This window comes from Fundulus heteroclitus, chromosome 18 (genome assembly GCF_011125445.2).
Source record: "Fundulus heteroclitus isolate FHET01 chromosome 18, MU-UCD_Fhet_4.1, whole genome shotgun sequence".
NCBI classification, from domain to species: domain Eukaryota; kingdom Metazoa; phylum Chordata; class Actinopteri; order Cyprinodontiformes; family Fundulidae; genus Fundulus; species Fundulus heteroclitus.
In genome coordinates this window covers 36,189,583-36,300,174 of record NC_046378.1, presented here as the reverse complement: position 1 = coordinate 36,300,174, position 110,592 = coordinate 36,189,583, and the positions used below count along the sequence as shown (strand labels likewise).

Sequence of the window (110,592 nt, the reverse complement as noted above, 5' to 3'; positions counted from 1 at the left end):
TTTTTTTCAATGTTGCACCATATCGAATCATGTTTTTATTTTTATTTTGAACAATCAGGTTGTTGTTTTTTTTTTTGCTTTAAATCGAATCATTTCCTACCTGCTCCTCACTTCTCTTCATACAGCGCCTAGCTAAAGTATTCACACCCATTTTCTTTCATTACAACCTGTAATTCTGTTATCTGCAGAAAATGCTTGAAAATGGTGACATAAGGTAGATTTTTTTTTTTTTAAATAAATGATGAATAAAAAAACTGTTTGGTATGAAGCCCCTAAAAAGTTCTGACGCAACCTTCCAGAGTCCCATAGTTGGTGAAATAAAAGTCCAAGGAGATCTCCAGACAAGTCAGGGTCAAAGTTGTTGAGTACAAGTCAGGGCAGGGTTATAAACAAATATCCAAATATTTAATGTTCCCCTGGAGAATCATCATCTTCAGGTGGAAAGCCCATGGTACCACAACAAAATTCAAAAATTCTTCTTCAAAGTTGTTCTGTAAATGAAATGGAGCGAACTCTCAAACGAGGCATTTTAATTCCAGGTTGAGACGCAAATGAGATATAAAAAGAGCCGGGGGTGAATACTTTTGCCAGGCAGTGTGCGTGGATTATATCTGCATTTGTTGCTGCAACAATATAACTCCTCATCAGGCCGTTCTGTGATTTACAAGCAAAGAGCAACGCTGCCTCTACAGCTGAAAGTCTGTTTTTATACGTTACCATAGAAAGTATGTGCACCCTATTTGAGTTTTACAGACGCAATATGTGTTTTTGTTTTTTTTTTGTCTCTTTCGATCTCTCCTCTCATACCTCAGCAGACCAAGAGGGCTTTTTATTTGTTTTGTTTTTTTCTTGTCTGTAAATGGTGTGTTCTGTCCGAGCAGCCGGGGTGTCTGGGGACAAAATGACAAACTGGTTGCTTTAAAAAAGTCTCTGTGTTCAGGATCTAATGAATAAAAGTGAGTTTGGGTTCAAAGACTCTGCCGTTTTATGCCTCTGTTAAGTCCAGTACATAAACTCTATTTTAGTTTGATGTGTTAATGAATGATTTTTAAATATTTTGGCCTTTGTGACAATGTTTAAATCGTTCCGTCCGCCCTTTTTGTGTTTGTGTGTCTCAAAACGCTGAGGTCTGGACTGGAGTCGCAAATTTAATGACTTTAGGCCTGATTTGAGGAGTTCCTAAAAGTCTTTGGTCTTCACTTGGACTTTCACACCAATTCTTTACCGTCTCTTGGAGTTGAACACTTGAACCAAACATTAAATGAGTTGCAAAAGGAAACGGAAGGGATGCGATCCTGCCTGCCTCTGATGATGTTTCTCCGTCATTTCAGAGCATCTGCTGCTCTTTAGCTGCTTTTTCTCCAACAGGCAGGGCGTCGCCCAGACAGGTGTAGGTCCGGTATATTCTGCTCCACCTTCTGTGAATTTTTAAATCCAGACCACAGCAGGAGTCTCAGACCGATTCTTAAATGCAGCTGGAGAAAGTGAGACCAGCAGGTGAACCGTCATCGTTATGGCATCATACAGCAGCCATTACTGTGTGGCTGTTGGTTGACGGCATCACCGCGGAACGCATTTCAAATTGGTCGGGCCCATCAGGCAATACTCACAATACCGCTACCCATCACATACGCATAAAACACCAGCATCCCCTTGATCACGCAACTGATTTGCGTCACATGACACAAGACAAGCCAATCCGTTTTTAGACACCAGAATTTATTGCTTTCTCATAGGCTGTGGTCCCTGAGCATGATAAATGTGTCTGCCATGTTATAGATCGACACCAAATTTTTATTTAACTTTTTTTCTGACGTTCCAGCACACACGCCCCGGATTTATTTCCACTTACAATCATCATATTACAGCTAACACAATATTTACAGAATAAAAATACTTTAATAAGAAAAGTCAAACTCACCCCTGCTCTAAATGTTCCCGAAAAAGTGTCTTCGTCTGTCATTATGCTGGATGAAGTCCCTGGCTATCCTCAAAGCATCCACTATGGTCAAAAGATCCCTGTGTGTTGGCGCACGTCAAGCTACCGGTTCCGCGGTCCGTGGACGGCATCATAGTTGTTCTCTTTAAGGTCAAAATGTTAGTTTTTTTTTAATAATTTATAAAACAAAAATGTTTTAATTAGGAATGCACAATGTATCAGCATTAACGTTGGTATCTGCCAATGGTAATGATTTTTTTAACATGTCGGTATCGGTCCAATAATGCCGGACGTACACTGTTAGATATTTTCAGTCGTTTTACTCATATACAGCTCAAACTGTACGATGAAACCTCAGGGTTTAAAAGTTCACCGCTGACCATATCTGTTCTTACGCTGCGGCCCGATGTTCACACTGTACGTCTAAAACGTCGGACTCAGCCCCGTAGAGAGATGGCGCTACTCGGACTCGTCTACCCAGGAAGCCAAACGTCAACAGTAGAAGAAGAAAATAATCTACTTGTTTGCGTGAGGTCGGAAGAAATTGGCTCATAGACGGTCGTAACTCCGCTTCAACAGCAGGAGGCGCTCACGATCTCCTCACGAGGGACGACTGAATTTCAAACATGTTTGATTTTCAACCGACCGTCCGATTCCTGATGGGGAGCTGTATACGACATGACGCAGGACGCACGATAAAGCTGAAACTCAGCCCCATCCAAAAAAAATTTTCGTACGGAGCCCAGGTCCTGTGGTTGTGGAGCAAACCCACATCATCACTCCTCCACCGCTGTACTTGACAGCTGGTATAATTTCTGCCGCTGCTTTCTGGTGTTGCAGTTGATTCAGATGTTACCTAATGTTAAATCTATATTCATGCCTATTTATACCTAATGTTACCTTAACTAATGCTGCCCCCAAAGAGGCTCCTTTTTCCTTCAACCCTCCAACCAAGTCTTTGTTGTTTAGTCTTTTTCTGGTTGTTTTGTTGTGATCTTAGCTATTTAACCTGCAAACTGGGGCCTGTAGAATATAAAACAGCTTTATTGAGTTCTTGCTTTTGTTATTTGGTTCTGCAGTATTTTTTCCTCCAACGTCGCTCCGGGGATAATCTTGTTGGAATATCCATTTTTGTGAAGATTGGCAGCCGTAAATGTCTTCTCCTTGTGCTTATTGTCACATGAGGAGTTAATCTGCGTTATGAGCCTTCTTCTAATTTCTTTAATGTATTTTTGTGTGAGTTCTGGGGGCTGATTTGTCCGTTGTCTGTTCAGAAAGCTGCTCCTGCTGCAGCGCCTGTTTTTCATGGACCGTTTCCAGCTGCTTGTGGCGCAGAGTTTTCCCTCCCGGACCAGAACCTCGGTGTTAATGTGAAGCAGCCCTGCGCCTCCATCTCTCCTCTGCTGCGGGACGTTTTGCTCTCAAACTATGACCCAATGGATGGATGTTGCGTACTTTCAGCTCCTCCTCGACCCAAACGGCGTCAAGTTGCGCACGGACGCATAAGGGCGACACAGGAAATGAGGGTAACTACCCTTTAAAAATAAAAGGAAAATAGTGAACCTGCATTTGTACCTCGATATGCAAATAAGGTGGGCTGTCCTATGTTGGGTAAGGCGCAGGATTCGTGTGCAGATCAATTTTGCAACCACAGATATTATGTACGTAGACTGCTCTTTGGGCGATACAGGTTTGTACGTCAACGTCACCGCCATGTTGTATGTGGCAGAAAGTGTCCATGTTTCCTGTGTATATATTTTAAAGTATTTAGATGGAAAGATGTAGATGGAGCTTATAAAAAAAGAGATTAATGATAGAGATACGCAGCAAAATTGGCTTTTGAGTATTCTATATATATATATATATATATATATATATATATATATATATATATATATATATATATATATATATATATATATATATATATATATATATATATATATGATAAGATAAGCTTTATTGATCTCACAGTGGAGAAATTCACTTGTCCCATCGGCTCAATAGTCAAAAGTCAGAAGAAGGTGTCAAAGTAGGTAAGTAGAATCAGTTAGATACAGTTATACAGCTATATACAATATACAATTCTGTACACTCCTATGTATAAATATGTTATTGCACATATGTTATTATACAGTTTATACAGGACTATTGCACAGGCTTATTGCACAGTTTATACAGTTTATACAGGATTATTGGACAGGCTTAATGCACGGATTATAGCACCTTGTTTAAATAGCTTATTGCACATAAGTTATTACAGTTATTGTTGCAGCTATGGTGCATGGTTGCAGTCGTTACTCTAATAGTTACACTTATAAAGCTATGATCAGGTAGCAGCAGGAATGAGTGACCTTTATAACATAATTATATAACACAATAATAATAATAATAACAATAATAATAATAATAATAAACACAGCACATTATTGCACGTAGTTACTGCAAAACACTTGTTACAGTAATTGTAACAGTTATATGTATAGTCCAGAGATTAAATTTACATGAGTTGCATATTATTGTACATTAGTTATTGCATGTTACTAATAACGGTTGTGGTCACAGTTACAGTGCAGCATTGTATAATCTGGTTGCAGCAGGGATGAATGACCTACGGTAGCGCTCCTTTTTACAGACAGGATGTTTTAGTCTGGCACTAAAGGAGCTGCTCAGCTCCTCTACAGTCTGGTGCAGGGGGTGAAAGGTGTTGTCCATGATGGATGTGAGCTTGGACAACACCCTCCTCTCAGCCACTTCCTCCACTGAGTCCAGAGTGCAGCCCAGGACAGAATTATATATTTATATATATATATATATATATATATATATATATATATATATATATATATATATATATATATATATATATATATATATATATATATATATTAGGGCTGGGCAACGATTAAAATATTTAATCGCGATTAATCGCCCTGATTAATCACGATTAATCGCATTGTATTTACAAACTCCAAGAATGAATTCAAAAGTAGTGTAAAGAGCACTTTTATTTTAATGTTCTGCTGCCATATGAACAAAAGTGTTGTAACATTTGTAGCACTTATTTTATACTGGATATTTTCAACCCATCTATTGAATTTAGTGCACTAGTTGATCTTTTCTTCATAAGAGAACAGCAAGCACTGCAGCCAAAATATGGCCTTTTTTGACCTGCTGTATATTAGCCAGTCCCTAAGCTTGATGTATCATGAAACTGTTGACCTTTTGGGTTTTGTGGTTTTTATTTTATTATTACAATTAAATAATAATAATAATAATAATAATAATAACAATAATGTTCAGTGTTTTTTCACTAATCCACCTCTTATATATTTCAATCCTTATGTAATTTGGTCTGTGTTGTGTCCACCTGCCTGTTGCTTTAATCCTATAAATTTCCCCGTCGTGGGATAAAAAAAGGATTAGCTAATGTTATCTTATCTTAAATAACACTTTTTAATATATGTACTGGGTTCTTTCAAGGTCTTAATTACATGTTATGTGTGGGCTCCAGTAACATCCATCCATCCATCCATCCACTGATCTACCTGGATGTTCCCTGGAGGACTGAAACGCCTCAGTCAGAGACGTCTGTGGGTCTGTCGGGGCAGTGAGAGAAGTTTCGTCTCCTCTCTCCGTTTCTGGGGCTCGACGTTTTCATGTTTTTTCACGTGCTTAGATAAATTTGTTGTGTTTCCACTGAAATGAACCGGCTTTTTACAAAACATACAGCTTGATTTCATTTACGGTATTAAAATAAAGCCAAACGGTGCTACTTCCCCATTTCATGTTTTTTCGCTGCTGCGGTCTCTCTCAGCTGTTTGTGTATTAAGTTTGTGTGAGAGCTCAGTGGGCGGGCCAGGCTGAGCCTGCGTGCTGATTGGCTGGCGCCGCTGAGCCATGTACGAGAGGGGAGGGGGAGCGGGAGAGTGCTGCCGTGACAGCTGACTGACACTGACTGAAAGCATGTGAGCAACATGCGTTAATGCGCGATAAAATAAATATCGCCGTTAATAGTCTAATGAATTAACGCGAAATTAACGCGTTAACTTGCCCAGCCCTAATATATATATTAGACTGTAGAGGAGCCCTAATATGTATATGTGTGTGTGTGTTATGAATGTAAAACTCAATTGCTTAAATCTAAACATTGTGGTCTTCATTATTTCACAAAAGATCAGGTATAGACACAGATTAGCAAGAGACTTTTTGGGGAAGTATTAAAAAGATATAATTACTAGTATGAGAAAAAAATCAGAGGAGAGTAAAGTAAAAAAAAAAAAAGACAAATGTTGTAATTTTATGGGAAAAACGTCATATTATGACAATTAAGGGGGAACATTTCCAGAATAGTCACAGTTTGCAGAACTATCTTAGTCCTGGAGTAATTGAGCCAGGATAGATTCTTATAATTATTTTTATTATTTTTATTCTTTACGAGAATAAAGTCAGGAGAATGAAGCCAAAGAGATACGAAAATAAACTTGTAATATTACAAAAATAAAAATATTACGTATATAAAGTATATTCTGAGATGGAAGTCCCTCTGATACTGTTTAAGTGTCTGAGTCTAACAGCAGATTTGCCACATTCAGCATGGCGGACGCTCTGACACATCCGCAGCATAGGCAGACCCCGCCCAACAAGGCGTCTACGTACGTATATAATGTCTATGTTTGCAACCCAGTGCTTCCTACGTTTGGTGGGATTGGATCGGCACCTGGCCAATAGCAGAGGAGCTGACTCAACGAAGGACCGGCTGGACCGCCCACATTATTTGCATAATAACGCAGAAACGCATAAGAAACAAGAAAAATGAAAGCTGAATATATTAAAATAAAAAGACGTGGGGGGGGGGGGGGGGGGGGGGGAAATGTAAGCAAATTCAAGGGGAAAGTAAGAGACGTTAACACAACTGTAAGTAAAAGAAAACATAAAAAAACGTAGGTAAAATAAAAACCAAATCCATAGACAAATGTTGGAAATAAATGGAGAAAATATTTACCCTCCCCCTCTCTCTCTGCCACTATTGCCAAAAAAAACCTATTTTAAAAAACAAGATTAAATGTACAGTAGATGAGAAAAAAAGTTGATGGGATATTTTAAACAACTTTTTACATGTAAAATTACATATACGGGGGGAAGATAATTCAGTAACAATACATATCGATCAATGGATGTATATCGATGATAGAAAAAAGGATCAATAAAAAGTTCAATAGAATAACAGTTTTCCTTCCTTTTACATTCTAGCCATGTAGGTTAATATTACAGTCATTACTTCCTCCCAGCCAATCACAACGCAGACCCAGGAACCAAGCCCCGCCCTCTTCAAAGCGGTGGAAAGGGGGCTGCAGTTTTGGTAAAATGTTGGTTGTATAAAGGGTTGAATTTTAATTCAGTGTTTGCGTGTTTATCTAAAAATAAGACGCTAAGCAACAGCATAAAACGGTCAGGATCGCATTTCCAGTATTCTGATTGGACGATCCGAGCTTGGGACCGTAGTATTTGTGCCCCACAGCTGTCTACTGAGAGCGTACTGAGCATGCTCACTGTGATTTCACATGTTCATGATTTAAACAAATCTTGGGGGGGGGGCAATATCAAGGCTCCTCAAGAGGATTTAGCTACTGAGCTTATAGACACATAGACACAAATGTTTATTACAGAATTTTATTGCCAAGGTATTCTATTTTTTTTACAGCATTGCTCTATAAAGAACGATCCTGTCCCGCTGATTATTGTGAACATAGAGCTCCAGGCCACACACGCAGAGACGCCACATGTGATTTGTTCTCTAATCACTTTGTGTGATTTTGCTCGGTTCAAATGACACGTTTATGTTCTGCGTCTGTGCATTTATTCTGAAAGGCCGCACCGGAAGCGGTTCGGCCAGCTCCCCGCAGCTTGACGGTCCCACGCAGCTCCTGCCCGGAGAGGCGAGCATCAGTGAGTTCAGTTTGCCCGGTGCGCACAGAGGACTCTGCGGGGTCGGGCAGCTGCAACGTCCCGCCGACTCTCCCGGAGCAACGCGGCCGAACCCGCTGCTCTGCGCACCGACACCGGCACCGGAGGGCGAGGAGGACCGACCCCTTTGACGTCCTTGGACTCAAATGAACAGACAGCATCCACCTGAGGACACATCCCAGGAGAAGATCCCAGCGCCGGTGCCGAGATGAAGGCGGTCGGCAGACAGGTCAGGGTGTCCTCGGAGACGCCGAACGGAGACATGAAGCGGAGGCCGAGTTACCCCGGCGAGCTGCGGGCCAAACACGCCAACATGTCGGCCAAGATCTGGGTGAAAGTGGCCATGGCCATCGCGTACTTCCTCAGCGTGTCCGTGGCCGCCTTCATCCTGGCCATCTTCTACGCGTTCTTCTGGACGTCCAACGCGGCGTCCGGCAACAGCACCAGCACCAACACCAGCGCCGCCGCGGTGGCCAACTCCACCGAGTGCGCCAAGAGGTTCGGATGACTGGGCAGGAGGCGCGCGCGCCCCGGACAGGTGAATGCGCACACCTGACAGGAGGCTGCAGGGAGGGGAGTGATGGAGGATCCTGCACGGACGGAGGTGCTGTTCCATTTTTATCCCCCAAAAACCCTCCGGGGTTTCTGCAGAACTCACTCCGTCCATCACGCAGAGACATAAATTAGGTTTTTTTGTGCCCTTCAGTCAACCTTTAACTCATGGGCGGATTCAGCTCGCCTCAGCCTCTGGGCGCAGAGACCTCCAAGAGGCACCAGACTCCCCCGGGATGAAGGGTGACATTTTCCCGGAGAGCCGACTATGCGTTAAAAGCTCCTGTAGCTACATTTCACGACGCAGTTCCCCGCGGAGCCTCAGGAAGATTAAATCCCAAAAGGATTCACCCTAAGACTTCCCAGCCAGCGTTTACATATGGAGCCCATATGGCAAGTGTGGACGGAAATTGTCTTAAAAATAGGGCGGAAATGTTTGTACATAAGGTACGTTTTGATTCTGTTTGATTCTGCAATAATTAATCCCCCCCACCCCCCACCACCTTACATTAACCAAAGCCATCATAAGTGTGTTTCCACTGTAGGGTCCAAAAATTGCGTTTGGGACAAATACCGTCACTCCACACTGTGTGGAAATGTGTTATTAGAAAGGCGATGTGGACCAAAAATAATATCTCAATATTTTCAGGCCGGATGCCGACATACGATATTTATATCTCGATATGTTTTTCTTTTCATAAAGTAATTATAAAAAGGCATGTCTCTGAATCAAAGCTTTATCCCAAATGTCTCACAGGCACATTTTGTTTAACAAACAGATGTAGATAAATACGAGAAACCGCTGAAAAATAACCCACTGGAATACATAAAAGTATAATTATAGTGTACCATTGACCATCTCGATATAAACAATATAGTCTCATCTTATATTTCTTTTAAAGAAATCTCAATATTGTTTTAAACCTTGATATATTGCCAAGCCCTGGTTAAAAGAACTGATTTTAAATTGTGACACTGATGTCCAAGTGTGTGCCGAGGATTTCCAGTTCCCGATAAAACTATTACTGATAATTCTGCGACAGCGATTACCTTTAATAACTTCTTTAGGGTCACTGAAAACCTTATGGAAATGTGTTATTAGAAAGGCGATGTGGACCAAAAATAATATCTCAATATTTGTAGGCCGAATGCCGACATACAATATTTATATCTCGATATGTTTTTCTTTTCATAAAGTAATTATAAAAAGGCATCTCTGAATTAAAGCTTCATCCCAAATGTCTCACAGGCACATGTTTTTTAACAAACATATGTAGATGAATACGAGAAACCGCTGAAAAGTAACCCACTAGAATACATAAAAGTATAATTATAGTGTAACATTGACTATCTTGATATAAACAATATAATCTCATCTTACATTTCTTTTAAAGAAATCTTGATATTTTTTTTAAATCTTGATATATTGCCAAGCCCTGGTTAAAAGAACTGATTTTAAATTGTGACACTGATGTCCAAGTGTGTGCCGAGGATTTCCAGTTCCCGAAAGAAAATAGTCGAAAGTTTTAATAATAAAACTATTACTGATAATTCTGCGACAGCGATTACCTTTAATAACTTGTTTAGGGTCACTGAAAACCTCATGGAAATGTGTGACTTTGGTAAGCTTTTAATGCACTTTGCCAATGCAGACTTCATTATTTATTGAGAGCAGAGGAAAGGTTTTCCAGCCAAATTTAGAAGTATTTAACGGCGGTTATGCTCTAAAACTGAACTAAAGCTGTTTGAGAATGAGACGCAGTTTTTAAATTGCCGTTAACTCCGATTTTAAATAATTAAACTGTGTTCAATAACTTCAGACAGCAGCTGCGTCATGGCTGCTGTTTTCAGAATAGGGCTAAACGATTTTGGAAAATAATCTAATTGCAATTTTTTTTATCTTAATATTGCAATTTAATGCATTTTTTCCAGTTTAATTTATCATGTCTTTTTAAACATATTTTGCCAAAAATCTAAATTTCTATATATTTCAACCATAAGTGCGATTTAATTTGGACTTTTCACTGCATTAACCACAAGCAACAAAAATGGCCTCTAGACACAGATGTTTGTAAACAAGGACTATTTAAAACAAGAAATTTAACAGGTTCTATTAATCTGAATATTATTATTCAAGAGAATAGCTTGTTGAGTTGGACATCAATCCTTGTGCAACCAACCAACAAGTCTATGTATTATTCAATGTGATCCTACTTAATGCTATGGTGAGATTCCTGAAAGTTTCTGTTAAAAACAGTATTATTACATAAACTCTAAAACAAATAATAAAATTAGATTATCTCACTGCTGCAACTGTCTTCCCTTCCATGTGGAGCAAACCCACTTTAAACATTTTACCAACACCTAAAGAACGCATCTGATCCATTAATTGTTACAAAGCCAAAAATTGTTGACCTCTGCGATGTAGAAATTGTGCTTTTTTTTAAAATTGCGATTATATTGCAAATGCGACTAATTGTTCAGCTCTACTTCAGAACATAAACACTGTTAAAATAAATTTGACATTACTGGTTTAAATCCCCAATAAGACCTTCGATGGTAGCGTTGCTCCCTCAGCCTCCTGAGAAAACTAAAGTTTGTGCTTTATTTAATTATTTTAATTAGCGTTTCCACTACGATGAGCTGAATTCATCAATATAAATGAATGAATGCTGGTAAAACACTGATGTCCGGCTTAAGCGACTGAGCCTGAACACTGTTTGCAAACCAAAACATCGCTTAGTCGTGTTGTGTAATTTAAAGTTAAGAGAACATAAGAGTTTAAACGCAGGAATGAGTGAAACGTAATGCTGGAAATATTCGACCTGAAAGAAATATTTTTCACCCTCTGAACATAAAACTCCACCCAGAGTTTAGTGTCCAGCAGAAAAGTACTGCCTATACTCCAGAGACACTTTCTGAGGGAGATTTCTAGCTTGGTAATTTAGTTTGGCTCTAGTTCCTGCAGTGGAAATGATAAGGTTAAAAAAATAAAAGAAGTAAAAGCTTCCTGCACTGGAAATGACAGGGATAAAAGAAAAAAAAATGGTCCTGATTCCCTAAAATATGACACTGGTCCCTAAAATAAGTTCCTGCTAGGGGTTAAAAACAACAACAGGAAAAACACCCCCATAAAATGACCCTGGTTCATCTTGGACTGAAAACGACGCGTTAAAAGAAATGGTCCAGAAAATTATTTTGGTTCCTTAAAACGTAGGGCTGGGCGATATGGATTAAAAAATAAATCTCCGATTTTATCATACCAAATCTGAATAATCGATTTTTTCCCTCCTTTTTGTTTCATAAAAAGAAATTAAAGAAATTATTTTAAAACCTTGCATTTATGTCAAGCATTTCGTCAGGGAGTTGACCTGAATTCAAAGTGCAACTAAAAACAAGCTGTGAAACATGCTTGTAAAACAAGATGGCAGCCGTGCCATTATAAACAATGAAAATATAACACAACATTTGCTGCTAGTGGTATTACACATTGAGCTAAGAACAGGCTTCACTGCACCTGTGAACTTCAAACTAAGTTAAAAAAAATAGTAAATAAGTAAATGAAGTACCTCGTATTATGGTAAAAAAAAGTTTCCACTTAACAATATTTTGACAATAATTTTGCCTAAACATATATTCAGCATCACATGCTGTTCTCTTCATGGAAACCCAATGAGTGTATTGGCAAAATAAAAATCCAGATTTTCCAAAAATTAAATCTTAAAGAATTGTAAATTCTAATTAATGGATTAAATCGATTTATCGCCCAGCTCTATTAAAACGCTTCGTTCCCTTCAGTGAAAACGCCAGGGCTTAAAAAAAAAAGTAGCCCAGAAAATCACCCTGGTTCCTGGAAAAGGTTCCTCCAGTGGAAAATACAGAGGTCAAAGAAAGGACCCAGAAAAAGTTTCTGCCAAAGGAAATGACAAGAAAAAGAAAAACACGCTCATAAAACGACCCCGGTTCCAAGAAAATGTTCCTGCACTGAAAAATTAGTTTAAAGTAAATGTCCCAGAACATTTCTTTAGTTCCTAGAGAAGGTTCCTGCAGTGGAAACGCATCTAATTACCACACAGGTTTGATGCAGTAAACTCAGAGGACTAAACTGGACCGATGTGGGCCACGGATGTGTAGCACGTTGCAAACTGATCTTCTTAACACAGATCCAAGAACCAGCACCCACACTGGGGATCCAGTTGGTTTTGGCCTTTAATTAGTCAACCTAAGTGGGTCCAATAGAGAACCCCGTGTCATCCGGCGCCAGAAACATCCGCATGGGAGCCTTCAAACAAATGCTGGCTGGGAATTTATACCTCAGATTAACTGAAATGTTAAAAAATACCAATTTTTCACTATATATATATATATATATATATATATATATATATATATATATATATATATATATATATATATATATAATATAAAAAAGCATCTTCGAGTGCTGGACAGAACAGGACACCGAACACGCATCATTTCCACTGGTTACATTTGAAATATGGTTTACAAAATCATCCACAACTAAATCAATTCTCAGAAAGGTTCAGGACAGCGTCTCACTTTTTCAGGAGTTTTTCTCCTATAACGTCTAAACGAAGGGTTGAGAAAAATATTCACACCCTCAAATGCTTCTTCGTTCCCCTGCATGAGCCACAAAGCATCTCGACTGCTTCGCCTGTAATCCTCGGTAGAAGAAGTTTTTTTTAAAAAAACGTGCATTATTACTCCCTGTTTGGTGTGTAAACGCGGCGTCTGCGCCCCGGCCGGCCCGCTCACTGATCCGCCCGTGCTTTAACCCCTTTACTACCTGAAGAGCTGAAACTGAGACACTTTAGATCCATAAACCTGCCCAGGAGCCTCTGCCGGACTGCAGCCAGGAAGACCAACGCCTGCAACTTTCTAACCCACAGAGGAACAAGCGAGCTCCACGCTGAACGCTTCTGTGGAGCCGTCTTGGAGAAGCAGCCCTCCTTTTTCCCCCCGGGACGTCCTCTCCTCCCCTGCAGCAGAACGGTTGCCTTTTCTCCCTTTCCTTTGCACGGCAGGAAGCTGTTTTTCATTCAGGTATCAGGACGCTGTGCTGTAGCAGACGTAGCCTCTACTGGGATCCCCGCCGTAGGAAACGCAGGTTGATCTTTAACCCCTTTTTTTTTTTTTTTTTTTTTTTAGAGCTGCTTCTCTTTCGCCTCACAGAATACGATGCAGTGCCACGTTCTCCTTCTGATGACACCCTTTTTGTTCACCTGAACTTCATGATCTAGCCTGCAGTCCTTACATGTAACCAGACTGTTTTAATGTACGGCGCAGCCCTGCGAGTCTACTGTTAACGATATGATAAACTATGCATTTACTCCAGCCTGTGAGCGTGTGTTGTTATTCTCACTGCTGCAGACAGATGAGGGGAAACAGACGGAGCTGCTGGCTCCATGTTGTGGTTCTGAGCTGAAATATAGCAGGGGGGGGGGGGGTTGACTGTAACCGGCACGCTGACGTCAGCACGGTGCTGCTTTCTATCTCAGATGTTTCTGATTTATAACGACGTCCAGACAGCCCGAATAACCACACTACCAGGTTCTAAGGTTTCAGGTATCAGGGGTGTAACAATAATCACTGCATAAAGAGAACTAAAAATAAGTAAAATTTTCTTGAAATGAATGTATTTGCCCTTGATTTGAGCAGGTAAATAAGATTATTTGCCAATTGAATGCATATTTCTACCCCTAAAATACGATAATTAGATATCCTGCACTTGAAATAAGATGATGGAGACGAATTGTTCCTATTTTAAGTGTATAAAAAATCTTATTCCATTGGCAAATAGTCCTATTTACCTGCTCAAATCAAGGACTAATACTTTAATTTCAAGAAAAAATTATTATTTTTAGTCCTATTTTTGCAGTGATATGATCTTTTCTGGGTTCTAAGATTAATAAGATCTAACCTGAGGGGTACAAAAACACACAGATCCAAAACCTCTGTTATTTATTCAGCACAAAAGACGAAGCAAACGTAGGAGAGGAAACCGTTGATGTTTCTATAGGGTTTAACCGGACGCTGATAATCAAACGCTTGATTAATGTCAGTAATTTTCGAAGCTCATTGCTCTTGAGCAAAACGAGGAGCGTTAAAACACAATGTCGGGGCGGAGAGAGACATCAGCAATGACCTCAGACCGATCAGCATCGCTGCTCATCAGTCTGAGGAAGGTTGAAGGAAATCTGCAGAGAGGAGGATTATTCAGCAGACGGCTGCCGATCTACCCAGGAGAGGACGGCCCAGCGGATTTGCTCCAAGGTCACACTCTGCCCTGCAGGCAGGTAAGACCAAAACAGGGATGTTTGGCCGTCATGTACAGCTCCGTGTTTGGAGGAAACCAAACAGCATGTCGTCATAAACGCTCCAAGCCAACAGATTCCTGCATGAAGCAGCAAAGACGAGGACCTCCATAGATCATCAGCCAGCCTGGCCATGTCCTCACCTGCACACAGTTTTAAAAAAAGGAAATGTGGACTGAAACTCTGCATATGCATAAAATAATTGTCAGACAATTTGAAAGCATTTCGAGCATTTCAATTCATTTAAAATTGTAGTTATATAATGCCTAATCATGATACACATCATCTCAAGGCTCTTTCCAAAGTCAGACTCCATCAGATCCTCCAGGTTGGTGAGAAAGTTTCCTCTCTAAGGAAACCCAGCAGGTTGCATCAAGTCTCTCCAAGCAGCATTCACTCCTCCTGAAAGAGCGTAGAGCCACAGTGGACAGTCGTCTGCATTGTTGATGGCTTTGCAGCAATCCCTCATACTGAGCATGCATGAAGCGACAGTGGAGAGGAAAACTCCCCTTTAACAGGGAGGAGAACCTCCAGCAGAACCAGAACCAGGCTCAGTGTGGACGCTCATCTGCCTCCACCCACTGGGGCTTAGAGAAGACAGAGCAGAGACACAGAAAGCACAGAAGCTCACATTGATCCAGGAGTACTTTCTATTTTTTTTGTTATACAGAACAAAAAGTTAAAAGCTCAAATAACAACAAACAATGCAGATTGGAGAGCAGTAGGAGAACTCAGCAGAGGGAGAAAAATAGACCCTGATGTCCTCCAGTAGCCTAAGCCTATAGCAGCATAACTACAGAGATAGCTCAGGGTAACATGAGCCACTCTGACTATAAGCTTTGTCACAAAGGAAAGTTTTAAGATTAGTCTTAAAAGTAGACAGGGTGTCTGCCTCACGGACCAAAACTGGGAGTTGGTTCCACAGGAGAGGAGCCTGATAGCTAAAGGATCTGCCTCCCATTCTACTTTTAGAGACTCTAGGAACCACCAGCAGACCTGCAGTCTGAGAGCGAAGTGCTCTGTTAGGAACATACGGGGTAATCAGAGCTCTGATATATGATGGAGCTTGATTATTAAGGGCTTTATACGTTAGAAGAAGAATTTTAAATTCTATTCTTGATTTAACAGGAAGCCAATGAAGGGAAGCTAAAATTGGAGACATATGATCCCTCTTGTTGATTTTTATTAGACTTGCTTACAGAGTGGGAAACAGAAGGTATGGAAGAGCTTAGATGTAGAACCGTCTACATTCATGTAGGATTTCTAATAATTAACACGATTAAACAATAAATGCTGATTTCCTTGCATTGGGTTGTAGATCAGAGCTTAAACACTTAAATGTTGTCTTGATCCCACATGCTGATTTTCTGTTTTTTTCTACCATTACCGGTGCAATAATGAGGTGATAATGGGGGCCTATAAAACCAGAGAGATGGGTTTTAGCCAGCCTCCTGTCACACTCGCTCTAAATCTCATCGTGTTGTGCTCCGGAGATTTTAACTTCATGCATTATTTGGACCAGCTCAGCCAAAACTGTGTGCAGCTGCCGGATGGCGGCTGCGCCTCCTTCAATCAATAATTAAATCAGCGGCTGAGGTTGTGAGCAGCGGTTTCTCCCCCCTGCAGGCTGGAGCTGCAGCTGTGACCTGAAGCCTGAGCCTTGGCATGACTCAGCAGAGCTCTGCGCTCCGTTCACACTGAAGCAGCAGCCGACGACAAACAGATTGCACCTTAACCAACCACGCCGAGGTTTTTGCTCTTTGCTCCGTTTCTCTCCTGCAAACATCTGCGGTGCAAATGGAGCCAAGAACAACAGCAGGTTCTGCATCATTCGTTGACGCTGATTTTAGTCTTAAGTCTAATTAAACCCAAAAGCTGCAAATGTTTTCTAATTTCCCTAGGGATGTATTTACATGTATTTTACTTGTGAAAAGAAGTGTTTTTTTTATCTTTAAACCCTGCACGTTGATTATCTGTGTAGTGCTAATAATTAACCAAAATGATCCAATCCCAAAAAGGGATGTGATGCACAGAAGGCAACTTTCTGATTTTTATTTATTTATCAATTCAATTCAATTTTATTTATATAGCACCAATTCCCCCGCCTCTCGCCCAGTGAACGCTGGAGATAGGCACCAGCACCCCCCGACCCCATGAGGGATAAAGCGGATCAGAAAATGGATGGATGGATAGCGCCAATTCATGAAACATGTCATCTCAAGGCACTTTACAAGTTCAATCATATTATACAGATTGGGTCAAATTATACAGCTTGGTCAAAAATTTCATATATAAGGAAACCAGTTGATTGCATCAAAGTCCCGACAAGCAGCATTCACTCCTGGAGAAGCGTAGAGCTACAGGGAGAGTCGTCTGCATTTTCAATGGCTTTGCAGCAATCCCTCATACTGAGCAAGCATGAAGCGACAGTGGGAAGAAAAACTCCCCATTAACGGAAAGGAAAACCTCCGGCAGAACCGGGCTCAGTATGAACGGTCATCTGCCTCGACCGACTGGGGTTACAGAAGACAGAGCAGAGACACAACAAGAGAGACAAAAAAGCACAGAAGCACACATTGATCTAGTAATCTGTTCTACATTAGATGGTAGTAGCGGGTGAGCCGTCTTCTCTGGATGATGTCACAGTTAACAGAACGCCAGACCAGGTGTACCTACTATGAAGAAAAAGAGAGAGAGCAGAAAGTTAAAAGCTGAAATGACGACAGTCATTTCAATGTAATACAATGCAAAACTGGAGAACAGTAGACTGAAGAACAGTAGAAATCAGTAGAGTGAGAAAATTAGACCCTGATGTCCTCCAGCAGCCTAGGCCTATAGCAGTAAAACTATAAAGATAGCTGAAAGTAACATGAGCCACTAGTTATAATTTTTGTCAAAAAGAAAAGTTTTAAGCCTAGTCTTAAAAGTAGACGGGGTGTCTGCCTCACGGACCAAAACTGGGAGTTGGTTCCACAGGAGAGGAGCCTGATAGCTAAAGGATCTGCCTCCCATTCTACTTTTAGAGACTCTAGGAACCACCAGCAGACCTGCAGTCTGAGAGCGAAGTGCTCTGTTAGGAACATACGGGGTAATCAGAGCTCTGATATATGATGGAGCTTGATTATTAAGGGCTTTTATACGTTAGAAGTAGAATTTTAAATTCTATTCTTGATTTAACAGGAAGCCAATGAAGGGAAGCTAAAATTGGAGAAATATGATTCCTCTTGTTGATTTTCATCAGAACTCTTGCTGCAGCATTTTGGATCAGCTGAAGACTTTGTACTGCATTTTGTGGACTTCCTGATAGTAAATAATTACAATAGTCCAGCCTTGAAGTAACAAATGCATGGACTAGTTTTTCAGCATCACTGCTGGACAGAATGTTTCTAATTTTGGCGATATTCCTGAGGGGAAAAAAGTGAACTCTGGAAACCTGTTTAACATGGGATTTAAATGAATATACAGAGGTGGGTAGTAACCAGTTACATTTACTCAGTTGTGTTTACTTGAGTAACCTTTTAAACAAAATGCACGTTTGCAGTAGTTTTACTGCACCATACTTCTTACTTTTACTTAAATTAAATATTATGACGAGGTATCTCTGCTCTTATTTGAGTAAATTGTCTGGCTACTCTATCCACTGTGAGTAACTTTACTAAATAAATAACAAGTTTGTTTTTAACCAAAAACGCACCAGTCCTGTTTAGCCCTGTGTGCTTTCTCACCCTCGAGCCATGACCTCCTCGACAAACACTGAAACGTTTTGAGAGCCACTCTGTTATATCTCTAGGTCGTGGGTCTCAGCCGGTAAAAGGAGAACTAACACCAGAAACCAGACAAAATCAAACTGATCAGGTTGCTCCCATTGTCTACGTGTAGATTAAGCTCTATCGCCAACAAGTTAAAGTATCTTCACTGCAAAAACAGAACTAAAAATAAGTAAAATCTTCTTAAAATTAGTGTATCTGTCCTTGATTTGAGCAGGTAAATAAGATGATCTGCCAACAGAATAAGATTTTTGCACTTAAAATAGGAACAATTCATCTCCATCATCTTATTTCAAGTGCTAAATGTCTAATTATCTTAATTTAGGGGTCAAAATACTCATTCCATTGGCAGATGATCTTATTTACCTGCTCAAATCAAGGACAAAAACACTATGTTTAAGAACATTTTGCGTATTTTTAGATCTGTTTTTGCAATGTTGTATGTTTCAAGTTGTTTATGGTGAATAAAGAGTTGACCTTAGAGGAAAAGACACTCAATGTCCTGGTAAGTCTTTGTTCCAACTCTCTCCTGTCGTTAGGAGATATGGATCATGACAGAATAAAAACCTCGATGCAAGCAGCTGTACTGAGCTTCCAGCATTTCCTCATGTTTTTCCCTGATGATGGCATCTGTTTTGTGACGTGCAATAGACCTTATGGCCAAAAGCTTCTAATTTATTTCAATCAGACAACCTGTCGCATCTCCAATAATGAAGGTCTTTGTTCCTGAGTGTATTTGTAATCTGTAATCTGTTTTTTCATGGGCGAGCTCACATTTTATCACAACCCAGCTTGTGAGATACAAAAAAAAAAAAAAAAGAATAAAACCATTACAGCAGCCAGTTAAATGTTTTTTTTGGTTTTTTTTTCTAAATCTACTTCAGAGTGCTGGTGAAGATTCTCAGTCATCCAGGTCATGGTCATTCCAAAAAAAAGTAAAAAACAAAGCAACTGGACTTGTTTTCCGTAGTTGAAGACGTTTCGCTTCCTCTCCAGGAAGCTTTCTCAATTCAAAAAGTCTGGAGTAATGTGGAGTAACAAGCTTTATACCATTGCCAAACAAAGGCCTTGCAATGGCTTAAATAACTTCAGAGTGGACCACAAAACCACATTTATCTAAAAAATAATTCAAATACAGGGATCAGTAAATCAGGGATTTAAATGTCTGGTTTTATGGGTTAACGTTTTCCGTATTCAGGCAGTAAAACCTGGAGGCTGTGACGTTCGCGGGAAGCAGTTCAGAACATATTTCACAGGTAATTCTCTCCCTCTTCCTCACTTCCTTTGCCCGACACACTCGACCCTCTCTGTTAAAGTAATTAGCCGGCCGGCGTGAACGTTGGCAGGAAGGATGATGAAGCTCCGCTCTGCATGATCCACTCGAGGCCTTCATTACTCCAGGAGGAGGAGGAGGGGAACCGGTGAGGCGGTTCAGCTGCTGAGCTGTGAGGGAAGGCTGTTTAATCCGCAGCGTTTTACATTTTAATTGGCATATTTAACCTTCGCTTCAATAGTCTTGCACCTTGTAATTGTGTTTGCACCAACGTTTCTAGCCAAGTTAAAGTAGTGTGAAGAAGGTTTAAATCAGCAGTAATATCTTTATTTGCTTTCATCCAAGCAGCTAAGTTTACTTTTATGCCGTTAAAGTGAACGTAATCAGCAGTTTTCTGGTCTTCCCGGACCATTTTGCGAACAGGAAGCAGCTAGTTTGATTTAAAGTCTACAAAGGAATTGCAGAGAGTAAACTTACAGTACACAGCCAGGAAAAATCAAGGAAGTCAAGATGTGCAAGTTGAAAACCTGCGAAACAAATAAAAAGTTCAGACATGCTTTAAAACTATGTGAGTAATAAGCCCCCTCGGCACTTATTGATGGTGGTTTACAAAGTGATGAGAAAAAGTCGATGTTTCTGAGTAACAGAACGAGTTTCAGCTGCAGGAACAGCAAACCTGCTTTGTTATGCCATAGGGGTTATTTTCTGAGGGTTAGGGTTCACTTTGAGGTGAATAAAAGTAGTTTTAAGAGAAAAACTTACCTTATTACAAAATAATTTGGAAAAAAAGTATTCACGCATCGGGAACTTTATCACATTTTGTCACGTTCCAGACAAAAACTTTGAATGGTGTTTGCAGAAAGGCCATGCATGATGTGTGGGTTCTCTCTGGGTACTCCAGCTTCCTTCCTAGTCCAAAAACAGGACTGTTGGGTTAATTGGTCTCCGTAAGTTGCCCTTACACTGCAAAAAGGGAACTAAAAATAAGTACAATATTCTTGAAATTAGTGTAGTTTTCTTTGATTTGAGCAAATAAATAAGACTTTTTGCCAATGGAATGAGTATTTTTACCCTCAAAATGAGATAGATTAGATATCCTGCACTTGAAATAAGATGATGGAGATGTATTGTTCTTGTATTAAGTGCAAACATCTCATTCCATTGGCAGGTAGTGTTATTTATCTGCTCAAATTAGGCAAAAATACACTAATTTCAAGAAAATTTTACTTTCTTTTAGTTGCCTTTTTGCAGTGTAGATTTGTCCTGTCTGTCTCTGCGTTGCCCTGTGATGGACGGGCGACCTGTCCAGGGTGGACCCCGCCTCTCGCCCAATGACAGCTGGAGAAAGCCACCAGCTGCCCTTTGATCCTGCACAAATAAGCGGGTAAAGACAATGGATGGTTAAATTAGACAAATAAAAAGTTGCAGACACGCTCTAAAACTATGTGAGTAATTAGCACCCTCGGCACTTATTGATCATAGTTGGCATAGTGATGAGAAAAAGGTGATGTTTCTGAGTAACTGAACGAGTTTCAGCTGCAGGAACAGCAAACCTGCTTTGTTATGCCATAGGGTGTTATTTTCTGAGGGTTAGGGTTCACTTTGAGGTGATTAAAAGTAGTTTTAAGAGAAAAACTTACCTTATTACAAAATAATTTGGAAAAAAGTATTCATGCATCGGGAACTTTATCACATTTTGTCACGTTCCGGACAAGAAAACTTCGGTGGGTTTTGTTGGGATTTGGGACCAACGCAGAGTGGTGCACAGCTGTGAAAAAAGAAAAGAAAAGAAAAGAAAATGGATCACGGTTTTCAAACTCTGCAAAACTCTGAAAAGCGTGGCTGGAGTTGGTGCTCACGTCATGACGTGTGAGCAAAAATAAAATCCAGCGAAACAAACTTCCCTGAATGACGTCCACCTGAGTGCCATTTAACCTCTGCATAAGTCCAGCTGTTCCTTCCAGGCATTGGACGTTCGTTAGAGGACCAAATGAGACACTTTAACAGGTTCTTTTTTTTAATATATATAAAATGACATCCCAAGATTTGCAGTTTGCCATCCTCCATGTAGGAGACACAGCAATCAGGAGGAAGGAGGTGTTCTGGTCGGGTGACGCCAATGCAGGGCATCATGGCGTCAGACCATCAGGCCCTGTCCACAGTGGTGGGTGCATCACACTGCAAAAACGGAACTAGAAATAAGTATAATATTCTTTAAAATTAATGCATTTGTCCTTGATTTGAGCAGGTAAATTAGGTGATTTGCCAATGGAATAAGATGTTTGCACTTAAAATAGGAACAACTCATCTCCATCATCTTATTTCAAATGCAGGATGTCTAATTATCTTATTTTAGTGGTCAAATCAAGGATAAATACACTAACTTTAAGAACATTGTACTTATTTTTAGATCCGTTTTTGCAGTGCATGCTGTGGGACTGGTTGTCTCTGGTTGGTCAGCGCTGATAAGAAGATGAATGGCAGCAGGAATCCTGCAAGAAAACCGCTGAAAGCTGTGGCTCTCTGCCCTGGTCCTCAGGGTCCGCTGTCCTGCATGTTTTAGGTGCTTGGGATGATTGGCAGGCTTCTGCAGCACTGTGCAGGTGATGCAATCATTTAAACCAGGAATGCTGGAGCAGAGGCACATCTAAAACATGCCAGACAGGAGTTGCAGAGGATGCATGAGACCTATAGTTAAAGATCTGATTGTTCCCATCAGAGCTCTTTGCTCTCAGGCTGCACCGTGGTGGGTTCCTGGAGTTTCTACAAGCAGAATGTGAGGCAGACCTTCCAGTTATCAGCAGCATCTACTGTGGAACCAGCTGTCTACATTCAATATTAGGCCTCATTTTTCTTTCTTTTGTTACTCTTGATAAAGCTTGTAGTTAGAGGTGCATTCAGTTATGGTAAAGGGGCAGACTGGACTGGAAGAGAGTGAACGCACTGTGCGCCATTTCTTCATGTTTATCTGCCTGTCTGTGTTACTAACTGTGTTTCTTCTTCACCTTTGCAGGAGTTCCTCACTAACAGCTTCTGTGTTTGTTTTGTCTGTTGCCTAATTCTTCCTCCTGGATGGGATTTGAGGCAATATCTGCATATTTTCCCAGCCAGACAACCCTTTACTTGATGACTTGTATTAATCAGATGAATTAACTGGACCAAATTATTTAGCACTTTAATTGTCACATCATCCTCTCTCACCAACCTGTAGGCAACTTGGATGCCTTGCCCATGAGCACATTGATATAAGGCAGGAGAAGGCTGGAATTGATCTCACAGCATATGGATTTCAAGATTTATTTGGTATTATTTTTGGTGTTTTGTAAAATAAATGGATTGAAATGAATTATTTGTTATTTGAACAGCTTTCTGAGGGTTTTATATGTTTATGTTAAAATGAAGTAAACAAGGAAAAAAGGTCCCTGATTCAGTTGGGTTTTACTTAGTTTTGTTAATTGCTTCTATTTATAGAGTAAAACTGATGTTATATAAAGAGACTGAACTGAACTCAATGGAATTGGGAATAAATTGCAGTATTTTTTCTTTAAACTGATTTTTTTTTTTAGAAATATGTTCTACATGAAAGCTTTAATTTTTAAAATATATTTCAAGAACTTATAAAGTCAGTGAGATTCTCTTGTTAACTTCAGGACGTTTTATTTATTCATTGACTTTATCTAGCTGGCCTAAGATGACTGAACAGCCTTTAAAAGGTTTGTGTACCTGAGTGGAAAACTGGGGCAGGGCAGCTGAGTGTAATACGAGTATATGGCCACTAGATGGCAGTGTTTTACATCTTAAACTGCAACAAATATTTATTTAACTAATTAAGAAATTGGTTTATAAGAAATCCAGATGTTGATTTTGACGGTTTAGATTTTTTTTTTTGTTTTACAGAAAAAAACTAAATTAAAATATATGTTTAATTTCTTTAACAAACACGTGTCATTCAGTGTCTGTCAGCAGCCACATCACCACCACCATCATCATCCTCTTCAGCCTCCAGCAGCAGCTGCCCTGAGGCAGAGTAAACCTCCAGCTTGATCTCTGGTCAGAAACACGAACTTCTAGTTCTCGTCAGCTTTATTTTTAAATCAGATGAAGACTCAGCAGAAAACACGTCTCATGGCGTCGTTTCCTGGCAACATAACAGGCCCTCCATGTGGCTGGACAGGTGGGGATGTCCTGCTCCAGGACTCGTTTCAACTGCTTTATTTCCCTCTGCACTGCAAAAACAAAACTAAAACTAAGTCAAATTTTCTTGAAATTAGTGTATTTGTCCTTGATTTGAGCAGGTAAATAAGATGGTTTGCCAATGGAATGAGATTTTTTGCACTTAAAATAGGAACAACTCATCGCTATCATCTTATTTCAGGTGCAGTATATCTAATTATCTTAGTTTAGGGGTCAAAATACTCATTCCATTGGCAGATAATCTTATTTAGCTGCTCAAATCAAGGATAAATGCACTAATTTCAAGACAATTTGACTTATTTTTAGCTCAGTTTTTGCAGTGTGAAGTTAAAGGAAAAAACTGCCATCACAACAGAACAGAATTATTTTTCTGAGACCATTCCTCCCTGCGTTACAGACGTTAAATGATTCTTTTGGGGGGTTTTTTTGTCCCAACTTTCATTTGCAGGTTATTCTTCCTGTTCCCTAAACACAAATCTCCCTTATTTCACAGCTGCTAAAGGGGGCTCAGAAGCTCATTGTTTACCAGACAGGATGATCAGCTCAGGATTCAAACTCAATCCAAATATGTGTTCTCAGAGGGCGTGTTGCTGCCAAATAGCTCCTGCAACAGGACACTCGGGGAGTGGGCCAAAAGGAGGAGGCTGTTATTATATCAGCAACATCTGTTTCTCTGCTGCATCTCCGGATGAATCAGTTACCATTGAGTCATCGCTCCTCTTCAGCTTCTAACCATGCATAAAAATACAGCTGTTGAGCCTTCTAGTCCACCCTGAAGTCAGCTCGATTCTACTGAAGAAGAAGCTTTGGAGCTGCAGAAGGACATCAGTAGACTCTTGAATCCCAACACAAACACTGACAATGAGCCCAAATAAAGGCACGCTTACTGAAAACACACAGAACCACACCTAATGGCTCACAATTGTATTGTAGTCATGGATAAGGTTCTCATCCAAAATAACAATCGATTCATTGAGAACATCTCAATAACAATGCCACGTATATATATATATATATATATATATATATATATATATATATATATATATATATATATATATATATATTAGTATATATATTAGTATATATATATATATTAGTATATACTACTTTTCTAGCTTAGAATCAGAGCTATATAAGGAACTATATGTGGAACTCATCTATATGTATCTAAGCCTTAGATACATATAGATGAGTTCCACAGATAAATACATTTTCAGCAGAAAAATAATAAAGAATGTTTATTTACATAAACAAAAACTAAAGTACATAGTGTTAGTATTTTCTTAGCTATCTGTGTAATATGCAAATAAAAACAAACAATAGATAAAATAATCTGCTCCTGTTTGCTTTAGTTACTTGAAACACTATAATTCTGAGCGAAGAAGATGGCAAAAATGAGAGGCTTTAAATATATAATAATAATAATTACAAAAAAAGGTCTGATGGACTGTTTTATGAAGCCCCAACCCCTCAGTGGTTTGGCCTTCATGATCGAAATAAAAGCTATTTCTCACCATTAACGCTCAGCAAATGAAAACCCTAATAAAAGCTGATGGGTTTATAGCTTTATATTTATTTTTACTAAAATAAAAATAATCAACCTTCACCAAGACGTGCTGGTTTTTGGACGTGAAAGACAGAGAGATTAGGACAACAACAGTCACGTGAATATTCAGGCGGGACTGTGCTAACGCCGATCCGTTTCCACGGTGACGCTCGGCCCCAGTTTCCCGGATGTACTCTTTTCCCTGTTCAACATGGCGCCTGAAAAGTAAGAGAGTTCAGCTAGTGTCAGACAGTTTCCCCCCAAACTTATCCTGCTCATGCTCTTCTAGGCCCGGGGAAGTTTACCGACACCCCTCCGAGGCAGCGGAAAGAGTTTCTCCGTGTCTCTCCGGGTGAGTAAACGACTTCAGCTTTAGTAAAAAAGTATTTAAAGCTTGTTTTGTGGCCCCGCTTCGCGTCAAGGGGCTAACAGGAGCTAACGTTAGCCGCTCTCGCTTCTCTCCAGGCTGTCTCCGCTGCGAGCAGATCAGCCTTCTCTCTCTCTGTTTTTATAAAAACTCGCCCACAGCCTGGTGGAAAGTTTACTTCTTGATATTTATGGCCTAAACTGAACGTGATAAGTCACTTGTGAAGGTACCTCCAATACATCTGACCTCTTTAACTCGGTTTTTTGGTCAGTTTTACACCGCTGCACGACTCATCTAGAGCACCCGATAGTTCTGGTAGAGTCAGACAAACTGATCCGCAGTAGAATTCCGGCAGAATTGTCAATTATTTTAAGCTTTGACGAATTGCTTCCACTCAATGTGTTCTTATTTCACAATTACCGAGATTTAAAGGAACTTCCCAGACGTGTATTATTATTATTTTTTCTAAGAAACAGAAACTGAGCACAAAAACGCAGCCGAGTCCTGAAGTGTTGATTTCAACCGAAGGATTTCACCAAATACGATAAAAAAATAAAATCACATAAAAAAAATACAAAAAACTAATTCTGGGTTGTCAGTGTTTAGGTTAGTGACGTCACAACAGGCACAACAACCACGCTGAGATTATAGCAGGTCCTTAGTTTTTTTAAATTCCGTTTAATATTCTTTTTTTCAACAATTTACAGATTTTGAATTGTAATTTTTTTTAATAAAGAAAATATTTTATTAAACCTGAAAATAACTTGGTTGTTAAAATGTCATCAGTTTAATGGCTAAAAACAGCCTATTTTTTGGGAATAAATTCAGTTAAATAGATTAAAGCTCTTTAAACTCCCCTGACAGTTTAGAAATAGTGTTTTTCGAAATAAAAGGTAGTCCCGGTGCTAAATTATGAGTGTTAAAACACGCTTTACATCTAATCTTAAAAGTCATACTTTATTTAATCTGTTTAACATGTTTTTACAGACTTTTTTTCCACCTAGAGCTGCAAGACTTTAGAGCATTTGGTGATGGCAACTTTGTTAAATATTGCAACGATGTCAGCAAGTCTTCCCTTAGCAGTCATGCATTACATCCATAGGACTTATTTAGCTGCTGTAAATCAGATTAGTAAGTGTTTTTCACAATAAGGCGGAAATGTTTATTCCATTTAAGATTAGTCGATATGAACAAAACTAAAGTTTCAAAATTATTGATTTTTTGTACAAATTGCTTACTGATTATAAAAAGATGAAGGTGAGTTTTTACAGACGTTAACAACCATGGTATTGGAGATGTTGAGACTTAAGTTGTTATGAGTGCAGACCTTTTCCATAGAGGACAGAATAAAATAGAGTAGAATAGCTGTTATTCAGTCCACAGGCAGAACTTCACTACGTATTCCACTAAAGTAAAAAGAAATATACAAATACTACAGGAATAAAATGTAACCAAAAAATAGGGAAATCATTTTTAAAAGAGAAAGGAATATGAGATTTTGAAAAATTACAATGTGTACAGAAAAAAACGTATTCCTTTCTACACAGCTATATTAAACGATAATTAAGTTTTTTGTGTCTGGAATCAATAAAGATGTTGAATGAGTGATAAATATACTTGCAGTGGACAGTATTGCGTCTTTTCTTTCATATTACAGTAACCTACAAAGACGCGTACTGCAGGATTAGTCGCGTATACACAATCTATATATTTAAAGTAAGTTTGATTGATTTTACTGATAGTCCGGCTAATAGCTTTAAACCATCAACAACGAACGGGAAACTCAGTATTTTAATTGTTTTGAGATAAAATCTATTAGATTAATCCAAAGTGATATTACCCGTACTGCACCTTTTCCTTATTCTTACTTTCTGTTTTTACATTTTTACCTTTGTGTGAACCTTCATGCTTCGACTTGCCTCTCACTTTGCTGCTGGTACGCCTTTATTTCCCCGCTGAGGTGCAATCAAGTTTATATTTTAATCTGTTTAAATGCTGTTGATGGACAGATTAGAAAAAGCTCTAATCTAAGTATTGGTCCTTCAAAAAGAATATGCTTTAAATTGAGGGGAAAAAAATCTTTGGATTTGATTCTGAACATTTCTCGTTAAACTTAGCATGGAAAACATTTTCCTAAACAAGATAAAGATGTCAGCCTAACATTTAATTATAATCAGTACTTTTTTTTTTTATGCATATTGTTCACTAGAAGTATTTCTGGAGCGCCTTTCTCTTTTCTGCATTTGTTCTTGGAACAGCAGAATCTTACAAGCACTGTGTTCCTACATGATGGTTTGTGTGGGCAGTGGATGGAGGGAAGATTTTCCGTTAGTAAAGTTGTGCGATTGGTGCCGGGCACACGCAACACATTCTTTAGATACCAGAGGTGAGTGCAGGGGTCCCTGTTCTCTCACGTTATACATCATAGCTGGGGAGCAGCGTCTTGCAAAGCACTCGGTGCAGAGTGAAGTTGCTGTGGACCCACAGTCAGTGAATCCACTGCATGGTGATCTTCAATGCTGGAATAGGCTTGATTGACCCAACGGCTCTCAGTGTACTCGTCCTAACGATGACGGCACTTAATACTCCGTTTACACTAGCCCTTTTTAACCGTGCCGAGAACGATCCGAGCTCGGTAACTGAGAGAACTATCGAGTGTAAATGGAACGCAAACTGAACCGAACTGAGCCAGACACAACCGGGCCGCGCTAAATGCAGACCAGTTCCAGGGGTGGGTTCGGCCCGGTTTTTCAGTGGTCTGGTTTTCTGATAACAAAGAGCGCATGAGCAGACAGCGTCATCTCCGTGCCGTCAGCTGACATTTCATCCATTCAGAAAAATACTTGTTTCCTATATATATATATATATATATATATATATATATATATATATATATATATATATATATATATATATATATATATATAATATATATAATATATATATACGTACCTACACGTATATGTGCATATACATTCATGTATACATTTGTACATACATACACCTCAACGTCTGTGGTTGTGTCCTGCGTCTGTAAATCTTTATTAGATGTTTGTTTGTCTTATCCACTTCCCAAAAGCCGACTCTGTCAAGTAAATTCACCAAAAGTTGCCGTCTTCGCCTTTGATTTGCTTGATTTCTTCCTTCAATCCTAGAGAGCAGTAGTACCGCAGATCGTCACTAGGTGGCGAGGAACCGTGCTAGCATGATGTGTAAATGGTCGTCAGAACCAAACTCGGCACAGTTAACTGATCCAAGCTCGGACTGAGCTCGGCATGGATCGGTTAACAAGGGTAGTGTAAATGGGGCTAAATAGACAAGAAAACATGTTGAGGTGCCTGTAGTTCAAGGCTGGCGAGTAGTCGGGATTTAAGTTGATCCTCAGCATCTTTTGGTGTCTGAAGAGTTTACTTTTGCCAAAGTTCTGCTTACCGAGATATCATTTGCACAAAAGATAACTTTGCAAAGGAGAAATAAAATGATCGTATAAATATTAGTAGCTTTGACATGACATCGGCTCTTGGCTTCAAGTCTAAAGGTTCTTTGTGGAGCTCTTGTTTCTATTCAGCTTATATGCTAAATTAGCAATGGCTGATCCAAAAAGCATGTTATGATTATTGATAGTCCAGCATTAAAGTTCAGATCTTCTATTATTAAATCATAAACAAGCCATTTTGTACTTATTTACCAAAAAGGATAATTTTCTTCTCTGTAGTTTAGTAATTTGACAAATAAGTGGAGCAAAAATCATTTTAATCGCATGGTGCTTTCTGAAGACTTTATATTTTAACTTTTTTTCCATTGATTGTGGTTCTGATTATTGTTTTAAATTGATGACTCTTAATAAATTAGACAGAAGGTGCCATCGAGCCACATGGAGGTCTTAAAAATTACAGCATTCTTAAAGGCTTTAGTATTTTAATGAGATGCTAGAGAAAGTGACCAGAGCCGTCTCCATCAGCATGGCTTAACACGGCGGTGCCCCTCCCCAACTTGTTCCTGAGCACTGTTGGTTGGCTGGATGATAGGAGGTAACTCGTCAAACCAGATTGATGACGTGTACTACTCTCTGTTCTACTCCCATCGAATCCGTTCTAGGAAACTGGGTGAATCAACACCTAGTGCCAGCCTACCACAGGTTGGTTTTTAGCCAATCACGGAATGGGCTGAAAATGACATCAGCAGCAGGCACCATGAGAAACCACAACAAGTTAGGTGGGTCAGTGCGTTCTTATTTGGATAGTGACGCTAGTGCCAATTGTGGATTCTGACAAAATGTGATAGCAGCAGCTAAACGCCCGTCCTCCTGCGCTGCCATGTTCATGTTGGTTCAGCTGGCGGCTCTGCAGCTCTAGCTTTCGTCACAGCTGTATGCCCCGCCTTAAACCATAATACGGCGACGTGATTGGCCTAAAAGGTTTTGGTTCCATCCTGAACAGTTCAAGCCAGAGCGGTACAGGATGGATTCTCGTATGTTTGTGAACGTACAAATACAGAAAGAAGGACCCATGCTGTCCTTTGCGATGTTGCACACGTCACTAAGATTATTTCAATTCAATATATTGGGCTTAAATGTTGTTTAATTTCTATGGAAGTTAGTCAGAAGGCTGAACAATAGGTACAAAAGGGAGACAGGATGCAGAAGTAACAGCTCAAGATAGACTACAATAAAGGTCCGCAGGATCAAACTAAGCCTGGTTACACAAGTCCTGCTTTTTTTTTGGGGGGGGGGGGGGGGGGGTGTTACCTGACTCCGCCAGATAGATTTGCTCCGCATATCCATCTGGAAACCTTCCGTTGAAGTAATTTTGGGAAGGGGCGAAAATACTGGTCAGCTGATTGGCCTATGTTGGTGATAGACGGGCCAAATAAACCAATCAGATTCGTCGTCGCTCGTAACAGAGCGACGACGAAAACACAACCACAAGCCAAGCTACTCTTGCTGCTGCAGGTAAAGGCTCGTTAACTCAGCAAATAAATACTCTGTAATTCCGATAAAACTTGCTCGATAGCCGCGCTAACGCTAGTTTCATCGGCTGAAGCCGCCATGTTCTTTAGACTGAACTGACGCGCTTCCCGTTGCGTCACACCTCAACCCGCCTCAAAGACAACGCTGATTGGACGTTCGTTTGGTGAACGGCTCCAAATTTTCTTCAACGGAGGGTATCCAGACTGATCTGCGAGTGAAACCTTGAAACCTCGCGAGATCAGGATGGTCTCACGAGGCTAGGGGGGGTGAAGAATGGGAGAAAATAAATAACACGCAGAGCAGCGTTGGCCTGGAGCTGCTGGGGTTCTGAGGCAGCAGCATTTCTGTTTTATCTACAGACCCCTAATTATGGCATCTTGTAAATATGTGCTGCAAAGATGCAGCTTTAAAACACAGCCTGAAGCATTTATCAGATAAAAAAAACAACAAAAAAACTTGCTGAGTTTCCACATACATTGTTGGAAAGACAATTTAACTACTTAAACTTAACGTGTGCACCACAGTGAGTAAAGAGAAGCTGCCAGATGGGCCGACTGTTGTCCTGCAGGGCCCTGATTGACACCTGATTGAGCTGATAGAGCATGGAGCCATCATTGCTTCTCCACTGTAGAAGTCAGACTTGTTTTCAAGCACAACCAAACTTAAATAGGAAGCTTTAGAACGGTGAGAAAAAGAGCAACAAGGTCGTTATTGTTGGTATGAACTGAAAGTTTTAGGCCAGATAAGGTGAAGGACAGGCTTTCCTCTGTTACTGCTGCAGCTGATAAGATACGAAGGAGCTGCTTACTTACAGATAAATTATGCACGGCAAAGTATGTTTATGTTTCTACATATTTATCAGAGTGAGGCGTAATTTGGGTTAATTTTGTGACTTTTGCTGTCTATGTGCACGCAGTCCTCTGATGCAGCTAAAGGGGCTTCAGCCTAAAGAAAGGGAGAGATATATTCCTCAAGGTAATGTTCAAATTGTGTTAGAGTTCACGGAAATGCAACATGCCGAGACAATCCAACATCTCAAATATCCACCATTTGAGGACAGAGCGACGTCCCTCGGAGCGTACTAGATCAATAGATCTTAAGACAATAATAATAAGAACCATCCTGATAATCTGCGTGTTTTCCTAAGATTGTTGGAAGGTGAATTTCTGGGCAAAAATCTGGCTAATTATCCTGCCGTGTGAACTCGGCATTAGCTGTCTTGAAGTGGTTTCCAGGCTGGGAAATGGTGGTCGGGCTCGTTTGCTCTCAGTGTTTCGCAGGATTTACGGAAAAAAAAACAGAGACTTCTGGACGGTGGCAGCGTGTCGCCCCGGTTCCAGTTGTGGGTTCTGGTGGATCCCTGTTTGTTACAGTGAGATGGAAAAGCTGGGGGAATCAAAAAGCTTTCATCTTTAATAGTCTGGATAATTCAGTCAGGACTTGACATGTTTATAGCTGCAAGATCCAGTCCCCCCCCCCCCCCCTTTGATCCTTTTATTATTAATATTTCCAAAACAGAACTCCTCAAAGCATCTCTCCAGTTATCGTCACGTTTTTCACACCGTGAGCAATCTCCAACACCAGCTTTAGTTGATCCTTTCCAGCAGAGCGGGGGCTTCCCAGCAGCTTCATAGGTCACTTTTCTGCTGCGTCCCAAATGTGAGCTGCGTTTTCAGCACTAACGTCAATAAACGACTGGTTTTTTTTTCCCCCATTAAGGGAGAAGGATGACGTGACGCAAAAGAAAATCCTCCCCTCATTGCTTCTGTGTACTAATACATGACGTCATTATGTAATGACAGAGCTGCCATGAGTTGCATGGTTAACAAGACACTAACACTGGAGAGGAGCAGGCTGTTGTTATTCAGGCCAAAAGTGCCTTTTACTGAGTAGTTTAGTCCAAAATAACATTTTATTTATTTTAGTTAGTTGACTACAATCAGATTTTACATCCAATCATTTAGATCGTTTTAAAACTGTATAAGCAGGGTTTGTGTTTTACATTTTCCACATCATGATGGGTAAAAGAGATTTAGAATATGGATAAACTTTGTGTTTTTGGATTTGTCTGTATTTAGTTCCTCAGAACCAAAGACATTATTTAACAAATATGCTGGATTTTCCAGTATCTATCTATCTATCTATCTATCTATCTATCTATCTATCTATCTATCTATCTATCTATCTATCTATCTATCTATCTATCTATCTATCTATCTATCTATCTATCTATCTATCTATCTATCTATCTATCTATCTATCTATCTATCTATCTATCTATCTATCTATCTATCTATCTATCTATCTATCTATCTATCTATCTATCTATACATCTATCTATACATCTATCTATACATCTATCTATACATCTATATATATAATATATATATATATATATATATATATATATATATATATATATATATATATATATATATATATATATAAACTGGTTGGTGATTACCTCCCAACACTAAACTCAACTTGAACGTATATCCGGTCACGTTCCTGCTGCTCGATCGGTCTGCTCCAAATTCCTTTAGCCACTATTTTCCCTCAAAACCGAAACGGGAAAACTGGAAAATCATAAGTCGACACATTTTATGAGAGAACTGTTGACGATGCCCCACCGCTGCTGGATGCCCCGACACGTTGCACATGTTGGCTGCTAGCGTCAACACCCCACATTCTCTCAGTAGGTGTGTGTGTGTGTGTGGTTTTGTTTTCATGTGTAGAATTTATTGAAACGTAATCTAATTATAAGCGTGAGCTAACAAGTATCAGGTTTGGCACATTCTTGTCCGTCTTGTTGTTCGGTGTGACTGAAAGTCGTTTTTGTTTCTCGCTGAAGCAGAAATCCTTCCTGGATTTATTATAACTCATAAAGTAAGTGGCCGGTCCTGTTGTGTAGAAATTCATACGGCAGTTTCTTTTGCTTATGACTCACTGAATTATGTCGTTTCCACTAAAGCTTATCTAGGACAGGCATCTTCACGTTTAGCTTTTGATTAATTTCCGTATTATTTTGTTCACCCTTAGTGCTGGGTTTCATTCTTTAACAATAGTCAAGGTTTTCTTTGTGTGTACATGACTATTTTCTTTTGCATATTTTGAATAGTTTCTACAGCGTAAGTTTGGTTCCCATGGCTTTAATACAAGGTTGAAGCTTTAATGGATCATCATAAGAAGTTTGGTTAAAACAAGATGGTGAGAGGTCTTAATTTTATTTGAAGAATACATTTTTTTAAATGTTTTCTTCAAGGTTTGTGTGTAAATATTTTTTAGTGGGTTATTTTTATCGCATTATTGTAATTTTTGTAAAATAGTTTTTTGTAATTTAGCGCTGAAATGGCATAAAATAAAGTCACGTATATCATGCAGATAAAAGGGATATGGAACATAGAGGCATCACTAAACTTAGTCATATTTGATTATTTTTCATATTTTTGGCACCTTTTTAATGGTCACTGTTCCTTTCTATTGCATGTATCGTCGTAGTAGCCCTCTAGTTAGGCTAGTAAACTGTAATTAGGTTGTTTAAAGCATTTATTCGTCGGTCAGAGCGTGGAAAGCATGAAAAGGCTTCCCTCTGGCGTGTCGGCCCTCAGAACGTCTCGTCTGTGTTTGTGTGGAAATGTGTGGAAGTTACCTTTATGTACTCATTTACCCGGCTTTCTCTGTCTTTATCGTTGACCTTTCCACATTCCACAGCCTGCCTTTGAAAGTCAGCCCTGATTGGCTGCAACAGTGCATGCTTTGTTTGAACTTGGCCTCCGGATTGGCAGCTCTGTGCGTCTCTGGCTCTGATATGTTGGGTGAACCAGTTTCTGCTGTATTTTTACTCTCAGAGGAATGTCAACAGGCTTTCTCCTTATGCGGGCCGAGGCTTTGTTGTCGGGTATTAAATACGTTCAGATATTAAATGCGTTCCTGGGAACTAAGATGAACTCTGTTCGGGAACTTTACATTGGACCTGATTGTGTTCTGATTATTTTAATCTACAAAATTGTGTATTAATTTGTGAATCAGCCATTTGTTTATGCAAACTACAGGTTTATTTAGCTGTGTTGGAAGTAGGTAATCAGTGATCCACGCTCTGATTTCTTTTGAATTTCTTCTTAAAAAAACAAATTGACCAATATTCTTACATCATGTGTTGTAATTTGGCCCTGGCTGTGTCAGTCTGGTGATGAATGTGTTTATATTAACAGGCAGACTTGGTATTTCACAGCAGCATGCTTTGATTAGATAAACAAGCTAATTTGAGGCAGACTGTCACAACTTGTTGCCTAAGCGGGAGTATTTATCTAGTGGCAAAAGGAAAGCATTTGAGAGGTTAGAAGCACCAGTTTTTGAGCTAAATTGTTGAATATTTGGGTTGTAACGGTACAACCGAACGAAGACAGCATTGTTTTATTACACGTGCAGAAAGTTAATGTGCGGAACAAATTGCGAAATTCAATGTTCGGTGGGGCAAATTTAAAAAGAGAGGACGCCCTGCTGTTCCTGAACTCTATTTGGGAAGATTAAGGTTTTTCATTCAGTTAAATATGATCATGGAGAAAGAAAGGTGGACAAAACCCAAGATTTATGTCAGCGTATTTTAATAAGGTAACCCAATACTCAGCTCAAACAATGCAAACGTCACAGGTACTGGAGAAAAATCTGCTGAGCTCTAAATGGCTACAGCTCCCTTGACTTCTTACCCATTTTGGTATATTTCAACCTGTAATTTACACGTTTTTATTCTTATTTTTTTTGTGATGGATCACCACAAATTTTTTTTAATTTGGTGAAATTTTACTCTATATATACCTGTCTTGCATATATAATCTATGCCTGCCTATATGTCTTAGATTGAAAAAAATAAAATAAACACCAACAAAATTTTCAGTAATTCCTAACTCTCCATTTTTTCACGATTTAGAACATTTAAAAATTTTAAACAGACTCTGTGAACGCCTAAAGGTCTGCTCCTATAGTCATAGGATCCACACACGGATCCTCCCCCTCCTTCTGATTGACCAATGGTAGAGCAGCAAACCCCACTAAGGACCGCCTACATTATTTCCATAATGATACAGAAATGCATTAATAAAAATAAGAGAGACATTTTTTAAAAAGAATACATGCAAATAAAAAAGCTTATTGCCACTGACCACCGCCAGCTGGTTATGTGGGAGAAGTGTCTTGCCCAAGGACACAACGACTGAGACGGTCGTGGCACAGGATCGAACCGGCAAACGCAGGACGAACTCGCTAAATCTTGCTCCACTGTCGTCCATAACCATAGTACATCTAAAGATATACCTTTAGTTCTTCACAAAATTATTCTTTAGTTCTTTCTATCGAAAATAATAAAATTTCACTTAAAAAAACTTTTTTAAATGTTTTTTTATTAATGGTTTTGCCAGACATACACAAACAAATACACATTACCTGGTTACAGTTAAGTGAATCAGAAAGATAGATAAGTGCATCTTGTGCCCAGCCCCCCCACCCCTTGTTTTTTTTTAAACAAATAACCACAAAAAAAACAACAGAAAAAACAACAACTTAAAATGCAGTCCAGCAGCAATGTAGAGAACAAGCCAGATCCACAACCTAGAACATAGATCACAAAACAATATGAGACAAAAAAAAAAAAAAAACCCTAGAAAGTCTATCAATCCTGCAGCTGTATCTAATAAATGGGCCCATTTCTAGATTAACTATAAATGGGCCTCACACCTTATTGAATATATCTTCCCTCCCAGCCACCCTATAGGTGACCCGCTACTTAAAAAACATGTTTGAATTAGAGATAACGATTTAAAAAAAACAAGGTAAATAAAGGGGATTTTTTTTTGTTTTTTTAAACAAACATAATAAAAAAATCTTTAATTGGTACAATTACTTTCATAGGTTTAGTTATTAGGACCATTAATATATTTCCTGCTTGTAATTCTGTCAGTTTCGGTCCTCCATAATTTTTTTTTAAAGATTTTGTAAATGTTCACTTCTCATCTGTTGATAATTAAAACAAAGTGAAGGTTGGAGGTGGGGTGGGGGGAGTAAATAGAAACAGTCCTGCAAATAAACCTGGAAACAGGAAGTGTAAAAAGTCAAATTGGTGTGACGTCACCATGCAGGTAACAAAACACCTGCAGCTGCGCGAGGAGGAAGAGAAAGAGGAGGAAGAGGCGTCGCTGTTGGACCTGTTACCCGTGTTTGGCTGCTAACACAGCCGTGCTAACCCCCCCCCCCCCCCCCCCCTCCTCCTCCTCCTCATCCTCCTCCTCTGGGACCGGCTGTCTCACTCGGAAACGTCACCACAGTGAAACCGAAGGAAGGCGACACGCTGCGTGTTTCCGAGCCCACGGCCGTCTCCTCTCCTCTCCTCCGTGTCGGACGGCGCAGACAGCCGCGTCGCTGCAGGCAGGAAGGCAGGAAGGTTCTGGGTTTATCTGGTGGGCTCGGTTCTGCTTCGGGTCTGACCACCGCTGAAAGTGAGTATAAGCGAGTCTGACTTTTACCACAAACTTAAACGTCTCTTCCTGCTGCCTTTTTTTTTAAAAAGCCCTGAACCAGCCCCGCTGTAAACCAAAGCCTCTCACCGGGGATGAAACCCTGAGTCAGAGAGGAGAAAGCAGCAACAATAACTTTGTTGTTGTTGTCACTGAGAGGTTCTACCGGGCCGCTGCTCCCTTCTCTAACCCACCCGGACCTGTTGCAGGCAGCTGCTGGGCTCCACATCCACAGTCATCTGTCTGTATTTGCACAAGTGTTGGTGACACATGGAGCTGCACAGAGAGGGGGGGGGGGGGGGTTTGCGGGTTTTAAACCGGCCTGTGGAGTCGGTTTGGTTGGCTGGGGTGGGTTTATGCACAGAAATCAGTCTGTTTTATGTAATTCAGTGAAAACTACAAGAGCCTAGATCTCCTAAATCTGCTTGTTTTTGTGCTCTCGGTTTAAACCGGGAGGAATAAATCCCTTTTTTATTTTTTATTTTTTTTTTAATCAGCGCCTAAAAGTAATTAACCTCTATTAACACGGTGCGACTAACTGCTTGTTACCTTGGTTGTGAGAATGTCTTATCATTAGACATTAAAGCTCTCTTAGCTCTTGACATGTAGTGCTTTATGTTGTATCTAAAAATATAAAGCGGATGGAAAGGGCACAATAAGATCTTCCTAATAAATGTATTCTTCCTAATAAATCCTTCCTCATCTACGAAGGACGCTTAAATAAAACATTTATCATTAAGTCTAATACTTGATACGTGTTTCACATATTTGAGCATGTTTTGATTTATAACTGTGTTTTTGGCTGAAACTAAATGGAAATCAAATAATTGCAATAACGCTACAGATCAGTGGACTGCAACATGCGTCCCCAGAACCGCTCTTTAGACTTTATAATTTTGGCCCAATATAGTGAGGAAGTTACCAATTTTTAAAATGTAAAGGTAATTAAGAAATGTTAAATCAGTGTTTTACTGCAAAGAGCGACAATAATAGTGTAAGGAATATTCTTTCTAATTCTATTAGCTAGTCATTCTTGCATTTTGATTGCCAACTAACTGCAATTTTTTTGACATAATTTTATTTAAAAATGTAATTTTCCATTGAAGGAAATGCATTAATTTTCCTTTATGTACAAGTTTGACGATTTTTCTATTTTTCTATATTTAAAAAAAATCTAAAAACCAGATTTTGAATTATTTTTCTAAATCTTGCATACTTTGAAACCCATAACTCAGATTACAGCTAGAAAAACAACTAACTTAAGTCTGTTGCCTTTAAATGATTTAGGTGTGTTTATAATTCTGTAATAAAATGTTAAGGGAAAAAAAGGGGTCATTCTACAAAAAATGGTTTGAAAATATGCATCTTTGGATGCTCCTGAGGAAGATAGAGCTTGAGATCGCAAAAATGTTAATGATACTGAGGCTGCTGCTTGTTAAATTGTCAACTTTTATTTCAATTCAGTAAAAAAGTTACTTTCAGACACATAAAGAGTTGATTTGTGCAGCTTCTCATCTGGGACTTGGGTTTTAGAGTTTACACAATAAGAAGTATGTGTCAAACTGTTCAATAAGTCCAATATGTACAAAATAAATAACCATTTGTTTATGCATTACTAGGCTGATTCCCCTAGTAATGGGTGTAGATTCCCAAACATTCAAAGGCTCCATTTGAAAACCTTTATTGGGTAAAGACTCTTCCGCCAACGAAGTGCGTCAGCGGTCGCCATGATAAGTGCTGTCCGAATACAGCACTCAGTAAGGAAGGAAGTAGGAAAAGGAGCCTGTATGCTTCCTCTCACAGCTAATTTAGCATAGGAACCTTGCGATGTCTCTTAACGGTGAAAAGAAGCTATAAGGAATCCCACAATCCTTTTGTGGGACGTATAAGCACAGGCCACCTCACAGAAATCAACGGAAATGGCTGGAGAGAAGAGGGCACAAGTTAATTTTCTGAAGGCTGCAGGTCCTGATTTGACTCGCATCATCCTTGTGCGTTTCCGTCACGTAATGACGTCGGAGTTAAAGGCTGTCTGAAACCGGCACAGCAGTCCAAAGCTCCATTCCTCCCCGTGATAATGCTCTTACTGGTAAACCCATAAAAGGTCAAGAAGCAGGAGCTTTAATTAGAGGTATTTGGAAGGAGCCAAAGAGTCATTGCAGCACCACGTAACTGTTGGCCACTAGGGGCGCTAGCCTTGTAAGTTCCAAGTTTAGCGCCCCTGAAGGCCCCTGGCAACACTGCACTGTGGCTAAATTAAACAGTCTCCCTCTGGGTTTTGGAATCTGCTAGCAGGCCTCTTTGGACCAGAAGATTGAGAAATCATGGAGTCACTTGTAAAGACAGAGCCACATTCACCCCTCTAGATTAAATCCTTCATCAGAGAACCAAAAATAAGTCTGAACAGGTAAGTGATCACAGATAACGAGAATGACCCATTCGACAACGGATCCGACCCTTTCAAGTTACATAGACGAGTTTTTGAGAAGGGCAGCCCGCCCGGAGCATCCATGTACACCAAGTGCTGCATATTGACCTGAAGAATAATTTAATATATCTCAAATTAGGCTAATACTTAGGTCAGAACTTACTGTGCTGCTTTAAAGAATATTACCGTGAAGTTGAAAAATATTAGCTATAATTTAACTCTCCTCATTGATCCATTGGCTTGGGGAAAAATAACAGATTTAGCTGAAGCCTTTGTCAAACTCTACCTCTGTATTTCTACTGAGCGTGTTTCCAGCTGCAGTACTTGAATAAAATAGCCCGACCTTGTGGACGCTCTTATTACTTCAGGATAAGGTTTCTAAAACCTGGAGGTTTTGTTAACGTAGACCTTAAGGTCAATGGGATACTTTTATTACTTTATTTTTCAGACTATACGTCGCTCTTACTTTCATAGTCCGGCTGATCCTGCGACTTATGGTCTGAAAATACAATATTAATATATGCTCTGTGCTTTTTGTTCAAAAACACTCATCTGTAGGTCTCACCCGCTACCACTGTGCTTTTTACTAATAGCATGGGATCTTTTTAGCGCCCGCTGTCCTGCGTCTGCACCAGTGGACAGAACAGCCCATAAACCGTCACCGTCAGCGGCAGTGAGCTGATATTAAAGTATTACAGCATAGAGGGCGACCTAAATGTTGCTTTATGGTGTCTAGCCTTTTTAAAACTGGGGTGGCAGCGTTCTGTCACACTGAAAAGCTACGAACTCGAACTAAAACGTGAGGAGTTGTTGATTTTCTCTGGCAGGTGACCCGTCATTGTTATGAGGCAGTTTAATATCACAATCCTGTGGTCAGCTGTAAAATTATGAGGTTTATTGCTCATTGCGGTGAGCATCAAAAATGGGTTAGGGTTAGTGGTGAGCATCAACCAAAACCAAAACCAGTTCAGCTTCAAGAACTGGAGTAAAATGCAGCGGCATTGCAGAGTCTCTCAGCAAATTGTCCACACACAGCTCCAATAACTCATCGTATGAACACGTTCATATCATATTTTCTGATTCCTTAAGTCAGTGGTTCTGACTTAGAATAATGAAAACATCCCATCCCAACAAAATGGATTCAAAATGCAACTTTTATTTCTCTCTTTTAGTGCAACAAATGTCTTTATTACAGTAATAATCATCTTTATTTGTCATTGCAACATACATTTCAATAAAATTTGTCCTCCGCATTTAACCCATCGCTCAAGGAGCGTTCTGGCACTGAGGGTCCTGCTCAGGGAGCCAGTGGCAGCTCGCCAGCTAGAGATCAGCCAGAAACAGACACACACCGCTGTTCCCTCCAGCTCACAGTGAGAAAGAAGCAGAATTTCAAAGACCAGATTTGCTAAATTAAACAGTTAAAACTACGTCAAAAGTAGGACTGTGCATAAAAATCCATACAAAGATTAATATTGATGTTTTTAAAAAACAATTTAATTATTATCGATTTAATATCGATATTCTGGTTTTCAATGTCGATATACCTCCAAGCCCCTAGGGGGCGTTATTACATCGCGCCATCACTGTTCACAGCGAGGAAGAGCAAGTGAGATGAATTTGCGGAACGGCCGACAGGATTTTAGAAGCACTTTCGTTCCTAAAATCAGACGTTTGGCCACATTTTTGGCTTCTGTGACCGAATGCACTTTATGTTCCTGTTAATATATCAGTGTTCAATAAATTGAACATAGATATAATATTTGGCTGGTTTTGTGGATTGAATGACTTTGAGCATTAATTTGAAAGTAATAAATATTGATATTGGAGTCAAATCATGTCAAGCTGAGATATATCGAGAATCGTATCGTATCATGAGCTATGTATCGAGAATCGTATCAAATCAGCTCATCCAGATTATACTCAGCCCTAGACAAAAGTTAAAAATGCACCCTTGTTGTTGGCACTCAGGCTTACAACATTACCAGCCACTCTCTGCCAGGGATGGAGTGGCAGTGTATGCACTTCACGTGATCTGAAGGCATGGCTGCTGAATACGCTAACAAATCGGTATCAGCCGATACGCATGCACATATCGGATGATACGATACAGGACAAAAATGCAAAAATCGGCCAAAGATATCAGTCAATCTCTAGCTCTAAGCCCAAGGCCACCAACTCCTTTATCCAAACCCAGTCCTGTGTAGGGGTGGGTATTGCCAAAGAAGCCACGATCCGATTCTATCACGATGCATCACGATACTTGAATTATTGCGATGTATCGCGATGCATTGCGACATTTTCACTGAACATTGTTAGAAAAAAATGCAGCCATTACCAGTGGCTGACTGGCTGTGTATGATCTGGGTAGTGTCTTCAATTGATACATAACTGAAAGCAACTGAATTCATACATAGCTGTATTTATTGAAACGATTTTTGGAGGTGTTGCCATGAAAACAAATATTACTGTTACTGGAGTGGACACACTGACAAAAAGTGCTTAGGATTTATTAAACTTAAAATAACAAAATAAGGATAATCAATGCTGTTTACATGGCCTCAGTGATCCTTTAAACCAATGAAGTTGTATTCCACTTGTTTTTGGCTGATGTTCACCAACCATTAATGCAATTTTATTTATTTATTTTTTTTAATTAATAATCGATACTTGGCGTCAAGAATCGATGCAGTAGATCGTGAAACTTAGAATCACGATGCATCGTCATGACGATTATTTTGCACACCCCTAGTCCTGTGTCGGTTTGCTGGTACGGTTCGGTCATTATGTTGCAGGCCGAGTTCTGCTGGAGTTCATTTTTCTCACAGATGGTTCTGGTCAGGTCCTGTTGCAGCGAAGCGTCCTCAAACCATGACTCTTCCACCCCCATGCTTCACAGGTGGAAGGAGGTTCTTTCCCCAGAATCCTGTAATTGGGTTTAGCCAAATGTGACCTTGTTTCTGGTGTCCGAATAATTTAGTTTTAAACTCATAAGTCCAAAGAACAATTACTTCAGTATTTCTGAGACAATTCTGAGATCTTCCATTGGATCTGGCAGCAGGTCCAGTTGATAATGTTGGGACACATGAACCGATCCCCGAACTGTATGTACGTTTAACAGAAGATTAAAACAGAGTTTGTGAAACTTTTACTCTGTTTGAAAACACAAAAAGTTTTTTTTTTTACGTTCTTGGGTATCAAGACCTCTTTATATGGGATCCTCCTGAAGTCAAATCTTGATTACATCATTATAAAAATGATTTCTGTTGGTAAAAGCTGTTTAAATCTGATCTTGTTCCTCTGAAAACTAGGGCTGAACAATTTTGGAAAATAATCTAATTGCGATTTTTTTTCTTAATAGTGCGATTTAATGCGATTTTATTTTATTTTTATTTTTTTTATTTTCCCCAGTTTAATTTATCGTGTCTTTTTAAACATATACAAACAACAAATCAATCTGTTTCCTCGCTGTGGAGATTAGTTGCTAAAAGACCCACAGCATCTAAACCAGTGGCGGCTGGTGAAAAAAAATCTTGGTGGGGCTGGCCAATAGATTTCCCTGCCTAACCCAGTACATGCATTTAAATTAAAAGTCGGAAAATTACTACGATTCCACAATAAGCATTTAATTAATAAAAAAAACATTGTTCACAAAAGACTATTTTGGTGTTTTTGTCTTATTAATCCTTTTCACAGACTCATGCCAGAGGGTTTGCATACATTGTACATGTACGTATATTATTACAAAACAAACGTTTACGTCTTGACTTTAATATTATCCTAATTTTTTATTTATATAATGATTTAAGTAGAACAATGACTAGTGCAAAATTAAGTTGTATTTACCGGAGATGAAGTGTAGACTGCGAATTCTGTCTTAGTATGATGGCTCCCACAGTCCATTGGCATCCTTCATCCTTTTCATTGAAATGATCCATTTCTTTCTCATTTCTTTGTCCTTCGGTAAACGAAACAAACGTACATCCGACGATTTGGAATGCTTCTGTGTGTAACCGGGAGCACAACACGTCGTAGGCATTGTTTAGATTCCAAAAATAAACTAAAAGTACGCTCTAATTCACCCGTTTTGTCACGCTGGTAAGCGAAAACAGTACTGTTTTTGCCGACCACCGTTACCCGGATGTAGCGCGGATGTAGCTCGTGACGTCACGCGTGAAGTGCACCTATCACTGTGCAGCTAGGGCTACTACTCCAGGAGCCCCAAAGCCATTCATTTTGGCGATGCTGATTGGCCAAATATTTTTAAATCTTCCCTAGCAACAGTATACGATTGGTTATTTCGCTACACTTGTAGGGCTCCTTCAGTCACAGCCCCAAAAGTGTAGAAGAAGAGAAATGATACGTTCTGTTGGTGGAAATGCACTGTTAAATGATAGAGTCAATCAGTAGAAGTGTTTTATTAATTCTTATTACATGTAGCCACGTACTATTAAGTAAAAACTGACATTAATAATACTTTTAAAATCTATATATATTTTGACTTCTCCCCTCCACATCTAGGGAGGGCAGCGCCCGAGCGCCCCCTATGGGCCAGCCGCCACTGATCTAAACTCAGAGCAGAAATGATTGCGTTCTGCCTACAATATATTTCAACCAAAATTGCAATTTTGACTTTTCACCGCATTAACCACAAGCAACAAAAATGGCCTCTAAATAAAGACGCTTGTAAAGGACTATTCAAAACCAGAACTTTTAATGCTTCTATTAATCAGAATATTATTCAAGAGAACAGTTTTTAGTAGATTTGGACATCAATCCTTGTTGAACATAAAGTGCAACCAACAAGCAAGTCTAAGTATTAAACTGATTGACCTGTACTTAATGCTATGTATGATTATACAAACTCTAAAACAAGTAATAAAATTAGATTATCTCACTGCTGCAACTGTCTTCCCTTCCATGTGGAGGCAAACCCACTTTAAACATTTTACCAACACCTAATGGACGTGTCTAATTCCCTAATTGTTACATAGCCAAAAATTGCAGACTCTGCGATTTGGAAATTGCGTTTTTTTTAAATCGCGATTATATTGAAAATGCGATTAATTGTTCAGCCCTACTGAAAACCAATAATATTCGTCATCTCATCTTTTCAAACTGTTAATTCTGAAGAAATCCAGAGCAGCATTCTGGCCGCACAATTATAATTTATAATCTACGTCTCTTATCTATTCGCATCTGGTTTCATTTGAGATTTTTATTATCATGCCGACCCCGCTGTCATATTTCACGGCGCAGACCACCCATGCACAATGCCTGAATCGGGCCAGAAGACAGCCGCTCGGTCCAGAGCTCATCAGCCCGGCTCGGTCCAGCAGACAGGCTTTCTCGTTGCTCAGCCAGGCGTCGACGGATCCATGCACGAAGAGGGCGCGAGGGACGGGGCGGCGCATGGGAAACAAACAGAGAAACCAAAACGGGAAAAAAAAAAAAGCCAGGGTGGATAAGGATATGAGGTTTTTGTTGCTGCTTTTATATTAACAGTCAGAGAAGGATGATCAAGTGATTTGGCTCTGACCTATCAGCTGTTTCTGCTCTCAGGTCAACATAAACCTGTTAGTTTTTCCAGGTTTCATCTCCCAGTTACCCCCCACAGATGAACTAAATCCTAAATTACGGCTCTGTAGATCTCAGTTTCTGCTCCAGAAGTATGTATTGGATGCAAACAGTCGTCAACAGCCTGCTCGGTTGCTACTAATCAGCGCTTAAAAAGCCGCATTAGGCGACTCCTCCCCTCTGATCTGCTTCTTGTTTGTCATTTTTCTCTCATTGCATCACTTCTTGTAGTTCCTTGGCTCCTCAGGGCTGCAGTAAAATCATGTTTTTTGGATTCGGATCAAGGACAAATCTCAGGGTTTGAGAGCCAAGATGCTGGTTTACTCCCAGGCTGTAAATATGGGCGCATCGGGAGGATTTATCGGTGTTGGGACCTTTCGCTGATGTCATGTATGAAGCAGCTCTTTACTTTAGGCAATGTTTTATAATAACCGTTCCCAACTGTTTCAAACGAGTCGAAGTGTATATCTTTAGGTGTTTTCTAGATCTCTGGTACTGGTTTAAGCTTTTGGCTTCAGTCCGGATCACTTTTAGATTAGTTTGGGATTGAGAATAAAGCCCGGTTGGGTCACGGCGGAAGGAAAATGTTTCCGTTTTTCTTTCCTGTTACGCTTTGCTTCCACAATATTTCTTTTCGTTTCAATCAGAGCTGCACAGTAGAATAAATGAATTTAATTTGTCTCATCATTTATCACCGTACCCGTACCGTTCCTCCTGGCACTAAAGGAGCAGATACCGGTCCTGTTGATGGGTTAAGGACCTCTGACCGCTCGGTCCAGCTCTGTTAGAGCAACATCCTGTGTTCAGGAGTCTCCTCTGTGGTCTTGAGATTCTGCAGGTTATGGCACCTATTGATAAGCCGTCCTGGTGGAGTTGGACTGCCTGTGCAGCCACTGCAGGGTGCAGATATCGGCTTCATGATACCGGTAGTGACTCTGATGCTGCTCAGATGCTAAACTGTCTGTGGCCTCCACCTGCAGAACCTCTCCTGTTTTTTAGGGTCGTCTCACTAGCTACGTTTACATGGACAAAAGTAATCGGAACAAAGGGCCGATTACTAACTACGCCAATCGGAATATTATGATCAGATTAAGCTCAGTCAGAATGATATTCTAATCCGAATCAACATGCATAGAAAGTTAGGATTAAGTTTTTTCCGATTGAGGCAAACTGGCCCGAGTGTGCACGATTGGCCGGCGTAAACGTGACGTAATTCCACGTTGGTGAGTGGCGGAAATACGTCAGGAAGCAAAACCTTTCTGTTCGTAAAAATAAAAGAGCTTATAATTGTTGTTTAGTCGGTAACGCTTCAACCGTAGATAGAACATCGTGCAAGTCCAGCCTGGGTGCTCAGAAGACAAAATAACTCCTAAAATACTGCTTTGTTTGCTATTTTTGTAGTTTAGCAAAGACGGAAGTTCTTCTTCTGTGTTTTTTTTTTTTTTAAGGGGAATTTGGTAACTGTGCATGTCAGAGTGGTTCTGTTCTGAATAAAGCCAGGTGCATATACATGAACATTATGATCGGATTAATTGATTGTGTGCCCAATCAGATTATTTCATCCGAATACATTTTAATTTAATCGTGAAAATTTGTGCATGTAAACATAGTAATTGTTGCCCCTTTAGCGCCTGCTGTTAATTCCATTAACACCGGATCAGCGACGCTGATTAACAATCTCCTCTACTGCTGAACTGACCAGATCAATGATCCACAAGCTTAACTGACTTTATATTAAACTCTAATTAAAAACAGCTCCTTTTAATTTTTTTGTTTTTGTTTTTTAGCAGTGAATCTTCGTCGTTATCTGCTCATGCTTGGCTTGTAAATAATAAAATCAGCGACAAAAAAGTAGTTTTAGCACCCTGGAGAAATTGTCCAAATTCTTTTGGTACCGATAAAGTTTTTCTGCAGAACAGAGATGGGTAAATGAATTTGCAAGGACCTGGCGGGTGTCAGACAGACAGCGGTGGGCGTAGCAAATGCATTCAGTAGGAACAGTGTTGGAAGCAGCTGCTGGAAAAGTGATGGTCATCGGTTAGTGATGCATTGTGGGTTCATAGAAAGCGGAGTGGTCGCTTTCTGGGGCGTCCTTTTTAAAAACATGGTCCTGGATGTACTGACACCCCAGCTGGCTCCAGCGTCAGACCTTTGCTGAGCTGTACAAGGCAAACCGACTGACTTTACATAAACTATCACACTGCAAAAACGGAATTAGAAATAAGTAAAAAAAAAAATCTTGAAATTAGTGTATTTGTCCTTAATTTGAACAGGTAAATAAGATGATATGCCAATGAAATGATTATTTTTACACGTAAAATAAGATAATTGGATAAAATACACTTGAAATAAGATGATGGAGATGAGTTGTTCTTATTCAAAGTGCAAAAATCTTATTCCATTGGCCGATTGTTTAAACTTGCTGCTCAAATCGAGGACAAATACACTAATTTCAAGAAAACTTAACTTATTTTTAGACATGTTTTTGCAGTGCAAGAGCTGGTAATGCTGTGTGATGCTTCTGCAGAGCATCCTGTGTCTGCTGGCCTTACTGCTGGACTCTCTGGGACTTTTATCCCCCACCCCGGCTGTTACAGACATGCCAGTTAATCTGCGGCAGTCTGCCTGCTGCCCCGAGCAGACGTCTCCTATTGGAGGCTCGGTTTTTATCCCTCAGCGAGTTTGTTTAAGCGTTTCAGGCCCACTCCTGATAAAGATGATTGTGGCCAAGATGCTAAAGTGTGAGGAACATGCTGGTTGATCGCAGCCAATATCATCAGGTGCATGTTTTCCTGAGGTGCGATCAACCCGCTTCACTTGCATGTTCTTTTTTTTTTTTTATTCCTGTCTTCTGTGTTCATGTTCTGTTCATTTCTTGAACCTCTTTTTATATGGATCGTTTATTTTTCTTGCATACACAGTAGTTTTTTAAATGCGCATTTTGAAATATCGCGTTATAGAAAGGGTTGATGGAAACGGCAAAATTCAAATTAACTCAAAAAAAGGTTTTACACTTGCTTGAGGTGGTTTTTGACTTTTTCGAAAAACAGTAAATGAGGCTGTAATGATTAGCACTAACAATTGGTTTATCAATTAGCAATTATGAACTTATTTATACCGGAAAAGTGTTATTTAACCAGTTGTTGACTTGTCCAGCAAACGTTGATAACTTTAATTATAATTGCAATTGGTGTTTTAATCCTTACTCCTTTACCACAAGCCAATGAAAACGTCTCAGTTTATTCAGTTATTAACTCAAAAGGAGATTATAAAGTTTGCCTCACATGACCAATCAGCTGTTTCGGCTACCGGCGTCTTCTCAGATAATCCCATAACGCAGGAAAAATCCGCGGTCTGTGGTCCGCGCTGGTTAGCGACATCCACTTCCTGTTTATTACAGCCAACGTCGACGTATGACGACGTTACGCTGTGCGTCTCCTGCTTAATCCGCTACTAACCAGTAAACGTTTTTCTTTTTGCGATATTTTAAAAGTTCGCTCAAAATTCTCACAAGAATTGGATGCAAACAAAGCGACTGTTTCAAAGTTTTTCCATCCGTCTTCTAAATCTTCTGAGCCCGTTTCTTACTGGAAAAATTACTGAAACGTAATGATTTTGATCATTCTGGTAGTGAAGTAATGTTCCTGTAGTTTTAATACTTAATCTCAAATCTTTAAAGGGTTTTGCGGTTTATAAAGTAGCAATAATACAGAAAACTTAATTTCAAATTTGGACATTTATCAAGTTGGTTGAGCTTTTGAAATCATATTTTCTATCAGGAATATTTGCAATATAGATAATAATGGGTTGAGTTGACAAAAATTGTACTCAAGAGTAGCACTACTTCTGCATATTTTTACTCTAGTAAAAGTAAAAAGTTGACAGCCAATAAATTACTAAAGAGTAATTCAAGTATTCAATAAGAAGGCTACTGAAGTACTGAGTAACTAATCGTAACAATTGATGATTCAGTTTTTTAAATATGCAATTGGACAGACAAAAATATAAGGTTATGTGAAAATCCTGGTATATTAAAGGCAAAAATGAAAATAATTCAAAGAATAACGAAATTACACAATAACATATTCAGGCAGAAGAAACACTTTACGTTAAACTTGAAAGCAATACTGACAGCAGTTAATGTATATAAAGTATGTTAGAACAGTGCAAATGACAATAAATGCTGTTTACTGTACGTTAATCTGACCTCCAAATGGCTCAGTGAGCTCAGCAGGTAGAAAATAACATTAAAATAACAAAGCTAAGAAGTCTCACTTTAACATAAACTCCAGGTTTCTGTCTCTCTGGTGCATTTTTTGGTTCAAACAAATCAGTTCTTTACTGATGAAGTTACTCACAGCAACTAGAGTAGCTAGAACTTTTACTCAAGAGTAGCGATAATTGAGTAATAACATGAAGTAAAAGTAAAAAGTACAGCACAGCAGAAATACCCCAAGTATATTTTGTTCAAAAGGTTACTCAAGTAAATGTAACTAGTTAAATTATTACCCAGCTCTGCCCACAGGTGGAGTGGTGGCCTAGTTTTTAGAGCAGGGTGCAAGTTCCCTGGTTCGATTCCCACAGCCTGCCGCTGTGGGTCCCTGACCCTTAACCACAGAATGCTCCCAGGGGGCCACACAGTGACGGCCCACTGCTTCCTAAGGGATGGGTTGAATACAGAAGACACATTTCATCGGAAAGTACATAGTTACAACAAGAAATAAAGACTATTATTATCATTAGATGGATTCATATCGTCTGTTATTTCAATTCAATTCAATTAAACTTTATTTATATAGCGCCAATTCATGAAACATGTCATCTCAAGGCACTTTACAAAGTCAAATTCAATCATATTATACATATTGGTAAAAAAAATTCCTATATAAGGGAACCAGTTGATTGCATCAAGTCTCTCCAAGCAGCATTCACTCCTCCTGAAAGAGCGTAGAGCCACAGTGGACAGTCGTCTGCATTGTTGATGGCTTTGCAGCAATCCCTCATACTGAGCAAGCATGAAGCGACAGTGGAGAGGAAAACTCCCCTTTAACAGGGAGGAGAACCTCCAGCAGAACCAGAACCAGGCTCGGTGTGAACGCTCATCTGCCTCCATCCACTGGGGCTTAGTTACTTGTGAAAACGCCTTTTCTAGTGTCGGGTCTCGCTCTCTGTGTGCTGATGTTTTTTAACGACGGGGATGTTGGCGTCTGGGTTTCTTTTCTGGGTGTTTCTGGGCGGGCCTCGCCTCACATCAAACGCTCCTGCTGTGCTCCTGGCCTCTAACTTGTGATCCGCCCAGATCGGCCGAGTCAGCGCTCCCACCATCCCTGCATCTTTTTCCCTTCAGCTCTGTTTTGGATAACTTGGTAGTAAATAAATAGAGAAAAAAAACTGTTGGGTGCATTTAAAATCATAAATCCTCTCGACCTCCTGGAGCAGACTTGCATGTTGGGAAGCAGCAGGATTCACTTTTTATTACTGGGAGTATTTTCTCTTCAACCTCCAGGCTTTTATTTAGTCAAACCACAACAACCTCTGATTTTTGTAGTTTTGCGCGCTAGGTGGACGTTCCTCTTCCTCCTGGAAATGTTTGGCAGCAGCGCGGGATTACTGCTGTTCAGCGGGCAAAGTGAAAATATTAGTGGCGCAGCGATTGTTCAGCTGGTGACCCGTAAATAAAGACTTTCGGCTTGACCGGACTTAACCAGCAGTTATTTCTCTGGCCATTTAAATGCTGCATTAGTATTTCTCCTATTGCACACAAGCTCTTAGAAAAGCGTGTAGAGATTGTAGTTTACCGTCTGTTTCACACGATGGACCATCTGAGACGTAGAGAAACATTTTACATTTAAAATATTGAGGGAGATGGGTAATTTCTTATTTTATTTTGCTGTCTGTAAGGTTTTTTTTCTCTTCATCACAACATTTTGTAACAGATGTGAAAATGCTACAGATAGACCTATTTGTCCTCCCTTCATCAGCCTCCTGTGGATCACAGAATTAAATTTAATCCTAATGTTGGCTCATAAATGCCCAAACGGGCTCCTTAGATCAGCCGACCAGCTGCTTTTTGTTTCACACACAAACTTGGAGATCAAGTTTTTTATTTTTTCTGTTGTCGGTCCAAAAACTTTTCAACATGTTAACTTTAAAGATTCAGACTTCCCTGCTTCCTGTCTTTTTCAGCAGCGTTTGGACCAATCAGAGGCGACGGCACCAAATGTTTTTTATTTTTTATATTCTGTAGTACTCCTGTACTGCAGAGGTACAAATACTTCATTACCTTAAGTAGAAAGTTTGGTTATTTATACTTTAGTGGAGTAATAATTTTTCTGCATTTTACTTTCTACTCCTTACATTTTAAAAGTAGTCTTATTCTATTTTATTTCAGCCTGTTTTTTATTCTGGCTTGTCAATAAAAAAGAAAATCAAATTTTCAGATAAATAGCGCTACCTGAACAATGATTATGGTTGTGGTTGGAGGCAGAACTGCACCAAGCTGTTTGCCAAACGCCACGACAAAAACATTAAAGTTTTAGGATTTTTTTTTTTGATTGATTGATTAATCATTTATTTTGACAACACTGTCTGCTGTATACAGACGCCCATACAAGGGTAATTGTTATAAGAGGGTATTGCTCTCATTTTCATGTCCAGTTTTATTATGTTGCATTAAATCCTGCAGCTACGCTTAGATGTTCATTTACATTCTAATAATAAATAACAGCTTATTGTTAATATGTCTTTGAAGTTTCACTTTTTGCACCAATACTTGATGCTCAGTGTTGCACCTAAACAGACCTTTTATTATCCAATCCCTATTTCTTTCAATATTAACATCATCCTCTACGATTATAGTAATGGTGGGAGGGTTACTTCTACTTTAATACTTTGACTAGTTTTATATCCAGTACATTTATACTTTTACTTGAGTAACAGGTGTGAGTTGATACTTCTACTTCTACAGAAGTATTTTGACACCCGGTATCTACATTTCTACTTGAGTAATAGGTGTGAATACTTTTGACACCCGTTAATTTCAGGCTTATTTCTGTAAATAAGTGACTTATAAGTCTCCACAATGCCGTCTTGTGAAGATAAGCTTATTTTTAATACAAATGTTACAGATAATAATTGTCATTCACTGAAAGAGCATTATTCCCTTACTCTGAATAACGTTTAGCATCAAATTAAAATGTTCAATGTTGAGTCAAAAACCGTGAATCACATCAGGTTAAATCTGTGTTTTCTGCTCTTTTATCTTCAGCGTTTAATTGAATTGTTGGCAGTTTATTAGAGCTGCACAATATATCACATCAAATTCATTGTTGTTGCAATAAGCAGCGATGCACATCATGAAAAAAAACGTCCCAGCCTGTAATAAATGTTATATACCAGGCATATGATTGTGGACACTTGACGTTTAATGCAACTTAAGATTTAGAGCGAAAGGAAGTGATTAAGGTAATAAAAAAAACTGTTTCATTTGAAACATTTTAAATGTTTTTTTAACCTGGATAATCTTGTTATCAATGCAGAAATCCAACCATTATTTCATTGCATATTTTCCTAATGTGAAGCAGTCCTGCAGTGACTCTAGATATAGATCACATAGATTCCTGCTAGCTGCTTGTTTCCAGGTTTGTTGTTGCGTTACACCTAAGCTTTAGTTTAACTCGGCTTCAGTTATAAATTTAATATTTTTCCTCACTGCCGGTATCACCTTGCAGACCAAGTATTGTTTTTATTTTTAGTAGCTGTTTTCTACTTTTATCTTACGTTCTCCATTTACATCGGCGGACCCAGTGATGCTGAGACGTGTTCGTCCCATCCTCTATCGGCTAATTTAGACGAGCGAGATCATAAAAGCTGCTCGTTATGTTCAGGGAGTGACCTTTTTTAAAGATGCTTCTCCGTCTCCTCAAACCGTCATCCTCCTCCAAACTGGGGGAGACGCTTGAAGCTGTTGTCTTGTTATCAGCCTTGGGTTGAAGCTCTGGCTGTGCCTCCTGATGGCCTTCAGCTAAAGGTCAGAGGCAGAGAGAGGCCGCCATGCAATCTGATGAGCTTTCTGATGAAGTGTTCCAGTGTATGGGTTGTTAATTTAGCGAAATGTATGCATACACTGCGAAAATAGAGCTAAAAATAAGAAAATTTTTCTTGAAATGTAAGTATTTTTCCGCGATTTGAGAAGGTAAATAGGACTATTTGCCAATGGAATAAGATTTTTGCACTTAAAATAGGAACAACTTATCTCCATCACCTTATTTCAAGTGCAGCATATCTAATTACCTTATTTTAGGGGTAGAACTACTCATTCCATTGGCAAAGAATCTTATTGACCTGCTCAAATCAAGGGCAAATACATTATTTTCAAGAACATTTCACTTATTTTTAGTTCTCTTTTTGCAGTGTAGCACTTTTATTGTGTAATTTGTGTTTATAGCTGCAACTCTGTTTTTGCTTTTCTGCTGCATTTGTTTGCTAATCACGTCTAAATCCTGCGTTTTGTCCCACAACCTTCTCCTCCGTCGATGCAGATCTGATGCTCGCTTGCAGCGGCAGCCTCGGCCACCATGTTTGCCAAAAAGAAGAAGCCTCGAGTCCAGATCTCCGCTCCGTCCAACTTCGAGCACCGCGTGCACACGGACTTTGACGAGCAGGAGCAGAAGTTTGTGGGGCTGCCGCGGCAGTGGCAGTCCCTCATCGAAGACACGGCGAAGAGGCCCAAACCTTTCATCGACGCGACGGTCATCACTACCGTAGAACCGCGAAAGGTGGGGCTTAGCCACAAACGCTGCTCTCTCAATACTGGACTGAAAAACAAAAAAAATAATAATCTGAATACATTGTTTATAAAGGCACAAACTCAAAATAATCCCATTTTGTTCAAGCACTTACGTCAGCTGAAAGCTAGTTGGAATCTCCTACATAGAACCGGTAGAGCAAGAAATGTTGTCGTCTGCATAAAGGTTCACTTTACAAAATCATTTCAAATTCAAAAATACTTTATTGATCCCAAAGGAAAATTAGATAAAAAAAATATGTTTTAACAGTAATTATATTTTTCCAATGTTATTGAAACCACATTTTTTATTAAACCTGGCATATGTGCAATTTTAAAATTATTGTGAAGAATAACCCTTTTTTTTACATTACATATTAAGGCTGGACGATAATTAAATAACAATATATATCGAGCGACAGATGTATATCGACGATAGAGAAAAAAAAGAATCAATAAAAAGTTCAATAGAATAACAGTTTTCCTTACTTTTACATTCTAGCCATGTAGGTTTATATTACATCATTACATCCTCCCAGCCAATCACAACGCAGACCCAGGAACCAAGCTCCGCCCCCTTCAGAGACTTCAGAGAGCAAGCATTCTTTTTTCTTATTTAAAAACAGTCGTTTTGGTAAAGTTTGGTTGAGTTTCAATTCAGTGTTTGTGTGATCTTTATCTAAAAATAGGTTGCTAAGCAACAGCATAAAATGGGCAGGACTGCACTTAAAATATATGTTTTGAATTTGTTGATAATTATCGACATCGATCAATGTGATTTTTATTTTATTGATATAGTTTTTTCTATATCGTCCAGCCCTATTAAATAATACAACAGTGATGATGACAGACTGCCTTTCAAACTTCTCAAACCTCAATGCATGTTCTGGCAATTTTATTTTATGGATAAATATAGAACAAAGTAGTGCATAAATGTAAAGTGTATGAAAAAAAATTATGCATAATTTTTTTTTAACATTTTATTTTACAAATAAATCTGGTGTGGCTTGATATTCAGCCCCCCGGGGTTAATACTTAGCGGTTTTACTGCTGTTGCAGATGCAACTCCTTTAGGGTACGTCTCTTATCAGAGTTACACTAAACCTGCTGGGTTCCTTGGTCTTTATGAAGCTGGTTGTTCACTAATGTTCTCTAAAGAACCTCTGAGGCCTTCACAGAACAGCTGCGCTGCAAAATCGGAACTAGAAATTAGTAAAATGTTCTTAAAATGAGTGTATTTGTCCTTGATTTGAGCAGGTAAATAAGATGATCTGCCAATGGAATAAGATTTATGCACGTAAAATAGGAACAACTCACCTCCATGATCTTATTTCAAGTGCAGGATGTCTAATTATCTTATTTTATGAGTCAAAATACTCATTCCATTGGCAAATAATCTCAAATCAAGGATAAATACATTCACTTTAAGAACATTTTACTTATTTTTAGATCTGTTTTTGCAGTTTGCAATTATATATTATGCAGGGCTATCAGAGTAAAGGATGCCACACTGAAATTTCTTTATTAAAACATTTTCCTCCTCCTTGACATTTATACACAGAGTTGTGTTGATCTGTCGCTTAAGGTGCCCCCAAAATACGTTATTTCTTTAGGTTGTAACGTGACAAATGCAAACAGTTTACTGGGTTAATAGTTTTGCGAGGTACTATAATTGTCATTCTTCATATATTTGTACGCATGGTTTGTTATTTCTCCCAGAAAACCTTTAAAATAACTCTTAACCAACCAAAGTCACCCAGTTATATTGTTTAAGACTGCTGTGGCCGATCGAAACAAACAGCTCCTCTCGTGATAACACAACTATAACTGCAATAACCTGTGCAATAACTAATGTGCAATTACTATTTTTATAACTAATGTGCAATTACTATTTTTATAACTAATGTGCAATTACTGTTTTTATAACTAATGTGTAAATACTATTTAATACCCTGTGCAATAATCCTGCTAAATAGGAGACTTCAGCAACCTCACTGTTGTTCTTTACCTGGTATCACTTTAATGCACAACACCAAATCCACACTACAAAAATGTAACTAAAATAAGTCAAATGTTCTTATTTTAGTTACAATGGAATAAGACTTTTACACTTAAAATTGGAACAACTCGTCTCCATCGTCTTATTTTGAGTGCAGTATATCTATTTATCTTATTTTAGGAGTCAAAATACTCACTCCATTGGCAGATGATCTTATTTATGTACTGAAATCAAGGACAAATACACTAAGTTCAAGACAATCTGATTTATTTTTAGTTCTGTTTTTGCAGTGCATATGTATATAAGTCACCTAAATATACATAAGTCAACCTAAATCTCTGCTTTATTTTATTTTTTTCTTTCTCTTGATCCACAGTATATATGTGGACACACTGTATAAACCTCACACTGCAAAAACGAAACAAAAAAATAGTTGAATTTTCTTTAAATGAGTGTATTTGTCCTTGATTGTAGCATGCAAATAAGATGATTTGCCAATGGAATAAGATTTATGCACTTAAAATAGGAACAACTCATCTCAATCATCTTATTTCAAGTGCAGTATGTCTAATTATCTTATTTTAGGGGTAAAAATACTCATTCCATTGGCAGATCATCTTATTTATCCTGCTCAAATCAAGAACAAATACATTAAGTTCAAGACAATCTGACTTATTTTTAGTTCCGTTTTTGCAGTGCATGCACCTTTTCCTCTTTTTGGCACCTTCTTTTGATTATTGAGCCGATGTGACACGTGAATTCCTCCACTGTGAGATCAATAAAGTCTAATTCAGGGGTGTCAAACATACGGCCCGCGGGCCGGATCCGGCCCGCCGAACAATTTAGTCCGGCCCTGTGGCTAAATGCATCATCATTATAAAAAAAAAAAATTGTATTTTTTTATTTTTTATTTTTTTTATTTATTTTTTTTTTTTCCAGTGTCCTGTCTGGCAATGTGGCAATAATATGCCACAAAGAGCTCATCAGATTTGACTTTCACAAGTGGACAAGATAAAAGGAAGAGAATGATAAAACAATTATTGAAAAAAACATGTACTTCGTTTAATTGAAAATATGCACTTCCTATATTGTCCACGAGGAGCGCTGTGTTTTAATTAGCAGATTAAGCTTCAGGTGTGGAAAAATTCAAATCATTTCTTAACATCTGTTTGATGTATTTTGTCATGCAGGACAGTGTTTTTAAGTTCCAAAAAATGTGAATAAATGTTTTTCAACATTGTATAATCACTGTGATCAGTTCTTATGCATAATGCACAAGTAAATGTTTAACTGAGTAAAAGTATTGTTGAAATTGCACATAATTTTCTTAAAAACGCTGAGGTTATTCATAATATATTGTGTAAAAGTGAAATTCACTTAATATAAAAATCAACAAGTCCACATTTATTAGTTCTATTTAATCTTGCAATGAGTTTACTCGTGTGGCCCTCTTGAGATCAGATTAAGCTGTATGCGGCCCCTAAACCAAAATGAGTTTGACACCCCTGGTCTAATTTATCTTAAATATTCCCCCCCTTATAAACCTCAAGACGATCGTGAGAGGCACCAAGCTGGGATCGGACGGCTCGTTAACATGGCTGCTGGACGAGTTCGACACCATGTCCGTGACTCGCTCCAACTCCCTGCGACGAGGCAGCCCCCCCACTCAGCCTCGCAGGGACTCCGGCTCCTCGGGCGGCGTGGCCGGAGAGCAGGAGAACGGAGACCCTCAGCACAGGCACTACGCGCACCCAGATAGACAAGACAGGTAAGAAAAAACCAGAGGTTGTCTGAAGAAACAAAGAGGTTTAGACTAACCGACTAACCGCATCGCTCTGCCAGACACAGGCAGGACCACCAGGCGGGAGGTGACCCACGCCACGGTCAGCGAGGCACCCTTCCTCATCCGAGAGACGAGGGAATGCACGGCCGGCCCCAACAGCAGCCCCGGGGCCAAGAGCCCAGCAAGGCCTACAGGGAGCGGATCGGGTCGGGACAGCACCCCCCTGCTCACAGAGACAGAGATCCTCGGGACCAGGTGCAGCAGCGCCGCATCCAAACCACTTTAGTCTGGCACTGCTTTCTCTAAAAGAGCCGATCAATCTGACACAGATCGCATTCAACCGGTTTTTCCTTCAGGGGTTCTGATCAGCGGTCGGCAGCTGAAATACAGAGAAATCCGCTTTCTTTGGTCATCAGCCCCCTAAAAATGAACAATTTCCACCGTTTTAAATCTATAAACATGTCAAATAAGCTCATAATCTTTAATTCTCCTTGTTTTTTTTTTATGTTAATGCATTAATTAGGATAATTTTTGGCATTCCTCTTTTTTTCCTCTCGTATTCAATAGAAAAAAGTTAGTACTCCATCACAGAACCTGCTTCACATATTGTCTGTAGCAAAATTGAAGAACTAGAATAATCCTTAATCATCCCATAGTGGGGAAATTCAGGTGTTTCAGCAGCAAGTAAAAGTAAAGTAAAAGTGCAGTATATCTATTTATCTTATTTTAGGAGTCAAAATACTCACTCCATTGGCAGATGATCTTATTTATGTGCTGAAATCAAGGACAAATACACTAAGTTCAAGACAATCTGACTTATTTTTAGTTCTGTTTTTGCAGTGCATATATATATATATATATATATATATATATATATATATATATATATATATATATATATATATATATATATATATATATATATGTGTGTGTGTGTGTATATATATATATATATATATATGTATATGTGTATATGTGTGTGTGTGTCACCTAAATATACATAAGAAAATTGTCCTCAACAGAAGAAAAAATACTATACAGTAATAAAAAAACGGCATTAAATTGTGCAAAAATGTACAACATAATTATAAAATAAGTATTTTTTTTTATATAATTATAAAAAAGCAACAGACTACAAAAGAATAATAATTAAAAAAAAATCACAATTGGTCAAAATTGGAATCAGCAGTTCAGGTCTCAAAGAAAACTAGAAACCGGTATCAGCATCTCTTCTTTTACATTTAGTCCCGATTCATAGTTAAATCTGCAGTTTTTATCCTCCTGCATGCGATAAACATCAGTGCAGCTAAGACCGTGTGCTTTTTATTCAGGACCAGGTGGTTCGCAGGGGGGACCAAGCCAGCGACCACAGGCCCAAGTCCAGCTATGTGGCACGCGAGGGCAGTCCCACGTCTCCGAGGGACAAGAGGCCGCTCTCAGGGCCCAACATCCGAACCCCAAACCTGCCGATGACTGAAGGTGTGATGAAGACCGCCCAACAGAACGCACGGCCGTTCAACACGTACCCGAGGACAGACAGCGAAGGTGGACGCAGTCCCACGGGACAGGTGACCGACTCTTTTTGCCTCCTGCTCGCCTCCCTTTGATTCAGCGCATTAACGCCTGCAACCTGCTGTTCCTTCAATGCCGATTTGCTGCGGCCAGAATTCAATCTGACATCTTTCATTGCAATTTGTGACCCGGGTTACCTTTAAGGCGCGCCAATGTGCGTCACCCGTTTAGCTTCATGAAAATGACACTGGGTTCCAAGCAGGGTCCGAAATTAACACTCGCCAGGCGCCAGATGCGAGTAAATTTTCCGTTTGGCGAGTAAATTTCAGAAAGCGAGCTAGCTGCCACGTGGCGAGTAAATGTTTGCACCAAATTAGTCGTGTTTTTCAGTCATTCTTGTTTGTTTCAGGTCTTCTGGCAACAAACGTACACAAACACGTGTGACACGAGAGTAGGGCTGGGCGATAAATCGATTTAATCGATTAATTCGAATTTACAATTCTTTAAGATTTCATTTTTGGAAAATCTGGATTTTATTTTGCCAATATACTCATTGGGTTTCCATGAAGAGAACAGCATGTGATGCTGAATATATGTTTAGGCAAATGTATTGTCAAAATATTGTTAAGTGGAAACTTTTTTATTACCAAAATACGAGATACTTTATTTACTTATTTACTTTTTTTTTTTAACTTAGTTTGAAGTTCACAAGTGCAGTGAAGCCTGTTCTTAGCTCAATGTGTAATACCACTAGCAGCAAATGTTTTGTTATATTTTCATTGTTTATAATGGCACGGCTGCCATCTTGTTTTACAAGCATGTTTCACTGCTTGTTTTTAGTTGCACTTTGAATTCAGGTCAACTCCCTGACGAAATACTTGACATAAAAAGCAAGGTTTTAAAATAATAAATAATAATAATATCTTTAATTTCTTTTTATGAAACAAAAAGGAGGAAAAAATCGATTAATCGGATTTGGTATGATAAAATCGGAGATTTATTTTTTAATCCATATCGCCCAGCCCTACACGAGAGCGACGGCAGCTACGTCGTGTCCATTTGCTAACAGCTAGCCTTTAGCTCAGGCTAATTTTGTAGCGGGATTATGTGAAGATATTTAGTAGGAGTCAGTCAGAATTTTTATTTTGGCTGGTAAATAAAATATGCTTGGCCGGTTGATTCTTACATCTACAGGCCAACTTGGCCGGAGAATCAGGAAGTTAATTTCACTGGGTTCCAAGAAGGGCGTGGATTAAATTTGTTTTATTTTATTCACATTTAACTCATAATGCAAGTTAAGAAAAAAAGTTAAAGTGCTGGATGTCACCGTGATTATTGAGGCAAAGGGGGTCACTTTATTGATGCTTGTATTTTTAACTTGCCACAATTTAGAATGCAGGAATGTTTACGTTCATGCGTTGATTTTTACTCAGCCGTCAATTTCATGCTATAAATATCAAATTTTTATGCACGATTCCCCTTTTCTTTTCAAACGGCAACATAATTTAAACATGGAAGCTCTTTAACTTAAATCCGTTCTTATTGGCGCCACCATTTTTATACATGGAGGTTGTTTCTGTGGAGTGTGTCACCTTTCCCTTTGACTGGATCCGGTGTTTATGCTGTTTTTTCCTCTCTGACGTCCAGGTGGGCCGACACCATGAAGCCTCTCCTCAGAATGGACCCTCCAGCAGCTCCGCCCGAGGTTCTTCCACCTCCAAGCCCCCAATGAGCCACCCGCAGTCCCATCACGCCTCCCACCCCATCCTGACCCCCGAGTCCTCTCAGCACCCGCACACCCCTCACCCCAATGTCCCGGCCCCACGTCCCCCTGTGCCCTCCGGGCCCCCGGCATCAGCCGGTCCGCCTCAGGGCCGCTCGCCCCAGAAGGAGCCCCAGAGGGTTTCCCACGAGCAGTTCAGAGCGGCGCTACAGATGGTGGTCGACCCCGGCGACCCGCGCACCTACCTGGATCACTACATCAAGATCGGCGAGGGGTCCACGGGAATCGTCTGCATCGCCACGGTGAAGACCAACGGAAAACTGGTCGCCGTGAAGAAGATGGACCTGAGGAAACAACAGCGCAGAGAACTTCTCTTCAACGAGGTACGAACAGGGTTCCCACAGGTCCTTGAAATCCTTGAAAGTTTGTGAATCTGAAAAAATAAATTCAAGGCCCTTGAAAGTTCTTGAAAACAGCCAAAAAAAAACACCTTATCCTTGAAAGTCCTTGAATTTTTTTTGTGGGGTTGAAAGTTCACACGGATGACGACTCATGTGTCATTATTTTACTACCACACGATCTTTTAAAATTATGTTGATTCCGCAGACTTTTAATTTGCAAAAGTACGTTTGCTCTTCTTCGTTAGTTGGTAGGCTACGGTTTAGGCCAATAGGTTACATTCACGCAGTGTTGCCAACTCAGCGACTTTGTCGCTATATTTAGTGACTTTTCAGAGTCAAAGTCAAAAACTAGCTTAATCAAAGATGAAAGTAAGTGAAACAAATTGATATAATTCTGAACATCTCAATCCTGCACTTTTTTCCATAAAATTCCATAAACGGTAGGCTAATGTACATCTTATATGTAATGTAGTATGGCATAGCCATGTACTGTGGATATAAATGTAGGCTATGAATATGATCAATATCAATGTAGGCTATAAATTAAGTCCACTTTCTTGCATTGCTTCTGACCCAACAACTTCTATGCCGTTTAGTCTTTTATTGAATTTGCATTGTATTAAAATATGATAACCTATTCAGCGGTCACAGTAGGTAAATGCCGCCACGTGTGGTCCTTGAATTTGAGGAAATTGGTCCTGGAAAGTCATTGAAAGGTCCTTGAATTTGATGTTCACCAAGGTGTGGGAACCCTGTACGAATTTTAAGATCCGGCAGGCTGCTTGACCCGGAGACGGCAGATTGTAGCCGTATGTACCCGGGAGGAGAGGGTCACCTCATCAGAGATGCTTCAGAAAACTAAGATAGAAGATCGGCTTTAAGGTGTGCAAACTAAATCTGGGCTGTCTGCAGTTCAAACTTCCACTAAATAAGAAAACAACACAGTCCGGTAAATCAAACTGTATTCAACTCCGTCGTAAAATAAACGGTGCACAAAAATACGCTCACTTATTGATTCATTCCTCTTCCGCAAATCCCTCAAATTCTTCATCTTGAGAGTTAAACAGCGGTGCGACTTCGGCATCGAGCATCGCCGGATCCCTCTCTTCATTATCCGAGTCAGACATTACACTCAGGCAGTTTTGTGGACTGCTCGGGGGTCCTGTTACAGGGCTGATCAGGTAGTGACCACTGAGCTATATAATACACTGGAGTGCTGATTTTGCCGAAAAACTGAAGTCACTGGCCGCCATCTTGCTACTCCCTACTCTCACAGAATCCCATAGGATTTGGTTGCAACAACAAGCAGTTTTCTGGCTGAGTGAAAACGTTTCACAGGTAATTCTACAGTCAGTGGATGTACTAACACTATCAACTACTAGGAAATTAGGTGCTGAAATATTTTACATGATATTCTTATTAAATATATATATATATGTATATATAAGTATGTGTATATGTATATATGTATATATATGTATACACATATGTAAATATATGTTTTTTTATATTATTTATATATTTATAAATGTTAAACATATATGTTTAAATGAATAAAATGCAAAATATTTCAGCACATGACTTTCTCAGTACTTGATATTTTTAGAACATAAAATAAAAGTATATGGCATTTGACATTTTAAAAGTCTTAAGCCCCCCCTGAACATGAGAAAATCCTCGTTATTCGATGCTGTAGCGCACATATTCCTTAGTTACTGGGGGGAAATAGGGAGTACCAATATGGCGGCTGGTGGCTTCAAAGCGACTCGTTCAAACAGACGGTGATTAGCACTCCAGTGTATTATATAGCTCAGTGGTAGTGACACTTAGCCTCAGTCCGTATCCCCTTACAGAGTAATGACTCTTTAGTAAAAGCGGAAGTGCGTCAGCGGTCGCCATAAGTGCTGTCCGAATAGTCAGTAAGGAAGGAGTTAAGGAAAGGAGCCTTTATGCTTCCTCCCGCGGCTAGTTTATCCTAGGAACTCCGCAATGTCCCTCGCCGGCGCTGAGAACCCTTAAGGTATCCCACAGTCCTTTGCGTGGCATGACGTATCAGCACAACACGGAAATCTGCAAAAATGTCCGGAGAGAAGAGAGCGCACACTTTCGTTGTTCATTTTCAGAACGCTGTAGGCCCGGAATTGACTCGCATCGTCCATCTCCGTGTCCGTCACGTAACGACGTTACGAGTTAAAGGCTGTCCGGAGTCGCCACAGCAGTCCAAAGCTCCTTTCCTCCCCATGATAGAGTTCTTACGGTTGACCCCATGAAAGGTCAGGGAACAGGAGCTAGAAGATATTATTAAGGGTATTTGGTAGGGTTGGGAATTGAAAAGATTTTCATGATTCCGATTCCCTTATCGATTCTGTGAAACGATTCGATTCCTTTTCGATTCTCTTTTCGATTCCAATTTGGGGAAAAAAGGAGAAAAAACAGTTTGATGATGAGCATCAACTTTGTTTACTTAACTATCACACGACCTTACCAACTAACAAGGTCAAGATGTCCACAGCAAATGTGCAACTGGAGTAACATTTATATTTGTTTAAATAAAAAAAGGAATATAAGAACAAACTTAAATTCAGTAGATGAGTTGTTTAGAATACAAGAAAATGTAAGTTTGTTGCTTATTAATCTTTCTTTAGATAACCTCAGTCATCTAAATCTAACGGAGAAGCCATCCGTTCAATGAAAAAGCATTACTGTACAATTTTGGGAAATAAACTCATCTCCCCCTGATTTAAATAAACGAGCGTCACCTTTCTCTCGCTCCCTGAACTGCGGAGCAACTTCGTAGCATGTTTCGTTACATCCACTGCAATAGCTAGAATCATGTGAGAATTCCAGCTACCAGTAGTTCTAATTAAACATGCTACCAATGAAGGGCTGGATTAACGATAAAGGCACACTCCCTTAATAACCCCAAAGAGAGGTAGGAAATTTATTTATTTCCAGAAATGGCATATGATTTACTAGGAACCACATTAAGCACAGCCAGTGATGTAAAACTAGCTACTTACCACCAGAGTTGCCTTCCATGCTGGTCATAACTTTAGCTTCTGTCCGGTAAGAATCAAAAACACGACATTCGTTAAATTGTATGCCATGTTGTGTGCACAGGTATATCTGCCAGTTGGATCTATTTCCTCCCGCGGATGTATATGCCACTTTGCAATGATTGCAAAGCGCCTCGTTGCCATCTTTCTCTTCCTTAAAATGAAGCTAAACTTTCGACTGCTTCCCCTGATGGGGCGGCATTTTTTTTTGTTTTGCTTTAAGCCTGGTCACGTTGTGCGCAAGTTACGCACACGTGCTTACTGAACGCCGTGTGCGTAACTTGCGTATAAAACGTGACGTAACTTGCGTAAAAAAAAACGTTGTGCTAACGTTGTGCTGCTCAGAGCCGCGGCACGACTGAATCGAAAAGAGAATCGTTTAGCGAGCTGCCAAACGGTGTCGTGGAATTGGAAAACACGGAACCGGTTCTGAACAGGAACCGGTTTTCGATTCCCATCCCTATTATTTGGATGGAGCGACGTCTTTTTTCATTAATATCCTTGAGGGGGCTGTCCTGGTACGTCCTGTCACACAAAGGATTGTGGGATAAACCTTCACCGGGGGTTCCTAGGCAGAACTAGCGGCGGGAGGAAGCATACAGGCTCCTTTTCCTACCTCCTTTAACCGATGTATCACTAGTTAGAACGGTTTAGCAAATGGGGGAGGGTCTCTCCAAGGACGCGACTAAGGTAGAGGAGTTGTTCTTATCAATCACAGACGGTGGATCAAGAGCCATTACCTGGGATGTTAAAGAAAAATGGGAGCTAGAAGAAAATGTGACTTGGAGGAAACATTCATGTCAGGACTTAACTAGCAGCCTGAATGTGGGGTGACTAAATCCACGTTTTGGGATTGTAGAGTTTCAGAAATATGTACATAATTAGGAACATAAAGAGCATTTTTGAGAATTTAACAACTTTTGGATCCAACCCGCTACATTCTGGGAGTTGTTACCTAAGAAGCTGACAGGTCAGCGTTGGGAAATGATGATTAAGAGAGTTTTTTTTTTTTTTTTCTAATGGTAGCGCCTCTGATTGGCTGAGGCTGCGTCCTCCCAGGATCACGCAATGGAGAGACGGATTTAAACACGGGTTACATCATGGAAACGAACAACAGCTGAAGCTGGAGACTACAGAGTCGAGATGGAAACTAATAAAACGGTTCATAGCCGAGTCCTGACAACGTTATTTATTTACCCTTTTGTTTTATTCTTCTGCGTTGCTGTATATAACGATACTTCTTTATTCCTCCCTGGATTGACGTCGTTTTTTGTTTTTTTTTGGGAAGTCTAGATTGTTGCGGGTTTTGTTTGGTCCCCTGTAGGGTTGTTTAAAAATAATCAATATCTCGATATAATCGATACAAAAAAAAATTCATTATTCAAAGACACTCATTTGTGTCAAAATCAATATACGTTTTCCCAAACTGTCCTACTTCCTGCGATAACGGAAACGCTGCGCCTCCCTGCAGCCGTTGTTCTTAGCAACGATCTGCTGCTGGAAGTTTAAACCCTGCTAACAAGTCGAGTTCCTACAGGAAAAAAAAAAACACACGAGAGCCTCTTTTTCCACAAGAGACACACAAAACTGTCGTTAGGAGGAACTTTCCCTATAAAGGTTGATAAGGGAAAAATTAAATGCTGAACGATGCTACATGCTAGTTGCGTTATCGCTACCAGGTAGCGGCACGACGCGCATGTTTGAGAGCAACTTAAAAATGTCGGGAAAGCCCCGGATCTGCAGCAGTAAACCTGGACGCGTAAGCTAACGCCGTCTGATAAAATGTTAGCTTATGTCGGTCTAAGCTTCCTCTTGGTTCTGTGGTACGAATCGGTGTTAACCAGCTGACGGCTAAATAGTGAAGCGGTGGAACAAATCAGTACGTTTCCTGAACACTTGCTCCATAGTCTCATAGTGTTTATGCTCAATTAGGGCTGGACGATTTAGAAAAAAAAAGCATATCACACTGCAAAAAAGGATCTAAAAATAAGTAAATGTTCTTAAAATTAGTGTTTCTGTCCTAGATTTGAGCAGGTAAATAAGATTATCCGCCAATGGAATGAGTATTTTGACCGCTAAAATAAGATAATTAGATATACTGCACTTGAAATAAGATGACGGAGATCAATTGTTCCTATTTTAAGTGCAAAAATCTAATTCTATTGGCAGATCATCTTATTTGCCGGCTCAAATCAAGGAAAAATACACTAATTTTAGGAACATGAGACTTATTTTTAGTTCCGTTTTTGCAGTGCAATAAAATAAAAATCACATTTATCGATAATTATCAACAAATTCAACATATATTTTAAGTGCAGCCCTGGTTATTTTATGCTGTTGTTTAACGACCTATTTGTAGATACAAACACTGAATTCAAACTCAACCCTTTATTCAACCAAATTTTTACCAAAACTGTAAGTTTTTTTAAAAACGAAAACGAACGCGTGCTCTCTGAACTCTCTGAAGGGGGCGGAGCTTAGTTCCTGGGTCTGCGTTGTGATTGGCTAGGAGGATGTAATGATGTAATATTAACCTACACGGCTAGAATGCAAAAGGAAGGAAAACTGTTATTCTACTGAACTTTTTACTAACCCTTTTTTTTATCATTGATATACGCTTATCGATCGATATATATATTGTTATTGAATTATCGTCCAGCCTTATGCTCAATAAGGACTATAAGGTGTGGGAAAGTCTGACGATCTAACTCCAGATTGCTCAACTACCAAAGTTATGGACTTATGGATTTATAAGAGATGGACGACTGAGTAAGCAATGGGATTATATTGGTGTGGACAGTGAGCCGGTGCAAGGCTACATTATTTTACCTGTATATATGAACCATCTGTGGAAAATAATTAAATAAAACTACGAGTAAAAATCATTGTTTATAGGTTTAAAAATATAAATTTTTCAACTAACAATTAGTGTCAGCGTTACCTCAGCTGTGTTGCGACGGTCCTCATGGTGCGCCTGTTGCTTGGCTGCAGGTGGTGATCATGCGGGACTACCACCATGAGAACGTGGTGGAGATGTACAACAGCTACCTGGTGGGCGATGAACTGTGGGTGGTCATGGAGTTCCTGGAGGGAGGAGCCCTCACCGACATCGTGACGCACACCAGGTGAGACCAGCGGCGTCCTGTTAGCTGTCATCGTTTGTTTTGGTGTTTTCTATCTATCTATCTATCTATCTATCTATCTATCTATACATCTATACATCTATACATCTATCTTTCTATCTATCTATACATCTATACATCTATCTATCTATACATCTGTACATCTATCTATCTATACATCTGTACATCTATCTATCTATCTATACATCTATCTATCTATACATCTATCTATCTATACATCTATCTATCTATACATCTATCTATCTATACATCTATCTATAAATCTATCTATACATCTATCTATCTATCTATACATCTATCTATCTATCTATACATCTATCTATCTATACATCTATCTATACATCTATACATCTATCTATACATCTATACATCTATCTATACATCTATACATCTATCTATACATCTATACATCTATCTATACATCTATCTAGTCTATACATCTATCTATCTATTACATCGATCTATACTATCTATACATCCTGTACATCTATCTATCTATACATCTGTCACATCTAATCTATCTATCTTATCTATACATCTATCTATCTATCTATACATCTAATCTATCTAATCTATACATCTATCTTATACATAGATCATCGTCTATTATAACATCTATCTATCTATCTATACATCTATCTATCTATACATCTATCTATACATCTATACATCTATCTATCTATCTATACATCTATCTATCTATACATCTATCTATACATCTATCTATCTATACATCTATCTATCTATACATCTATCTATCTATCTATACATCTATCTATCTATCTATCTATACATCTATCTATATATCTATACATCTATCTATCTATCTATACATTTATCTATCTATCTATCTATACATCTATCTATATATCTATACATCTATCTATCTATCTATCTATACATCTATACATCTATCTATATATCTAAATATCTATCTATCTATCTATCTATAATTTATGTGATTTTGTTGTTAGCACATTCAACTATATAAAGAACAAAGTATTTAATAATTGTCATTCATTCAGATGTAGGATGTGTTATTTTAGTATTCCTTTTATTTTATATTTTTATCAGTTTATATATATATTTGTTTTTAATAATCTTCCAGGCTGGCATTTGTATGAAACATGGAAATTGTTCGCTGTTTTAGGAAACACGTGGATGATGAAAACTGTAAGAACTCTGTTGGGTTAAATGTGTTTTTTTATTTTATTTTTAATTCAGATTTTTATAAATAACACTGTCAGAAAAATCTAGAAATCTGGGACCTGGAAAAGTAGGAATAGGAATTGTGAAATGGAAGATATTGGTTTCGATGCAAATCACATCATTTAAACAGAGATAATAAAGACCAAAAGCTGTGATTTAAAGAATAATTTATACTCAGTCCAGCTGTCTGAAGATTTAAAAGATAAAAAAGAAAAAACACGAATAACTAAACTTTGTATAATTGGGAAATGTGTAGGATCCCTCCTTTTAAGGTGGAACCAAAAATTTAAACGCGGTTTTCCACCAGCTGCAGCCTCTGCCGCTATCTTGGTTGCATTTTTAGAAGAATGGGCGCAGCTCCTGATGAATGAAAGCTGCTGATGTTGACGTTACTCTTGGGGATAGATGCGTAACAAGTTTTATTTTCTGAACATTTTTCTGGCTTGACTAAGACGTATTTTAGTCCTCCGAAGGTTGAGCTGGTGTAGGGAGTGTTTTTTTTATAAATCCCCCACTCAGCAGAAACATTTCTGTCCATTAGGGGGCAGCGCAACACTAAATGATGGAGAAACTCAGTTTTATGGCCTGTTGGATCTGGTATTTTTCCATAGCTGCAGATTTATCTGTCTTTGTGTATCTATGCAGTTTTTATTTCTGGTTATAATGTTTTGTTTAAAGTAATAAATTGTGAAATTCAGTGGAAGTCCTGACAGAAACGGGGAGGAAAAGCTCTAATTGATGGATGTCGCCGCTGTCCTCTTGACCCTCCAGGATGAACGAGGAGCAGATCGCCACCGTGTGTCTGTCGGTTCTGAAGGCGCTGTCGGTCCTGCACACCCAGGGCGTGATCCACAGAGACATCAAGAGCGACTCCATCCTCCTGACTCACGACGGCCGGGTACGTACCAGCCACAGGCGTGACAAACTCTTCACGCTGCGCCGTTTAAAACAACAACACCAAACAGTCGGTCCCTCCGTCATTTCGCTTAATGCTCCCAAAGCCTTAAAATAAATCCCTTTTTTTTTAACGGGAGTGGCGTAGTTTTGAAATATAACCTTTTGAAATAATCCTGTTTAAGAAATGTTTTTATATCGTAACTCCTTTATACTAGCAGCACTTCTCCTCCTCCTCTTTGCAGAAATACTGCAGAAGTTCCAGAGTTGTGGTTCCTCTCTTTTGCTTACTTTTTCCTTATCTCAGTCCACAGGTTTTAAATAGGATTTGGGTCTGGGAACGTGGTTCTCCATGGAAGAAGGTGGATTTTTGTGCTTGGTGAAGCATCTCTGTGTTTATTTGGGTCTTTACCCCCCCAGAAAGCTGCAGTTACAACTCATCTTGAGTTTCCGGTGAGCTACATCCGGCCTGGCATTTTAAAGAGCTAACGATGCCGTGCATGCAGGGCTTTTGGAAGAAAAACAAACCCACATCATCATGCATCCTCCACCGTGCTCGGCACTGGGATTTATTTTCCCACACATCTGGTGCAGGGAGCTCAATCTTCATCTGCTCCAACCAAAACAATCTTTTTATGGCCAGTTAGCTTGCTGCTAGCTTATAATGGTTTTCATGCAGACTTGGTGACCTTAAGATGTCACTCTTTGCTGCAGTTTTTTAAGGCTTTTTGTGCATCTTTGCCAGCTTTTATTTATTTATCAATAAATGAAGAGGACACTAAATAAGAACCTAGACTCTGGTGTACTTCTATTTAATTTATGGCATACTTCTATTCAAATCCTTTTCTAAACAGCTTGCAGTGTAATACACTATAAGGACGTTTGGGCTTTATGCTGCTCTTTTAATTTTTGTTTTACTTCTGCTTTTTTGCATGCAGCCTGTTATTGCAATTAAAAGCAGTAAATCCCCCCCTTTTGCTGACGAGTTGTAAATGAAAACTGTCGGAAATCAATGAATAGCCTAATTGAGCTTTCTTCGGCACCATTGTTGCTGAGCTGCAACAGATAAAGTCACTTCCTGTGGGTGACTAGCAAGTTTCTGCTTTCTGCAGAAAATGAAACCAGCCTCGTTGCATAGCAACTCCAAAGTGAAAAGCGCCTCAGTTTGTTTTGTCGCTGTCAGCAGAAGCGTTTATAGCGCTAATGCTGGAGCTGTGATGTTGGTTCAGGTGAGTAATAAACAGAAAAACCAACATTAGTGACACGGTGTTCTAGTTTTCGTTACACTTTGAGGTTTTTATGCCAGTCATCGGGTGAAAACTGAGCCTTACTATCTGAATGCAGCACTAACAAGTAAATAAAAGCTTCTATGGACTAACATTTATTAACTAATGTACCTTTTGGCCACACCACACCACTAAGGCTGTATGGGTAAAGGTTTCAAGTTTACATACCTCTAAACGGCATGAGAAGCTTCTGCCCTATTAATACTTAATGTCAGTGCTGCATTCACTACCGTTAATAAAAACTCCCTTGTTGATAGATTGTAAAATCGGTCCAATCGTCTGGTGCTGTGAAAACTAACCTACTGTCATCTAGTCATTAGAAATGGGAACAATCGGCTATCGCACATGCCGTTTATTTATTTATTTATTTATTTATTTGAATTAGGACAATGCACATTCATCAACATGTCAGCTTAAAGCATCAATGTAAATATGCCAGAATTAGCACAACGGCTAATTTGCATTTGCTGTCCTAAGGCAGAACAGTGAACATTAAGCAAGACGAGAGAGAACAGAGTGGACACAAACAGATAAGATGCCAATAACATAAAATCACAATAAAATGATTTATTTATTCAAGGCTGTGTTCTCGGCCCACTTTTATCCACCTGCAATGCCATCTCTATATATGCCGATGACATGCAGCTTTACGTTTATGTGTGTTTAAAATATCCATGAGTGCATCGGTCAGAATTCTCGTTCAGCTTAATGGAGAAAAGACAGAAGCTGTTGGTTTTCTTCCAAAAATTAAAGATTACACTTTTTTGTAATCATAGAGCAGGCGAAACAAACAACAACGTAGGCTTCATCTTGGACTCCGGCCTGAATTTTAGCGAGCAACTGTTACTAAATCGGCTTATTGGCGTCTTAACATGTCCAGAATTAAGCGTTTCCTGTGAAAAGACTTTATTTTGGAGTAGGAAGGCTTTTTCTTCTTTTAGAAATCTTATCAGGCAGCTTCAGCTCATCATGAAACTGCTGCCAGGGCCCAAACCAACACCACAAACACGGACCTCATTTTAGCACTCTTTAAAAACAATTAAATTATTCAAAATCGTTGTATTTGTTAGGGCTGAACGATTTTGGAAAACAATCCAATTGCAATTTTTTTTATCTTAATACTGCAATTTAACGTGATTATTATTATTTTTTTCAGTTTAATTTATCATGTCTTTTTAAACATATTAGGACCGTACGATTTTGACAAAAATCTAAATTGCGATATATTTCAACCATAATTGCGATTTAATTTGGACTTTTCTCTGCATTAACCACAAGCAACAAAAATGACAAAGATGTTTGTCAACAAGGACTATTTAAAACAAGAAATTTAACAGTTTTTATTTATCTGAATATTATTATTCAAGAGAATAGCTTGTTGAGTTGGACATCAATCCTTGTGCAACCAACCAACAAGTCTATGTATTAATCAGTTTGATCGTGCTTAATGCTGTGGTAACATTCCTGAAAGTTTCTGGTAAAAACAGTATTGTTACATAAACTCTAAAACAAATAATAAAATTAGATTATCTCACTGCTGCAACTCTCTTCCCTTCCATGTGGAGGTAAACCCACTTTAAACATTTTACCAACACCTAAAGGATGCTTCTGATCCATTAATTGTTACGTTGCCAAAAATTGCAGACCTCTGCGATTTGGAAATTGCGTTTTATAAAATAAAACGCAATGCGATTAATTGTTCAGGCCTAGTATTTGTCTATAATACGCTGAAGGATCTTTGGCCTAAAATACTTCCCAGAGTTGCTGCTCCTCATCTCTGGAACCAACTGCCTGCCAACATGAGAAGTCCAGAACCTTTTTTTTTTTAATGTTTTTTCTTCTCTGTTTTTAGGTCATTTTAGGTCAAGTTTAAGCATTTAATGTTTTTAAATTAGCATTTTCAACTTAAACCCTGTCATTGTTTGAAAGTAATTCTCTTATTTTATTATAAAACACCTTTATGAGCAGTTTAACGGCAGTTTAATACAGATAAACTTGCCTTGCCTCATTTATCCATGAGGAGCTGTGTCTCACTTCCTTTTCTGTAGAAACCTTTTTTCTTCTGCAGAAAGTTCATTAACTCGACAGCTCTGAGTGACGTCCGACGACGACGTGCAAATTGCCTATTTTGCACTGAGATGAGTTAGTTAACGTGTAAACCGCAGGGGAGAATGACTGTAGCTTGTGGCTTGGCATCTTCGTCAGCTTGAACTTCAGCTGGTCGCACGGCCACAAAACGTACAAAGTGTCTTCACTTTGTACGTTTTGTGGGAGAAGATGAGAAGAAAATCACCCGTAGTCCACGTTTGGTCTTCTGCCGTTGCTGCTGAAGAATCAGAGCTCACAGTGTTGACCTGTTTTAACCTCGCAGGGGAGGTTTGTTTGCGTTTGGTCAGTTTTGCAGCAAATGCGTCGCACTCCTGAGCAGGGTCCGAAATTAACACTCGCCAGTCGCCAAATGCGAGTAAATTTCCCGTTTGGCGAGTGAATTTCAGAGGGCTAGCTGCCACATGGCAAGTAAATGTTTGTACCAAATAAATTAAAAATAACATAAAAATAACAAAACCCATGTGGGCTGCGGATGATCCGTTCACAGCTCTGTCCATCCAGAGCTCAGTCTAAAGTTATCTGGGAGGGCGGCTCCCAGATAACGTCTTCATTCAGAACCAGTCATGGCTGCACGCTGGATCAGAAAACAGATCTGCTAACCAGATACAGTCTAAAACGCCAATTAGTCTGTTTATAAGTTTCGTTCTTGTTTATTCTGCATTTTTTAACTACGTGCGCTGTGTCTCTGTGCTTCACCGCTCTTACTGCGCCCCCGCCCTCTCAGGGCCAGGGGCTTTTATCAGCGGCCAGCCTTCAAAACGTTTAAAGTCCTTCCACTCGTACCAAAATGTCCCAAATGAAATGAATAGGAGAGTCAGTAGCTGTTTCATGCCCCCTTGTTTTTAACGACACAGAAACAGCGGTGCTTCAGTGGGCGTGGTTCCATGCGCCAGGTGCGCAAAATTACGTTACATGTAATATAGGTGTGCACTTTTAAGGGTCATTTTAAGGAACTTAACTTGTAATATCAGGGGCTTTAGCTTAGATCCATTTTTCATTCTCTCCTCTCTAAAGGAGCCCTACAGTCTTAATTTATGCATTTTCCCCACGTATCCCTCGCGTGCAGCGCACCAATGAGGGTAAAATCCAGCAGCAAGACGCAGCATGAACCCCTGTGTGCTTTAAGTGTGGCAGATGAAACTCTGCCTCATTCACAAATGAGACCAACATGGATAGAATAATGATAATCTGTAGTGTTTTTATTGCCTGGATGTGAATCTGATAATTCATATTGTGCCTTTTATAACAAACTTAATATTTTCCTATCAAAAGTAGGAAACAAGGATTTCTCTTCCAGGGTCCAGTCAGCCACGCCCCCAACCACACCCTGGAAAATAAACCTATTCTCACTCTTAATTTTTGGTAAAAATTGAGAGGTCTGGTGAGGGTTAATATTTTGGCTGGTAAAAAATATGCCTGGCCGGTTGATTTTACATCTACCGGCCAACTTGGCCGGTGAATCAGGAAGTTAATTTCGGACACTGCTCCTGAGGCGACGGAGCTCGCCGGGGATCTTTTTTAATAAACAAGACGTGACGACGTCCAGAAAAACGACAAAGTTCTCCAGATTTTACAGATTTAACCAGAAAGTTTCATGAAAGGACATCACTGCTTTGGATAAAATAAAATCAAAATGATACCCTGGATCTAAAACCAGAGAGAACTCGTTGGGAACCCATTGGGAACCGGTTCTAGCACCTCTAACCTGGGAAAACACTTAAATTTTGGGTCGAGTAGCTTTCACAGTATCTGCGTTGCTCTTGTAATGATTTGATGTAAAGCGTTTAAAACCAGCGTTGCCCTGCAGATGTGACGACACAGAACGGGGCTGAAAAAGTAGTAAAAATGATCCCCATCGTGCTTCAGTGTGACGTTGAGGACTGTGTGGGAACGCGGCCTCTGGTACCTGCAGCACCACCTGCTTTTGGTTTGTGAGGCACTTCTTTTCTGCTCAGTAGAAAAAGGAACCCTGAATTTATGCATCTGGATGACGAACGCAGCAACTAAAGTAAAGATAAATCAGATCGCATCAGACGGCAAACAGAGACGTTGTTTTGTATTTTAAATAGAAATTGATGAATTGTGACGTTTATTTGCGTCCAGCGGGGAAATCTTTTGGGTCTTTACCAGCTTTGCACATCAAGACACTGAGATCTTTGCAAAAACACCTCGCGCTCGTACAGATCGTCTCCGAACATCAAGTCGCAGATTCACGGTAGGATTCAGCTCTGGGCTTTGACTAGGCCATTCTAACACACCAATATGTGTTGATTGAAGCCATTTCAGCCCCGATATAAAAGCTTTGTGCAGCTTCTTCCAGGATCGTCGCTGGTTTACATCCCCACTGCAAAAACAGAACTAGAAATAAGTAAAATGTTCTTAAAATTAGTGTATTTATCCTTGATTTGAGCAGGTAAATAAGATGACTTGCCATTGCAATAAGTGTTTTGCACTTAAAACAGGAATAATTCATCTCAATCATCTTATTTCAAGTACAGGATGTCTAATTATCTTATTTTAGGGGTCAGAATACTCATTCCATTGGCAGATGATCTTATTTACCTGCTCAAATCAAGGATAAATACACTACCTTTAAGAACATTTTACTTATTTTTAGATCCGTTTTTGCAGTGCGGTTGTGGAAAGCTCGATTTTTGGTCCCGCCTGAGCGGATCGCCTCGTGTCACACCTTCAACATTATGCTGTTTAAAAAGGTGCAACATTCACTGTGCCGTTTCTGTTATTAAAAAAATAAACTAAACATTGAACTGAACTCTGCAGCGGTGCATCTCTAAGCTTCAGTGCAAACAGGTTCTCTGCATTTTCAGCGTTTATTTTCAGACATGAGAAATGTTGCGATGCAAATTTAACCCTCAATCTGCTGTAGATATTTGTATCTGGAAAAAAATAACCTGCGTGCAAAAGGCTTGTTTTTTTTTTTTTTTTTTTGGCCTTCAGATGGCTGCTGGCTGCAGAGTTTTGGTGTTTGGGTGTGAGTGATTCTGTGGTTTGGCCTAGCTGGGGAAGCAGACTCAACCAACCCTGAAGTACTTCTCGGCAGAGGGATGGGCGTGTGTTTGACCTCCTCTCACACCTGCACGCTGCGGTTTTGTTATTAAATCCCCCTTTTTGTTTTCACCGCTGCTCGTCTTGACTTGTTGAGCCGTTCGGTTTGGGAAACAGAGTCGCCCGTGAGGCTCAAGTGGTGAATGGCGTCCATTGAGGTCATGTTGCACCCGCTCTACCAATGCTGCATTGTTGAGACCCACTTCTCTGAACCAGCTTGTTTCATTTCCCCTTTTTTTTGGGTTTGAGATCTGCAGTCAGGCTTGTGGTCAGCTTTACAGGCTGCTTCTCAACATTACACAGCCGTGTACAAATTTTCTGAGAAAGACGAGGGTGGGTTCCTGTGAACCTGATCTCATCGCCTGAACGCAGGAGGCTGAAATTGGCTCAAGTGTCAAAACGTAGGGAAGGAAGTTGTGGCCCCGGAGAATCAAGTATAAAACCTTTTAAAGTGCAGCTAAGACAGAAATCCAACTTTGCTGCGTGTTTAAAACTGCAAATAATAGCAGTAAATCTGTGGGAAAAGATAAATTGTGATAATTTTTTTTCATTTGTCTCCAGGTGAAGCTGTCAGACTTTGGTTTCTGCGCTCAGGTATCTAAGGAGGTCCAGAGGAGGAAGTCTCTGGTGGGAACGCCGTACTGGATGGCGCCGGAGCTTATATCCAGGCTGCCTTATGGACCAGAGGTGAAATTACCATTTTAAACTCGTTTTTTACTACTTTTTGTCTTTTCCTGGCCTGGTTTGTAGCAGGAGTTTAAATCATTACATTTTTTTCACTCGTTATTTAAAGGTATACTATGCAACCGGGGTTAATTTTTTCAGCGAGGCTCCCCCCAGAGGGCAAAAGTAAAAGTGCACTGTCATAAAGATGCTCAGCTGTTCTGGTTCCTCCGTCAAGCCAGGCGCGGTTGTTTTGAGCTTAGCAGACAGGCGAACGCAACGAAAAGTGGAAAAAACAGCAGTACAAACAATGACTAACACAGTGAAAGTATGAACATGCACACATAGAGAGAGAAACCATTCCAATGTTACTTACAATCGCATCAGCAGAAACGCGAGGTCCGCGTCAGCCTTGCAGCTTTCTTTTTCTTTTAGCTCTCGCCATTCTGAAAAAGCTTGCCCGATGTTCACCCGTGTACGACTCCTCTCTCTGTCCAGAGCCCTTTTCCTCTTTCTTACCTGCTCCGAAATGGGCTTTCGCTGTTTTCTCGCTGGTTCCGCCATGATAACTGCACAAATATCGCCACTGCGCTAGCAACGAGCACGCCTTTCACTGGGGGCGTGTAGCAGTTCTCGCCGTAAAGCAAGACCGACTCTCACGATGCACCAGACTTCTGAGCCTGTGGGTGCGGGCCGAGGGCTCCTGCAATGGGGTACCGCGCACGTGACGTCACCGTCTCAAGAGCAACGCCCCTTTTGCCGCTTTGGTAGGGAAGACAGGTAGAGAACACCCGTAGCAACCAGCTATTACACGCGCAACAGAACCAGCGATATGACCGACTTTGCAGCCGTTAAACTTTCCCAAGACGATGTCCCAGGCGCACGGATTACTGGCCGAACTGTCGAAGAACACACCAACCTTCAGCTCAAACGATGGCTTGAGGTTCGAGGGTTTAAAAAGACTGGAAAACTGGCCGAGTTGATGAACGGTAAGCTTTGTTTTTATTTTTTTCCCGCGCGGCGGTCATGGCAGCGTTGGCCGTTTTTTTGTTTATCACCGTCCAGGAATGGGTATATGTTTAATGTTTGTCTCATTTGAAATGTTTTTGAGTAAGCTATCCTGGTAGCAGGGTATCAAGTTAGCGCCTGCTACCATGATAGCCTATATGCTGTCATGGTAGCAGGCGCTACTTTATTAACATGTCGGCCACCAAAATACTCTTACCTTGACTTGATGTCGCTGGAATTGGGTCAGGATGTTCTTCGGTTGTGCCCTTTCCTCCGACAAAATGCTTGCTACATATGTAGGCCGACCGCCCCGGTGTACCAAGCGCACACATTTCTCCTTGGCAGTCTTGAAGAAAACATCCTTCATATGCGGCCGATCAGCGTACCTCGAGTCGCTGTTGCACGTTCCATAGCAACAATGTTTAAAAACCATGGTCTTAGATTTGGAAAAAGCAGTCGTTTACCGAGTAAAACCTAGGCTAACGCACGTCTCTTTTACAGCGAAACAGCGGCGGACTAGGCAAGTTTGCCCTACTGCGTACCATGTGATGTGACGTCATCGTGACGTTACATTTCTAAAAATAGCTCGCTCGCGGTACGCTATTGCAAGTACGGTATTTCCCCCACAGACCACCAGGGCGGCCAAGAAAACCTTTGTTCGACCTGAAATGACTCATTTAATCATCCAAAACGGTATGGAACACATTAATTAACTGAAAAATGTTGCATAGTATGCCTTTAAGTGTCAATTCATTACTCCTTTTAGACACTTTTAATGTCTGAATCAGTGTCTCCTGTTGTCACGACTCAAACAAGCGATGGGAATTACAGCCAAGTTTCAATCAGTAGCAATAAATCCATCCGTCTCTCGTGTTGTTTTAAAGGAGAATTTTCTGCTACTCTTTGCAGTGTTGCTTTGGCTTATTGATAACTGAAGACATTTGCACCTTTTTTGTAATATTTAAACCATAACCGGTTAAAATCTCTTTTTAATGGGCTTAGAGGAGACTGTTGCTCCCTCCGTGTATCCATGGATACGCTGAAGGAGGAAATCAGCGCCTCCTCCGAGTATTTCCTCTGAGCCTGGCTGATCAGTGCGTTTTTTTCACGTTAACCTTTGTAAAACAGAAACAGGGTTTCTGGGTTTAAAGGTTCTGTTTGCCAACAAGAATCCAGAAACTTCTGTCGGGTCATTTAACAGGAAACACAGACTGCAGAGGCGTACGGCCTGGGAGATGGCTGAAGCAAAAATACTCAAAGTATTCAACCAGAAAGACAACATTTAGCACTCTGATACTATTAAGCTCCAACTTTAGTCCAATCCGAAAAGTTCTACCAACCTACCGGTTCTTTTTCTGGAGGAGAAATCTTCCCCCGGTGCTCTGATTTGGGCCGGGTTCTCACAGCCCTCCAATCAACAAGCCAGGTGCCTTCAGTTCATGAAAATTAGCTATTTGGTAGGGCTGGACGATAATTCAATAACTATATACATTGATTGATAGACGTATATTGATGATACACTGCAAAAAGGGAACTAAAATTAAGTAAAAATGTCTTGAAATTTGTGTATTTTTCCTTGATTTTGAGGAGCTAAATAAGATTATTTGCCAATGGAATGAGTATTTTTACCCCTAAAATAAGATAATTAGATATGCTGCACTTAAAATAATATGATGGAGATGAAGTGTTCCTATTTTAAGTGCAAAAATCTTATTCCATTGGCAAATCATCTTATTTACCTGCTTTAATCGAGGAAAAATTCACTGATTTCAAGAAAATTTCACTTACTTTTAGTTCCCTTTTTGCAGTGTAGAAATAAAGAATCAGTAAAAAGTTCATTAGAATAACAGTTTTCCTTCCTTTTACATTCTAGCCATGTAGGTTAATATTACAGTCATTACATCCATCACAACCAATCACAACGCAGACCCAGGAACTAAGCTCCGCCCCCTTCAGAGCTCAGAGAGCACATGTCCAATACTTCCAGTTTTGGTAAAAAGTTATTTAAATAAAGGGTTGAGTTTGAATTCAGTGTTTTGTGTCTGTATCTAAAAACAAGTCGCTAAGCAACAGCATAAAACGACCAGGGCCGCACTTAAAATATATATTTTGATTTTGTTCATAATTATCGATATCGATCAATGTGATTTCTATTTTATCGATATGCTTTTTTTTATGCTATATCGTCCAGCCCTACCATTGGGTGTTTTCTGCGTCCAACCGTCGTCTTTGGCCTGAACTTTTGGTGAACTGTAGTTCTCGTTGGACGTTTTATAAATGAGTGGGTGTGACATTTGTCGGTTCTGCGTCTGCAGGTGGACATCTGGTCTCTGGGCATCATGGTGATAGAGATGGTGGACGGAGAGCCGCCGTACTTCAACGAGCCGCCGCTCAAAGCCATGAAGATGATCCGAGACAACCTGCCCCCCAAACTGAAGAACCTGCACAAGGTAAAAGCAAAAAAAAACAACAAGTAACTTTTATTTAATTCATGTGGGTTTCTTTTGTTTATTTTAATTAAACCAGATCGTGAAATGTTTGTTGTGAGAAAGTGAAACTCTGTGTTGTTTCAGCACATTGTCTTTAAGGACAAAGCGCTAATTAATCTCGTGTCTCACTTCTTACGACGCGGTCAATAAAGTGTTTGGTGAACTTTTGTCGACTTTATCGCGATAAGGATCTCTCAGCTGACGTCACAGTTACAGCACAGCAGAATAAAACAGAAATGTTTTTAAGCAGATCGTAAATGGGTCGTTCCCCAGAATTAGCTGGTTCTAAACGGGTCGTCTATAATTGTTGCTCTCAGAACTTCACTTGTCACAGATCTAATATAGTTCCTTAAAACGAAACTGACAACCTTAGTCCAGCTGTTGTTTTAATCTCGTGTGTGTGTGGTTTAGTTTCTTATCTGTGCCGTAATTTCCGTCTTCTTTTGTATTTCTTCGGTGGCTGTGAAACAGCTGTTTGCGAAACAATACATTTAAAAAGTAACGCCGGTGAATGAAGCAATAACGATATTTCACCAAGAAGCAGAAAATATCAGTGATAAACATGAATAAGAATCTATTATTTATTTATTTTGTGAAAGTAAAGAGAAGGATTTTGATCTAGATTATCAAATAAGCAGGTCAGAGATGCTGAACTTGGTGCAATATTTGCTTTTTTTTTTTTTCTTTGTTACAAATGCAAGTTTACAGCCTTGCAGCAGAGTTTTTAACATTTTGGTGATAACCGTGCCTATAATAAATCATATAATCATCTCCAGCTCTGACACTAGGTCTAACTATGTTGAGATTTGATTTTTACAGTTTGGACTGACAGTAAATTCAATTCAATTTTATTTATATAGCGCCAATTTATGATACATGTCATCTCAAGGCACTTTCCAAAATCAAATTCAATCAGATTATACAGATTGGATCAGATTATACAAAATGGAAAATGTAGGGGCAGAAGAGGGCGAGGAGCCTAAATCCTGCTTATCATAGGAGAATTTATTAATGAAAATGATTCAGCTTTCAGTCCTGTTGGAATTTAATTGTTGTTTTAACTGCTGTCTGATGCCAGTCAAGCAGTTGACTGAAGAATAAAGTTTAATAAAACTCAGTGGGCTTGAAGGGAGAGTACAACTGAATATCATCAGCATAACGGAGGTAACAGATGGCAGTTTCCCCCAGAAAATGGACTAATCCCGGCGGTAGGTGTCGTTGTGGGGGGTCGTCTACCCAACAACAGCTAGTAAATAACTTACTTCCTGCGCACATACAACAAGTGTTGTCTGATAGAGATGGAAGATATAATTTAAGAGGAGAATTAAATTTTAAAACTAGGTATGTTCGAACAACAAAAATAAGTTTTAGTTTATCAATTAGCGGAGTGAAGCTCTTGAACAGCTTGCCTGGAAACATTAAACAATGTAAAAGCATCCAGCAATTCAAAAAAGAATATAAGAAAAGTATTTTTGATGAATACAAAAAGAGTAATATATAAAAAGTTGGTATACTGTTTGTTTTACTGTAAATATTTGTCCTTTACCTCCATGACACATTTAACTGAGGGGTAGGGCTTAATAAGCTTATGCTTCATCCTACTCCTTTTTGAAACATGATGTATGTTTATGAAGTATTAAATGAAAAACGCACTGCTGACTTTGCATCTCTGCAATCTTAGCTGCAATTATGGCCAAAAAAAAAAAAAAAAAGCTCTGCACGCCCATCCCCCTCCTGAAACACAGACACAAAGGGCAGCTAGATGGAAATAAACATCGGTTGTTAATATCGGCCCAGTTTTACATATTGGACTGATACTGATGTGTTAAAAAAATAACTAATATTGGTCGATACCGATGTTAATGCCGATATATCGCGTAACCTGTTAGGATGGATCCTAACCACTGAGCTATATAATACACTGGAGTGCTAATCGCCGTCTGTTTGAACGAGTCGCTTTGAAGCCACCAGCCGCCATATTGGTACTCCCTATTTCCCCCCAGTAACTAGGGAACATGTGCGCTACAGCATCGAATAACGAGGATTTTCTCATGTTTATGGGGGGCTAAAGACATTTAAAATGTCAAATGCCATATACTTTTATGTTATGTTCTAAAAATATCAAGCACTGAGAAAGTCATGTGCTGAAATATTTTGCATTTTATTCATTTAAATATATATGTTTAACATTATATTGTCTTCTGTAACCCCAGTCGGTCGAGGCAGATGACCGTTCATACTGAGCCCGGTTCTGCCGGAGGTTTTCCTTCCCGTTAATGGGGAGTTTTTCTTCCCACCGTCGCTTCATGCTTGCTCAGTATGAGGGATTGCTGCAAAGCCATGTACAATGCAGACGACTGTCCACTGTGGCTCTACGCTTCCCCAGGAGTGAATGCTGCTTGTCGGGACTTTGATGCAATCAACTGGTTTCCTTATATAGGACATTTTTGACCAATCTGTATAATCTGACCCAATCTGTATAATATGATTGAACTTGATTTTGTAAAGTGCCTTGAGATGACATGTTTCATGATTTGGCGCTATATAAATAAAATTGAATTGAATTGAATTTATTAAAATATAAATAACAATATACAAAAACATGTATTTACATATGTGTATACATATATATACATATATACATATACACATACTTATATATACATATATATATATTTAATATGAATAACATGTAAAATATTTCAGCACCTAATTTCCTAGTAGTTGATAGTGTTAGTACATCCACTGACTGTAGAATTACCTGTGAAACGTTTTCACTCAGCCAGAAAACTGCTTGTTGTTGCAACTAAATCCTATGAGATTCTGTGAGAGTAGGGAGTAGCAAGATGGCGGCCGGTGACTTCAGTTTTTCGGCAAAATCAGCACTCCAGTGTTTTATATAGCTCAGTGATCCTAACACCGAGCCTTTGGGGTCCACCGCACAACATTTCCGTAAAATCTCACATAATCTGGCTAGCAGGAATGCTTCTGGGAATCACTTTCAGGATTTTAACCCTCTAAAAGCTATTTTCCGTGAAATAAAAATAAAAAAAAAACATGTTTTCCCGCAGGTCTCCCCTCTCCTGAAGGGCTTCCTGGACCGGATGCTGGTGCGGGAGCCGGCTCAGAGGGCCTCGGCCAACGAACTCCTGAAGCACCCCTTCCTGACGAAGGCCGGCCCCCCGTCCTGCATCGTCCCGCTGATGCGGCAGAACCGGATGAGATGAAGCGTGACACTAAAGACCTCCGGGGGGGGCTGTGAAGGCGACTCAGGTGGATCAGAATACTCCTGCACACGGAGAAAAAGAGGCGCGTTGTTCACGTCGAAACGCCCAGAACAGTCAAAAAAAAACGAGCCGTGCAGCAGGAGTATTCTCTTTATCTGGTGTGAGTCACTGAACTGTGGGGAGCGTTGTTCCCTGAATAAGAGGCAATAATGACGGTGTGTGTGTGAGTGGGTGTGTGGGTGGACGTGTGTAATCGTATGTTTTCCGACGGCGCTAACGGCAGCGGCTCCAGGCTGAAGGAGCAGCGGAGGAGTCCCGACTCGTGAGGAGGAGCCGGACACATCAGCGGCTCCTTTATCTCGTCTAAATTCGGATCCTGTGAAGAGTGTGAGTGTGTGTGTGAGTGTGTGTGTGTGTGGGGGGGGGGGGATGTTTTGAAGGATTCGGTGACAGTCGGAGCAACTTTTTAATCTCACTTACCGACAATCTGCGAACATTTTCACTACAGAGACTGATGCTAACCTTTGGACCGCTAACGCAGCCTGAATTTACTACTGACAGCGGCGACTTTTGACCCCTAACTGTATTTTTTTGTAGCCATAAATATCCTAGCTTCCTAATTGTAAACAAGCAAAACCACACTAAGTGAACATGTAAACACTGGAGTCTCGGTAGCAGAGGACTTTTTCCCACTTATTTCCTAATATTCCTGTGTAAGGACGGTGAACATAGAGGGGAGCGGTTTTATCCCTTTTGATAATTTTACCGTCTTTGTTTTGTGATTGTTGTGTTTTGTCTGTTTTATAGAGTGAAACTTATCAAGCACTGGTGATGAGAGATGCATAGAAAGCTGCACTCCTTGTTCATTTCTGATACACTAAAGCGTTTTTAAATTTAGTTTTGTATAGATCAGACACTACCGGAGCATTAACCAATCAGCACACACACACACGGTCCCTTTAACTCTAAGTCAAGATTAACTAATTTCTTGTTCATTTTTTAATAACAGTAGCATTTTTTTTTTTAGAACGATAGGCTTTTCTTTACGTTTGATTTTTAATTTAATTTTTCACTGTAGAAAATGAACTAAAAAAAACACTCAAACTTCTTGCTTTTCTGTGATGTTTTTTTTTTTTTTGTGTGTATGTCTGTCCTGCAACTATTTTAACACTAAAAGACCAAATTAATTTGATTATTGTGCTTCTGAACTACACTGTCGGTCCTCTTCATGCCAAGTTAACCAAACCCTGATTCCAGCTCTCCTAATGAGCTCTGAAAGCAGGAAACGGCGACTTTTAGGCCTCCTCCGGGGAAATCTGCAGGTTTATCATTTCTAAGCTCGGGGTAGAGGCGTTTGGTGGTTTTACCAATAACGGCGCTAAAAACGTCTCTTCCAGTAAAGTTTGACCCTCCATCTGTTGTGTCCTGGGTTAGTCCCTTTATTACTGCAAACAGCTGTCCTAAGATCACCCGTCTGAATTATAACAGCAGCTGGTCATGGTTGTGAGCAATCTTTACAAATCTGACCGGTTATTTATAAACGGATTTAATGTTAGCTGCACACATTTTGTTCTTTACACCAATTACAGGACTGTCTCAGAAAATTTGAATATTGTGATAAAGTTCTTTATTTTCTGTAATGCAATTAAAAAACATGAAATGTCATACATTCTGGATTCATTACAAATCAACTGAAATATCGCAAGCCTTTTATTGTTTTAATATCGCTGATTGTGGCTTACAGCTTAAGAAACCCAAATATCCTATCTCAAAATATTAGAATATCGTGAGAAAGTATACTAGTAGGCTATTCAACTAATCACTTGAATCGTCTAATTAACTTGAAACACTGCAGGGTTTCCTGAGCCTTGAAAAACACTCAGCTTGGTTCAGTGAACTAAATCACAAGTATGGTAGTGGTTAAGAGACGACATAAGATTCTCCCAGTAACTGGTGTACTGACCATGGCATTACTGTCCTTGATTGGCCTGCCAATTCCCCTGACCTGAACCCCATAGAGAATTTGTGGGGTATTGTGAAGAAGAAGCTGAAAGACACCAGACCCAACAATGCAAATGAGCTAAAGGCCGCTATTGAAGCATCCTGGGCATCCATAACACCTCAGCAATGCCACAGGCTGATTGCCTCCATGCCACGCCGCATTGATGCAGTAATCTGTGCAAAAGGATTCCCAACCAAGTACTGAGTGCATTAATGGACATTTTCAAATGTTTGATTTTGTTTTGCTGTTATAATTTTTTTTTTTACTTGGTCTGAGGAAATATTCTAATATTTTGAGATAGGATTTTTGAGTTTTCTTCAGCTGTACGCCATAATCAGCAATATTAAAACAATAAAAGGCTTGCGATATTTCAGTTGATTTGTAATGAATCCAGAATGTATGACATTTCATGTTTTTTAATTGCATTACAGAAAATAAAGAACTTTATCACAATATTCTAATTTTCTGAGACAGTTCTGTAATGCTTGCAATTTTTTTAACCAGCAGTTGCAATTCATCAAAAGTTTGTCATACCAATTATTAAACCCTAAATCCATCCATAAAGAGAGCACAGTTTTTGTAAAACGTTGGTTTAGTAAAGGGTTGTGTTTGAATCCATATATTTAAAAATAGGTCATTAAGCAACAGCATAAAATGACCAGGGCTTCACTTAAAATGTATATTTTTGATTTATTTTGATAATTATCAATACTGATCAATAGGATTTCTGTTTAATCAATTTGCTTTTTTTCTATATCATCCAGCCCTAGGTTAACTCATTAATCCATAACTTGTATCCCTTCATTGTTGTGTAATTTGAAGTGAGCCAGCATAAGTCTGTGGGACTACATTAAGGAAACATTTTTGTTTCTCTCAGGGAGTAATATTGATCAGTAAATTACCCAGAAGCTTCAAAGGTGAGGTGTCCAAGTGTTGAAGTATTGTGCTAGCAGTGATTGTAGCCACTGTGGTGCCTGTCATACAAGGGCTTTACCTTCCAACAATCCCTGCACTTTAAGTGCTCGTTGCATGTGCATCTACTTTCACACAGCACTTGTTCTGACATCAGCCTTCTGAAATGTCCTATTGCTATGGATTTTAATTAAGAACCGCTCTGTGGGACCGACATTATTTCTCCCGTGGCTTGCGGCCGAGGCTATCTTATCCCCTGGTCCTGCCCTCCCTGCAGGTTTGGAGAGAACCTCAGTGCATTTAATCTGGTAAACCAACCCATTAAATCACACAGCTGCATCCACAACCGGCTGAATAATATGCAACATACCTGGGAGGATGAATGGAGTAAATTAGCAGCTCAAACCAGGAAGGTTTTATCCAGAGAATTTCAGCGTAATAGCTCGTTACGCTGAAACATGTCAAAATTACGCTGAAATTACACCGTGAGCGTAGCAGTGCTACGCGCTAAGCTAACAGTACGACACGGATGTTCGAGAGCAACATAAAGCTCACGTTCATCAGTGAAGGTGTAAACAGCCCGGACAACAGAGCTGTAAGCTAGCACTAGCAGCTGTTAGCTAGCGCTAGCTAAAGTCCCTTAAATCATTTAAGGGACTTTAGCGCTAGCTGCTGTAAGCTAGCGCTAGCTGCTGTTAGCTTCACGGACAGCCCAGTAACAGGTTCTGTTATCGTTCTGGATTCCTTAGAGCTGCACCACGCTGCGCTGCGTGAATCCAGACTGAAACAGGCGAAACAACATTCAAACGTGTTGTTTGTCGTCTATAAGTTAATGTTTCAATTAATTTTTAAGTGGTACATTAGCAGCAGCATATAGTTTTCAGTCTAGAGCGCCATCTTGCAGCTATAGATGGTAATGTTTACTCATAGCTCTCAACTCTCACGCATTGACCGTGTGACACACGCATTTCATCAATTGCACACGCTCACACGCATTACTTTGAAAATCTCAAGCTTACAATGAAAATCTCACTCTTGAAACGCACGCGTACGGACGCTTAGCGTCATGGCGGAACCAAATTGCGGTACAATGGTTTCCGCACGTCCAGTAGTAGAGGTAACACAGCAGCAAGGACCGCCGCCGCGCAAACAAGTTTCCGTCATCCAAAGTGAAACACTTGTACGGTCCGTGTCGTGTGCGAATTAAATGGTAAGTCTGCATGTGTTATTACAAACTGTAACATGAAAGCGAAGTCCGTCTAAAATAGTGACCGTCTTGAATCGACCAACAGCACCCCCCCCCCCCCCCCCCCCCCCCCCTCAACAATCTCACTCTCAACAGTCGTCAAAAGTTGAGAGGTATGTGTTTACTCCTTGGTTCATGCTGGTCCACATGAATTACCATTTAAAATGTATATATGTCACATCGGAATATAAGTCACAGGATCGCCCAAACTGTGAAAAAAGTGTGGCTTATAGTCCAAAAAAATACAGTAGTCTCTCCAGGGAGTTCTGGGTCTTCTCTGGATTGTCTCCTCCCAGATATCCTCCAAAGGGAGGCTCCCAGGAGGTCCAGACCACCTCAGAGGACTCCTTTCGATGCGGAGAAGCAGCAGCTCTAAGGCTGACGGGGTCTTCCTCTAGAGGAAGCTCATTTCTGACGCTTCTTTCGGTCCTGATCCAGTCTGAGCGTTGAAGGACCGGCTTTCTTCACCACAACAGACATAATCAGTGCCTGTGTTGCTTCAGAAGAAGCCCTGATCCTTCTGTCCACCTCCTGCTCCATGCTGAACAACACAGGGAGCTTAACATCGGTGCTTCAGTTAACCCTTTTGATAAATGGTGATAAATAATAAAAAGAAAATTAAAAAATGCTCATATTTTACTTAGAACTCCCTTTTTGTTCCTGGGGATTTTTTTTATTGCATCTTATTTCCAGTGCTTACGGTTCTGATGTGCGTTTGGGGCCCAGCTGGCTCATGTCGTGTAAATGAGGTTTTGACTCATTCAGAAACCAGGCTGAAGCGGCTACAGTTGAAACCGGATATTTAGATAGATGAAAGGATTCTTAACCTTCATTTCCTCGCTGTCTGCCATTTAATGACAATATTTCCTGTTTTTTATTAAGGATTATCGGGGGGGGGGGGTTTAAACTGAAGGGATTTTTAAAATTTGTCCAAATTTAGACACCGTTAATTTTAGTTAGAATGACTTTAAGTTTCGTGACTTGCAATCAATCACTTTTGGGTTATCCTTCTACAAGCTTCTCACAGTACTTTGCTGCAGGTTTAGTCCGCTGAGTTTGTCGTCCTCGCGCCGATTTGTAACTAATTAACAATTTGTGGCCAAGGTTTAACTTCCTGGCTGATATTTTGAGATGCTGCTTCAATATTTTCAATTTTATTTTATGATGCACTGCAAAAACGGATCTAAAAATAAGTAAAATGTTCTTAAAATTTGTGTATTTGTCCTAGATTTGAGCAGGTAAATAAGATTATTTGCCAATGGAATTAGTTTTTTTTACCCCTAATATAAGATAATTAGACATCCTGCACTTGAAATAAGATGATGGAGATGAGTTGTTCCTATTTTAAGGTCAAAAATCTTGTTCCATTGGCAAATCATCTTATTTACCTGCTCAAATCAAGGACAAATACACAAATTTTAAGAAAATTTTACTCATTTTAAGTTCTGTTTTTGCAGTGTGTGATCTATTTTGTGAAGTGCACCAGTCCCTCTTGCAGCAAAACACCCAGATACGAGTGTAGCGTCACAGTATTTCACTACTATGGTGGCTTAGGGCTTCATCAGACCACAGCACACGTCTCAAAACCTTTTTCTGACTTTAAAGGTTTCCTTTGTATCTTCTTCTTTGCTGAGTGGCTTTTCAGCCCATGTCTGTACCTGTTTCACTGTGGATAAGGATGCTTTGTTACGAGCTGCAGGTTTGTTGCCATAAACCAACCAGCTGGAGGTCAATCACGACTAAAGTAGTTGTTTTCATAAGCGGCAGCCGGCCCAAATGGGTATCAGAACCTAAATAAATGGAAAATAAGCTGAAATTCAAGTCCAACTGATATGCAATGGTGTGTTTACAGGTATGAAATTAACAGGGCTTATAGCTCTGGGATGAAAACAGGCCTCTCCTCTGGCAGGGACAGAAATAATTCAGGCTAATAAAACACTGGAAGCATGAAACTAAAGGTAACAAGACAGGAGACACTCTTATCAGCTGTTAATGTGCTTTAAATGGTCCCTTTAAAAAAATAAAACGGCTTATTTTAATTTAATGCAATTTTCCTTTAATAAATATACTGATTTCTATGTAAGAATCAGCTAATTTAGCAACCAAATCCCAATTATTCTAAATGCTAAAACCTCATCCATAATGTGAACGTTGTACTAAGAAAACTTTAAGAACAATAAATGTTTGTCTTCAGACAGAGAGAGGCCTGCAGATAAACGTCTCTCGCTCTCTGTCGCCGTCGGATTTAAAGAAAAGCATTACAAGCTTTACGTTAAGTGACTTTTTTCATAATACGATGCAGAAGCCAGCCTGTGTGGTTTATTTTGAAGCTAAATGGAGAAACCAAACAATTTAAAGGTGGATTGACGCTGCTTCCTTTGAGGAGTCTGGTGCAGATTTCAGAGAGCACCTCTCAGGACGTTTCCTGACGTCCTGCGGCAAAATAAAATAAATAAAATTATAACTCCCGCTCTCATCCCTCTGAAGGAAATGATCCGTTCTGCTGGATTTTTATCTGGAAACTCCGCCCAGAAAGCTAAACTGTGGATTTAGTTTGGATCAATTCACAGAGAATCGGATAGAGAACTTTCTGAAATCGGGTTTTGTGCGAGGACCTAGATCTAAACACTGAACCCAGACCTGCGGCTTGGAAAAAGAACTCTATTTAATGTATTAAATCGTTCTGGGACGCGCAGGTCCTTTTTATTTCTGTAAAATTATGCTTTTTCCTCTCTAAACTCTAACATTCATTACAAGATTTAAAATGAATAGCACACTTTTAAATCTGAGTTTTACAGATTTTAGACTTCCTAACAATGATTTATCGCTGATTAATTCCCATTTCCTTTTGTTGTTTTTTTATATTTCTGCTTTAATGTGTGTGTTTTGTCTCTTGTCCGGGTGTGATGCTGGCGTCCCGCTCCAGTTCCTCCCATTTCGGATCATCTTCTCTAATAGACCTAATAGAAATCATAATTTCTATTAGGTCCTGATGCCCAAAAAGCTACAAATATTGACAAGAGGGTGTGCTTACTTTTTATCATCTCAATGCAAATTTACATTCCTCATGATTTCACACCAATAAAACCATTTCTGATCCATCAAAGTTGAATTTCTGTCATGAAACAAAAGTATTTTCTGATTTACCAGCAGCTGCTGTTCAGTGGTCGAATCATTAGGAACACATGGGTAAAAAATGGCCGCCTTTAAAAAAAAAAAACAAAGCAGATTTTTGTTGATCTGACCACTTCTTGTAAATTTCAATGTTGTTGTAAAAATCCAGAATTCACTTTAAGAGTTTTGCCAAACAAATTGTTTTGTTAAAAAGATTTAAATAAATGTTGCTCGACTTGTGGGTTCTAAATATTTGTCTCGCGACAAATGGATGAAAAAAAATTTATGTTTATTTATCCCCAAATCATGAGACCAGTAGTTACAGTTAATCCCTGCTAAAATAGATCCATGGTTGCAAGATTAAATCCACTCTTTGTGGGAAAGAATATATTGAAATCGAGTGTGTTATGCTGAGTTTGGACTTCTTTTTGTCCTCACAGAGTTACAAGGAGATGCACAGGACTCAACCATGGATGTATTTATACTAAATTCAGACTAACTAATTAATCTGACATGTTTCTGGGCTGTGGGAGGAAGCCGGAGTACCCAGAGAGAACCCACGCATGCACAGGGAGAACATGCAAGAAAGACCTCAGGCCACGATTTAAAGTCCAAATCTTCTTCTTTCTCCAAGGCAAGAAGGTCTTGGGTTCTGCTTCCTGAAATATTAAAATGAAGTGGAAAAAGGGCAATTAAGACAAAAATAAAGTTTGACGTAAACTTTTGTATTTAATAAGATATAAATCTGTTGTGGAAAATCGAATCCTGAAAATGTGCAATTAGTCCATCTGCATCAGCAACATTTGCAACAATATTCTGCTTTTGTTTTGACTTTTTTCTGTGTTTTTAGTTGGTTTCATATGTAGATTTTGTTAAAAATGCTCTGTGAATCTTGGACCGTCTTATTAAAACCTGAGCCGAGGTCGTCTCCACCGGCCGGTGACGTTCTCGCCTGCTTCCTGACGCTCTGACGCAACCATCGGTGGAAACCCAGAAGAAAAGCTCTTTCCATGCCGACAGCAGCGACGGGCAGAGTCAGCACGGTTTGTATTTTTAGCACTTCCGCCCTCTCACTGGAAGCTCTGCAGGCTGCAGATCAGAAGCAACAGAGTCTCTTAAGCAATAAAGCAGAATCTGTAAGATTGGGGCTGATTTCTATGAATACAGGCAGAAGGTTTAACATCTGATTGAAAGGCTTTCAGGCCCGCCAACGTGTGAATCAAACCTACGTACGGTCGGTCATGCGAGTTGCAGTGTTTCACCGTTTTATTAGAGAAAACACGGTTTTCATTTCTCCACAAACTTTAAGGTATTTATTGGGATTCAATGTGATCGACTCAAGCGTGTTAATGTGGAAGGGGGTGTCTTAATATAAATAAAAAACGTTTGGATCTGTTTCTGGCCTCAGAGGTTCTCACTGCAAAAACGGATCTAAAAATAAGAAAAATTTTCTTAAACATAGTGTTTTTGTCCTTGATTTGAGCAGGTAAATAAGATCATCTGCCAATGGAATGAGCATTTCGACCCCTAAATTAAGATAATTAGACATCGTACACTTGAAATAAGATGATGGAGATGAATCGTTCCTATTTTAAGTGCAAAAATCTTATTCTATTGGCAGATCACCTTATTTACCTGCTCAAATCAAGGACAGATAAACCAATTTTCAGAAAATTTTACTTATTTTTAGTTCCGTTTTTGCAGTGTTCTAGAGAAGGACCAACATCATGAAGAACCAGGAACCCAGCAGGCAGGTCAGGAAGTTCTGGTCCAGTTTACAGCAGGATCTGGTTCTACAACAACATCCATCATGTGGACCTGGAAAGGGGATGGACCTCCTGCAGACCTACCAGGACATGGACGTCCACCTGGACAAGGAGCATTGTATTCAGTAAAGCTTCAGAGCTCTACAGCTCAGGTGGGAGGATCTATCAACAGACCTGCTACTAGCTAATGTGCTCCACTAGTCTGGTATCTATGAGAACATACCATCTTCGTGGTGAAACGTGGTGGCAGCATCATGCTGTGGGGATGCAGCACAAAACCTGTTGGATGTGGCAGAAGCCTTGAGATGGGGTGGAGGTTCACCGCCCAGCTGGATCACTGCCCCAACCGTGGAGCCAGAGATGCAGTGGATCAAGACGTGCTGAAGATGTTACGCCGGCTCTGCGAAGCTGAGACAAAAGCACGCCGCACTTTTCAGATTTCTGATTATTAAAAGGAAAATTGGAAACCACGTTCCCCCTTTTTTTCCCCACACTTCTGCATCACGTTTGTGTTGGTCTGTCACTTAAAATCCCAATATAATACATCAAAGTTTGTGAATATACTGCGACAAAATGCTCCAACCTAAACCATTAAGGGATGTAATTACTTTAAGTGAAAGTTCCTGCAATCCTGAACGTCTCAGGATTCGTGTAGGATTTAATGTTGCTGGAGCATAGCCACACAGGGTTAAATTATTAAGGATGCTAACGCATTTACTGCTTGTTAATTCCGTTTAAATCCATTTAGTTGTACATTTACAATGAATTTAAATTAGAAGTAGGACAGATTTATGAAAAACATAAGAATCAGAGACCAGCCAGAGGTTTCTGTGGCGGTTCCAAGTCTGTTTTAGGGGAACTAGGAGCAAGCGCCACTGATTTCATTATGAAACGAGAACCAGAATTTAAGCCTGAAGTACAACTGGAAGCTAAGAACACAGGAGGGCGTGTGTGCAGATTATCTTCAGCGTAACAGCGGTGTATCTGCACAAGAATAGCTACGTTTTAATGTGAAAACTGAAGATTCTGGGTATTTGGGTCAGAGGTCACAGTCTTGGCTGAAGATTTCCTGGTAAAACTGCATAAAACATGAACTGTGATCGGGTTAAACACTGCAGCAGCCATCAAAGTTATCGACGTCTGTTTATTTTGCCCATTAGAAATAAAAATTCAGTTCAGCTTTGTTGTTTAAGCTCTAAATAGGGTTTCTACTGTGGGACACCAAGGTGGGCGGGGCTTTCTGAGGGAAAATTTATTTATTTTAGAGAAATAATCTGTTTCTTTTACACCCGTCAGTCTATTCTCACCAGAAATATTTGCACTTTATTCCTATAAACAAGCTGCATGTTTTGTATTTTTTTAAATATATTTTCCGCAGTGCGAGTCAGAAAGGAAACTGAAGAAGAGATGCTCCAAAACAACTAAGTGTGCTTCCGTCCTCATGCATTAGCAAACGGCATTAAAAGCTGCATTTGTTCAGGAATTGCTTTATGCTCATTCACTTAAATTCAATGTTATTTATATAGCGCCAATTCATGTTACATGTCATCTCAAGGCACTTTCCAAAGTCAAATTCCATCAGATCCTTTTAACAGGGAGGAGAACCTCCAGCAGAACCAGAACCAGGCTCAGTGTGAACGCTCATCTGCCTCCACCCACTGGGGCTTAGAGAAGACAGAGCAGAGACACAGAAAGCACAGAAGCTCACATTGACCCAGGAGTACTTTCTATGTTAGATGGTAATAGAGGATGATCTGCCTCCCCTGATGATGTCACAGCTAACAGAACGCCAGACCAGGTGTACCTTCTATGACGAGAAAAATTACAGGGAACAAAAAGTTAAAAGCTAAAAATGACGACAAGCAATGCAGATTGGAGAGCAGTAGGAGAACTCAGCAGAGTGAGAGAAATAGACCCTGATGTCCTCCAGCAGCCTAAGCCTATAGCAGCATAACTATAGAGATAGCTCAGAGTAACATGAGCCACTCTAGTTATAAGCTTTGTCAAAAAGGAAAGTTTTAAGATTAGTCTTAAAAGTAGACGGGGTGTCTGCCTCACGGACCAAACCTGGGAGTTGGTTCCACAGGAGAGGAGCCTGATAGCTAAAGGATCTGCCTCCCATTCTACTTTTAGAGACTCTAGGAACCACCAGCAGACCTGCAGTCTGAGAGCGAAGTGCTCTGTTAGGAACATACGGGGTAATCAGAGCTCTGATATATGATGGAGTTTGATTATTAAGGGCTTTATACATGAGAAGGATAATTTTAAATTCTATTCTTGATTTAAAGAGAAGTCGATGAAGGGAAGCTAAAATTGGAGAAATATAATCCCTCTTGTTGATTTTCATTGAAGGCTGATGCAGTGATGGGGGGTGAAAAAGATGCATGTTTGAGTAGTGAGTTCTACCTTTCCTTCTTTTTTTATCTTTACCAACAACCAGAGCTGAGCAGTAACTAGGTTACATAGAGTTTGAATCACATTAGGTGAGCAGATTTGTCTGTTTTCAGTCCAGTTCTTTTTAAATCCCCTAAAACGTACTTTCCATCTTCACAGCAGCAGCAGTCAGGGTGTCAACATGTGACGGCGTGGATGTTTACTCTGATCAACCATCTGCAGGATGGATGACGGTGGTGGAGATTCATCAGACCAGGACGTTGCTCCTCCAGCCTCGGGTTTCTGTTCTGACCGTGACGAGTCCAGCCTGTCGTGCTTTTGACATCTTGAGGAGTTCCCTGCTAATGTTCCCGCTTACATGGGTCACAAAAGTCCAGTTCAAATTCAGATTTTTGGATCCATTAATCCTCTTTTTTTTATGCCCAGGGTGGAAAGACTATAAAATATGCATAAAATGCATGTAGGCGTTTGGAAATTACGGCTAATACTGTCAAAATCATGTAAACTAGCTCATATACATAAACACCACTAATATCTGGCTAATTTTCCATTAGCAAGCTGACCCTCAACCTCACACTCGTTCTGTAGCTTTAAAAAGCTTCTGGTATGATGGAAATAATTGATATTTCTCCACTGGGAGGCGATTTGAATTGGCCTCCATTTCAGGCCTCCATTTACTTCTCGTTGTGGATTTTTAAAAGGAGCTACAGAACTTGGAGGTAGTTCTTCTCCTGTATCGTCCTGTCCATTTTCTGCAAAGCACAGCTACCACTTGCAGCCAAGTATTCCCACAGCACGACGCTACCACCACCATGCTTGACGGCTGGCGCCTCACAACATTCCTCCGGTCCATTTCTCCAGAGAGCCTTTGGATCCTCCCCGTCAGATTGGAGCGGTTCCAGAGATACCCGTCCTTCCTTTGCGAGACCTTGCTTCCAGTTCCTGGCAGGGCAACGGTTCAGAAAGTAGGAACATGGATGCTTTTATCCAAATTAACCTACGGATGAGGATAAAACAATGCAGGTAATACCAAAGTTGACAATAAACTGCTTAGAAGAAAGACTTCTGGTCCGGTTCTGGCGAAGGTGACCATGTAGAAACGGAGGGAAGTAAACGGTAAGAAGAACGGAGATGATGTTCTCCTTTAGGCAGAGGTAGTGCTGCGTTCTGCTAGGGCTGGACGATATAGAAAAAAAAACATATCGATAAAATGGAAATCATATTGATCGATATTGATAATTATCAACAAATTCAAATGCTTAGCGATTTATTTTTAGATAAAGAACTCACAAACACTGAATTGAAACTCAACCCTTTATTCAACCAACTTTTCACCAAAACTGCAAGTTTATAAAAGGGAAAAAATAAACCGTGCTCTCTGAACTCTTTGAAGGGGGCGGAGCTTGGTTCCTGGGTCTGCGTTGTGATTGGTTGGGAGGATGTAATGACTGTAATATTAACCTTCATGGCTATAAGGAAAAAGGAGGGGAAACTGTTATTTTATTGAACTTTTTACTGACACTTTTTTCTGTCATCGATATACGGCTATCGATCGATTTATATATCGTTATTGGTTGAGATAGGGATTGAGTTTGGATGCAGATGTTGTGGCGTACGGTTGGTTTAGAGAGGATTTGGTTGTGTACAACAACAAGACAATGGTCAGAAAAAATGCAGCAAATCCAGTGTTTTTAAATCCAGAAGAGAGATTAGAAACACTAGTAAAAGTTGAAGCATCACATAAATACAAATAAATATGAAAGTTAAACTCTATTTTTAAGGCTAAGATTGCTGTTGAACACTTCATACGTACCATAATGAAAAATTATTCCTTCTGATCCTTTGCATTTTTATTTATTTAATTTTTTTTTTAGTTTAACTTCTTAGTCATACTGAAATTTTATGCACTATGTTTTAAAAGCCAGGTCTGTACTAGGACTCCAACCAATTTAACTTAACTCTGCCAACAACCAGTGGGCTTAAGCCGCTGCTTCCAAGAAGGCGTTCAAGCCAATAATAGTGGGGGAGTATGTATTCAGATTCAGATTTTATTTTATTGCTCCATGGCAAAAATCACTTTCTGTTATACATTTCCCATGAGGAAACGTGAGCAGAAAGGAGATAAAATCTTATTTTGTCTGCCCCTAGTAAAAAAAACTAAATAACTTTGCTAAGCGGCTACAGCCAGAACAAAACAATACTCTAACAAATGTCTATGTTCAAGTAAAACAACAAAAAATTTTAAGGAAAATATCAACAATATTATTAACAATACGTACAATAAATGCACAAGGCAAACATATCTACATATAATATATACTGCACACACACACACACACACACACATATATATATATATATATATATATATATTAGATATATATAAAATAATATATAAATAAATAAATTGACAAAGTTTTGAGATCTTCATGAAGTGAATTCCACAGTTTTACCCCCAATGACTGAAGGACACTTCTGTTTAAGTGTTGTATGTGCAAATTGATGTTTTATATTATATTTTCTCCTCCTAAACTCATTTTCTAAATGGAAAAGTTGTATTTTGCTCTGGTAAATTGCTACATCTTGCTTTAAACACAATTAATAGTGCATATATTTGAGCCAGTCTGAATGGTTTCCAGCCTTTTGTGGGTTTTTGAAAAGTCACAATAAATTCAAACCAGGTACCAAGTTGTTATTGAAATAAATTTAAGCTGTTTGTTGTCTAACCATTACGGAAATTTCTGACCCATGTTGTGTTTCCTGCTCTGACTGTACACTTGAACAGTAGCCTGACCGTTGACCCCATGCACCAACGAGAACTGTATGTTCATATGGCTTATTATTATTATTATTATTATTGTTTTTGCTTTGCTTTTAATGCATACATATTATCTTTAAAGGCTGTCCACCGAGACTTGGCGATTCTGCACAGAGGGACACCTGCAGGGTTTGATGCATTGGTTTGATGCTGGCCCTGTACCGTCAGATCTAGTTCTAAAACGCCTGTAATTCCTCAAATTACTGCATTTTTGTTTTGTTTTTTGCAGTTTTGATCAAATAAATTTTTCATCAATGCAGTGAAGGTCATCACAGTTCAGCTTCTATGGTTTTTCCCTTTCTGAGTAACAGTCTTGCAGCAGGAAGTGTTTTTTTTTTTTATCGCTAACCGCCGCTGAGCCGAATTTACTACTTCCCGGACATTCTTCGTCTTAAATATGTTTATTTGATATTTGCATCTTGGCCACAGTCACCTTCTTTCTTTATATGTGGGTCTGTTTGTGGTGGAAAGAGAAAAAAGGGGGCGTGGTGCGTTTCCAGAATATGACGGCGCTGCGCGAGTGGGCGGGGCTTTCTCGGCGCCGGCAGCCAATAGGAGGCCAGGGCGTCACTGCCGGAGCCCAGCTGATCGGCGGGGGTAAGCGGGGTGGCAGAACCAGGAGCTCTCACTTGTTGCTGAGCAGGAGCCGAGAGCGTCAGTCCGCCGCGGAGCTCCGACCTCATCCCCGTTCAGAGCCAGGAACCGAACCGGGAGCCGGTCCGCCGCCTGCGACCCACCGCCGCCCAAACAGGTGAGGCGCTTTCCACCGGGGAACGTGTCGAGGCGTGGCGCGCCCTCACCGCGGAGGGATTTTATGCTCGTTTTTAAAGCTATTTATAGAAAACTGCGCCTTTAACGGCGAAAACCGGCAGAGCTGAGGGACTGTTTGCGCGTTTCTTCGCTGTAGCCGGTGAGGAGACTCGGAGCTGGGCGCTGGGTCTCAGCTGGAGTTACTCTGGTCTACGGAGCTGCAGCTGGGTGTTGATGTGAGGATGAGGATGAGAGGAAGGTGTTCGGTCCCGGTTCCAGATGATGCTCCTGGAGATCTGTTGATCAGAAGTGGTTTAAAGTCCCAGTTACTGTCTGGAGACAATAAAGCCCGAGGAGGGAGGACCTCCAGTGGTGCCTCCAGAAATATTTCATGGGGGCCACTTAAACTCCTGGGGTGGCACTGAAACTAAAAGCCATATTTTCAGGATTTTATTCTATTGTAGTAAAGCTGCATGTAGGAAACTATCATAAAGACTAAAATGCCTACTAATATCTCTTTTGGTTTATTGTTTGATTTTTAATGTTACTAATGATCTAATGTGCGTAGACCAATAACAGTACAGTTAACATTTTGAGTTGAACAGCAATTCCTTTTCATTGTGTAATGATATTAGGAATAAGGTGTACATTTATTAATTTATTGAAAAACTAAACAATTAGTAGGGGAAAGTAGATACCGGCAGATACAAATAAAAGTGCGATAGAAGGTCAAGAAGAGCGGCTGGCTGTGCATAATGGGATGAAATGCTAAACTGATGCTACTGCAATTTACACTGGTGAGTGGGGGGGGGGGGGGGGTGGCACTGGATGCATTGAGAGGAAACACGCTGAACCTAAAACGAGTATAAAGTCCACATTAAGAACAGAAGTTGAATTGTAATGTTGCAGAACCATTTATTTAAGAGATATAAAACAGTTGTAGACACAAAACCATTTCTACAAAGTTTGGTGAACTTGTACCATATGACAGATTATCAGTGTTTGTTAGGGGTTAGAAATGTACCCATAAGAGCTGAGTCTGCTGAATAAATGTTTTTACATAATATTAAACCATTTTGAAGCAGCATTTAAAGCAAAACCTGCCTGTGTTTTGATGTTCTAGCCTAATCAGTCAGAAATTATCTCTGTCCCACAGCAGAGATTGGTTGAAAGGCTCCATCTCATAATGCACCGTCAGCATTGCCTCAGTGCACTGTGTGCATGAATTCATGACCCCCCCCTTCCCCCTTTTTTTTTTCTTCTTTTTTTTGTTATTGCTCTGAAGCATGTTAAATAGCTTCTCTCACAGCTGACTGCGCCTATGACAGCAAAAACAAAGCGCCCTGCATCCCTGTTGGCTGAATGTGGAGCAGCGGGGCTCCGCCGTGCCTCAGTGGGAGTGTTTTGAGTGGGATTTGTCACCTGGGAACACAGTGGGAGACGCTACTTCTGCTGTTTTTGTTTTTTTGACTGTAGGAAGGATTTTCCACAGCAAAGGTGCAAAGAACCAAGCTGATCTGAACTGTCACAGATGTGAAAACCTTTAAACCTTTACCTGAAACATAATTATTGAAGTCTGTAGTCCAACTTTTCCTCACTTTCCTTTTATTAGGCCACTGTAGTGTATGTAAGTTTCACCATTTGGGGGCACTTCTAGTTGTCCTTTTTGTTGAAATGTGCTCAACATTTAAAGTTGCCTTGCTCTGATAAGAGAAGAAAAGTCCGCCAGACATATCTTGGTGATAATTTAGCTTCTCCAGAGCACAGCTCAGACTCGCTCTGCAGCTACGGACCAACCAGACGGGCAAGACTCCGGTATCCTGCAGCATCGGCTTCCTCTGGGGTTTCCCCCCCCTCCCTCTGCCATATCTGCGGTAACATCGCTGGCACTTCGTCTCTTCTTCCTGTGTTTGTGCCCGACGTGTCACATGTTGTGGCTGGAAACAAGGTGCATAACTTCCTGCGTCCCAGAAAGTTTTTTTTTTTTTTTTTTTTTTTTTCCATGAAAAGGCCACCGAAGCTGCAGATGACGGTACCCATCCAGCCTGACATCTTGTGTACATGTTTCCATTGTTTCCACTGCGGGCCTCCGGTAAATGCCTGAACCGGAGTGGCCTGAACCGTGAAGGGGAAACGAGAGTGCAAACCCTGCAGGAGGAAATATTATCCTTGTGAAACTGTCAGAGGTCTTTGAAACCAAAGACTTTTTGAGGCATGGCATTAATGTGAGGACTCAGTGTTTCCTGTATTGACCTTCATGCAGCGTCTGGGCTGAATCCTGACTGACGCTGACCTGTTCTTCTTGTTTTTGATCAGTTTCATGGCTTCTATTTGGGAACACGCCACAGGATCTCAGCAGGGTTCAGATCCGAAGACGTTTCCTGAACACATGTCCAGAACCTCAGCTCAGATCTTTGAGTTTTTTTGTTTTAACCAAAATAGCCTGGAGACCCATTATGTTTAATGGGGGCAAAGCTGCTATTGGAGCACTGTTTGATCTTGCTCTTTATTCAGGGGGTCCTGAGCAAAAATTGGAAGCCCTAGGATCCCTTGGATGAACATCATGGTTTGGATCAGGCTACATTTGGAGCCACGCGGGTCTCGTCTTTTCTTCCAGCAGAACTCCAGTCTTGAGTGTTTCTCCTGGAAAAGATGTGGCCTCTTCTCTGGTCGGTGTCCATGAATCTAAACCTGCAGACCGGCTCCCACCCAGTTGCTTGCTGTGTGCGTGAGGCGCTCCGTGCATCCAGAGGCGCCTTCTCTGCTACCTGAGGCCGCTTTGGTGCAGAAGTGATGACAGCTGCATGCTTTTCTTTGGAAGTAACACTGCCAACACTCCTCTTTTACAGCAATCAGTAAATTAGTTGGGTGGAACAGGTTAAAAAGGCATCGCTCTGCACAATAACCTGAAAACAATGTGAATTGTCATGACAGAGGCAGGCCGGGTTGATGCCTGCAGGAGATCTGACATTCACACTGCAAAAACTGATCTTAAAAATAAGTAAAATGTTCTTAAAGTTAGTGTATTTATCCTTGATTTGAGCAGGTAAATAAGATTATCTGCCAATGGAACGAGTATTTTGACCCCTTAAAATAAGATAATTAGACATCCTGCACTTGAAATAAGATGATTGAGATGAATTGTTCCTATTTTAAGTGCAAAATTCTTATTCCATTGGCAAATCATCTTTATTTACCTGCTCAAATCAAGAACAAATACACAAATATACATTTTACTTATTACTAGTTCCGTTTTTGCAGTGCAAGGCTCTACAGAGCCTCTAATTCTACATTTCTGAGAAGGGGAAAGTTGTAATTTGATCGTTTTCCTGCAGGTAAAAAGGATACGCTGCTGATTTTCACCTTTTTTCTTTTAAAAGCAGTCGTTTGTAGAAGCGGAGCCATTGTTTTGTGTCTGATCTGTCGCTTTAATTCTGCTGCCTGCCTGGTTCTGACTCGCCCGTCGTTGCAGAAGAAGGCCCAATATCACAGCGGGCCGTGCTGACTAAGACGCAGAGCGCCCACGCAGGCCGCGGTCTCACCAGACGGAGGTGTGAGTGTATTCGTGTTAAACCTCTGATGCTGGCGGGGCCGGGCCCTCCCCTCGCTGCTCTCAGGATGACTGGCATCTCTGTTGACATGAAAGCTCACAACACACACCGAATGCATCGAAAACACTCCTACACACCCACATTTTCGCACTCGGTGGCATTTAGTTTGATGCTGGCAGAGGTCTGGCACTTCACAGGAAGCGTTTGTCTGGGACTACGGCGCTGCAAGTCATTGGGAGAGGGGCCTTCTGAGGTGATGGGTTTCTGCCCGTGTGTTTCTAGTCGCTGCTCTGAGCGGTCTCGGTCAATATGGGCTGAGTTGAAACTCTAAACACTCTCAGGTGAGGGGTTTCGCTTTGAATCGGTTGAAAGGTTGACGCGGGGCCGCGTTTTCATGGTGCCAGCGTGTGAAACGGTTTAAAAAGAGAATAATGCATATTGCAACTCCTGATGTTTCACTTTTAAAGGCCATTCATATGTTTAATCTGAGTAAAAGAATAATAAAAAGTTAATGGTGTGAATCGACTAATAGCTCAAGTTATTCGTACATTTCAATTCACGATAAGGGAACATTGAATAGGGCTGCAGCTTTTTTTTTTGTTTTTATCTTGGTTGAACTTACCAAATATGCAAATGTCAGAAAAACCCCACTAAGAAATGTCACAATGTTTTATCTAAAAAAAAAAAAAAAGCTTTCCTGTAAGAATGGATGGGAATCCAAGGCTGTCCAAGTGCTTACTTTCTGGGAGGCCTTCAGATTTCTGCAATGTTTACATCAAACTCTATTTTGTATGGGTTGGTTCTCACCTGTCGTGTGTTTTTAGTTGGGAGTGCGTGAAAACGTGTGGCAATGCAGTGACAGTGCATTTCTACAGAAGTCATGCAACCCAACAGCCTCTTAATTCTTAGAAAACATGACTTCTGTGGTTGCTACAGTAAAAGGTCATTAACATAAATAATTATAAGTACCTTGAAGCATTACATCTGCCTTTAACGAGCCAGCATATTCACATCCTGTTCTTTCACTTCCTGTTGCAATTTTCTTTACTACTTTTGCAACTTTGGAAAAACTTGTAGAGATATATATATATATATATATATATATATATATATATATATATATATATATATATATATATATATATATATATATATATATATATATATATATATATATATATATATATATATATATATATATATATAAATAAATAAAGAGACTAAGACAAAAATTGGATGTAATAAGATTCTTTTAGTGATGCAGTCATGTGGGGAGTGAGAAAACTTCACCTTCCTCTGAGCTCAGCCGTTCTTTACTCTAAAACACAGTTCAGACTCTAAAATGAGTTGTGAAAAGCTAGAGTTTACATGACTGACTTGACATTTTGATCCATTTTTATCTTTATGGTGTTTACGCAGTAACACCCACCCATTCACGACCATTTATCTTTAACTTGTCATATCCCTCAGAGGAAAAAAAAAACACTATTATCACACAGAAATGTAGCTATATGTTAGACCTTCTGTCTGTTGTGGTTAACGCATGCATGCATTGTGATGGTGGTGCTTTACACCCACCACTGACTCAGCATTTTATGCCTCAGACAGCTTTACTTTGTGTAAACCCGACCTACATTTTGTATAATTCTGGAAGTGTGTGTGTGTGTGTGTGTGTGCATACTTGTTTATGGGGATATTTAGGACGTCTCATATTTACCAACCTTCTGAAGTCCGATGAGCCTTGTGGGGACCGAAGTCCTGCAGACACCCTTTCTTTTAGAATTAGGGGTGGTTTAAGGTTGTGCAGAAAATGCTGTCAGTAAATTAAGTTAATTTAAAAAAAAAGTCCTAATATGAGTCTAAATTCAAATTAGTTTGACTTGTGGTTAGTTGGTACTCTTTAAAAAAAAAACCTGCTCACTCCAACTGTTGCTGTAGAGCGATTAGAGCAGGAATGTGTGTGTGTATATATGAGTCTGCCTCTATGCACCTGTTGCAGAAATAATCAGCTTTATTGCTGCAACAGTGTCACCTGAAACAAACAGAATCTCTTTAGTCCTTGTTTGGCTTTTGTTTTGAAAAAGAAAAAACAAGTTTTATATTCACACATATATCAGTTCCTTTTGTGGATTTATATTTTATTAGAACAAGCGGTTTTTAAATATGTGTGAAAATAGTTTTTGTACAATGTTTTTTTCTTCTTAATCCCCGTTTGACTCTTTATCTGTGTCATGTCCTCAGGAAGTCAGGTCTGATGTCGGCACCAGTCTCTTATCCATGGCCGAGCAGAGGCGTCTATGTCGTCTGTGGACTCCTCCTCCTGGTCTCTTCTCCGCTCCTCTCCGCAGGTATTTTCTTCACAGCTGGTGTTTCTCTTTTCTTCAATCCTTTATCTGTATTCTTTTGCTCAACTGTGTCAATGTTGAAGCAAATTAAAAGCTTGAAATGTGCCTTGTGTATAATGTTTAAATATGAGCTTTAACCTCTTCTGTTGCACTGCAAAAACAGAACTAAAAGTAAGTGAAATTTTCTTGAAATCATGGTAATTTTCCTTGATTAGAGCAGGTAAATAAGACTATTTGCCAATGGAATAAGATTTTTGCACTTAAAATGGGAACAATTCATCTCCATCGTCTTATTTCAAGTGCAGGATGTCTAATTATGTTATTTTAGAGATGAATTGCTCCTGTTTTAAGTACAAAAATCTCATTCTATTGGCAAATAGTCTTATCTACCTGCTCAAATCAAGGAAAAATACACTCATTTCAAGAAATTTTTACTTATTTTTGTTCCCTTTTTTGCAGTGTGCTCACCGCTGTACAAATAAAGGTCTACAGTCAGTTCATTATTTTTAAAATAAAAAATAATTTGGAGAAAAATAAGATATTGACACATTGGTCAATAGTTGACTGGTTGTGGAGCACTGAACTTTAGATGGAGTTTCTTTTGATCGTGGTTTGGTGTTTTGTAGGTTTAAAACTTGCCGTCTAGTTTCTGGCTTACCGCAGGCTTCTTTTGAACAGGTCATAGTTTATTTTCTTACTACATTATTTTTAAATTAACAATTATTAAGCCTCTCATAACAGTTTTTTGGGGGTTCAGAAGCATGCAGACATGGCGGAAACAGACATTCTGGAAACATTTGGGGTAAAAGATGTTGAAACTTGCAACGTGGTCCTGACTTCTCTGTCAGAGCTTCCTGGCCTTAGGGAAATTTACATGTTTAGGCAGCAGCTAAAATTCCTGACCTTTTAGACCCCATTGGCCTTTTTACTTACATGTGTCAGCTTTTGTTTGTAGTAACATCTTGAAATCGGAAAAATTTATTCTTGTCCATCACCTTCCGACCCTGATCCTAAGTTGATGTAATTGGCACAAAACATCCAGAACATCACTTACACAAACAACAGGAAATTGATACTCTGAGCTTTTATTCTTAATGATAAATGTTTTGATGTTTATGTAAGGATTAAGAACCTATTGGAGGTTGTTTAGCAGCAGAAAAAGAGAAGAAATGACTGTTCACACAAGGCTAATTTATCTGATTCTGTCAGTAGCAGATGCTGTGCAAAATATATTGAATGCAATTATTAGGTTATGTAAAGTCGTATAGCAAGGCTAGCCTAAACTTTATTTTAATTAACAGGAAACAGATAAAAATAATCGCTTCTAGATTGTTTTTTGAATAAAACAAAAATATATATATATTAAAAGTTAAGGAGGATAATGTAAAATGTTGTAGATAAAGTTTTAAAAACCTGCTCATATGTCTTTCTGTTCTTGATCTCTGCAGGCAGACTGAACTGTTCTCACCCTCTGGTCCCAGAACATGGAGGTTTCCGCTGCGACCCATCTCCGTGCCGCGGTTTTCCTCATAGGAGCTCTATCCGGATCTTCTGCCAGAACGGATACCACTTGGGCAACCAGAGGTCCATTTCCAAGTGTCAACGGGGGAAGTGGACCCAAATACCCTCCTGCGTCCCCTTGAAAGGTATAAATTTATAGCAAACTGAATATAGCAAATGCAGAAAGTAATCATGTCATGCCACAAATGTTTTTTTATCAGGCCCTGTTGGCTTTTATATGTAGTTTAGTTTTGCATGATATAGCTTTTTTTTTTGAAGGGGGTTACATTTTCATTAATATTACTAGTTCATGATTGCATTTGTTAGTTGTTAAAAATGTGATTAATGCATTATTAATTCTGTAACAATACTCCTAAAATGCACAAGCTGAAAGAACCCATGTAGTTAATTATTAAACTCAGATTGTCCAAAAACTCAGCCTTGGGGTACCCCGATAGGTAGATTTGAGGTTCTTGGTAGTCCATCTGTTAAATGTAAAAATGCCTGTGAAGAATAACATTAACTTTGCTGAAGATGGGGATCTCACAGTAATTGGAGGTGTTTTTAGAGAGTGAAACCAAAGACAAGCTGCAGCTTCCACTAAAAACCTCCAGACATGAAGTGATCTCCACCGTTTTTCTAAGCGTGAAGGTCAGAGATTATGAAAGAAACAAATCTGATACTTTTGGTCTTTGTTTACTAAAATTAATGCGAACAGGAACTAGGGAAAACAGCTAGGCTTATTATTATTATAAACAATTTCAAAAGAGGAAGAAAATAGGGTTATGCCAACAAATGCTTTTACTTCAATAAATAAAGTCTGTATTTACTGTAAATAGTGCCCTTTGTCAGAAGAGGAAGCGTCACAAATCTCATATTCAGCACATATTTAATAGGAAATCTGCACAGTGCTGTGGTGCAGCCTGGATGTGTGCCGGAGTCTTTGCACAGTGTCTGAGGCTCTTCAGCAGTGGTGACAGATGTTACTGGGCAGCTCTAAACATCTAAACATTACCTCACGTTTCCCAGTAACGCTGACCCAACACAGCATTTCTCACTTGGTACCTCAGTTTATGATCTACTGACGCATGGGTGTTTTTTTTTTTTTTTTTTTTTTTTCTGACATGAATAGCTCAAACAAGGCTTAGTCATTTTATGATGCCTCATTGTTATTTCCAGCACTTAAATTTGGTTCACTGAACTTTTTTTAGGCTTGTTAAAATTAACTCCCTTACATGCTTTCACTGTCCTGCAAATGTACAATTTTTTTTTAGCCTGTAAAATCAAGAAGTACTGTATTTTATCATCATCCCACTAGTTTAGCCTAAAACCTACATGGTGTTAAAAGCAAGATCTGCTTCTTTCAGCACCACACTGCAACTTATCTTTTGACCTATTTACCAGATCCGTTTCAGACTCTTCTGCAGAGGAACTAGAAGCTTCACCCTCCTCAAACTAGTTCCAACTTCCTCTGTCGCCATTCAGTCAAATGCACTGCAACAGGAAGTCTGAGCACATAAAGAGGAAGCGGGCAAAGCCACCATAAAATAACCAAGATATATTTCCTTTTGTGTTGACGCTGTCAGACTCATGGAAACCTGCAAAGCGCGAGTCTCTATTTTAAAAACTAGATTTTGTAGCTATTAAAATATCTCCGTTTAAGACCCCAAGCACCGTTCTGTTCCCATAGATGCATTTAATTTTAATCCATGACAATTTTTATTTTATTTTTTACAGCGACATAATCAAGCCCTCCAGTTTTATTACTAAGGGGCCCAAGCACTCAGCCTTGTTGCATCTCTCTAAGAAGATTATGTAATTTCTGCTTTTTTTTCAAGTGGTATTGCTTACGGGAAAAAAACAATATAAAGCAAGACTCTCACTCAGCAATTGCATTTAGGAAGTACATTAATCCTTTAAAAACCTAGCCTCGGCTTTTTATATAATTTGCTTTAGGTTTAGATGTTTTTGCTAAATTTGTGTCATTTCTTAATGGAAGAAAATACATTTATTTCTGTTCAGACATTCAGATAATTTGTAGAATCAACCCATTTGGAGACTGTCCACTGATGCTTATGTATTCAAACACACTGAGCTGACTGTGATCTTTTCACCTTTTTTTTTAATTTTTTTATTTTCTAAACCAAAATATTGAACCTTTCAGGCGGAACTTTTGAAGAGTTAATGTGAATGTTCGCCATATTTCTTCAACGTTTTGTGTCTCTGCCCACAGACGGTCCGAACATGAAGCCCGACAGCGGCGTGAGCGACATGCCCAGCATGGCCACCACCGCAGTGGGCGTGTCCATCTTCTTGCTCACCACCACCGCCTGCCTGATTGTCAAGTCCCGCCTCTTCCCCTGTCGATCACACGGGTAAGAAGAAGCTCTGAAAAAATGTTTTTTGTCATTGTATCAGTGGTTCCTACACTTCTCAGCTTCTGCGCAGTAAAATTTAACTCGTAAAGCTCGCCGTGGTATCGGTGACCCCCACTGGCCATGTTGTTTTGGGAGCGCTGATTAACTGGGTACTTGTCTGCAAGTTTTCTTAGAGATTGCTGTAAAGTTGATGATGCATCAGCTGGATTACCTTTTAATAACGTTTTTACCAGTTGGCATTTTATGATCAGCTGAGCTTGACTGGATTTATTACACATGTGGATCTGGCTTTCTTGTCTATTTTTACTTGTCATCTAAAGCGCCTTGAGATTAGGGCTGAACGATTTTGGAAAATAATCTAATTGCGATTTTCTTTCTTAATATTGCGATTAAATCGTTTTTTTTCCCCCCAGTTTAATTTATCATGTCTTTTTAAACATATACAAACAACAAATCATTTTGTTTCCTCGCTGTGCAGATTAGGTGCTAAAAGACCCACAGCATCAGAAATTATTGCGTTCTGCCTACAATATATTTCAACCAAAATTGCAATTTTGACTTTTCTGTGCGTTAACCACAAGCAACAAAAATGACTTCTAAATAAAGACGTTTGTAAACAAGGACTATTTAAAACAAGAACTTTTAATGTTTCTATTAATCAGAATATTATTCAAGAGAACAGCTTTTAATTGATTTGGACATCAATCCTTGTTGAACATAAAGTCCAACCAACAAGCAAGTCTATGTATTAAACTGATTGACATGTACTTAATGCTATGTATGATTATCTAAACTCTAAAACAAGTAATAAAATTAGATTATCTCACTGCTGCAACTGTCTTCCCTTCCATGTGGAGGCAAACCCACTTTAAACATTTTACCAACACCTAATGGACGTGTCTAATTCCCTAATTGTTACATAGCCAAAAATCGCAGACCTCTGCGATTTGGAAATTGCGTTTTTTTTTTAAATCGCGATTATATTGAAAATGCGATTAATTGTTCAGCCCTACTTGAGATGAGATTTAATTTATTGATGCTGTATAGATTTATAATTTTCTTTTTATTTAGACTCTGGTCAGACATTGAGATTCAGTCCTCAAATCTGTTTGTTTGGTTTTTTTGCATTGCTATTTCCTGTCGAAATCAAAGTTCTGTGTTAATTCAGAGCTTTGAATTGTTTATTTGTACTCCTGGAGTGCCTATTTAGCCTTAATAAAGCCCTTCTCTGTCTCCCAGCAGCCGCCGCTCCTCGGACCAGCTGGACCTGATGGATGGACTTCCTGTCTCTCTTCCCTCCTACGAAGAGGCCGTGTACGGCAGCTGGGGCCAGCGCATTCCTCCCTGCTCCGCTCCTGGACCGACGCAGCTCCTCCTGGCTCAGGAGGACCCCGGCTACTGCCCGTCGCCCCTGAGCAACCAGCCGGACAGCAGCCAGCAGCCCCTGCTGTCCATCCAGAGCCCCGAGAACGCGCCGCCGCCGTACGAAGAGGTCCAGTCCTCGCATCCCAGAGGCTGGGTGAGCGACGGGAACATCCGGCACCTCTCAGAAGATAAAGACACTTGATTGTTGAGGTGTGGGGTTTGTGAGGAACTCCTGTGGAGACGTGATTGTGACAGCTGATAATCTTCAGAAGATGACTGAGGAACGGCAGACACTGACAGCTGGCTCCTGTACTGCCTGCACTTTTCCTGGCTGGCTGCAGCTCTGCAGCATCAGGACCGATCTGATATTTTTTAGCCGACGCTGACGAGATCTGATTGGCCAGCACTCAACGACCCGGCTGAGGAGGACTGAAGTGCTTTTTTTTTTTTTTTTTTTTTTATATAAATGAAATGTTGATTGTATTGTGCTTGTTATGAATGTATGTGACCTGGGGTGGATTTAATCAGTTGCCTCCTGGTAACAAATCACCAGCCGGTTTCTAAGCTGTTAAACGTTTAATTTATGTAAATGTTTTTTTTTGTTTTTTTTTTTTTTGTTTTTTTGAGGTCTTGCCGTGTTTTCAGTGCTGTTCTGGAGACGTTGTCTATCCCCTC

At 39.8% G+C, this 110,592-nt stretch overlaps 2 protein-coding genes across 6 annotated transcripts; both read left to right on the top strand.

The window, feature by feature from the left end:
- The first annotated feature begins 25,763 nt into the window (after nt 1–25,763).
- pak4 (p21 protein (Cdc42/Rac)-activated kinase 4) lies at nt 25,764–84,787 on the top strand. Of its 3 annotated transcripts, none has more exons than XM_021319391.2 (11): nt 25,764–25,928; nt 53,964–54,200; nt 57,758–57,975; nt 58,056–58,245; nt 59,322–59,558; nt 61,150–61,608; nt 67,674–67,807; nt 69,806–69,932; nt 76,951–77,076; nt 80,376–80,510; nt 83,621–84,787. In XM_021319391.2, the coding sequence occupies exons 2-11, from the start codon at nt 54,000–54,002 to the stop codon at nt 83,774–83,776; spliced, it is 1,983 nt and encodes a 660-aa protein (XP_021175066.2). In that variant the 5' UTR covers nt 25,764–25,928; nt 53,964–53,999; the 3' UTR covers nt 83,777–84,787. The 3 variants fall into 3 exon arrangements, with proteins under 3 accessions (XP_021175066.2, XP_012723755.2, XP_021175065.2); XM_012868301.3 differs by having other exon boundaries at nt 58,050–58,245; XM_021319390.2 differs by lacking the exon at nt 25,764–25,928 and adding an exon at nt 37,218–37,400 and having other exon boundaries at nt 58,050–58,245.
- A 13,729-nt stretch (nt 84,788–98,516) lies between these two features.
- Nucleotides 98,517–110,509, top strand: zgc:152863 (CCP domain-containing protein). Of its 3 annotated transcripts, none has more exons than XM_021319402.2 (5): nt 98,517–98,779; nt 104,571–104,677; nt 106,123–106,320; nt 108,408–108,549; nt 109,795–110,509. In XM_021319402.2, the coding sequence occupies exons 1-5, from the start codon at nt 98,532–98,534 to the stop codon at nt 110,117–110,119; spliced, it is 1,020 nt and encodes a 339-aa protein (XP_021175077.2). In that variant the 5' UTR covers nt 98,517–98,531; the 3' UTR covers nt 110,120–110,509. The 3 variants fall into 3 exon arrangements, with proteins under 3 accessions (XP_021175077.2, XP_012723717.2, XP_036005984.1); XM_012868263.3 differs by having other exon boundaries at nt 109,792–110,509; XM_036150091.1 differs by having other exon boundaries at nt 98,669–98,772; nt 104,565–104,677; nt 109,792–110,509.
- Nucleotides 110,510–110,592: the final 83 nt, after the last annotated feature.

What these genes read in the sequence shown, in the direction of transcription:
- pak4 (XM_012868301.3), top strand. Translation starts at nt 54,000, where the DNA reads ATGTTTGCCAAAAAGAAGAAGCCTCGAGTCCAGATCTCCGCTCCGTCC. An exon ending in GAGAACTTCTCTTCAACGAG is followed by an intron (nt 61,609 to 67,673) that starts GTACGAACAGGG and finishes GCTTGGCTGCAG; the next exon opens with GTGGTGATCATGCGGGACTA. An exon ending in GGCTGCCTTATGGACCAGAG is followed by an intron (nt 77,077 to 80,375) that starts GTGAAATTACCA and finishes CTGCGTCTGCAG; the next exon opens with GTGGACATCTGGTCTCTGGG.
- zgc:152863 (XM_012868263.3), top strand. Translation starts at nt 98,532, where the DNA reads ATGACGGCGCTGCGCGAGTGGGCGGGGCTTTCTCGGCGCCGGCAGCCA. An exon ending in ACCCACCGCCGCCCAAACAG is followed by an intron (nt 98,780 to 104,570) that starts GTGAGGCGCTTT and finishes TCATGTCCTCAG; the next exon opens with GAAGTCAGGTCTGATGTCGG. An exon ending in CTCCTGCGTCCCCTTGAAAG is followed by an intron (nt 106,321 to 108,407) that starts GTATAAATTTAT and finishes CTCTGCCCACAG; the next exon opens with ACGGTCCGAACATGAAGCCC.